Here is a 144,179-nt window from a genome sequence, read left to right on the forward strand (position 1 = left end):
ACCTGCCAATCCCGCAAGTTCACCTGCATCCGGACCTGTACCGCACCCGCCAAGACGAGCACCAGCAACAACCACCTGAAGTGCATCCTGCTCAACACCCGCTCCGTCCACAGACACGCCGTGGAACTCTGGAACCTGCTCGACACCACAGCTCCAGACGTCGCCTTCCTCACGGAAACATGGATGAACGCCTCCTCAGCGCCCGACATCGCCACCCCATCCCGGACGGATACAAGATCACCCGGAGGGACCGCGCCAACCAGATGGGAGGAGGTATTGCCATCGTCCACAAGAACACCATCCGCATCACGACCAACTCCGACGACACCCTCACAGCCGCCGAACACCTACACTTCCAAATCCACACCGACCCCAAGACTACACTCAGAGGCACCCTCATCTACAGACCCCCGGGATCACGCACACAATTCAGCGAAGACTTCGCCGACTTCATCAGCCCGCACGCCCTCCCCTCCGCTGACTACATCCTCCTCGGGGACCTCAACTTCCACCTGGAGAACAACAACGACAGCAACACCACCACCCTGCTCGACAACCTCTCCAACCTCGGACTAAGCAACTGGTGACCACCCCCTCCCACTACGCCGGCCACACGCTCGACCCAGTCTTCTCCTCCAGCAAGGACATCTCCTTCAGCCACGCCACCGGACTCCACTGGACGGACCACAGCTGCGTCCACTTCAGCTTCAAAAGGACCACGCTCCACCACCACCAGCAACAGGGCCCCCGCAGAAGCTGGAACAAGATCACAGCCGACCAGCTCGCCGCATCCCTGAGCCAGAACCCTCCCGCCAGCTCAGCGAACCCCAACCAAGCCGCCAACAACCTCACGAGGTGGATCAGCAACTGCGCAGACAACCTCGCCCCACTGAAGACCCCTCCCAGCAGACCCGGCAAAAAGAAAGCATCCTGGTTCACCGACGAACTCAAGTGCTCCAAGAAGACCTGCCGAGCCCTCGAGAAAGCCTGGCGCAGAGACCCAACACCAGACAACATGACCACCCTCAAGCTCGCCACTCGAAAACACCACCAACTGATCCACGCCACCAAGAAAACCGCATTCAAGGAACGACTGGACAACAACGCCCACAACAGCAAGGAACTCTTCAACGTCGTCAAAGAGGTCTCCAACCCCAGCTCCGGAAACAACGACATCACCCCATCACCAAGACCTCTGCAACTCGCTCGCCTCGTTCTTCCACAGCAAGATCGCAGACATCCATAACAGCTTCAGCACACAGCCAACGCACCCTACGACCGCACCAGCGCCCCCCACCAACACCGAAGACACAATCCGCACGATGAACTCCATCCACTCCGGATCACCAACCGACCCCTGCCCTCACCACGTCTTCAACAAGGCCGACTCCGCCATCGCTCCCCATCTACGGGACATCATCAACGCCTCCTTCCACACGCCACCTTCCCAGAGAGCTGGAAGCATGCCGAACTCAGCACCCTACTGAAGAAACCATCAGCGGACCCCACCGACCTCAAAAACTACCGCCCCATCTCGCTCCTCCCGTTCCCGGCCAAAGTCATCGAGAAGACCGTCAACAGACAGCTGGCCGCCTTCCTCGAGACGAATGGATCACTCGACCACTTGCAGTCCGGCTTCCGGGCCAACCACAGTACCAAGACCGCCCTCATCGCAGCCACCGACGATATCCGAACCCTGCTTGACAACGGGGAAACAGCGGCCCTCATCCTCTTGGACCACTCCGCGGCGTTCGACACGGTCTGCCACCGCACCCTAGAGCAGCGCCTCAACAACATCGGAATCCAAGAGAAGGCACTGGAATGGATCATCTCCTTCCTCGCCGGAAGGACACAGAGAGTCCGCCTCCCCCCGTTCAGATCAGAAGCCACCGAAGTCATCTGCGGCGTACCTCAAGGATCTTCACTCAGCCCCACGCTGTTCAACATCTACATGATCCCCCTCGCGGCCATCGCACGCCAACACAACCTTAAAATCATCTCCTACGCCGATGAAACCCAGCTGATCCTCTCCTTCACCAACGACCCCGCCAACGCCAGAACCAACCTACACGAAGGGATGAAAGACGTAGCCGAGTGGATGACGAACAGCTGCCTGAAACTGAACTCAGACAAGACGGAAGTCCTCATCCTGGGATCGTCGCCTGCCGCCTGGGACGACTCCTGGTGGCCCCCTGCCCTGTGCAGCGCACCCAAACCTACAGACCACGCACTCAACCTGGGCTTCATCCTGGACTCCTCCCTCTCCATGACCAGACAAGTCAACGCCGTCTCCTCGTCATGCTTCAACATCCTACGCATGCTACGTAAGATCTTCCGGTGGATCCCCACCGAAACCAGGAAGACGGTCACCCAGGCCCTCGTCACCAGCCGACTGGACTACGGCAACTCCCTCTACGCCGGAACCACCGCAAAACTCCAGAAAAGACTCCAGCGCATTCAGAACGCCTCAGCACGACTCATCCTGGACATCCCCCGACACAGCCACATCTCCGCACACCTGAGAAACCTGCACTGGCTCCCCGTCAGCAAGAGAATCACGTTCCGAATCCTCACCCACGCACACAAAGCTCTCCACAACCAAGGCCCAAGATACCTTAACGACCGCCTGAACTTCTACACTCCCACCCGCCGGCTTCGCTCGACCAGCCATGCCCTCGCCGCCGTCCCCCGCATCCGAAGAGCCACAACGGGAGGAAGATCCTTCTCCTACCTGGCCGCCAAGACGTGGAACTCCCTCCCCACCCACCTCCGCCTGACCCAAGACCACCTCGCCTTCAGGAAGCAACTCAAGACCTGGCTGTTCGAGCAGTAGCGGACCCCCCTACCCCAAGCGCCTTGAGACCCTCCGGGTGAGTAGCGCGCTATACAAATGCTTGATTGATTGATTGACTGAAATTCATTAAAATAGTTTTGTCATTCTTGTTAAAAGTAAAGGAAGTTGTGATTTATACCAACAATATGTTTTGGTTGGATTTTTGTGTGTCAATAGTTTTGTACTTTACTTTTTGTCATGATACCGCAAAAGTTGCGGTGAGTTATTTGCATCCATGTAATGGGCGTAGAGAGGCAAGTAAGCAAGTAACCAAGGGGGTATTAAATCCTGTTCCAGGTACCTGCACCAGTACTCTTTCAACAGGATATGGCAAGGGGATGAGAAAGAATCAATGCCAGGGTCCAATATCTCTGCAATGGGGAAAGTCATCGAAAGCCTTGTTGCCAGATACCTGCACCAGTAGTCTCACACGTGGGTAACGAGTGAAGGGCATTGATATCATATATTACAGGCACCTCTACCTGGCCAACGGGGGATGCAGTGTAGGTTGACAAAATCTTCTGTTTTTCTATGCCCCAATGCCAAGTACCAGAATAACTAAGTCAGGAGCAGATGCACGTAGAAGGAAGAAGGGTAATGGAGAGAGGAAATGTACTATTGAATTCATTCCCTTCTCACAAAATCACAAACAAAAGAAGGGGCTAGGAAGGAGGGAATAAAATATCCACAATAACAATAGGGTCCCACACCCAACCCTCGACTCACCTGTAGATAAGACATCATGCTTCCCCTTACACAGCACTCCAGCTTGAAATCTGGGGATGCAACAGTCTCTAAACTAATATGCAGATCCGACCATCCTGAGACTCATGAGGTCCTCATTCAGGGTGCAGTGATCTGATGGCGTCACTCTCCTTAGCGCTTTATTCCTTAAGCAATGTACTCTCTGCAGTGGGGCATCCATGCCATACATTACTGATAAATATGAGATGCTGCTTGCATGAAAAGTTAGAAAGCTAATGAAAGAAGCCATGCTGATCAGCAAAAGTGCAGGATCCACATTGCAGCAACAGACTATAGAGAGGATGAATTACACAATGCAAACAGGCAGTAAAAGTCCCCTTTAACGATGTATAACCATATCTGTCCCTGAAGTGAATGTGCCTTATCTCAACCCAGTATTCCTCCCCTGCCTGCTCACACAATAAATATAGTAAACATGCAATGTTGTCAATAAATGCATTGTGACATTGCTGCCTGTAGCAGCTTTATTTTCACATCAGTTACCATAGCTAGAAGGCACAAATCTCAGTGATCGTTATGGACAACAATCCAGAAGCCAAGGCAGAGAGTAAATAGGCCTCTCAAGTGCAAAGTCTGAATCATTTGACCAAATACAAGGCCAATGGTCTTGGTTTATTGCACTTGCCTACATTTGTCAGCTGAGGATGGGCAGGGGCCACATGATGCAGGTGGACACCTGGACACCTAGCCTGCTATGTGCCTGTGGCTACCAGTTCCTGCATGTTCCAGCCTGAACCAGTTACTGCTGTTTGACCTACTGACACCGCAGGCCCGGGTTTTCCCACCTGGGATTTTCCACCTGTGATTTCCCACCCGGGATTTCCCTCTCACCGTTCTTCCCACCAACAGTAGCCCCGCCCAACCCAGGACTTCCTTAATGCAGACCGTAGTGAAACTGTGCGCAGCGGGCTTGCCACAGATGTGTCAAAGGCTTGTCATCACCGAGTTATACACTCTCAACCACAGAAGCCGCAACAAACACTACTACGATGCCGACCCACACTCCATGGTAGTACTTTTCACCTTCAACCACTGCCACTTCATCTGCCACAACACACCCATAAGCCCACTGACCAGCCCCACCCCGAACACATCACAGACACCACCTGAACTAAAACACCAACTCGCATGTGCCCTTTTCAAGACACGCACAATATGGAAACATCCCACCAGATTTGGGACCTGATCTCCAAACTCACACCGACTTCCTCTTCCTCACTGAGACCTGGCTCAAACCCAATTTTTCACCAAACATCACCACTGCAATACTCAAAGGATACAAGATCACGCACCGTGACCGCATCAACAAGCTTGTCAGAGGTATCACCATCATACACAAGTAATATATCTGATGCATCACCACAAATGACGACATCAGCCCAGCCATGGAACACCTCAACTTCTGACTCCAAACAGACAGCAACTCCTCCATCAGGTGTACCTTCGCTTGCCATCATCCAGGACTATATCCAGCCTTCTGAATCTTCATAGATCCCCTCGCACTAGAAACCAACAACTAACTTTTCCTTTGTGACCTCAACTTCCATTTAGATGACCACAATTACTTTAACATTACCAAACTTATCAACAGCATAAACAAGATCGGACTCGCTCAACTCATCCATGTCCCCATGCACACCAGAGGCCACACTCTAGACTCCATCTTCACCTAAAACAACCGCATGGGGCGTGGCCAAGATGGCGGAGTGAACAGACGTGCTTTCACTGTGCTTCGCTCCCACCGGGCCAACAGCATCTACAATGGCACACCTGGTTCTCAGATCCCCAGTCGGAGTGCTGGGGGAAAGAAAAGCTCACTGGGGTGTATCTGAGCTGCGGCGCAACTGCATCGCTCCAGCTACCGGGCCCACAGAGGACATCTCGCCGCAAGCATCAGCAGAGTGCCCCGAGGCAGCTCCCGCATTTGGACCCTGCCTCCGGCACCACTCAGGGAGCAGTGCTGGGGCTCAACCACGGACCAGACGCGTGGCTGTGATGGCCAGAAACATACGCGAACCCGCAGGCCCGCTGGGTGTGCTAGATTTGTCCTGCAACGATGGAGGGAGCCCATCCAGACCACTGCAGAGCAAGGCAAGTGCCTCGCAGAGTGCCGACAATCACCACCCTGCCCGCGGCTCTACTGGGGCCCATGAATTGACAGCCATCTGGATACGGCCTACCTGAGGCCTATAGCGTGGAAAAGAGCCCCCGGTGATCGGCATGTGGCAGCACCCTTTGGGGATGACTTGGGGGGCCCCAGACAATGTGGATGTTGGGGCGGTAAGAGTAGCTATCTGGAGGCGCAGGAGCTGGAGGGTCTGTGTGGGACCTAGTGGCAGGTTAGGCCTACTGCACCAGGGAACTACCGGAGCCTCCAGTCCCCGACTGGTTCCTATTCTGCTCTCTATTTATTTATTTATTTTTATTTATAAAATTTTATATAGCGCGAACATGAGGGTATCAGAGCGCTTCACAATATACAATTATTAAACATTAGTTGGTTGATGCAGTATACAAGGGGAACAACCTTTACAACGCAACTTTTACAACGCACTACACTTACAACGCATTTTTTACAACGCAAAATCCATTACAACGCACTACACTTACAACGCATGACACTACAACGCATTTTTAAAAACTACCTTTACAACGCATTCCATTACAACGCCTACCATTACAACGCATAATATTACACTACACTATCCAACACTTACCCTACTGTTGCACCCCCTGGAGTTAGAATAGTAATTTTTACCCCTATACTATCCAACACTTACCCTACTGTTGCACCCCCTGGAGTTAGAATAGTAATTTTTACCCCTATACTATCCAACACTTACCCTACTGTTGCACCCCCTGGAGTTAGAATAGTAATTTTTACCCCTATACTATCCAACACTTACCCTACTGTTGCACCCCCTGGAGTTAGAATAGTAATTTTTACCCCTATACTATCCAACACTTACCCTACTGTTGCACCCCCTGGAGTTAGAATAGTAATTTTTACCCCTATACTATCCAACACTTACCCTACTGTTGCACCCCCTGGAGTTAGAATAGTAATTTTTACCCCTATACTATCCAACACTTACCCTACTGTTGCACCCCCTGGAGTTAGAATAGTAATTTTTACCCCTATACTATCCAACACTTACCCTACTGTTGCACCCCCTGGAGTTAGAATAGCAATTTTTACCCCTATACTATCCAACACTTACTCTACTGTTGCACCCCCTGGAGTTAGAATAGCAATTTTTACCCCTATACTATCCAACACTTACCCTACTGTTGCACCCCCTGGAGTTAGAATAGTAATTTTTACCCCTATACTATCCAACACTTACCCTACTGTTGCACCCCCTGGAGTTAGAATAGTAATTTTTACCCCTATACTATCCAACACTTACCCCACTGTTGCACCCCCTGGAGTTAGAAAAGTAATTTTTACCCCTATACTATCTAATACTTACCTTAAATGCAATTTAATATTATGCGTTGTAATGGTATGCGTTGTAAAGGTAGTTTTTAAAAATGCGTTGTAGTGTCATGCGTTGTAAGTGTAGTACGTTGTAATGGATTTTGCGTTGTAAAAAATGCGTTGTAAGTGCATGCGTTGTAAAAGTGTGCATTGTAACGACATACATCCAGTATACAAACATTTGGTATTCGCTATTCAGTACAAAAGAGGTATATAGTATTATATGGATAGCGTAGGTGACAAGTAGACAACAAAGAATGATCTCGATATCAGAGGTAACTATTAGTCAACATCGAATTAAAGCCTTAGGATGTAAATTTGTTCATTAGAAGCATCTTTACCTCTTTTTTGAAGGAGGTAAAGGATGAGATTCCACGTACTAGTGGAGGTATGGAGTTCCAAATCTTTGGTGCGATCCCTGAAAAAGCTCTGCAACCAGTTCTCTTTTTATGGAAGGATTGTGGTTTCAGTAGTAGTGACCTCACACTTTGCAAATGTCTGCATCCTCCCGATCACTCTAGCTTTAGTACTAAGTAAGTGGGGGTATTGTTATGCAGGGCTTTGTGGGTCATGCAGGCAACCTTTAGGTGTATTCTTGCCTAGTAGGGCAACCAGTTCAGAGCTTTCAAGGTTGGAGAGATGTGGTTATTTCTTTTAATCCCTGAGACCAGTCTGGCCGCAGCGTTGAGCGAAGTCCTCAGCGAAGGCAGCTTGTATTAGGGAAGACCGCATATAGTGGTGCATCCATAATCCAATCTTGGTAACACTAGGGCTTGTACCGCCATTTTTAAGTCAGTTTCTTGGAGGAAGGGTTTAAGTATCCTTGTATACTCAACTGGTGAATGGCTCCCTTGGTGGCATTAGTGATTTGCTCTTGCATGTTCAGGTGTTTGTCTATGGTGACTCACAGGATTTTGCAGAGTCAATGATGTGGGGAGCACAGTCAAAGGAAGTTAGATGTCTCAACCAAAGGTCTATCTTAGGGGTGTGTTTGGATGGGGAGATCATCAGGATGTCTGTTTTTTTGGTGTTAAGCATAAGGTGGTTGCCAGTAAGCCAACTTTGAGTGTTCTGTAGAATAGCATTGAGAGAGATGAAGCCTTCTGGTGAGGAGATTTTCATATACAGTTGGGTGACGTGAGCGTACAGGTGATATTGGATGTTCGTAGAATTCAATGCGTTTGCCAGGGGCTCCATGAATATATTCAAAAGAATGGGAGAGAGGGCCCTGTGGGACCCTATGGTGACCAAGGAGGGTTGAGAAAGTGAATGCTTCATCTTGATTCTTTGTGTTCTGTTATTAAGGAAGGAGGTGAACCATTGTAACACTGGGCCAGTAAGGCCCATCCTTCGTTCCAGTAAGGACAGTAGGTTGTCATGCTTAATCGTATGGAAAGCAGAGGATAAGTCAAGAAGTATCAATAGGCATGATTCGTTGTGGTCTTGTGGTAAATAAAATAAATATTACCGGACTGAATTTCATGCGGAATCTTAAATTAAAGTAAATAGCTCAAAATAACAAGAGGCAGAATCCGTGGTATAAGAGGTTTTCTAATGGGCTTTATTCCATTCAAAATGGCCGACTCGAGTCGCGGCCCTCAGGTTCCGTCACCACGAAGGTTCAGGAAGTGAAGTACAATAATTCATTAACAGACATGTATTTTTATAATAAGTACATTACAATGAAACGAATGTAGAAGGCGTAACATTTGATAAGAAAAGTGACGTGACAGTGACATAATCGAAACTAGGCGTAATAAGGAATAAAAGAAACATGATTGGTTAGAATTATCAGACATAGGTGGATCTATAAGATAATACTTGGCATAGATGCGCGCGCGGCAGCATGACGTGTAATTGACGTGCAACTAGGGGGTGAAGGGGACTTGACATTTAGCTCTACATGTGGAGACGAAAAGTCTGGGGTCAAGTCATCCTAATCCCAAATCATATCTAACATCCTATGTTTAAAGAACTATGTTATCCACAAGGAAGAGACTCTCGGACAGAATCTATTCTATACTGACTGTGTGCGTGTACAAGCGTCTAAGTGTCTATATGAGATGCGAGGGGCAGAAAACTTTCCATGGTAACAGGGCTATGAATCACTTGCAGGAGGACGGAAAGGCTGAGTCCTCTGCTTGTGAGCTAAAGGAAATGTTTACCTAAATCACTGGACAGGAATGCATCGGCTGGAGAGCAAAATAGATAATTCGAAGGTGAAATACAACTTCTTGGCAGACAGGCGAAAACTGGCCGAGGCAGGCACCGTTAGCTGCACAGGGAGTAGGACAAAGTTCATGGATACAGATGCGAGCTCAAGCTGAAGCTGTCAGAGACAGAGAGCAGGGAAAGGCTTGAGGACAGAATCGGGCCTACTCGCCTGAACTGTAAAAATGGAGTAACTTAGCCATATAAAGTCGGTGGCCTTTCATACTTAGGAATCGAATATCCAGCCCATTGATGGCGGATCTGACAGAGAACATGTTGACGGTCGACACACATATGTTTGCGTCTTAGAAACTGGAACTGGAGGGAACATACATGTACTTGTAACATGCATATAGAACCGTTGGGGTCCAAGATAGGGGACATAACTGATCAGGAAAATCCACATTTCCACATTCCCTCCTTGTCCCCTTCTTGCCCTTCACGAGACATCAATCTTCATCATTCCATTGATTTGCTCATAAAGCATCATTTCTTCTTCTTTCTTCTTCCGGGATCTTGAACGAGAACTGTGATGTGGAATGCATGATGTGGCACACAGACCACAAATCGCTGGTCCACATTGTAGGCATAAACAACAACTGAAGAGCATAAGAAGGCCAATACCTAGGAAGGATAGAACTCTCCATCCCCAGGCTGATATCACACTCCAAAACCACCCGGACCACGTCCAAGTGCCTGGATTCTCGTGTATCTGGCTTACAATCTTATGAAGGCGTGTTATAGCTTTATATACGGATGGCGAATTTTCTGGTATGAATATACAGCAGCTGGATCCGATGACCCTACAAGCTCCGCCCCTATCTGCCAGGATGACGTCAAGGACAAGACGATTCTGGAGAACAACAATTCTCATCACTGATTGTTCCTCTGTCAGATTGCCTAGGGCGGCTATAGTCTTGTTTACTACAGCTTCAAGAGTCTTGGTGAGTCTGCGTATCAGCTTACTATTTGATATTGTACCTATATAGGGAAAGATACCTTTATTGAAATCTACATACTTGTCCCATGCCGTCTCAGTATAATCGACAACTGGGAGATCTCTTTGCTCTCTATTGTGTACTAAATGAACATCTCGATAATAATCAGGGGGAGCTAGGAAAACAGGTGGCAAAAGGAATGCGATGTAACAGGTACCATCCCAATCTAGAGGCAGACGCATATATGCAGTCTGACCACATATGAAGTAGGAATGGCGAGAAGCTCTAAATGAAGATTTACCTTGATCACTATATTCTACGGTAGTAACGCATTGGCTATGGCCCATGTGTATGGAACCAACTTTTCTTACACATAATTCACCCTTAACTGGAAATACTGACATAGTGGGCAGAATTAGTTCAACTTCGGATTTGACATTCAAAATCATAAGATTAGGCGTAAAATTACCTAATTTATACACTTCATTTTCTAAATCAGTTCCTGTTCTACTGGGGTGACCCTCCTTATTAGGGTGACAGACTTTGAATAAAACTAGATTCAGATTTCCCCATATCCAATGTTGTTGATAAACTGCTGTGTCTGGGTCTATGGAATTTAATAAACTAAACCATGCTCCACAGGAGCCATTGTGTGTGAATGGATGTGGAAAGAAAGGCAGAACTCCTTTGTTATTCTGATAGGGAGGAAGTCGGCCACACACCCAACAATTGGTCGCATTACTAGTCTGATGGGAATGATGTAACATACTAATGAATGTGTTATTGCGCAGCGCAAGTCTATAAGATAATTCATGTGGCGGTAGGTCACTAAAAGAATGTTCATCAGTTATATTGAAAACACGTTTAGAGATAGGATGATATATGTGCAAAATCATACTCGTAATAATTACTAAAATACTCAATAAAAACAAAATTAATAATGTCACAATACAGTGGTTACGCAGTAATTTACAATAAGCATGTCGTTTCATTATGATTCTGGACTCTACATGATTCAGACCTAAGGGGTACATGTCGGGACAGATTCAACCGCTTCACCTTGGAGAGGACTTAAACAATCAAATCGTCCGACAGTTTAGATCTGGACCTGAGTTTCTGTTTATAGCACTGAGAGTCATTCTGTTCAACAAAAGGAAGTTTTGAATCAGTCTGTGAGGGAGTGCAGGGCACAGTGTCTATATCTGAAGGTAGTCCATGAAATTTTTTGACGTGACTGGAATGAATCCACCCTTTTCGTCCCTCGATCTTCACGGCTGTTCTTGTGGTCAACAGGACCAACTTGGGTGCTTTCCACCTGGGCTCCAATTGACTTTTCCTGTCGAAGTTTCTCACAAAGACAAGATTACCCGGAACAACGTCATGGGGTTTCGCCTCAGTGTTGTCGGGAAAGGCTGCAGCTACCTGTGAACGAGAAGATTGTAGTGCAGACATCAAGGAAGCCAGGTAATCTGTCAGCATATTACAGTCAACATCAGTTATTTTACGTGGTATAGGCGTCCCCCACATATTCGGTGGTCTACCAAAGATCACCTCATACGGGGATAGCCCTGTTCTAGAGTGTGCTACCATTCTCATGTAAAAGAGTGCAACTGGTAATGCTACTATCCAGTCGACACCTTTCTCTCTACATATTTTGGACAGTCTGATTTTCAGTGTCTGGTTATGTCTTTCTACGAGACCTGCTGCCTCGGGATGTCGGACGCAGTGGAATTTCCACTGATATCCCAACAAAAGTGAGACATGTTTCATTAATTCGGATGAGAAAGGCTGACCGTTATCTGAATATACAACACGTGGTAAACCGTACCGTGGGAAGAATTCTCGAACTAGCTGCTTGGCAGTAGTCGGGGCAGTGTAATCTGATACGGGATACGCCTCTGTCCAACGAGAGAGAGCGCAGACAACTACGAGGACATATTTGAATCCTCGACAACGTTCCATCTGAATATAATCCATCTGGAGGACTTCAAAAGGATGGTCAGGAGGCTGAAATCCACCCTGCTCTACGGGAACACTCTTTCCTGGATTAAACTGACAACATATCATACAGGTACGAACTTTTTGTTTAGCTGCTGCTCGTAAATGTTTGTTGAACCAAATGTGCTGAATGCTGTCTAGCATAGCCTTCTCTCCTAAATGTGCTGGACTGTGAACTGTAGCTATAATGGCTTGAACCATGGAATCAGGGAGAAACCATACAGATTTCTCCTTCGTCATCCATCCTTGATCTGTCTGGATCCCTCCTAGTTCAGTCCACTTCTTTATTTCTTCTGCTGTGGCATGTGTCTGTATGTCAATTACGTCAAGTGTGGGATCCTTAATTGTCATACACTGTGTTGGTGTCTGAACTATTGGCTTTGTCATGTCTAATGTGCGATTCTGAGCAGTCTGTTTAGCTGTTCTGTCAGCTAAATCATTGCCTTGAGAAATGGTATCAGTAACCTTCGTGTGTGCTTTACATTTCATAATCGATATAGCAGTGGGTAGATGTATTGCGTCTAACAAGGCATGAATGAGGGGTCCGTGCTGAATGTGGGCACCATGGGACGTTAAATAACCTCTCTCTCGCCACAGCACGCCGAAGTCGTGTACAACTCCGAATGCATAACGTGAGTCAGTGTATACATTAACTTTCTTATTTGTGGCTTGAATACAGGCTTGCGTTAGAGCAATAAGTTCTGCTGCTTGGGCTGACAGAGTATCTATACAATGTGTCTCAATAACTTCAGTGTCCGTTGTGACTGCATACGCGGCCACTAAATCTCCTGTACTTGCTCTCATGCATGATCCGTCTACATACAACGTCAGGTCTGGATCTAACAATGGAACGTCTGTCAAGTCTTGTCTAGGTTTCGTCTTTATTTCAATGATTTCAACACAATCATGAGCTAGTGGGTCTGTTCCAATTACAGGTAATAGTGTAGCAGGATTCAATGTATTACACCGTCGGATCTCTATGTGTGGTTGAAACAATGTCAGTTCATAACCGGTAAGTCTTGCTATGGTCAAGTGTTGCGTTTGTGTTCGGTTCACAAGAACCTCTACTGCATGTGGTACTTGAACTGTCAATGGGTGTCCTAATACTATGGCATCGCTTTGTCTGATTGCTAAAGCTGTCGCTGCCACTGATTTCAGGCATGCAGGCAAAGCCTGAGCTACGGGATCTAATGTACTGGAAAAATAAGCACATGGCTTTCGTGATCCTGCTTGATCCTGAGTGAGTACTGACAAGGCAGTACCTTCGCGTTCTGTAACAAAGAGTGTAAAAGGTTTGCTATAACATGGTGTTGCTAAAACAGGTGCTTGACATAAGGCTTCCTTTAGGCTTTCAAAAGCTTGTGTATGTTCCTGAGTCCACGGGAGAACAGTCGATGTGGCTGCCTCCTGTGTGGTTAACTGAATGAGTGGTTTTGCTAGAAATGCGTACTGAGGGATCCACTGCCTACAATATGAAGTGAGGCCTATGAAAGCCCGCACCTCCTTTTGTGTCTGGGGTATTGACATGTTAGCAATTAACTGGATGCGATCTGGTGTAAGCTGCCTTCCCTCCTTGGACAGCGAGTGACCAAGATAAATAACTCGCTGAACACAGAATTGCAGCTTAGAAGGGGATACCTTGTGCCCCTTGTCGGCTAGGAAATGTAAAACTGTCAGAGAAGCTTTTTCACATTCTGGCTCGCTTCTCGCGGTGATCAGCAGATCATCGACATATTGAAGCAGTGCAGTATTTACTGGCATGTGTATACTGTCAAGTTCTCGTTTCAGTGCTTGGCTGTAGATGCTGGGGCTTTCTGTAAATCCTTGGGGAGCGCGTGAGAATTTAAAGCTGCGCCCATTTAAACTGAATCCGAACAAGTATTGGCTTTCCGGATCTATTGGGACGCTGAAAAAGGCATTCTTGAGATCAATTACAGTAAAAAATGTTGCTTCGGAATCAATTGCTGTCAACAATGATGATATATCAGGGACCACAGGGAATTGTGGTACAATACACTTGTTTAGTTCTCGCAAATCAATAACCAATCGGTACACTGGTGGAGCAGTAGGATCAGTTCGTTTAAGAATCGGAATTATCGGTGAATTACATACATTGGAGTCTGTTTCTACAACTACTCCCTGGGCAATTAGCTCATCAATGATTTTCAACAAAGCCACTACAGCATCATGCGGTAACTTGTATTGTCGCATTCGTGGTAGTACCACTCCTGCTTTCAATGTAACTCGATAGGGTGTAATGTTCATGCAGCCAACATCCGTAGGGCCTTGTGCCCATAGATGTACTGGTAAAATCTGTAGTCGGGGATCCATGTCTCTAGACACATAGTGACCTTTAAAATCACGCAAAAACAACCTTACTCCTTCCGGAGAACAACATATTATGGCTCCTAGTGCTTTCAGAGTTTTAATTCCTAACAAATTTTCTGGGCATGATTTAGTAAGCAATAAATCTGTAGTTCGTGTCAAAGGTCCTATCGTAAGTGGTAGAGGCTGTGATACTTCATTAACAATAGGTTTTCCTGAAAAACCAAGGGAAACATTTTGAGAGCCTGAGAGGGGTGCCCCTGGAACTTCACTACGTTTTATGGTTGTTCGACTTGCCCCTGTATCGAGTAAGAATTTTCTATCTTGACCTAATAATTCACTATGTACATAAGGTCCTTCTTGATCTACCGGAATCTCGATAAGCGGTAAGTCAACTTCCCTCTCTAGGCTGGTTCATGCGTAACGCTGATACTCAGGGTATTCATACTGTGCAGTCTGATACATTTGTTGTGTTGTGGTTTGTGTGGCAGTAGCAGGCAACGGTGGTGCAGCTGGCACAAACTGTATGGGTTGCTGTGAGGCTGGCATAGGCTGTTGCTGAACTGGCATGGACTGTCCATGCTGCATAGCTCCTTGTTCATTCTGATCTTGTCTTACTAATCGTGGTCTCTCTTTTGCAATACCTGTAGCTATATTACGTTTCAGGACTTGACAATCATGTACATAATGGCCTAGTTGTTTACAGTAATTGCAGGTTCCTTTTACAGGAACTGCAGAATCACCAGAATGTGTCACACCCTTTTTGTGACCATCTGCTGGTACTGTCTGAGAAACTAGCATTTTCATTTTTGTATCCTTCATGCGTTTATGCTCGTGTTCTTGTTCATCCCTAATTCTATTGTGATGATACTGTAACATTTGTAGCATTTGCGACGGAGTGTTACTTTGCCAGGTACTCTCGAATTTCAATATTCTATTCTTCACTGGAGGCAATGCATTTTCCACTAATTTTGTCACAAATAGATGTGGATATGAGTCACTACTTGCTTTTATACCACTATTTATACCAAAACATTTTTCAAATCGAGCATAATAATCGCTTGTGTCTTCATCTTGCTTTTGTTTACAGGCTGTGATTGCACCCCAATCTTCCTTTTTTGTAGTTAATAAACGTGGCAGTACCTGTACTAGTAAACCTGGTAATAGTTTAACTTTATCCCCGAGCCCTGAACCTGCAGCTCGGCCTCTTTCTTCCTCTGCTAATGCTGTCCAGTCTATCTTTTGGTCTCCCACTTCCCACTCTTTTTCTTTCAGTTTTTCATATATGCCAGCAGGCAAAAGCACCTTTAATATCGTCATAATATCAGGAAAGGTGTACTCTCCCATCAGTAACATGTCTTTAATTTCTCGGTGGAAACCCGCTGGGTCTTTGTCATGACTAGGTACTACTTTTTTCATTTCTAATAATTCCATTTTTGATATGGGTGTGTAAACAAATACACGGTGAAACTCATTGTCTTCGCCTTTTATTGGGTGCACTTCCCGTAAAGGATTTTGTCTATCCATATAGTACGGTGCTCTTTCTCTGGGGGGCAACGAGAGAGAATCTGGATTTACAAAAAGGACGTACTGTTTACGTGACACTAATATCTCTTTAATTAGCTTGTTACTAGAACCTCTCCATCTGTTCGTGAGTAGTTCCGTTAATATATCAGGTAAAGGACCAGGGTCAGCATGTTGGCTCTTATATAATATGAGGAGTTGCTGAATCATATAGATTCCAGCTAAACGTTGTTCATCTGTACTGAGGTTGAGAAACGTGTGTGCTACGGTCTCATCACCGTATTTTTCAGGACTAACAATCCAGTGAACGGCTGATCTGGCTAATTCTTGCTCATCCATGGAATCGAGGAGGTGGTAACCTCTTCGTTCTCGTAGTATTTTGTCTGCGGCTTGAAACAAATGTTCAGGAGATTTCAGATTTATTACAGGCGTCGGATACGTTCTGCTATTATTTGGACATACAGAGTGTATGGGATCAGAAAAACATCTAGTATTTTCACAAGATCTTCCTCTGCCTACATAGGCTATGGTCTCTGACTGTCTTGCGGATTTCCCTGATTCGGACACTTCGTCTGGCTCAAACTCGTCTGTTCCCAATCTCTCTTCATGAATACGCTCTATTTCTTTACGTATTTTTCGGCACATGGCTATTATACAATTTTGCTTATCGTGTCTCCCTTCTGATATATTCTGACTCCATCTTGTAAGAATAAGCATTGCATTCCGGTCTACCCCCGGACGATCTTGATTTCTGATTACACAGTTTATGAGGAAACGTAGCAGTTCCCCCTGTATCTCTACTTTCTGGAATTCCATAGCTCTGTTAATACATCCTGGATCTCGTCCTGTTTGAACAAAATGATATATGTTATCTAGATGCGTAGTCATTCCTGGTAACCTTGCTAAATACTCTGCGGCTCGTCTGATACGTAATGATGCCAGGACCATTTCGTCCTCTTTACCAACCACTGGGTCATATCTACAATTTACAAGGAGTTCCTTAAGCGTACGTTCACTTACTAACTTAGGTGTACGTGAATGTGCTGACTCTTGAAAGACAAGTTTATTTATTCTAGGTGGTGTAAAAGTACTGCTAGCACCTCCCGTGGCCCCATCTGGGGCGTCGGGTGTGAAAGGGTTCGTTGAACGTGATACAGCAACTATGGGTGTCGATACCCCTGTAGAGTCGACTGCGGAGACAGATGCGGAAACAGATGTGCTTGCCGAAGCTTGTATCGGGACTTGCTGTTGCACGGGGACAGATACCTGATCCTGACGTTGAACCCCTCCGCCAGACGGTCTATGTGGTGTGGCGTTAGCATACTCGGGGGCTGCATCGTCTAGATATGAGGAAAGAAAAACATCTTCTGCGGTTCTGGGATGCCCCTTTGGATGTACCTTAATTGGAAATAATGGGGGTGGCAAGTCTTTTGGCACCTCCGTAACAGCCTTAGGTAGTCCTTCGGCTAGAAGGGGATACATACCATTCATAAGAGCATTTCTTTGTCTATTCACTTGTTCTGATTTCACTCGGATACCTTCCTCAATTAATAGATTTTCTTGAACTTTATTTGAACTTTCTTTACTCCTCTCTTCTTGTCTACGTGCTTTTTCTGTTCGTCTATGAGATTCTTTACGCCATAACTCAACAGCGTCTTTCTGTGACTGTCTGACCTTTCTTTTCCATAACTCTTCCTCCACTTTCATGATGCACTCTGCATCCCAGGTTCCCGCTATGGGCCACCTTTGACTTTCCGGTAATCCTTTGGTATAATCTACCCATAGATCAAGAAACAATATGGCATCTAAGCCATGCTTATGGTACATGAAATGTCCTGGAGTGTCCCTAGGAGGAATAGGAACTGCTTCTTCAAGCACCCCTTTTCTGGTAGTAATCTGTCTTAACTTCGAGAAGAGCGGCATATTGACAACTGATCTGATACTTACTCTTGAACTTGTTTAATACGAGAAACACAATAATGAACAGTGAACAATGAACAGTCATTCATACCACAATATGCAAGACATTTTCTGAATACTTTAAACATTAAACATTAAACATTATAACAATGATCGACAATGATGACAGTCTGCCTAACTAATCACCACGCTGAATTCTTGACAATAACTGAATACTTCGGAATACTTGATATACTGCTAAACAGTACATATACACTGCTAAACAGTGCAGACCGGATTTGTGTACCCAAATCCGTCTTGACCGGCACAACCTATGTGCGCGTCAACACGCCTCCCCGGCGATGGTACTCACCGAGTAGCTCCTTGAAACGGAAGGCCTCAGAGAATGGACAGGACTCGATAACTGCGGACAGCGGACCCTCTGCACGTCGGGATTTCGGAAAACCTGGTGGGCCTCTGTATACCTCGGATCTTGCTCTCTCAGCTAGGCTCTGGTCGGGATACTTCGCACTTCTCACCGCCTCGTCTGGGTTGATCGCAGCCTCAGTCGCCCCCGCTTGACCGGAGGGAGCTTACAGGAAATCCTGCTGGTACGCGTTTATGGTCCGTCCAGCTGTGGCAGGAGACCGGGCCTGCAACGCACCGCCGGCGCGTGAGATGAGAAAGTGTCCCTGTTCGGGCGCCATTATGTGGTAAATAAAATAAATATTACCGGACTGAATTTCATGCGGAATCTTAAATTAAAGTAAATAGCTCAAAATAACAAGAGGCAGAATCCGTGGTATAAGAGGTTTTCTAATGGGCTTTATTCCATTCAAAATGGCCGACTCGAGTCGCGGCCCTCAGGTTCCGTCACCACGAAGGTTCAGGAAGTGAAGTACAATAATTCATTAACAGACATGTATTTTTATAATAAGTACATTACAATGAAACGAATGTAGAAGGCGTAACATTTGATAAGAAAAGTGACGTGACAGTGACATAATCGAAACTAGGCGTAATAAGGAATAAAAGAAACATGATTGGTTAGAATTATCAGACATAGGTGGATCTATAAGATAATACTTGGCATAGATGCGCGCGCGGCAGCATGACGTGTAATTGACGTGCAACTAGGGGGTGAAGGGGACTTGACATTTAGCTCTACATGTGGAGACGAAAAGTCTGGGGTCAAGTCATCCTAATCCCAAATCATATCTAACATCCTATGTTTAAAGAACTATGTTATCCACAAGGAAGAGACTCTCGGACAGAATCTATTCTATACTGACTGTGTGCGTGTACAAGCGTCTAAGTGTCTATATGAGATGCGAGGGGCAGAAAACTTTCCATGGTAACAGGGCTATGAATCACTTGCAGGAGGACGGAAAGGCTGAGTCCTCTGCTTGTGAGCTAAAGGAAATGTTTACCTAAATCACTGGACAGGAATGCATCGGCTGGAGAGCAAAATAGATAATTCGAAGGTGAAATACAACTTCTTGGCAGACAGGCGAAAACTGGCCGAGGCAGGCACCGTTAGCTGCACAGGGAGTAGGACAAAGTTCATGGATACAGATGCGAGCTCAAGCTGAAGCTGTCAGAGACAGAGAGCAGGGAAAGGCTTGAGGACAGAATCGGGCCTACTCGCCTGAACTGTAAAAATGGAGTAACTTAGCCATATAAAGTCGGTGGCCTTTCATACTTAGGAATCGAATATCCAGCCCATTGATGGCGGATCTGACAGAGAACATGTTGACGGTCGACACACATATGTTTGCGTCTTAGAAACTGGAACTGGAGGGAACATACATGTACTTGTAACATGCATATAGAACCGTTGGGGTCCAAGATAGGGGACATAACTGATCAGGAAAATCCACATTTCCACAGTCTAACATTTTTAGTATGTCATCCAATATGTGGGTGAGAGCAGATTCCGTGCTATGACCTTGCTGGAAGCCGGATTGGTGTTTGTCAAGGAGGGTGAAATTCTCGATTGTGTTTACATAGTTGTAGTTGTACACATTTTTCCAGCAGTTTCGCTAGAGTAGGGATGTTGGTTATCGGGTGGTAGTAGTTTAGATCTGAGGGGAGGGAGTCAGATTTCTTTAGTATAGGTGTGACCTGCCCTACTTTAAGACAGTTCGGTATGGAGCCTTGTCTCAGAGAGGCGTTTACAATCTTCGACCATAGAGGTATAATAGAGGTTTTGAGCATTTTGAATAGGGAAGGAGGTAGGGGGTCAGAGAAGTGATTGGAGGGGTTAATCGCTAGAAGAGTGGAATAGAATTCTTGTTCAGGGATGAGCAAGAAGGTGCACCAAGAGGCATTGTTTTTGGGGGTTTCCGTCAGAGTACTAGAATGGACCTTGCTCTAAGTATAACATTTAGTATCCTGAGCAATAGGTTGTAGAAGAACCTTCTTGGATTCAATGTCAAGTTCAATGGATTTAGTTTTTTCAAGGAAGAAATTGGCAAGCTGATCGCAGTTAGAAATAGCCGGATTGTTTAGTTCCACAGATGTAGGCATATTGCGCGCTTGTTGTTTGACTATTTTGAATAGTTTCTTAGGGCGGTTAATGGCTTGGTTCAGCTGAGCATTGAAAAAGTCTGCCTTAGCCTTTAGGATCTTCCTGTTGTATGCATTCCTCAGCACTCTAAGGTGATATAGGTGATCAGTGGAGGGTGCTGATTTCCATAGTCTCTCGGGTGATCTTAGCTTATGCCAGTCAGAGTTCAGGTTCTCGTTGAAATATGGTTTGTAGATTTTGGAGGAAACATTTTTTTCTTGGAGGGGCACTGTAGAGTCAATAATTTCAATCATAGTGGTATTGTAAAAGACTGTGAGGTCATGGACGTCAACCATGTCTGTCATGGGGGTTAGGGAGGAGAAGCATTGGTTTACTAGGTCGGTGGGGTTAATATTTTGTATATTCCTTTTCCACTGATTTGTTTTTGGGGGTTGGCCCCTTTTTGTGTCTACCTCAATATTGATGGAGAAGAGAATGCTGTAATGGTCTGTTCAATCACATGGGGTGATGGATTTTAGTGTGACTGTGTTCGTTTTTGCTATGATGAGGTCTAACGTCTCTCTCTTGTTGTGGGTTGGACTGTCGCAGAATTGAGAAAGATCCTGATCTGACAGAAAAGATTTAAGACAACTTACAACATGGTAGTTTGAGTTATTCCAATGGAGATTGAAGTTGCCCAGGAAAATCTGTGGTACTTGTGAGTTGTCGTTGGACGTAATGACTTCAATTAGCTCATCGATGAACGTCAGATTGTCACCAGGGTGGTGGTAAATTATGTGAAGTTTGCTGGCGATGCGCTTGTCATCAGAGATGTTGCTACAGAGATATTCACAGGAGGATAGAAAGATGGAGTCTGGTTGATTGACTGTGATTGTGTTACGATAAATGCAGGCTAGCTTGCCGCCAGGGTTCACGTTTCTGTCTAAGCGGATTATATCTTGACTAGGAGGTACCAGTAGGTCTAGGATGGGAGAGGAGGAGCTATTTAGCCAAGTTTCTGTGAGGACGATAATGTCTAGATCATTCTCGAGGATGAGGTCGTAGATGTCAGGAGCATGTTTGCAAGTGGATCTGTAATTGATGAGTGCTAACGTCATCTTGCTAGATGAATGGGAGAGAGCAGTTTTCACTAAGTTGATATTAGTGAGGTTTTCTCTATTAATGGATCTGAAGTTGTGAGTGGATTCTCGGAAGTGGTTGGTTTGTATAGATTGGATAATGCTATATCGGGGCTTACTGTTGACATTCGGACTGTCTTTGCTTTACGTTGAATGTTTCTGGGTGCAGGGGCCGCCCTAGTGGATCGATTTATCCGCAGTGTGGACGGGCAGTGGTTTGCCAGACTGCGCTATAATACCGGTGCCCCTTGGACCTCCCTACCCACCATCTGCAGGCCGTCTCTGGGTACTGTGCGGAGTCTACTGGTTACCACCGTCACGTGAGGTCAGAACCGCAGAACGGAGCCTCTCTGAGGCATGGGTGCGGCATGGCCTGCGCAGCGCTAAGGCACGGAAGCTTTCCACCTGGGGACTGGTGCGTTCACCCATCTCAATAATAACCACCTAGCGCTAGTGTCTCACTTTTCTAGAGGCCCTGTGTGTCTCCTGCTTGGACTTGCTTTCTTTCTTTCCCCACAATGGCTGCAGTCAAAAGTAAAAAGGACAGATCCATACGCGACCTCCTGCTGAAGTTGACGGGGGACGCCTCAGGCTCTTGCGCGACACCCACAGGGAAAGGCCCGGACAACACAGTCACTAGGGAGTTTCTGGAGTCCCTGTTTGCCTCACAAAGGGAGGATATTTTGGCTATCAAGACCAACCTGCAGGCAGATCTACATGAGGTCAGGAGACATGTGGATGCGGTGAGGGAGCGCATTGCCGCCCCGGAGGATTAAGCGACTGCAAGAGATGAGGAGATCGCAGCATTCCAACAAGAAGTCCTGCGGCTGGGGGATCAACAGCTGGATCTCCAAGCACACTACAAGGACCTAGAGAATAGGGCGTGGAGGAGCAATGTTCGCATTTGGGCAGTCCCAACAGGGGCATAAGGGAAAGACCTTGTGGGCGAAGTGCAGGACCTCTTCTGCACGGTCTTGGGCACCCCAGCGGAGTCCTTAGTCAAGATAGACCGCTGCCACCGAGTTGGTCCCCCTCGTCAACCGAACCGCCCTCCTGCAGACATTCTGATATGCATCCACAATTACACTGTGAAGGAGGAGATTCTCAAGGCGGCCCACGCTAGACAACCTCTACACTTCAGGGACCATACCCCGCAGCTAGTACTCTCCAGAAGAGAAGAGACTTCCGTCCCATTACTGACCATCTTCGCTCGCAGAATGTCTCTTATGCCTGGGGTCACCCCTTTCACCTCATCTTCCATCTCGACGGGAAGCTGTACCAGATCCCTTCCCTGTCCGAAGCCTGCAAGGTGTTGAAGCTATCCGTCGATGACCTACCTTCTCATCCAGATGCCGTGGAGCAGGACACACAGAGACCTCAGGGGCGCGGGCCACGGGCCGGCTGAAATCTGGAACGCCTCCACCCTGACATGACCACCATTATCAAGGAACGGTCTGCTGTTCTCTGGACTCTGACAGGTGCGGAAGGAGGATCGTTGGATGTTAATGATTGAGGGTAATGTTCCTTTGGGGCTATACGGTCTTTTGTGGGTTTGGTGGGGGCGGATGGGATGTTTTGTTTCCTTCTGGAGATGTCCCTCATTCCTTTGGCAGTCTCCTTTGGGTACTGCCCAGCTTTCAAGTTGGACTTTGTGTTGTTTCATTGTTATGGGGTATGTGTTTTTGTTTTAGGGTGGGGTGGGTCCTCCCTCCGGTGAGCTTTTTATACAAGGTCCCTATGAAAGGGCTTGCCCGCCTGCACATACATTCTCAGTCCCAGATGGGCTCTGCCCCCCACTGCTGGTCACTGAACCTTAGCAATGGAGTCTGGTGGCTTTTCTCCCACTGATGGCAGTCCAGGTAGTTAGTTTTAATGTCAAAGGCCTTAACAGCCCCACTAAAAGAGATCGGGCGGCGCAGGAGCCATATCAGGGAATGAGAGTGTGTGGCTTGACGATTGCGGAGTTAGAGATGCATGGCGCTGCTTGCACCCTGACGAGAGGGATTACTCTGCTGCCCATAAGATGTACCCATAAGATGTACGCCAGCCTGGACCACTTCCTTGTCACTCAGGCAGCATGGGCCTGTACCATAGAGGCCTGCTCCCTATCGGACCATGCTCATATCACCCTAACACTGCACCTCCCGCCCGCGCAATTGTTCCCATTACATTGGCGCTTACGAGACTCACTCCTGCGGTCCCCGCAAGTAGTGGAGAATCTCCGACATACACTGATTGACTACCTAGCGCTCAGCGATGATGCACCATGCCTTTGGCTTCCATCTGGGCGGCGCTTCAGTTAGTTACGAGAGAGGCTCTCATCACTAAGGCGACCTATGATAATAAAATCAGGCGAGATAAGCGTTAAGAGTAAGACCTGGAAGGTCGGGTGAAGGAACTCGAGGCCGTCCATAAGCGCACATGTGCTCCTCTAATTTGTCACCAGTTGGAGAAGGAACGTCTCCAACTGAAACAACTGGACCTTGACAGAGCCGAATACGCTGTGCTACAGCTGAAACATAAGTATTACCTAGGCTCTAACAGGGGCTGTCGCTTGCTGGCGCATTGCCTCTCCAGTCAGAAGCAGGCCCAAGCAGCGAAGGCGGTTCGGGAGGCCCAGGGGACGGAGGTAACAGATGACTTTGGTATTGCTGCGGCCTTTTGGGCATTCTACATGGAACTCTATTCCATCGAGTCCCCAGGCCTTGTAGACCCTCTTGAGTACTTGCGTGGCGTGGCATTCACCCCTCTTCTAGCTCCCGAGGCAGATGGGCTGGAGGCCCCCATTCCAATTGAATAGGTGATCTCATCCATTGCCCGGATGAAGCTTATGAAAGCACCTGGTCCGGATGGGTTTAGTGCTCTCTTCTATAAGACTTACTGCGTGGAGTTGGCACCATTGCTCACCCGACTTTTCAACTCATTTATGGACATAGGCACCCACACGACTTCTACGCTCCAGGCGACGATCTCTGTCATCCCCAAACCAGGGAAAGATCCGGTATTCTGCAGCTCATACCGACCGATTTCCCTGCTAAATATAGACGTGAGGTTATTCTCGAGCATCCTGGCCCACAGACTAAACCCTCTCATGCCAGGATTGCTCAACCTGGATCAGTCGGGTTTTATCCCGAGTAGGCAGTGTGGGACAATACCAAAAGGATTTGCCACCTAATTGATAAGGTGCACAGGTCGAAGGAGGAGGCTCTTCTGCTGGCAGTTGATGCCGAGAAATTCTTTGACTGGGTGCATTGGCCATACTTGTTTGCCAAGTGAGAGCACTTCGGCATAGGACCTAAGTTTTGTAGATGGGTAGCAAGCATTTATAATGCTCCTACTGCGCATATCAGGTCAGGGTCAATGGTGTACTCTGGGGAGACTTTGCGTTGGAGGGAGGCACCAGACAAGGCAGTCCTCTCTCCCCACTGCTTTTTCCCTTATATATGGAGCCCTTTGCCCAGCGGCTTTGGGACAATCCGGAGGCGCAGGGTGTCCCATTCTGGGCTGATCGTCATCTAATAAGCCTTTACAGGTCTCTGGGTTTAAAATAAATTTGCAGAAATCACAGGTGCTGAATCTCACTGCGAAGCTCACCCCCATGGATGCCTTACAGGCCCAATTTGACTTTCACTGGGTGACAGGGGGCATTACATAGCTGGGGTTGGTCCTGCATAATAGCCTGGATAAGACTGCAGAAGCGAAATACTCTACTCTACTCTTATGCGTCCGGAAAGATCTTGCCCAATGGTGACGTCTGCCCCTGTCATGATTCAGCAGATTGGCTGCAATAAAAATGAATGTCGGGCCCAGTAGTTTTTCCAGACCCTTCCTCTACTTCCCCCGCTGAATGCGCTCTCACAGATCCAAATGGAGATTGAACTCATCATTTAGGGCCCGATCTAAGAGAGAAGGCGGTTTGGCCTTGCCCAATCTCACCCGCTATTACCAGGCCTCGCTGCTGCGTTACCTCGTGGAATGGAATCGTCACATGACGGAAAAGCACTGGGTATTTATGGATCACACAGTGGCTGGTCCGCATACCTGGAGGGAGGTCTGGCTGCCTAGATCGGCACGCTCCTGGGGACTCTACTCCTTGCCAGTCACCCGCCCCACCATGCCTAGCCTGGGACAAGGTGGTTAAACGTTCAAACCTCACCACTTTCCCCTCTCCGATGTCTCCAATTTTCTCAAACCCAGATTTCCCACCTGGGAGGGACAATGGCGCAAGCGCACGCTGGATGCAAGCTTCTGGGACAGCTGTTCAACGTGAGGGGCCATTTTCCCTTTAAGGAGCTCCGAGAGGATTACGACCTTGCGGGCTGTGACCTTTTTCTTCATACGCAAATGCTGCACTGGACATCCAGATCCCTTGTGCGTCCCCTGGTCGGCAGACCAATGTTAACATTTGAGATGTGGCTTTTTCTGAAGAAGGACGACCGCAAGCTCATCTCCGAGTTATATACCTTCCTCATATTAGGAGTGAAAGGGGCTCGTTCTGCGGGACATAAGTGGAGGGAGGCAGAAATAGGCCGCACTCTGTCAGACATAGAGTGGAAGGATATATTTTATAGATCACATCATTTTGCACACTCTATGGGGCACACAGAGACCAAATTTAAAATTGTATCCTACTTGCACTAGACCCCGGCTAAATTAACTAAGTGGAGCTCTCAGAGCGACGGACTCTGTTGGAATGATTGTGGGAGTCCGGGAACTCTCCTTCACTTGTTGTGGAATTGCCCAAAACTTACAAGATACTGGGACAAAATCCTTGATGAGATTGACAGGACCTTTGGTACTACTATCCCGAGATTCCCCGGCTACACTATCCTAGGACTCCCCTACGCTTTGACCTTCCCATTGCGCTCAATCAAATGCAAGCAGATCGCCTTGGCCTTAAATGCCACGCATCAGGTTATATTAGCGGGCTGGAAGACCGAAAGGATCCCAGACCATTCTCAATGTTTGCTCCAATTGTGGTCCCTCCTGGGTATGGAGCGATTGTCCATGGCTTCGCTTGAGGACCAATCTGAATACCCTAATGTCTGGGCTCCCTTCATCACAATCTTATCATTATTGTTCCGGGAACTAACATGCCCTGCCTATCTACGGCTTCTGAAGCTGATCCCTGCGAGCCAGGAAGGAGGCTAGGGTGTGCGACCCCTAATGTAATTGCTTTTTCTCCAGGGGACCGGCACCCTTCACATGTGTAGTCCTAAGTCTGCGGGTGGCTCACCGAGAGGAAGGAGGGGTGGGCCTTGGTTTTATATGTTTTGCAATCTGGTTTCTTCTTTTCCTTTTTCCTTGTTTTGATTTATTAAACACAGACTTACTCGTTTCAAACGAGCTACGGTGTGCCCTTGTAGCACTGTCATATGAACACAAGTGGTGTTCTAGAATTTGCTCTTTTTCTACTCATATATTAATATGTTTATTTCTTACTCCTAGATGATGATGAACGCGGCCGGCCCAAGATGGGCTGTACGGGACATGCTGTGTTATTTATCTATTTAGTTGATTCATGGATCATAAGCTCTGCATTCTATCCTTGGCTTGTGAAATCGCCGGCCCAGCAGATTGTAGGCAATGACGCACTGTATTTTCTTGTCATGTGTTCTTCCAATAAAAAATGATTTAATTCTAAAACAACTGCATCAGGTACAGCCACACCACTGTACTCACCTGGATCGACCATCACTCACTTCAACAACACCAGCTCATGGACCCCTACACCCAGTGTGCCCAATGCCCCCACCACAGTTACAGCAAAGAATCTAAGGACAAATGGCTCAATGCCCTCAACACGACCCACTCATCTCCTCCAACAACCTAGACCAGAACATCAGAAACTTCAACAATTGGATCACCAACTTTGCCAACAGCTTCACTCCCATCATCAACAACAGTCACCGAAGGTCCACCAAGCAGGCTAGCTAGTAAACTGATGACCTTAGAACCACTAAACGACAACTGAAAAGGAGATAGCGCACCAGCAAGGACATGGCTGACAAGACCGCCTTCATGACAGCCCTCTACCTCTACCACAGACAGTTGACCAAATAGAAGAAAAAGCCTTAGCCTCACACATCAAATCAAGCTCCAGTAACAGCAAAGAACTCTTCAACATCCTTAAAGAATTCTCCAACTCCTCAGCTTCAACAAACAACATGACGCCATCACAGGAACTTGGCAAAAACCTTGCACACGTCTTCCTCAACAAAATCACCAACTTCTACAGAAACTTCAAACCCCAAGCCAAGGTCACCAATTTTTTCAAGCAACACAATGACCCCACTACCACCACAGACATCTGAATAACTGAATGGAGCCAGCTCACCCCACAGGACACTCCCACCATCATGAACTCAGTCCACTCAGGGTCCCAAACTGACCCTTTGCCCTCACCACATCTTCAAACTAGGCGAAGCCAGAATCAGCCATGTACTCACCACGCTATTCAACGCCTCAATAGCCACAGCAATCTTCCCAGAGGACTGAACACATGCAGGCAACGCCCTACAAAAGAAACCATCACCAGACCACAACAAACTCCAAATACCAACCGATCTCTCTGTTCCAGTTCCTGGCCAAAAAATTAGGAAAAGGAATCGACCAACAACTCTCCTCACATCTGGAATGGAACCTACTACTTGACTCCTCTCAATTCGGATTCTGGAGCAACTGCAGCACTGAGGCAGCCCTCTTAGTGGCTACCGATGAAATTTGAGCCCTATTTGACTGAGGAGTGACTGCAGCTCTGATTCTCCTAGACCTCTTGGCAGCCTTCGATATTGTCTCCCACCATGAACTCATCACAAGGCTGCACAATGTCGGCATCCAAGCAGCTGCTCTTAGATGGATCACCTCATTACTCACTGGAAGAACGCAAAAAGTCTGACTTCCCCCTTCCATTCTGAACCCAGAGAAATCTGTGTAGTATCCCAAGGATCCTCACTTAGCCCCACCCTCTTCAACACTTATATGACACCTCTGGCCAGCATCGTCAAAACCCATGGACTCAACATCTTATCCTACAGCAACTACACAAAACTCATCCTCTCCCTCTCCAAAGGAAAACCACCGACACCAAGACCAACTTTCACAACTACATGACAGACTTCACCAACTGAATGAAGGACAACTGCCTGAAGCTCCACATGGAGAAAACAGAGGTTCTGATCTTCTCCTCAGGAGGCGCATCCTGGTGGCCCTCAGAACTCAGACCTACTCCTACCCCCACTGTCCACGCTAAGATTCTGAATCATTCTTGACAAGACCCTAACCATGACAACTCAGGTCAACTCCATCTCCTCCTCCTGGTTCTTCATCCTGCACATGCTGTATAAGATATTCAAACAGGTACTCTAAAGTTCCAGACGTACCATTACCCAGGCCGTCATCTCTTGCTGAATTGACTACGGCAACCTTCACTATGCAGGGATTGCAGCTCACCTTTTCACCTCCAACAGGGCAGCCTTCAAAACCTCCCTCAACCTCTTCCACCACCTGCTGAAGGCAGCCAAGAAGACAGCCCTTGCTGCATACATCAAAACCAGCACCAACAACACCAAGGAACTTTTCAACATCATTAAGGAATTCTTCAAACCCGCTGCTAGCGAAAACAACATCATACTCTCACAGGAGCTGTGCATCAAAGTCGCCCACTTCTTCCCCAACAAGAAGGCAACGATATACAGAAACGTCGAACCCTAAGCCACACCTACCAACTTCCTTGACAGATACACCACCACCGTAACCAATATGAACCATGCACTGTCTACCTGGAATATCCCCTCCACCCAGGACACAACTTCTACCATCAAATCCATCCACTCGGGAGCTCCCAGAGACCTATCCCCACACCACATCTTCAACCTCGTAAACCAAAGGATCGGCCAGGAACTCACAACTCATGCTCAACACCTCTATCACCACCTCAATATTCCCCATCGCCTGCAAACATGAAGAAGTCAGACTACTACTCAAAAAACCCTCCAGTCAAGATCAAGCCAGATAAAATAGTGCCCCATTTGAAAGCCATGTTCTATCATAGTAAAAAGCTAGGTAAGCTGCCCAGAGACCAGCGCATAGCAACATTGGTCACCATTCCCAAACCTGGGAAACCGAGAGACGAATGTACATCGTATAGGCCTATATCCCTGCTGAATGCCGAGCCCAAAATACTAGCTAAACTATTAGCAAACAGACTCCGCCGCGTCATAGCTCAGCTGGTGCACTCGGACCAATCGGGATTCATACCCCATCGAAACACAGCCCTCAATCTCCGGCGCCTTCATGGAGTGCTGGGGCACTGCCCCGGAATCCAGGAGGATGCAATAGTGGTCTCGTTGGACGCCACTATGGCGTTCGACACCCTCGAATGGGCGTACCTCTTTGCGGTGCTTCAAAAGATGGGCTTTGGGCCCAACTTTATAGGGTGGATCCGTCTTCTATATGCAGACCCGCTAGCACAAGTGACGGTCAACAATAAGAGGTCGGACGTGTTCGCCCTGGGCAGAGGCACCAGACAGGGGTGTCCCCTTTCGCCGCTACTGTTTGCTCTCTCTCTGGAACCGCTCGCAGCATGCATACGGAACGATCTTTCTATCCGTGGACTTCGTTGGGCCGAAGGTTGGGAGGACAGAATTTCGCTGTTCGCGGATGATATCCTTCTGTATCTCTCCTCCCCCGAACGTTCGTTGAGAGTAGTGTTAGATATCTTTGCTAGTTTTGGACGGAAATCGGGCTTCCGGATCAACTGGGGCAAATCTACGCCCTATGCGCTCCACGGGGCTGCTCCCTCCCTTCCTAGAGACTGCACGATACAGGTTGCGATGGATGGATTTAGATATCTGGGCATATATATAACCACCGATGCCAGGGTTAGATACGAGAGGAATTTGGTTCCTCCCCTGCAGAGACTCGGGAGAGCGGCACTGTTTAAAATGATGGCTTTGCCTAGATTCTTGTATGCCCTCCAGAACTACCCGGATATGGTACCTCATACCTTCTTTCGGGAGGTCGAATCCCTGCAGAGAGCTCTATTGTGGGATGGTAGGCCACGGATAGCACACAGTAAGCTTACGCTCGGATGGTACGACGGGGGTATCGCCCTGCCTGACATTAGGAAGCACTACTGGGCAGCGCATCTGGCGGCATTCAACCAATGTCACTACGGAAATGGAGATGACCCAGCATACGGCATGGATAGATGGTTGTTGCCCGGTGGTGGGTTCACGAGAGCACTTTATTCCAAACCAAATAGAGTCACACTCACAGGACCCACGAAGCACGCAGTACAGATATGGCATGTAGTCAATAGAGCGCTAGGATGGACCAACAGGCTCACCATGGCCACCCCCCTTTGGGATGCTGAGCAGCTGGGAACTTTGGGGCGAACAAAGGGGTTTGACAATTGGGACCTCATAGGTACCTCGCATATAAAGGACCTCTGGGGGAGGGATGGAGTGGTGCCGTTCCCTACACTAAAACAGACGTATGAACTGGCCGAATCGGAGCGCTTTCGATATATACAGATTAAGCACTCCCTGCAGGCCAACATCCCGGTTGGTACGGCACTGCCTGAGGCATCCCCACTCGAGGACCGACTGCTCGACGGGCACATACCGGAAAAATGCATATCCCTCACGTATAAAAAGCTTATACACCACACCCCTGATCCCCTCACTGCACTACGAGAGAAATGGGTGAGAGATGGTCTTGAGTTGGATGATGAGGAATGGCAGGAGGCACTCTCGTCGCCCAAAGAAGTGGCCATCTCTGCTAAACTCAAGCTGGTTCAGCTCAAGATCCTACACAGGGTTTACCTCACGGAGAAGCAATTGCTGCTTATGGGTAAAAGCGTGGATGGGCAGTGTAGGAGACGGTGTGGGATGGAAGGCGGATTCCTACATATTCTTTGGGAATGCCCGTTAATACAAGGTTATTGGCGACAAATTTTGAAATGTATGAGCACGATCTGGGGAGTTCCTCTTCTTCCCGAGGCCAAGAGATGCCTTTTAAACGTTTGGGAGCCCACAGACCTCAATGTGAAGGGGAGATTATGGGTCACATTGGGGCAGATGGTTGCTAAGCGTAATATAGCGCAGTCATGGGGAGCAGCCGTGCCACCGAAACTAAAGAAGTGGAAAGAGGACATGGACTGGTGTATGGTGAGGGAGAAAACAGTCTATGTGGCTCGGGACTGCCCCAAAAAATGGATTGCAATTTGGTCTAAATGGAATGTGTATCGGGGGGGACTGTGTGAGCTCCCATCTATCCCATCACCCGAAGAACATTGTATGGTGTGAAATTACACTGCTGGACTGGAACTTTGCGTGAAATGCCAGAAGTAATGTACTGATGCCTCTCAAGAATGATAGCCTGTGAAATGTACGATACATGATTCTGTAATGCATGACACTGTTAGTTTTCACTTCAATAAACAGATTTAAAAAAAATAAAAAAAATAAAAAAACGCTCCAGCCACCCCAGCAAACTCAAATACTGGCCAATCTCTCTGCTCGCATTCCCAGTGAAGGTACTGTAAAAGATCATCAACAATCAGCTCATGACAGACCTGGAGAAGAACCAGCTACTCAACCCCTCTCAATCCAGCTTCCACAGCAATCACAGCACCAAAACCACCCTGATGGCAGCTACTATCTACATCCGAACCCTCCTCAGCTGAGGGAAATAGCAGCCTTGATTTTCCCTCAGCAGACTTCAACACTGTGTCCCACCACACACTGATTGAAAGACTCCACCACATTGGAATCCAAGGGAACGTGCTCTGATGGATCATCTTCTTCCTCACTGAGATTATCCAACTTTCAATGCTGAACCCAAGTAGAACACCTGTGGTGCTCCCTGGGTTCACCCCTCAGCCCCACATTGTTCAACGCATATATGACCCAGATGACCAACATCAGATCCCACGATCTCAACATAATTTCCTATGCAGATGACACCGAACTCATTTTTTCCCTCACCGACAACCCCACCCCCACCAGAACCAACTTCCACAGATGAATGACAAACGTCGCTGACTGGATGAAGAACAACTGTCTGCAGATGAACACAAACAAGATAAAAGTACTGATCTTTTGGCAACAGCAGCAAAACATAGAATGACTGTTGGTAGCCATCAGACTTAGGACCTGCACCCACTCCCTCCAACCACACCAGAAATCTCTGAATCATCGTGGACAACAAGCTCACCATAAAATCACAGGTCAACGCCATCTCCTCTGCCTGTTTCCTCACTCTGTGTATGCAATGTAACATCTTCAAGTGACTACCCCTACACACGAGACACACTGTGACACACGTCCTGTCACAAAGGATGCATCTGGAAAACTTACAATGTATTTTTTTATTTTCAAAATGAAACTCCCAAAGTGGGAGTTTCTTTTCGATAATAAAAAAACAATGATCCCCCCTTGCCATGGGAGTTTCCTCCGATGGCGAGAGGAGCATCGATCTCTTTTCAATGGCCCTTACCTCCAAGCTCTTCTTGGCAGTGGCGGGCATTACAAATCAGCGGTATGTCCACCCAAATAATTTGGTGGGCAGACATACAGCCAAACCTCCGACAGCCCTTACTCTGTGGTGGTCACTGGAGAGGTTTGACCATGGTGGTGACGGAGTAGTCTCTGCTGTCGCCAAACATCTGGTCTGCCCAAGTCTAACTCAGGGGCGTGCACTATAATGTTCGCTGATACAATGGAGTTCCCCTCTGCCAACATTTAAATCAGGCCCATAGTCTTAAAAATAGTTTATATAGATTTTTACTCCATAACACTATTACCCACACAGATGAGTAGTTCCTAAATGTTATTGGGCTCTCATTATCATGGCTTCCAACATATTTTGAATGCCTTAAAACTTCCAATGCTTGACAATATTAGTATACTATTCATAATAATGTGAACTCCAGGCCTTCTAATAAATATAGCTGCCCATAACTCTTGCTAATTTTTAAATGAGGTAAAATACCTGGAACAGATCTTGAGAAAGGCCTGCTTAACATCCTGGTTTCTCAAGCTGTATATCATTGGGTTAAAAACTGGACATCCAGCAGCATACAGGGCTGACACTACTTTATCCTTGTTACCTCCAAAGCCCATAGCAGGAAGTAGGTAGGTGTAGCTAGTGGTGCCATAGAGCAAACAGACCACCAATAGGTGAGAAGCACAGGTGGAAAAGGCCTTCATCATTTTTTCGGCAGAGCGCATTTTTAAGATTGATGAGAGGATGTAGGTGTATGTTATGATTATCAAAACAAAGCATACCATGCAAAGGAAGATATCTGCAACCATTGTCACATGATCAATTACATAAGTATCAGAAATGGCAACCTTGGTCACAGCTGGTATTTCACAGAAAATGTGGTCAATGACATTTCTTTCAAGGAATGACAGCTTCAAGATCAAGCCAACATGAAGCATGGAGTTTAAAATGCCAAGAATCCATACTGCAGCTGCCAGTGAAATATATACTGTTTTACTCATGATGATTGGATAATGTAGAGGTTTGCAGATGGCTACGTACCTATCAAAAGACATGACTGTGACAAGCAAGAGTTCAGTGCCCAAAGCAGCGGAGAGCAGGAACATTTGTGCCATGCAGCTCCAATATGACATGGACTTTGTCTCAGAGAGCATGATTACCAGAATGTTGGGAATAACGATTGAGGTCAAACAGATGTCCAAGAGAGCCAGATTGACCAAAAAGAAGTACATGGGAGTGTGAAGATGAGTGTCGGAATGTATGACAATTGTAATAAGTAGGTTTCCTGAAATGGCGAGCAGGTAGATCAAAAGGAAAGCAGCAAAGAAAATGGTCTGTAGTTGTGGGTAGCTGGAGAACCCCATAATGAAGAACTCCACAGCCGAGGTTTGGTTTGGGTATTCCATCAGGTTGAAAAGTGTGATCTAAAACATAGAAAACAACAACTTGGAATTAATTATTAGCCACTGCAGTGTTAATGCAAGAAGAACAGAATATTTATTGCTACAACATCGACAATGACTCATCAGGCCGACTTCATGAGTCATGTGATCAACATTTGAACGTATATTCATGTGCCTGAGTTTTGTAAACAAATATGCTATTATCTTGATTATTTCCACTTGAATTTAGTACCAGATTTGATACCAACCCTGGATGTGACATTGAAATGCTCATATTAACTCCCATTTTCTCATTGAAGAGGTGACGTTCTGCAGTATGTGTCATGCCATATTATGCCACTTTGACTCAATATAATCCTACCTTTAGCACTGATTCTTTGTTGAAATTCCAGCTTTTGGTGTTGTTTTTGGTTACTGCAAATGGAAAAAAAACATGGTGACATGTAAAATGAGCTCATTTTCTCCAATTGTTCCCAAAATAAGCTCATGAATGCCAGCCCCTGAATCCTGTATAAAATTGCAATCTAGATGTAAATGTTCTAGGCATAATTTTACATTACTGTCAGACTCAACTTCCTAATACTATGTGGTAGCAAACAGTGGCAGCCAACAACTGGCATTTGTGTAATACAGTTACTGTTCTTACACAGTTTCATTTATCACTGACTCTAGTGTGTACTCTTGTTGATAATTCATGGCAATTACTAGTATAGAAAAATAGAGGCACTTATCTTAGTGGTATACGTATGCTCCATAAAAAAGCTCAGTCCATGGCTTCACCTCCGACAGTATCCCAATACCAACTGTCTCTGTAACATTCCACTAATCATGCATTAATAACTAGTTGAATCTACACATTTCACATTCCACTGTTCTACCTCAAGATACCACACATCTCCCTTTCTATAGGAAACATAAAATAAATTACAACCTAAAGATAACATAATACTATACACTAAACGATGAATTTCTACATTAAAAAAATCTTTGAATCTTTCAGGACTCCTCTGGTTTGTATTCCATCCTCTGTGTTGGTTCTGCTCTGTTACCTCCATGATTTCTTACCCCATTTTTTTGATCAAGACCTTGTGTAAACTTGGCAACTCTATTCAAGTTCCACATAACGACCATCTTCTGTTCTCACAGCATTTTGAAATACTTTGATGACTTTCAAGGGGCTTCTTGTACTTGGAATATAACCCAAGAGTAACAGGAGCTCTGACCGTCACAATATCATCATTTTAACTTACAGAACCTTGACTTATTTGCTTTTGCCTGTATTATTTTTCAATTTTTCCAATGTTCTCTTCACTCTACTCTTCCACTCGTTAACATGCACCTCCATCCCCTTACATTCCTTTAGCTAAGGTGGTGACAACATGGAATTAGCCCTCATCCCTCTGAACAATTCAAAAGGAGATCTACCAGTGGTTCTATGAGGAGACATTTTATACTCGTTCAACCAATTCATAAGCTCCTTTTTCCAATCTTCCCAGCAATTGCTAATTTCTCTTGACATAAAATCCACACCATTAACTGGTAATACAGATCCTGGCAAACCTTCTCCTGGAAAAACTTTATCATCACATTTGGCAACACCCTATCTTCACCAACTTCTTTCCTCCACTCTTCCCTTTCCACAGCCCCTTCACTCACAACACACACCTTTTTAACATCTACTGCCTCATCATCTTCCACATCAGTTAAATTGACCATTCTAGACAATCAATCCACATGTGAACAACCTGGACATCGAATTCTTATAGCGTCATTACCCAAATCACATTTCTGCTAGAAATATTATCTTAACGTCATTGGCCGGACTGATAGGCACGCCTACTGCCAGCAGCCGCGCCCCCCATCCTGCTTAAAAGCGCGCTTGGAACAGAGCGCAGCGTCTCTAGCTATTCACTCCTGAGGCACAGCCGGGAGCAGGGACTTTGTTGTGTGAATTGGTGATTTTAACGTTGTTACTGTCAGCGCTTGCTGCTTTTAAAAAAAGGAGATAGACACCATCCCCGCCCAGCGCATAGAACGCTGACACGGGCCGGTGTTTCCCTAGGACCGCACGTCATTGGCCGGACTGATAGGCACGCCTACTGCCAGCAGCCGCGCCCCCTACCCCTCCTCTCCACTTCCTTTAAGGATGTGTAGTTACCGGAAGCGCAGCGGACGAGCGCAGCGGGCGCGCCGCCTGCGCGCCGAAGGCGCGCTTAAGGCAAGCTCGTCTGCGCTCGTCTGCGCCGAGACCGGGCTCAGGGCTATCCCCCCTGTCCGAACGACTCTGAATCCCAGAGCTTATAGATATAGCAGGGAAGCACTGATGTTGCTGAACCCACTGTCTGGCAGAGCCCACTGCCCACGCCTAGTCCCTAACCTGGAGTCCGAAGATAAGAAACCCTGTCCCAACTGCTCTGGCCATCTGCCACAGATTAAACCCCTTCCATTGAAATCATTATCTATGATAGATCAGACCCCAAGTGTTAGACCTTCCTCCATGAAGCATATGGAAAACAAGCACTCCACTAAGGGAAAACTAAACAGTGGACTACTAAATGTTAGATCCCTTCCGAAACATGCAACGGAAATACAACTGCTAATTGAGTCCAACAACCTAGACATCCTATTTGTAACCGAAACATGGACTACGATGGGAGCAGACTCAGAATTAGGGCCGGCATGTCCGACAGGATACAAGATCGCTCATAAACCCAGGCCCTCGGGACGAGGGGGAGGAATAGGAATCATCTTCAGGGAAGATTTAAATATTGCAACTTTGTGTATTGACGCTGTTTCATGCGTTGAAATCCTCGGGATATCGATCAGATATGACTCAGGCTACTGTATTACTGGCCTAATCTGTTCTAGGGCGCCGGGCCACTTTAACACAATGCAACAACAGGAACTGATCACTATTATCAATAACATGGCAATATCACACAGCAGGTTATTGATATTGGGAGATTTTAATTTAGGGGATAATGACCTATCACACACGGCCTTACACAGTATTACACAATCTTGCAATAATCTGGGCCTGAAACAATGGATAACCACCCCCACACATAGGCAAGGGAACATACTGGACCTAATATTCGCTGATGAGGATCTCGTCACTGTGGGATCAACTCTAACAGTAGACTGGTCCGACCACCATCTTATAATTTTTAACATCTACATTCTGATTAACACAGAATCAACAAACACACAGACTAGGACCTACATTAGCCGCGACTGGAAGGGTCTGCTAAAAAGGAAAGAGGAAGGGAAGTCCGATTTTAGTCTAGTTGGGAATTCGATCGATCCTGAGAATGATATCTCTACCAACTACCATTTACTATGCCAAGAGGTAACTAGGCAACTTAACGATGTTGCACCATTGAAAGTTATTAGAAAAAGAGGGAAACCCTCTGCGCCCTGGTACACGGATAAACTGAAAGAATTGAAAATCATCTGCAAAAAGGCGGAGAGACGCTGGAGAATAAACTACCTAGAACAGGAGAAGTTGGCCTGGAGGCAGACAATTGGGCATTATAAGAAGGAAATTAATATCGCCAAAGCTCATCATTTCGCAGATTTATTACTTAACAGCTTCAATAAATCCCGTGACACCTTCAGACTAGTTAAAGAGCTGTCTCATCCTGAATGTGTCAACAGCCAAATTAGACCATCACAAGAGTTATGCGATGGTTTAGCTTCCTTCTTTCAGGAAAAAGTCGCTAAAATAATCGAGAATATGAAGGATACCTCCTTCCCTCGAGCACAGGGTAGCAGAGAGAAAAATAAAGGAAATACAAGATCCTTCACTCCAAGGGCCACCTTGGAGAATCTCGAAATCCCGACAGAATCAGAATTCGCGAAGACAGCCCTCAGTACAACTTCAGGATCCCCGCTGGACCCCCTCCCGCACAAAATAATCAAGGAATTTGGGAATGAGTTTTTCCCTGTACTTCGACATCTGTGTATACAGTCCTTCGAAACAGGCACTGTACCAAAGGACTGGAAATTAGCAGTCGTTACTCCTCTGCTGAAAAAATCTAACCTTGACCCAAGCTGCCATAAAAACTACCGACCCATATCACTCCTGCCGTATCCAATTAAGATTATGGAACGGCTGGTCAGTAAAGGCCTGGCCCTCTTCCTGGAAACTCATAACATCTTGGAGGAAGAGCAATTCGGCTTCAGACCAGCACATGGGACCGAGTCAGCTTTGCTGACGGTACTGGACGATCTACGAAGGAGGGCGGACAGGGGAGAATCAGCAATTCTTATCCTGCTCGACCTGTCCGCCGCTTTCGATACGGTGAACCATGATATCCTACTGACTAGACTGCAGAACATCGGAGTCGGGGGAGCTGCGCTTGGCTGGTTTCACTCCTATCTGTCAGAAAGACAGCAGGCAGTAGCAATTCCTCCGTACCAGTCTGAGTTTGCTCCTGTTCCGTTCGGAGTCCCACAGGGGTCCGCAATTAGCCCAATACTTTTTAATATTTACATGCAACCCCTGATGGGCATCATCAAGACTCACGGCATCAGCGTGATCAACTATGCGGATGACACGCAGCTGATGATCTCCCTCGACGGCACTCAGGCACACTCACTCGAAACTTTTCACACCTGTCTGCGGGAAATGGCATCATGGCTCAAACAGAACTCCTTGCAATTTAACAGTGATAAAACTGAAATAATGCATTGCAAAGTAGGCAGAATTACCAGAAGCCTACCTTCAGACTTCTGGCCTCTGGAGCCTAGGGAGTCGTTAACCCCGGTAAAGTCAGTAAGGAATCTCGGAGTGAGCTTTAATGAAAATCTGAGTCTCGAGACCAATGTCAACAAGCAGGTAGGCAGCTGCTTCGCTCTACTAAGAGGACTACGTAAGCTGCTGCCTCTTCTACCAACACAGGTTAGAGCCACTGTAGTGAGAAGCACTATACTTAGCCGCCTTGATTATTGTAACTCCCTACTATTGGAGTCCCCTGCCTACTTGATCTCTAGACTTCAGTCCATTCAGGCAGCTGCGGCAAAACTGACTCTCTCTCGAGGGCGAAGAGCCTCCACTACCCTTGCCTTGGCATATCTTCATTGGCTACCTGTACGTCAGAGGATCCTGTTCAAATCCCTATGCACTGTTTTTAAAGCAGTACATGGGATGGGCCCCCGTCCACTTCAAAATAAATTTAAGTGGTATGAACCCACTCGGTCTCTTCGATCCTCCTCTTCCAGACTCATCGACACCCCAAGGGTCAGGAAAGCCACCTGTGGTGGGAGAGCCTTTAGCATAGCGTTAGCACATCTGTGGAACAGTCTACCCATTGATATCTGGAAAACAGATGAACTGATGGCCTTCCGGAAAAAGGTGAAAACCTGGCTCTTTCCCAGAACCTAACTATCCAGACTCACAAGATATCCCACCTGCTTTCCCTGATGCACAGAGTTCTTAGCTATGTACACAGCGCCAGGATGCCCGTAGGGTTATAGAGCGCTTTATAAATGTCATAAATAAATCATAAATAAATAAATAAATAAATATTCCTTATCTGATACAATTTTACCTTAACAGTTTATGGTCCAATCTTACTGTAAATTCCTGGCCTAATATAACGTTTTTCCATTTCTTCACTGCCCAGAAGACTACAAGTGTGCTGCTGTCAATAACTGAGTAACTGACCTCAGCTGGTTTAAGGATATGTGAAATAAAATTTACAGATCTCTTAACGCAACCTCGTCTCTGAAACAAAGCCATGCTGCATCTGTACATATCACATTTTTAAATTCTGTAAAATAACTTTTTTAATTTTGTATATTCTGAAGTTCTCCTTTCAATCACAAAAATTCATCTCACCACTTCTTATCAAACTTGAATTAAACATTCTTTCTTAACAAACTCCTCATCACAAACGTCTTTTCTGAAAACCTTTCACTAATCCCAAGAAATATGCTAACTCTTCCTTGTTTTGTGAGACAGGTATCAATCTGATGCTTTGCACAAGTACTTGTTTGGGTCTCAACCCTTTCTTTGTCAACGTGTGACCACAAAAGTCAAGTTGATCTCTATAAAATTTAGATTTATAAACTTAGAGAATCAAGCCTTTACCCTGTAACCTTCCTAAAACCTTACAAAATCTTTCATCATGTTCTTCGAGAGTGCTTCAAAAAATTAAAATATCATCCTGGTATACTTTCACCCCTGACAAATCGCCCAACATTCCGTCCATTCCTCTTTGTAAAATGGAGGATGCTGAGATTAACCCAAACAGCATCCTTCTGGAACAATGAACCTCCCTTTAATCATAATAAATGCCATGAGATCCATGAAATCATCATGCAACCTAATCTGGTGATACTCAGATGCTAGGTCTAGCATGGAAAACCATTCCAAGGTATGGGAAATCTGTCCAATACTACCGTCTTGTTCAAACCCCTTAAGTCCACACACAATCTGATATCCCCGCTCTGCTTCCGTGTTATAACCACTGAAGAAAAACAATCTGTTCCCATCACCTTTTCAATCACTCCCGTAGCTTCAAGTTCCCCAGTTCTTTAAGATACACTTTCTTAACCTCAAAAGGAACCTTCCTCATCCTTCTAAACATGGGACTGTAACTTTCTCTGACTTTAATTTTATGTACATTTTCCTTCAAACAGCTTGATGACTCACTGAAAACTTCCAGAATTCCTTTGCAAAACTCATGTTATTTAACCACTTTCAAATCTACATCATCTCTCAATCAAATAGGTGGGTCAGAATTGAGATCCAGCATGGATCCTAAATTGTGTTACTTGAACCAGCTCATCACCGCCGCACCTTTACCTGCCACATTAATATTACCTTCAGCCAATCTTCCCAAACATTCCAAAACACCCTAAAAATATCCCACCAACTTTATGGGTGCACCCCCATAAGCAGTCGGTCTTATGTCTGATTTAAAAAGTACTTTGTTTTTAATGTTATTCATGTGAAATGATTGTATGGTTTGCTCCCGAATCAAAATACATCTTTACTTTCTGTCCCTCTACCATCACATAATCATGAGGTCCATCACCTTGTTTACGAGTCACTTGTAATATTATTTCTTCACATTCCTCCTCATCATCCATTAGTTCATTCACTTTCCAAATCACTGTTCTTACTCCTAAAACTCTTACTCATATGTCCCTTCTGTAAACATAGTGTACAACTTATCTTCCACCCAGGACATTTCTTGTGATTAGCCATGTGGCCTACTGCCCCACATCAACCCTGAGCTTGATTTATTTATTGAAGACACCGCACTACTAGTTCCAATATTGGTAGATTTTCTTTACATTACTTCCACACATGCTAGACTATGTTCTAATCTTTTAGCCAAATTAAAAAATGTTGTTAATGATTGATCATCTTGTGAACACAATTCTTCTCTGATTTTATCATTCACACATCCAAGCATTAATTGATCGCTTATCCACTAAACCAAAGTATTTCTAAATTTATATGAGCAAGCTAGCTTTTGTAATGCAGTAACTAATCTTCAACCATCTCCCCTTTCACTTGCATACGTTTCCCAAAATGAAATCTTTCTAACATTGATGAAACTTTGGGCCAAAAATGACGATCCAATTTTTTTAAACATACATAAAATTCATGCCTAGCATAAATTTCTTAACCTGACAATTGTGAAAGATGATCAAATATTTCTTGCCCTTCAGACCCAAATACTGAAAAAACAATGGTCCTTTCCTCTCCACACTAGGTCCACATGCTCTGACATATCTCAAAAATAAATGTTTCCATTTTTCCCACCTAATCAATGGTTCTCCAGGAGATTATAGGAAAAATGGTGGGGGGAAACAGGTTTTGCATGTTAATTGCTTGATTCTTATAACAGCTGTTACACATTTAGTCTCTCATGAAATATAACAGTTGCTCTCAATTTAGTAGACTAAACCACTGAATCATTAAAGTACATTACACAGTTCATGAAAATGACTGTTAACTCTCTAAACAACGACAATCCATCCAGTTGGTGCGCAAATCGCAGTCGACTCTCTACTACGGTGAAAGTGAGGTACATCCATATCCAATAGCAAAGTTGTGTAAATCACCACTGTTTGAAACAGACTCGCAATGACCTGTGCTGGTGTGTGAATTACAGTTAAGCAAGTTCATAATAAAATAGGTTTATAAGATGTTCTGATCATTGTGATTTTCACATACTGAATATAGAACTCCCCAATCAAAGATGGCTGCTCTGCATGGCCTGCATGATGATATGCAATGTGAAATGCATAATGCGATGTGTGCAGTGACGGGCTCTTAGATCCGATAGTGTGCAGAACCTCAGGGATGCAACTCCAGTCTCACCCTCTCGCTTGCTGTACGTATGCATCAACGCTGCTTGTAAGCAAAGGTGCTTGCCTGAGAGCTGCAGCTCACAAACCTGCTTGCCTTTGCAAAACAACTCTAAGTTTGGAAAGTCTGTGGGATTATGAAGAAATCCCAAAATCCGACATCACATACAAAATCTAAGTTCAGTAGTTGATTATTTACTCGAGCCTCAGCTCCAGTCTCAACAGCCATGGAGGGTTTCAGGCAGATACAAATTGCTGTGTTGGAGCCTAAAGAGTAAATCAAAGTAATGTCCTCGTCGCCAGAATATAAAAGCTCAATGCACAGCTTCACCTATAACAGTGTCCCAACAACATCTGTCTCTGTAACATTCCACTAAGCATACATCAACAACTAGTAGAATGTACATGGTGCAGCATTCCACTGTTTGCCCCAAGAAACCACACTAATATTGAGCATTAATGATTCAATTACTTACCTGTGATCTTTATTACAATGAATATCCTTTTCTTGTACCATTACCTACTTTATGAGTTGTCTTACGTCTACCCTGGTACCATGTGACCAAGATGGAGTCAATCGAATATCATAGTACAAAAATTATCTGTCCCTTCCCTAAACTCTTCCTACCAATATGGTAATAAATGGGGTTGAAACCCATGACACTGTTATGAGAAAAAGAAAGTAGTTAGGATTACAAATAAGTAATTGAATCATTAACTATTCAGCCTGTATTCTCATACTACCGCTTAATTTACAAAGATATATAAAAGCTATTTAACAAAACCTGATTCCCTGGGACATAATAAGAAACAAAAATAAATTGCTCAGGGTTCAGAAGTCACAAATACTCTGAAACCAGAATTTATGGATTCAGCATTTTCCATATCCAATCTATAATGAGAAACATACATAGATGGTGAAGACTAAGTGACAGCTTTACATATGTCCACAAGCAAGGCCGCAAAAACCTCAGCCAAAGAAGCAGCCATTTACTAATGGACCTGCCTTGTATAGTACCTGGTAAAGCTTTGTTCTGGTAAGTACGGGAAATGGAAATGGAAGTTCTAACCCAACTACTCAAAGTTTGATTGAAAGTTTGTATTAAGGTGTTCCCATGATGAAAAACAACAAGAGTAACACACACACTATCACATTGTCTCTAGTTTTGTGACCTGGATAGGTACATTTTCACAACTCTTAAAACATACAAAGTGTGTGCACTTAATCTTGCCACGACTTGAAGTTCTACAAGATTCTCTATAAATCAAGCTCTAACCCCATTCATAAGTACCAAAAAGAAGTGTTCAGATTCATATCTTAGAGAAGGCCATTTTCACCTAACTGGTGACAATTGGTCACAAATCTGCAAACATGTCAACAAGCTTAGGATTTCTCCAATTATACATCAATGCAAATACTGGTTATTACACAGAACCTTTTGGACCTCCGCTAGACTTTACAAATTAGGTCTTCTTGACTGAAACAAATGTTAGAACTGCTTCTCAGAAGCGGGCAACCTTGGCCACATGATCTTTTATTGCCCTTTACTCAAGTCATACTGGGAAGGATCAATTAAGCTAATAATTATATCGTCCATTGCAGAGTATTGTTAGACCCAGTTTTAACCACCTTAGGCCCCTGGGCCCTCCACTCAACACAACTGAACTACTCCTATTTGACTTGCTAGTTAAAATGATGCTCTGCAATTGGAAAGATTTCAAATCTATAACGCAGTCAGTCAGTCTGTCAGAAAAACTTTATTTCGGTCTGATACGACCATAAAAGTATACAGAATACACAACACATACTATTCATTGGGAAATAAAAATAAAAGAACAAAATGACATCCAGGCCTATGATTCAATATAACCACAAATCCTAATCAAGTAAAATCTAGAAAATGCATATGCAAAAGATATATTGAGCAGGGGACAATAAATGAGAAAACCGACACTATGTGGGAAGTTTCAATAACGGTAATACAAAGATAGTTAATTTTTAAACAGCATTAAAATACATATAAATACTCATACATTGGTGATTGGGGTAAAATTGCATTTTATGCATTTATTGAAAGACTAAAATGATTTCATATTGAGGTTAAAAACAGTAAAAAATTAAAAGGAATTAAAAGCCTGAGACAAATGGGGAGAATGTCCTGCTTACGACTGGGGTGATGATTTTCCAAAAACCAGGCGCCTATGCCACATTGAGGTCAAATATCGCTTCACAGCGAAAACAATGGGCTTGCGGTTTCAGACTTCGAACTCTTAATGCCTCTACACAATGTCCGAACCCTAAGTTCCTGGAGGGTTGAACAAGCCAGCGCTTCCTTGCTGGTTTGTAATCAGGACAAAAGAAAAGGACATGAAGCTCCGACTTTTCCTCCCAGTTACAAGCTGGGCACTCTCGCAGGATAGTATTTGGCCATTTGCAGGAAAAGACACGGGGCGGCAAGGTGCCCAGTCAAAACTGGACATAAAGTTTCCTTGCCAAAAATGGCTGGATGTCATCCAGAAAGGGTTCTTATCTACAGTAGTCATCTTTCAGGAGTAAAAATTGGACCATCAGCTGACCTGTGGATGAACACCCCTGTACAGAAGCCAGCTTAATCAATCGGTAAACTTTTACCACTTCAGCACGTGAAGTTGCAGAGCATGCTTCCTCTGGGTTGCTCCACAGTTTTGGTTTACCCAGCCTGTTGCATTCTTCCTTTATATGGGCAAAACAGGGAATTTTTGCTGCTCCTGGAAAACTCAGTATCTCTATTAATTCTTCCCTATAAATTGCCAGTTTGGGGGTCACCCACATTCTGCACCAGAGGGTTAGGGGTCTTAGGCCCAACTCCTCCCTGATAGGTCTAGTTCCTAGGTCCAGCCGCAGGGGTGTAAGGGGAGTACTAGAGGGGAGACCCAAGATCTGCCTCATAAAATTGTTTTCTACTTTGCTCACTACTCCAGAGCAGCAATGCCCCCAGAGTTCTGCCCCATACATTGCCGCAGCCCTGGCCTGCACCTTATAGATCTCCACTGTAGGACCAATAGGTTTAGAGGATGAGTTTTCAATAGTTTTACAATTCCTCCAGTGGTCTGGGCTAGCCTGAGCTTGGCTTTGGCAATTTGTGGGCCCCACTCCATGTTTTCTGTCAGGGTAACCCCTAGATATTCAAACACCGACACCCTGTCCAACAAGGTGCCCTCCAAACTGGGGTTAGGACGGGTTGTCTTGGGTACTAATCTCTAACCCCCTATGGTTGCAGAAAGTGGCAAAGCTGTCTAAGACCCTCTGAATGCCCATCGGCGATTTTGACAGTAGAAGGGTGTCATCCGCGAACATCATTGCTGGAAACCTGGGACCTGCTAGTTTAGGGGCATCATTATCCTTAACCACCGTAAATTGGGTAACCAGTGCGTTGACAAAGAGGCAAAACAGTGTAGGGGCAAGCACGCACCCCTGCCTTACCCCCCTGTCAACCGGAAAACCGGGGGTCAGGTCACCTCCTTTCACACACCTTACCTGGGCAAAATTACCTTCATGCAATCTCATTAGTATATTCAGAAGGTAGGGGGGAATCCCCATGTCTCTAAGCACCCCCTACAACTTCACTCTAGGCACCAACAAAGGCCGTCTTCAGATCCACGAAGATCAAATAGAGGCTGCCACCCTCCATTCTCACCGTTTTCCAAAACAGAAGTTGGAGTCTATAGATTTGGTCAACGGTGGAGGTGTTCTTCCTAAAACCGGCTTGGTAAGGCCTTAAAATATCATGGTGTTCAATCCACCCCTGCAGGCGGTCAAGGACTACCTGTGCAAAGAGTTTTTGCGTAACGTCGATCAAACTGATCGGTCTATAGTTTGCTGGCAGAATCGTATCCAATCTCGGTGCTTTGCAGGGGGAAAGCTTGGCAATTGCATTTACAACTTAAGGGAGGGTGATAGTACTAGTCTCTATCATGGGTACAGCCACACGGCAACTATCACTGAACCATGAATGAGTGGCCCTTTTTTTGGCCTTGGTATGCGACTGTGGATAAAATTTCTCAGCCAGCTTAGAGACCAGCCGGGCATGTAAGTCTGCAACTTTCTCAAGGGAAGCAATATTGGCAACCACCACAGCCACTTCTCCCAATTCTGCGAGGACCGGCACAGTTGCTGCATATAATGCAGGCAACTTTTCTGGTGACTGCTGGATTGCCCCCCATTTAATTCTTCTCCTGTTGTTGGAGAGGATTAGACTATTATCTGTCGGGGTACTAGTAACCAATAGAGTTCCTAAGTCTGGCAATTTCAGTGCTCGAGATAGAGCATTATGATCGTTGTCATGTCTGAAACGAAAGGAAAATTTCAAATCTTTATCTTATCACATTTGGTAGGCATGGGTTTGTTTTCTTAGGAGCGCAGACAACACAATCCTTGACCAAAATTTTGACCTTGATAAATCAAGTCTCCTATGGTCCCCGCTAGATGCTCAAACCCAAACAAATCCCCACTAACTGACTACCCTGACTGAATCTTGGGTCATCCCCTAGCCCCCACTCCTCTCCGGATTGAAGCACCCAAAAAAACTGCCAGTGATGACCTTCCACAAAAAGTTTGAGGAAACTTTGGTGAGAAAGAAATGTAGAAATTAGAAAATAAACATCTCTCAAATCCAGTGCTGACATCCATTCTCCTAGGGCCATAAGAGGAATTATCTTCTCAAGCGTTTCTGTTTTGAAGCGGTCTTTTTGAGAATGGTTTTTCCTCAAACTCGGTTATCAATCTGAACTTCCCTGAAGACTTTTTAACCAGAAAGAAAATGGAATAAAATTATTTTCCTTTCTGGCTTTCCAGGACCAGAAAACTGCATTCTTCTTAAGAAGTTCTGATATTTCGTGAGATAAAGCCAATGCTTTTGCTGGATCTTGTTTAGTAAGTTGAATTAATCAGCCTTAATCTGGAGGAACTTCTTTGAACTCCAGTAAATAGCCTCTTTCTAAAATCTCTAGGGCCCATGCTTCTGAAATATTTTCTTGCCTCTTCTGGAGAAAAAAGGACAGCTGACCTCTGACTGGAAGTTTAACTTAGTCAGGAGCGCTTCCCGGTCTTTGGTGAGGGAGAGTTTGACATCTGACACCTGCTAGAAAAGGGTTTGTTAGACTTAAACCTTCCAGCTTGAAAATTGTATTGGGAGCCCTTTTGACATCTCCTTCTAGTATTACTTCAAGGAGTCTGTTTTAATCTGAGCTTTGAACCATTGATCATGCATTTTGATTTTAAAAGCTCTCCGAAGCATATCTTCCAACTGGTCTGCAAATGGATTAGATCCAGAGAAAGGCTCATGGAGCAACCACTTTTTGAGCCCCTTCTGCTTTCAAGCCTCTCAAAAAGACTTGATGTCCTGCAGCCACAAGGTAACAGAAAAAGCAGAAGCCTATAAGAAGTTGAAGGAGACATCTGTAAGAGAGTTGGCCTGCATCTTCTTATTGGAGGGTTCAGGGGCAAATTATCAAGGAAATGTGATAAATGTCGCATTTGCTGCTTTGCGCGATTATGCTTAACGCCGCGTATCGCTGGATTCAATCGCCAAGATATCGCGTTTTTATCAACGCATATCTCCACGGCAATCAAATCCTGCAATAGCGGCATCAAAGAGAATCGCGCAAATCGGGAAATGCAATATTTATTGCGTTTCCTTGACAATATGCCCCGTTGCCTCATCCATACAATCCACCTGCCATGATAAGTATGGCTAAGTCAGTTTCAAAGCATGCGTTGCAAACCCGTGATAACCGCGGTTAGCGCGGTTTATTTTCTCGCTTCGCGGGTTTGCTCGAGGCTTGCTAATATTGCGCTGCCATGTCAGCGCAGATTTCCACGGAGAGATGTAAGGGAACGCCTACTTTGCATGTCATTAGCGATATTCATCACTGACATGCAAAGCGGCAAAAAAATGGGCGCTATTGTCATTAAACTGTCGCTAACAGCTGTTAGCGACAGCTTGCTAATAGGGAGATAAAAATATTGCCGCTTTAGCAGCAAAAAGTTCCGCTAAAGCGGCGATATTGCCCTTGATAATATGCCCCACAGTATACTCAACACCCTCCTAAATAGCTGAAGGTAAAGACTGGATATTTTTTTCAGTTCACTAAGAAACATATGCTGAACACATTTCTGCTCTTAAGGCAAGATTTAAATCTTTCTCTAAAGTAGCCTCTATTTCCAATCCACCACGTCTACAAACAGAACCTCCATAGCTATAGCAATCATAATAGCTGAAGCAACAGGCGACATGGAAAAGAAACTTTGGACAATCAGACTTCTCTTGATTTTTGAACTCTCAAAAGTGGATTCATAATTTCACTGTGTATGGCTAAATAAGCAGAAGGGTGAAAATGCAGTTGCTTCAATAGGCCAGTGCTGGTGCTTGGCATCTTATATTACATAAGATTGATAAAATGATATCCCAGATATTTAAATAAAGAAGAACGTTTGGTCTTCTGAATGAATGTACCATTATGTGAGGTTTCAGGACTTTGAACTTCTTCCTCCCCATATTCAGGAGAAGGACATGAAGAAACAGATGAAGGAAAAGAAGTATATAAAAATAGGAAACTGGAGAAGTGGGACAAGAAGGAGAATATAAGCTGCTGGATTTTTTTTCTGATTTATTAAGATAAAGAGGCAACCAAGAATTGCATCTGCTGTTCAGAGAGCTCAAGTCTTCTAGAAATAGAAACAGGAGTAGGCTTATCCTGTCTACGTCTTTTAACAACCCCGTCGTCATCTCTAGAAAAATAATGCCATTTATCAGAGTGCTTTCTGTGCTCCATCATGAAGACTGTCTTTATATAGTAGATTCCAACCAGTGGGGCTGCCTCGGAACAGGGGTGGAAGGGCAGGGGGGTTGACAAAAAAAATGATAGTAGAAAAAGTAACTTACTTTTTCCTTCGCCGCCGCACTGCCGGACGTCTCTCCCTGATCCCTCGTCCTCCGTCCTCTTCAACACGACCTCCTGGAAGCACCCAAGCTTCCAGGCTTTCCCAGCCAATCCGTACGCTGCGGGAGCCGCATTGTGATTGGTCTGAGCATCCTTTTTGGACGCTCAGGCTGTGCCTGGGGAGGCTGAGCATGTTCTCCACGGGGCTGTGCAACACAGAACAGAACACATGCCAAGTGTGCATGACAGTTTGGCCAGCCCGATTCTCCTTAAAGAAAAAGAAAATGCTAATAACGTTATGTTATTATCTTTTTCTTTTTCTTTTGTGCACTGCTGAATTAGCAGTGGGATGATGCTCCTCCGCCTTAGTGGAGGATCCATCACTGAGTCCGACCTAAAAACATGCCTGTAAAAAAATATGGAACCCATCCTTTTTTTTTACATAATGATTCTCATATATTATTTTTAAATATAAATTGTATCAAATGAATATAGTCATAATTATAAAAATACCGAAAGGTAATTTATATTCTTTCATTAAAAAAAACAACAAAAAACTATGGGGTAGTCTTGAACTCCAGTACATAGATGCAGAAAAGCACCATGAAACAAGTTAGAGCTACCTGAGCTCTAATATCTGCCACAAGAGGTAAGCAGATGAAGCAGAACCACAGAGAGAACTCATTAAACAAGTTTTCCCACACTCGCTTCAGCCAGGGGCCGCAAAAAGAAAAAACCTGCTCACCACTTGAAGGCAGTATCATACCTATGTCTCAAAACACCAACTCAGGGTAGTATTTACCAGATTAGTGACGCAGGGCAGCTCAGCAAGTTACATTGCTGCACTGCCCTGCGTTACAGGAAAAGTACAGGAATGTATTTATTCAATACGGTGCATTCCTGTCCTTTTTTCCTGCGCTGTTTAGGCAGCCTAGCGCCAACGCAAGAACCCTTGCACCATGGTGCAATGGTGGCGGTGGTGTAGGTAGGAAGTTTTTTTGCAGGAAGGGGCAACTTACTGCACAAAAACAATCCACAGAGGTCACTTCCTCTTTCTATGTGTGCTGCATCATGCAACACACGTAGAAAGAGAAAACAATTTGAAGAAATAAACATATTTATTCTTGTTGCACCTCACCTGGGGAGGCGTATCTTTGTGATGCATTCCCATGTTTACCAGGTTTGGTAAATATGGGAATGCGTCAAACACCATGGAATTTGCTTGGGAACACCCAATGCAATGCCCATGGAACGCCTTCCTTGTGCAGAGTAAGCGTGATTTGTGCTGTGTTGCCTTAATACAGCTTTATGAAGCCATTTAAAGCCACGGAACGCATTGTGGCTTTACGTGGTGTCCTACATCGGACTTAGAGTCTTGTGTTACGTATGTACCACTTTGCATGGTGCAAACCTGATACAAGGCTCTAGTAAATATGCCCCTACGTGTCATAGCGGGAGAACAATGTGCTCATATGAAGGAAGTTGAGCACTTTGATCCTCAATTACTGAGGCATGCAAACCTCTAACTGGCAGAATGCTAGGCATAACAGTACAAAATTGAAATACAAATATTTAATATAAGAATTGGCAGACAATTTGAATACTAAATTAAATCAGCCCTATCTCCATAATATCTGAAGGTATTTAAAGGTAGTAAGCAAGTAGATAATGCATCAATATCTCAATATTTACAAACTCAACCCTTTATACTCCTCACACCGTACACAAAAGACACACAATTGATGGACGGAATGCAGAACAAATCAAAACATTCACCGCCAGTCAAGAGATCTGGCTTAAATCCCTCATTCTTTTGCTCACCATGCCACCCCAGTTTAGACCTGGCCATATGCAAATCAGTCTTAACTCTGTGCCTCCTGGGAACAGTCCAGCCCCAACTGCCAAGCCAGGTCCTCCCTAGACCAGAAACAAGGATCCTATGACCATTTTTGGGGTTTCACCCCTCTTCAGCCAAGATAGCTTGATTCCACTGGCACAGTGAGCCCAGGACCCATGTCTGGGCATAGCGGGTACACCTAGGGTGAGAAAGCAAAAGACACAGAATTAATGGACAGAATGCAGAACAAATCAAAACATTCACATACCAAGAGATCTGGGTAAAATTCATCATTCTTTTGCTCACTATGCCACCCCAGTTGAGACCGGCCATATGCAAATCAGTCTTGACCCTGTGCCACATGAGAACAGTCCATCCTGAACAGCCAAGCCAGGTCCTCCCAGGACCGGAAACAAGCATCCTAGGACCGGTTTCGGGATTTCACCCCTCTTCAGCCAGGATAGCTTGATTCCAGCGGCACAGTGAGCCCAGGGCCCATGTCTGGGCATACCTGGCACACTTAGGGTGAGAAAGCAAAAGACACACAATTGATGGATGGAATGCAGAACAAATCAAAACATTAACCCCAGTCAAGAGATCTGGGTTAAATCCATCATTCTTTTGTTCACCATGCCACCCCAGTTTGGACCTGGCCATATGTAAATCAGCCTTGACCCTGTGCCTCATGGGAATAGTCCAGCCCGAACTGCCACGCCTGGTCCTCCCTGGTCCGGAAACAAGCATCCTAGGACAGGTTTCGGGATTTCACCCCTCTTCAACCAGGATAGCTTGATTCCAGTGGCACAGTGTGCCCAGGACGCACGTTTGGGCATATCTGGCGCATTTAGGGCTAGAGGGCAAAAGACAGACAATTATTGGACGGAATGCAGAACAAATCAAAACATTCGCCCCCAGTCAAGAGATTTGGGTTAAATCCATAATTCTTTTGCTCACCATTCCACCCCAGTATAGACCTGGCCATATGCAAATCAGTCTTGACCCTGTGCCTCATGGGAACAGTCCAGCCCAAACTGCCAAGCCAGGTCCTCCCTGGACCGGGAACAAACATCCTAGGAGCGGTTTCAGGGTTTCATCCTTCTTCAGCCAAGATAGCTTGATTCCAGGGGCACAGTGAGCCCAGAACCCACCTCTGGGCATACCTGGTACACTTAGGGTGAGAAAGCAAAAGACACACTTTGATGGACGGAATACAGAACAAATCAAAACATTCACCCCCAGTCAAGAGATCTGCGTTAAATCCATCATTCCTTTGCTCACCATGCCACACCAGTTTAGACCTGGCCATATGCAAATCAGCCTTGATCCTCTGCATCATGGAAACAGTCCAGCCTGAACTGCCAAGCCAGGTCCTCCCTGGACCGAAAACAAGCACCCTAGGACCGGTTTCGGGGGTTCACCCCTCTTCAGCCAGGATAGCTTGATTCCAGTGGCACAGTGAGCCCAGGTCCCATGTCTGGGCATACCTGGCACATTTAGGGCGAGAAAGGAAAAGACACTCAATTGATGGATGGAATGCAGAACAAATTAAAACATTAACCCCAGTCAATAGAAATGCGTTAAATCCATCATTCTTTTGCTCACCATGCCACACCAGTTTGCAACTGCCCATATGCAAATCAGTCTTAACCCTCTGCCTCATAGGAACAGTCCAGCCCAAACTGCCAAGCCAGGTCCTCCAAGGACAGGAAACAAGCACCCTAGGACCGGTTTCGGGGTTTCACCCCTCTTCAGCCAGGATAGCTTGATTCCAGTGGCACAGTGAGCCCAGGATCCACGTCTGGGCATACCTGACGCTCTTATGCCGAGAAAGCAAAAGACACACAATTGATTGACGGAATGCAGAACAAATCAAAACATTAACCCCCAATCAAGAGATCTGGGTTAAATCCATCATTCCTTTGCTCACCATGCCACCCTAGTTTATACCTGGCCATATGCAAATCAGTCTTGACCATGTGTCTCGTGGGAGCAGTCCAGCACGAACTGCCAAGCCAGGTCCTTCCTGGACCAGAAACAAGCATCCTAGGACCGGTTTCAGGGTTTCACCCCACTTCAGTCAGGATAGCATGATTCCAGTGGCACAGTGAGCCCAGGACTCACGTCTGGACATACCTGGCGCACTTAGGGCGAGAAAGCAAAAGACACACAATTGATGGACGGAATGCGGAACAAATCAAAACATTCACCCCCAGTCAAGAGATAGGGGTTAAATCCATCATTCTTTTGCTCACCATGCCACCCTAGTTTAGACGTGGTCATATGCAAATCAGTCTTGACCCTGTGCCTCATGGGAATAGTCCAGCCCGAACTGCCAAGCCAGGTCCTCCCAGGACCGGAAACAAGCATCCTAGGACCGGTTTCGGGGTTTCACCCCTCTTCAGCCAGGATAGCTTGATTCCATTGGCACTGTGAGCCCAGGACCCACGTCTGGGCATACCTGGCGCTCTTAGGGTGAGAATGCAAAAGACACACAATTGAGGGACGGAATGCAAACCAAATCATAACATTCACCCACAATCAATAGATCTGGGTTAAATTCATCATTCCTTTGCTCACCATGCCACCCTAGTTTAGACCTGGACATATGCAAATCAGTCTTGGCCCTGTGTCTCATGGGAGCAGTCCAGCCCGAACTGCCAAGCCACGTCCTTCCTGGACCAGAAACAAGCATCCTAGGACCGGTTTCAGGGTTTCACACCACTTCAGTCAGGATAGCATGATTCCAGTGGCACAGTGAGCTCAGGACCCACGTCTGGACATACCTGGCGCACTTAGGGAGAGAAGACAAAAGACACACAATTGATGTACGGAATGCAGAACAAATCAAAACATTCACCCCGAGTCAAGAGATCGGGGTTAAATCCATCATTCTTTTGCTCACCATGCCACCCCAGTTTAGACCTGTCCATATGCAAATCAGTCTTGACCATGTGCCTCATGAGAACAGTCCATCTCAAACTGCCAAGCCAGGTCCTCCCTGGACAGGAAACAAGCATACTATGACCGGTTTCGGGGTTTCACCCCTCTTCAGCCAGGATAGCTTCATTCCAGTGGCACAGTGAGCCCAGGACCCACGTTTGGGCATACCTGGCACACTGGGGGCGAGAAAGCAAAAGACACACAATTGGTGGACAGAATGCAGAACAAATCAAAACATTCACCCCCAGTCAAGAGATCGGGGTTAAATCCATCATTCTTTTGCTCACCATGCCGCCCTAGTTTAGACGTGGCCATATGCAAATCAGTCTTGACCCTGTGCCTCATGGGAACAGTCCAGCCCAAACTGCCAAGCCAGGTCCTCCCAGGACCGGAAACAAGCATCCTAGGACCGGTTTCGAGGTTTCACCCCTCTTCAGCCAGGATAGCTTGATTGCATTGGCACAGTGAGCCCAGGACCCACGTCTGGGCATACCTGGCGCTCTTAGGGTGAGAAAGCAAAAGACACACAATTGAGGGACGGAATGCAGAACAAATCATAACATTCACCCACAATCAATAGATCTGGGTTAAATCCATCGTTCTTTTACTAACCATGCCACCCTAGTTTAGACCTGTCCATATGCAAATCAGTCTTGACCCTGAACCTCATGGGAGCAGTCCAGCCCAATCTGCCAAGCCAGGTCCTTGCTCAAACGGAAACAAGAATCCTAGGACCGGTTTCAGGGTTTCACCCCTCTTCAGTCAGGATAGCATGATCCCAGTGGCACAGTGAGCCCAAGACCCACGTCTGGACATACCTGGTGCACTTAGTGAGAGAAGGCAAAAGACACACAATTGATGTACGGAATGCAGAACAAATCAAAACAGTCACCCCCAGTGAAGAGATCTGCGTTAAATCCATCATTCTTTTGCTCACCATCCCACCTCAGTTTAGACGTGGCCATATGCAAATCAGTCTTGACCATGTGCCTCATGGGAACAGTCCATCCCGATCTGCCAAGTCAGGTCCTCCCTGGACAGGAAACAAGCACCCTAGGACCATTTTGGGGGTTTCACCCCTCTTCAGCCAGGATAGCTTGATTCCAGGGGCAGAGAGAGAGCAGGACACACGTCTGGGCATACCTGGTGCACTTAGGGCAGAAAGCAAAAGACACACAATTGATGGGCGTAATGCAGAACAAATCAAAACATTCACCCCCAGTCAAGAGATCTGGGTTAAATCCATCATTCTTTTGCTCACCATGCCACCCCAGTTTAGACCTGTCCATATGCAAATCAGTTTTGACCCTGTGCCTCATGGGAACAGTCCAGAACGAACTGCTAAGCCAGGTCCTCTCTGTACCGGAAACAAGCATCCTAGGACCGGTTTTGGGGTTTCACCCCTCTTCAGCCAGGATAGCTTGATTCCAGTGGCACAGTGAGCCCAGGACCTAGGTCTGGGCATAACTGGCGCACTTAGGGCGCGAAAGCAAAAGACACACAATTGATGGACGGAATGCAGAACAAATCAAAACATTCACCCCCAGTTAAGAGATCGGGGTTAAATCCATCATTCTTTTGCTCACCATGCCATCTTAGTTTAGACGTGGCCATATGCAAATCAGTCTTGACCCTGTGCCTCATTGGAACAGTCTATCCCGAACTGCCAAGCCAGGTCCTCACAGGACTGGAAACAAGCATCCTCGGACCGGTTTCGGGGTTTCACCCCTCTTCTGCCAGGATAGCTTGATTCCATTGGCACAGTGAGCCCAGGACCCACGTCTGGGTATACTGGGCGCACTTAGGGTGAGAAAGTAAAAAACACCCAATTGATGGATGGAATGAAGAACACATCAAAACATTAACCCACAATCAATAGATCTGGGTTAAATCCATCATTCCTTTAGTCACCATGCCAACCCAGTTTAGACCTGGCCACATGCAAATCAGTCTTGTCCCTGTGCCGCATGGGAACAGTCCAGCCCAAACTGCCATGCCAGGTCCTCCCTGGACCGAAAACAAACATCCTCGGAGCTTTTTCAGGGTTTCACCCTTCTTCAGCCAGGATAGCTTGATTCCAGTGGCACAGTGAGCCCAGGACCCACGTCTGGGCATACCTGGAGTATTTAGGGCTAGAAAGCAAAAGACACACACTTGATGGACGGAATGCAGAACAAATCAAAACATTCATCCCCAGTCAAGAGATCTGGGTTAAATCCATCATTCTTTTGCTCACCATGCCACCCCAGTATAGACCTAGCCATATGCAAATCAGTCTTGACCCTGTGCCTCATGGGAACAGTCCAGCCCAAACTGCCGAGCCAGGTCCTCCCTGGACCAGAAACAAGCATCCTAGGACTGGTTTCGGGGTTATTACCCCTCTTCAGCCAGGATAGCTTGATTCCAGTGGCACAGTAAGCCCAGGACCCACGTCTGGGCATTCCTGGCGCACTTAGGGCGCGAAAGCAAAAGACACACATTGATGGACGGAATACAGAACAAATCAAAAAATTCACCCCCAGTCAAGAGATCTGGGTTAAATCCATCATTCTTTTGCACACCATGCCACACCAGTTTAGACCTGGCCATATGCAAATCAGCCTTGATCCTGTGTCTCATGGGAGCAGTCCAGCCCGAACTGCCAAGCCAGGTCCTTCCTGGACCAGAAACAAGCATCCTAGGACCGGTTTCGGGGTTTCACCCCTCTTCAGCCAGGATAGCTTGATTCCAGTGGCACAGTGAGCCCAGGAACTAGGTCTGGGCATACCTGGCGCACTTAGGGCGAGAAAGCAAAAGACACACAATTGATGGACGTAATTCAGAACAAATCAAAACATTCACCCCCAGTCAAGAGATCTGGGTTAAATCCATCATTCTTTTGCTCGCCATGCCACCCCAGTTTAGACCTGTCCATATGGTATGAGTAAATGGGTTGAGGAGATTGCTCTACCTGTTGCTTACATTGGAAATGTACATAACAGTTTTTACATTTTACAGTAAAAAAAATTAATTTAGGGCATGCCTGAAAGATGGCAGAAGGATCATAAATGATAAATGTGATGTCTACCGGACCCGGAAATTATCATGTGCAATAAAATCTGCATCACTCATTAAATTCTGGCTGGTCAAACCTGTCACAATTCAACAGGAGAACAAATATATTGTTGTGTGGTGAAGTCTTCATGTTATGCCCCATTTTTGCTGTTTAAACTCAGAATAGGCACCCAATAAAAGTTGAACACCTCTGTGTTGGATTTGTTAGATATGACCATTACTAAATTCAACACCAGGCAACCTATAATCAGGCCATTAGAATTCAGTATTAAGCCCTGATACTTTTATTCTTCCACTTTTCCTCGGCTGTCCTTGTGACATATGTATGAGCCATGACCTACTGCAATCATCATCTTTCCTTACTGGAGAATCTGGAACTCAAACCAAGTTGCATTTTAGTAGTTTTGAGCTGGCTGCTGGTTTGGTGAGATCAGTGCTCACACTTAATAAGACATTAGAATATGTAAAGAAACTCACCTTTGGCATCTGTATGTACAATTTCACAAGTGTGCATGCATGTTTGTGTATTTTGTTGTGTGTGTGTGGGTGTGTGTGCGTGTTTGTGCATATTCGATCATACTAAGGACCAGAACAGTTCTCATATTCATTGTATTGTTGCAGGGATTAGACATACACAGAACTATGCGTAGGATTATATGACCTCAGTGTTTAGGGGCTAAGCCTTCCTACCACCTTAGTGCACATGAGCCCAGGACCAACTAGCTATAGTGTCTCACTCGCTCTTCTACTCACAAACGGTGAAAATAATGATTAGACAGCCCAGAACACAACACTCCTGGATTTTTCAGCAATCGCAGTAATAAGACACAACTTTTCACTCACACTCTCGTACTTGTCCACAAAAAGATCTGACAGACACGAAGAAAGTTTAAAATATTTATTTTAACTAACTTGCTCTAAAATGCATATACGGGCCACAACCAGCAACAAAATGCATAGTAAGCATTGCAGCAAGGTCATATATCATCAAAGGAGATGTAATTTTATAAAGACAGTGAATAACGGACTATAAGGCCTAACCACCCTCCCTTTGGTAGGCAGAATTATTATTATATAATAGAAGCTCTCTGTGCTTTGTCAGTAGGCCCCACACCTCAAGCCATAGATCGTATTTCCACATCACATGTGCGGGTTGCTCTTCTCCCTGGAAAGGTCCCTCTCCAAGTATCTTTCACCTAAACATGCATCCCCATAGTATTAAAGTACGAGTATCCAGAAAAAACAGCTGCATTGGTATGTTTTGTCTAAGTGCTAGGGCCTGATCAGTACAGAATAACAAGAGGCAATTTTTATCGGCATTGCTCACAATGCTCAGACTGAACTCCAGGATTAGGCAGAGAACAAGCACAGCAAAGAGTTCTCATGTGAAAGGCATAAACAGAGTCTTGCAAAAATAAAGACTTGTAGTGTTGTGCGCAAAAGCAGCATCATGGCTACTGAGCTCATGCTTACTTAAAGATGTCGAAAATGTCCCTAGCAACCCAGATGGAATCAATTGAAAAAGGACAACAAAAAAAAATATATATATATATCGCAAAATTCTTTTCACTTCTCCCTCAGTTTCTCAGAGGTTTTCGGATAAGGATCACAGCACCACGAACGACACTTCAAATTGATGTTTATTCTTCTCCGGTTGATACAAGGCATCACACACGGTGAGGACGGTCTACGCGTTTCGGCGCTCGGGCTTCGACTGGACCATAGAGTCCCTTAGCCCAGAGTGTCTTTTTTAAAGTGCCAGTGCAAGTGCTTGTTAATAGAAAGTGAAGACATACTGGACATTACAATGCAACGACAATTGTTTTAAAGTAACGGTTGATTTTTCTCAAAATATACTAGAAATTCATCCATATTGTAGAAAGGAAATACAGAATTTCAAAGTACACGAATAGTGCAAAGGTCGAATGCAATTAAAGTCATGGTAAAGTACCGATATTATTGTTGGGAGGAATTTTAAGGCATGATGGTCTTAATATATCATCCGAGTAATCAATGTCACTTCCCCTATAATTGAGTCAGCGTAAGTAAAGGATGCACAGATAACCATACAGCAGCTTAATATTGATTCGATATATCCGTGCAACCATGTATACAGTTTCTCCTGTTGTTCGGCAATAAATGAATTAACATATATCGTTCTATTTACACATATTGATAGAGGAGCGGAGCTATTATTTTCTATATAAGCCAATTAATTTGTTGAACATTATTGTTGTTAACAATGATGAAAAGTGGTACATCTAAGAAAATGAGTTAAATTCAGTTCTGATTCCGGTCCTCAATATGTGTAAAATTCTTTAGTATTATGGTAAAGTACATGATTTCTATTGCTCATGAGGGGTAGAGATGACATATATGATTACTTTATCAGTAAGGTGATTTTCATTTCTAACAGCCTTCCTCTCTTATATGCACAAAGTTATATGTAAATGTAATTGACATGATAGATCATAGAGAGTAATTCTTAAAATAACAATGATTTGAAATTCAGAATTGGATTAATGAAAATGTTTTTTAGGATCAAAAAGTTCAAAAGTTGGTTCAAAGTAAGTTGTAATGTTCGAGCCTTGTGAGTATCGTCATTCTCTTTAGTTCTCTTTCTCTTTGTTTTAGGGGTTATAGATGAACATGTAATTGAGCGTCCAAGTTGTGACCCCATGGATTTTCTGTACCCATCAATAAAATCATTTTCGACTCCGCTCTTCTTAATTCAAGAACTCTATTCTCTCCTTTTGTTTGACGATCTTGATGCCAAAGTATTTCAGTTGTTTACAATCACAGGAGTGGAGTTCGAAGAAGTGTTTTGCCATGGGATACGTGAAATCTTTATTTTTGATAGCACGTAGATGTTGTAAGATACGAAGTTTGAGTTTGTTGATGGTTCTTCCAACGTACAGTTTTTTGCACGGACATTCCAAGATATAGATGACAAATTTTGATTCACAAGTTATGTGATCCTTAATTCTTTCATCATGGCCATTTTGCAGTAGATATGTGGTTGTGTTTTTACCGTGCTCACACGCTTTGCACTTCGAGCATTTCCAGAATCCCGGAGTATTCAACCAGGATGGGGTTATTTCTGGTTTAAGTTCAAAGTGACTGTGTGTCAATAAGTCGCCCAAAGATGCTGTTTTTCTATAGGTGATCCTAGGTGATGAGGATAGAACTTTGTGGACGGTTTCGTCTAACAACAGTATTCCCCAATGTTTCTGTATTATTCTCTGGAGGTCATTACTTTGATTATTGAAATCAACGATCAGTCTTGTTGTTGTCTCAGCTTCTTTATTGATTGATCTATGGCTCTCTAAGTTGGTTTGTAAGAGGTCAGGTCTTCTTTTGGAACTGAGTCTGTTTATGGCAGTGGTAATTAGGGGTGGGCGGAATTTGCATAATTGCGTTACGCAAATCTCCGCGAAACGGTAAAAAATCTCCGCGAACACGCAGAAATTCCGCGAACACGCGGAATTGCTTGTTCGCCATGGTTTTTTCCTGTTCACAATTGCTGTTTGCGTGCTTGGGGAGAAATATCTCGCGAACACCCATTTTGAGAACGCGAACAAGCAAAAATTTCGCGAAATCGCGGAAAGCAGACTTTTGAGCAATTTCGCGTTCTCCGCGGAACGCGAAATTACGCAAATTACGCAAATTCCGCGAGCGGAACGGAATTTACCGCCCAGGCCTAGTGGTAATTACCTCCAAGGGATATCCTCGTTGTAGGAAACGTTCACTCATTTCATGTAGTTGTAAGTTAAAATCTGAGAGTTCAGAGCAATTTCTTCTCGCCTGCAGCATTTCCCCGTAGGGGATGCTCCATTTTAGGTTTTGTGGATGCCCGCTTTTTGCCTGTAAAATACTGTTACTGGCTGTTGGCTTTCTGTGCATTCTGGTGCAGATTTTTCCATTTTTTATGAAGATTTCGACATCCAGAAAGATGATGTTTGTGGCACTTTTATTGGAGGTGAAGGTCAATTTGTACTTGTTGATGTTGAGTGAGTCTAAAAAGTTCATAAGTTACCTTCCCAAATGATGAAAAGGTCGTCGATATACCTAGACCAAGATCTTATGTTGCTTAATTTTTCTTCTTTCAAGACCTCTGTCTCCCATATAGCCATGAATAAGTTGGCATACGTTGGTGCAAAAGATGTCCCCATAGCGGTCCCTTACTTTTGTAAGAAGAGGTCACCTCTGAATAGGAAAACATTGTGTGTCAGACAGTAGGTTAACATTTGTATTAGCATATCTGTATGTTCCAGATAGCGAATTGGTCTAGTGTCCAAAAATTGTTTGACTGCTGATATACCATCAGAGTGATGAATGGAGGTGTACAAAGATGATACATCAATTGAGGCCATGATGTAATTTTCTTTTCAAGCGATTTTAATTTTTTTTTTCAAGAAATCCATTGTGTCCCTTAAGTATGATGGTAAAGCTGTGACGTAGTTCATCAAAAAAATGTCTATAAATAGAGATGTTGACTCCAACAGGGAACCGATGGAACTGACAATTGGTCTACCTGGTGGATTTGTAGTGGACTTGTGTATCTTTGGAAGAAAATAAATAGTTGCCGTGATAGAATGGTCTGTTTTTATGTACAGGTATTCTTCCTGGTCAAATAGGTTTCTTTCTTTCCATACCAGAAGTTTATGATGGTATTCCTCCGTCCAGTTTGTAATAGGATTTGTTTTAAGCTTCTCATAATGTTCCTCAATATTTAATTGTCTGTAGGCTTCTTTTATATAGTTATCACACGTTTGGACAACAATATTTCCACCTTTGTCTGAGGCCTTTATTATTATGTTTTGATCTTCTCTTAGTTCTTGCAGTGCCTTATGCTCTTCTGGTGTGAGATTCCATGTTTTTTTCTTTTTTATATTTTTCTTTGAGATTGACGTGGGGTGATTTATTGACATTTTGTTATTTTCCTCCACCATGATCTCGTGGAACAGATCGATTTTATTTCCCGGGGGAAGTTGTGGACAAAATGTTGATCTGGTTTTGAGACCACTATTCCCGCCTCTGTTGGTTTCATATCCCATTGTTTGGAAAAATTGTAGATCAGATTCTTGGGAGAGTTGGTTCAATTCTGTGTGTGTGTTCGGCCGAGTTTGTAATGAAGTTACTGTTCTAAGGGCTGGAATATCTTTTATACTCAAAGATGGAATTTCCTGACTTGTAGATGTTGGCAACTTTACGGACTTTTTTTCTTCAAAATATTTTTTAAGTTTTACTTTTCGACAGAATTTATAAAGGTCAATGCGTATGTTTGCTAGATTCATGTCTTTGATGGGGCAGAACGTTAATCCTTTGTTGAGCAGTGAGATTTGTGCTTCACTTAAGATTTTGTTGGAGATGTTGACGATCAAAACGATTGGTTTTTAATAAGTTTCTTTTCAGTTTTACTTTGTCCTTCCTCTTCCTAAAGATATATATAAAGATATATATATATATGTAGTCTAGTCAGAAAAATCCAAAATATTTTGCGCACAGTGGAATGCCAAGTGTTCCAAAAGGGCATCATTGTTGTTAAGAAAAAAGAGGGATGCCATCCAATTCAGCAGCGCGAATGAACATTCATGCTCCTTGTACTCCAGTGCATCCAGCAGCAGAATAGGGCAACTTGTGTGATATTCAATGAAACTCTCCTGCAAGAGGCGCTGTGCACCCTCACAGGTATTCCAACATGCCAACACTTCAAGTGCAGCTGCACGCATCATATGGGCATCACTAGAATATACATAGTCATGGGTTAGCAAGGGACCCACCAACAGATCATAATCCGGGTCAGAGCCTGATGTTGTGGAGAGGCAGATATCCAAGGCCCAATAGAAACGGCACCATCAGCAGTGGAAAACCGGTTGCAAGCTAGTGATGTAAGCAAAGCGAAAGGTGAACCCATAGTTCACATTCAGTGTTGCTAATGGCAAGCATCCAAAAGGTTGCTGCATTCGTTCATGGTATAGGCGCCATGGGCCTGGTCTGTGCAGAACCACAGGATGGGCATACATTGCGTAACAGGAGTAGAAGTACCAGCAGTGGAGAAAATAGAATTTATAAAGGCCGGTATTACTCAAAGAATCACCTGAAAAGATGAAACTAGGCCAGAACCTACAAGTTTAAATAAAAATGTGCACGGCCTTCAGTATCAGCCGCATTAAAGATTTGGTGAATTAGCTCGCCAAAATGTAGTGGGAGATTCGTATTTAGCAATGACTGAATCTCTAGCCACCTGCAATTCGAAGGTCTCTCGAGCCGAAGTGAGAGCGACTTCTTGTTGAAGCAATAGCGCTTTGAGTTTGCTTAGTTTATTGAAGCCTGTTTTCAAAGTGGGAATGGAAGGGCACAGAGAGCTATCTACAATCCCATGCGGGGGAGGAAAAAGAACATTGCTGGAACAGTAACTTTTTCGGAAACCGTTACTATATAAGGAATGCCTGCCCGTAACCCGCAGCAGTTGTGGTTATTAAGAATAAGATAACTATGGTTAGAAAGCAATCTGAGCATGGGAATGATCAATGGATCTGGTGGTTTTTTTAGAAAACTGGCCAAATTAGGCGCTGATACATTGCAAACGCAGTAAAGTTGAACTTATGTACAGACTAACGCGTGTTTTACTATAGAATCACAGTCCTCCTCTGTCAGGAAAACCTCCTTCTCCTCACGCAGACAGTGAAACGTAGACGGTAATGACCAGCAGTCCGTAGCCTTACCGAGCAACCGACACGTACCCGGAGCCGGTTCGTCCTGTATAGGAAGCACGATGCGCATAACTGCCAAAAACACGACCGACACGTAGGCTGTGAATCAAGCCCCATTCTCCGTCCGAGCCGTAACTCATAAAGATGACCCGTGTCGCCCGGAAGCAGTATCCATAGCAGTTTCCAGCATGAGAAGTACGATGCGTACTTCCTATGCGCCGGATGGGTCGTCACGTACGGCACGTCACAGCATTCGGAAAACAAGCATATCAGCTACGATTCACGCCACAACTCAATACACAGCTAAGAGACGGACCAGCTTGCAGCGGGTACGAGACAGCGCAACAAGTAGCATGTATGACACGAACACATCATGAATCCCATCGCACAGGTCATACCAGTACTCTACATCTATGACCGGATGAGGAACCGACGCCGACGGCTCAGGCAGTAAGTCAGACACCTACCAGATAAACAAACGACACGCACCCGCAAAATGGCACACACACACAGGGGATCCATATCCTGGCCACTAACAACAGCCCACCATAGGGGTTGCATATCCAACACCCCTTCCACCCCCACTCACAGGGGACCTGTTGCCCATCACCCTTGCCACCCCCACCCATATGGCTGATGTTGCCCAGCACCCCTGCCACCCCTACTCACAGGGGACCTGTTGCCCATCACCCCTGCCACCCCCACCCATATGGCTGATGTTGCCCATCACCCCTGCCACCCCCCCCTCACAGGGGACCTGTAGCCCATCACTACTGCCACCCCCACCCATAGGGACTATGTTGCCCATCACTCCTGTCACCCCCACTCACAGGGGACCTGTTGCTCATCACTACTGCCACTCCCACCCATAGGGACTATGTTGCCCATCACCCCTGCCACCCCACTCACAGGGGACATGTTGCTCATCACTACTGCCACCCCCACCCATAGGGACTATGTTGCCCATCACCCCTGCCACCCCCACTCACAGGGGACCTGTTGCCCATCACCCCTGCCACCCCCACTCCCAGGGGACCTGTTGCTCATCACCCCTGCCACCCCCACTCACAGGGCTTATGTTGCCCAGCACCCCTGCCACCCCCAGCCACAGGATGGGTGATGCGCAACACATCCAGCATACGCAAACATCAGGTATGTCTGCAAAATACATCCCCCATGACATCATGACAACAGTGTGTAGTCTGTGACAAATGCCCACAACAGTGATTATGGCTACGAGCATACAATGTAAGTAACAGCACATGTGTGACCAACAAATGAGTGTGCCCTACACAAGGCAAGCATCACCATAGCACTGTGGCAATGTAAAAAGAACACCCCCTCACTGAGTATAACAGAAGTTAAGTGTGGTCTTCCAAACAGCAGCAGATGTTGAGCATTGTGGTGATGGGGTCTAAACCTCCCCTCATCACAGTGACCAAAAGGTAAGTGTCATCATGGTCAAAGCTGCAAATAACAAACAGCATGTATGATCCCTGCTCCCAACACATCAAACACTTCTGGGGCAGACTAGTGCTTGTGTTCCATACACACAGAGATGTGGTGAGGCTAACAGTGCTGTGAAAACATAACACACTCTCGGCCATGTGCAGACAAGCACAACACATGGGGGCTGACAATGCACACAGCGTACAATGACACAACAGCAGAAGTGAGCATCACCAAGCATGCACACATCTCGAAAAGAGACAAACCAATCAAAACAACATGTGTAGACTGTAGGTGTCAGTTCACAAACTCACATTCCATGCCAGCAATGGCACCCAACAACCAGGATGAATGTGCACAATGATGTGAAATGACTCACAGGGACAGCAGGGAAAATCACAGAAACAGCATCCAGACCAAGGCCCACAACAGCAAAAACAATGCACTGGTGTAGATGCACAAACACAAACAGGCAAACTCACACTGAACATCGGACACAACATGTGTGTGTATGTGTCACAGTATCCACAGGCAACTACACAACACATGAGGGGGGCTGAACCACAGTGACACAGATGTGGAAACAGTGCCATACAATAGTAAACCATCATTGGGATACCCTCAGTGGGCAATCAGGCATTGGGAGATGAGAGGAAGCACAACAGACACATGTGACACAAGCTGGAATGAACACCAACTAACACAGCAAGAGTCTGACACACAACACCACTACCCCAGGGAACAGACAGTGGGGTGACACAATCATGCATGACACCTCCACTGTGATGACGCCTGCCAGCATCGCTGCCATAAACCCGACATGTAGGAGCAGTCACACACACAAATGTCTCAATCACTGAAAACTACCACCTAGGGACAACTACATGAAATTGCGAACAAACAAGTGCCTTGAGGAACCCTGACTGTGTTCCATCTGTGTCTGACAACATCATCACCACTCAGAACTGAAAAATCACAATGATGATACACCAATTAACAGTAGTGTGTCATGCACCCACACATCTGGTAGCCCATTGGAAAAGTAGTGGGATGAACCCAGTACCACTCAGCAAGCATCAACAACAGAAACATATCAAGGGAACCCTGTCTGTGTATGAACAGGAATGTGGACACACACACATGCACATACAACACACACCATGGGACCAGGCCAGGTCACTGGACAACACACTAACTTGAGGGGACACAACTACTGTGGGAGCCCAGCTGTGCCAAACATATTCACCGCAAGTCCCACTCATGTCTGCAGAACACTTGGTCAGTCAGCCATCAGTTACCACACAATGAAGGCTCTGGTCACTACAGCCTGGGTACGGGAGTCTCCCCTAAGTCAGCTGCACATACCCAAAACATATGTCTAGCAAGTTGCACAGAGGATCCAGTTGCTCCTATTACAATGATGCCCACACCTGTAGGGCCAGTAGTGATGAGCACGAAGTATGTTGAAGTGACAATTTGGACAATGGTAAGCACATCATATGTGCAGGGGTGCAAGCCACAGATGTGACCATGCCAATGAAATGCTCACAGAGAGATGTACACAAATAGTTGATCCAGACACACCCAGGTAGCTCAAAGGATGACATGGATACCGACCAGAATAGGATACATATATCATGGACCACAGGGAGTACCTCACATCAACACATCAGTATGCAACATTGTAAAGCAAGCATTACAGGTGCAAGGGCATGTAAACAACATCAACATGATGTACAGCTAAATCAAGTTCACAGGGACAAAGTAAAAAGCTTTATTCAGCATATGAAAAGTGAAACGTCTGTTCCAACAAAAGGCCAATGGCCAGTCCATGTCCAAATGGAAGGAGTGAACTAGAGTCACAAATTCAGTATATGAAATGCTAAACGTCTGTGCAACCAAAAGGCCAATGGCCAGTCCATGTCAAAATGCCAAGGAGTGAACTAGAGTGACAACTGTCACACCTTGCTTGCCTGCACTGCTAAGGACCGGGGTCATCCCCTCGGAGGGGCATACATGGGGGCAGACCAGGCACCGCAGGGACAGGATCAGGGTGCAGCAGAAGGAGGCAGTGAGGAGGTGGGGGATGCAGGCGAGACACTTGCAACTGCAGTGGAGCTGACTGAAGTGGTGGGTGCTGTCACAACTGTGGGGCACAAGTCAGACAGGGTGGTCGTGGACTCCAAAGCAGTGCCTACATCCATGGGAGCGGAATGGGGGACGGGTGAGGTCGGCAGGGCGGGGGGACATGGTCCCCACATCAGTGGCACCAACTGTCTGACCAGGTGTGGAGAAGCAAGTGCTAGAGGGGATGGCCTTAGCATTTTGGGGATGGTGTATCTGTGTGTGGGGGAACCTCTGGAGTGGTGGCCTGGGGGATGGAGGACGGAGACTTTGCCTTGGACCTGTGTGCTGGCGGGGGGGTCTTGCTCTTCTTGCACCGGGGGGACTTGCGGGTAGGCAACTCGGTCTGACTGCGCCTGGGGGAGGGTGTCTGGGTGTGAGGGGCACTCCCTTCTGTGTGTGGGGACTTCCTCTTCCCCTTGTAATCAGGTTCTGCTGGGTCGGTGGGGAAGAGGCCAAGGTCACAGAGGAAGAGCTTCTGGGGGATGGGGTTGCAGGTGAGGCAAGGGAAGGGGGCTGGGAGGGAGAGGTCCCGGAGGACAGTGAAGTGGTTGTGGATGACTGTGTGTGTGTCAGCAAACCAGCCCCTGTGAGTGTGGAATCAGTCCCCTGCGCTTGCTTGTGTGCACGTCTAGCCCTTGGTTTGGGGGTTTCTGTGCTTGGGACAGGTAGTGTTCTAGGAATCGTGGGTGGTGTAGGGGTAGGAGGGGTGTGGGACTTTTGGAGGAGGGACACTGCTGCCGTCAGGGAGGAGGCCACAGACTGGTTGGTCCTCTGTAGGGCAGACATGCCCGAGGAAATGCCCTTCATGAATGATACCAGTTGTGTCAACAGACCTGTGTGTGCATGGAGGACCTTCAGCATCAACGTCTGCCTTACATGGATCTGTCTAAGTAAGTCCACAGACTCCTCACTCAGGGCAGCAGGGGACACAGGGGCAGGGGGTGCGGTGCCTGGCACAAAGGAGACATGCTCACGAACACGGGAGCCCGCAGGGACCTCTGGGATGGGAGCCGATGGGAGGGGGGTGGTGGTGGTGGAGACAGCCTCACTAGCTGGGGCTTGGTGGCTGCTGACACCCGCCTCCAAAGGAGAGTCATCCTCAGAGCTGCTGTGGCCTTCAGCTGGGGGGGATGGTGCTGACGACTCATCTGTGTGGCTCAACCTACCCTCCGTGCCACTGGGTCCACCTGACTCCTCTCCTTCTGTCCCTGTAAGGCTCTGTGGCTCCTCCTGGTCCGTGGAGCTGTCCCCTCCTGTGGCCGTGGATGTATTTGGATAGGAATAGGAAATAACAGAACTACATCAGTCACATGCACCAACTGCACACACCACAGTGAGTACATCACATCACAGGGCAAGCCCTGGCATCATCAGCTGAACACAGCTCAAGGTGCCAACACTGTTTAGGATGAGACAAAAGTCATTCTCAACATCAGCCATGGCACACATATCCCTCCTTGACTTTCACACATATGTCTGTTGCATGTTGGATTCTAACACACCAATGTGCCAACATGCACCACCCACACATTAGTTGTACATGCAAGTGAACACGTATGTCACTAGACCCACAGCACATCTCTTGCGACTGACTCAGTACAGGTGTCCGGATGAAGGGATGGGCAGAGACTCATTTCACATGCTTGGGATGCATGCCAGCAACACACACTATGATGTACTCATGTCCTGATGGGCAAGGCCCCAATGGGGTGCATGGTGCTCACTTTAACACAATGCAGGCTCACTCATAGCAAGTTCAATGCTATGGCACTGGGATGCCCTGAAAGTCAGTCAACACTGTCTCCTGTCAGAGGGGCAGGGCATCCAGACAACAACAATATGCACTGACTCACAATCCTAGCTCAGGGGTAAATCTGACTCTGCAGATGACCAGCGCACTTTCCCATCCCATGCAAACAACATATCCAGGACCCAGAAGACCCCACATCATGAAAATCATTCATATGAGTCTCAGCAAACACAAATCCATGTACATTAATACTTCACAGTCTGCCATGCATGTAACCCAGCTGCATGAGGGGCACAGTTGCATACACCATTGTGCGCTGTCAGATGATCACACACCTATATGTCACACAGGTCTTGTCTCCCACAGTCACATTGCAGATGTCATGCTGACCCTCTGAATCATGGACACCCCAGTTGTACGTAGCAACAAGCCACACCCTAATGACACAGAGGCAGACACCTGAGGGCACATGTCACTAAGCACAACCTGCAATTTCATACACGGGAGTGGGATTACAGAGTGTTTCTGAATGCCCTTGAGGGGGCATGACTGGGCAGGACTAAGTGAAACAGTGTTTTGGCCCGGACAGTAGTCAGGTGGCTAAGCAATTGTGACATACTTGATATACATACTTCTGATGCCCAAAAATTGGAGGCCACTGCTGCATGGGTTTGTTTTCAATACCCCAGAAACATGTTGCGAGTCAGACCAGCAATTGGTACACATCTCAAGGACACACACAGTTCACATGTCAGATCTCAGGCATTGTGTAAACAATTGAACCACCCATGAAACACACAGCAGAGTCACGGGAACTGATGCTGACTGGTACCTGAAACATAGCTGACTGCAGGGACACAGTGCCCTAGTGACACAAGCAACAGACTGTAGGGGCCACACCTGTGGAACAGATGAGGAGGGAGCATCACACAGATGAGGGACCTGATTTTGGGACTACAAGACCTACGTAATGTGGAAGTGTGACCCGGACAAAAGACTGCTATTTGCATGTCAGACATAGTACACAGATCAGGCATGGACTTACCCCCTTCGGGCTGCTGTCTGGCCTTCAGCTGCCTATCCAGGTCCGGGAAGACCTCCGCCAGTATCCGGAGCATGTGGGGAGTCAGGGTCCAGTGTCCGCCCCTCCTGCGTGGAGGTAACAGCTTCAGCTGGACTCTAGCTATCCTCCGGGTCCAGCCCCGAAGGTCCTGCCACCTCTTCTGGCAGTTGCAGATGCGGCGCTTGTAGACCCCCACAGAACGAACAGCCCGTGCGTTGGTCAGCCAGATCTCCTGCTTCTGGTGGGCATCAACCTGTGAGGAGGACAAAGTGAAAAGTACATTAACACACATGCCCTAGATTTGTGCAGCAAACAATTGGTTATACATGTCATCAGCACAAAGGGAAATAAATTACACAGGTAGTGCAACCATGGGGAATGAAAACTCAAATGCACGTCTGACATGTTAACAATGCCTGGATAGTTTAAGCTTGCAATAATGCATTTTAGCAGCAGGAAAACTATTTATTACATGTCCCTACACACTTTGGTGGATGAAAGTAGTCAGTGAGAATGCTTGCCACTGGTGTACACACTGCTAGTACTGCTAGTCAGACAACATGCATAATTAGGAAGGCAGTGGACAGCACACTCACCTGTTCCCTTGGTGTCCCATAGAGCTTTCTGTACTCTGGAAGGAGCCCGTCCAGCAGGGCCTGGTTCTCCTCCTCAGTGAAGGCTGGGGCCCTCTCCAGTGTACGTGCCATAGCAGGAGCCAGAGGATGCATAGACAGCCGCAGTGGTAGCAGGGATGTGGTCCAGTAGCATGTAGTGCAGGCAAGTGAGCTCCCTGGGGGCCAGCCTGCCTTATATCTGTGCTGCAGAGGCAGACTCTGTGCCATTTGTCCCAAGTGATAGGTCCAACATGGTTGCATCCTATAAATCTGGCCAATCCATTCAAAAGTACGACTCGTACACGCCTTCCACATCGTTCAAATGTTCACCTTCATGGAACACTTGAAATTGCAACATTGTTGTACAAGTGTTGAATCTCCATCCGTCTCCATGACACTCCTGAGCCAATGGTTGCGCCCGGCTCGTTCAACTGACTGTACAACACGTATTTTGAATATACACATGCACCCGTCTCCATACGGTTCACTGGCCAAGGCGTACGCCTGTCTCGGACCATGCCTGTCCGACGCGTATGCATGATACTCACCCGCATCGGACCTCATTGCATTCAATGACAAGGCGTATGCATGGCTCGGTCTTGACCCGTGCAATGCGTATGCATTGTCTCCCACGCCGGACCTCATTGCATTCAATGACAAGGCATACGCACGGCTCGGTCATGACCCGTGCAATGCATACGCATTGTCACATGCGTCGGACCTCATTAGTGTCACTATTAGACGGATGCAACACACATATACTGGCCATGGACACCTGCACACACCTGCCACACTATAGCATTGGCCACACAGTGTCCCGCGGCATGTGAGGCTGCATTCCTTCGGTGTTTGAGGGGGGCCACATCTGATTTTTTGTCTGGCACTTTGTACAGCCCCTCCCAGGCTGTTATCTTGTACATGGGGGCAGAGTCCTTTGTGTGTTGTGCACATTAGCACTGTGATGTGCAATTGGACAGTAATGGGCATGAGTGAAGGCCACAGTGTGGATATGTTTAAGACATGTCACATACACCCTGAGTCCTGGGGGTGATGGCATGTACGTCACAGTGAGACCTGTAGCCCCAATACTGATGTGCACCCACAGTCTGTGTGGATGTTGTGTCTCAGATGTGTCTGATCACATGTTACCAATGGGTCACAATCTCCACATCCATGTGGTATATGCATCAACCTTGATGTGGTGTGTGTCTAAGAGATGTACATGTAGGGCCGACAGGAACAACAGTGGCCACTACCTGTGGGATTTACGCTTGCCTTGTGGTGTGTACGTGCTATACCATGTCCATTGCTGTGTTGATGTGGCAATACAGGGACCCTGGGTTTCTGCATGGCAAAGATCTGTGATGCCTGGAAGACATGAGTCCTCATTTGTCACTGGGGTGTGTTTTTTTAACGTTGCAGCAGCACATAGGTTGGGTGACACAGCCAGATGATTGGCCATTGCACTACATGGGACTCATGTGGAGATGTGGAATTGAGAGGTGAGGTGGTGGTCTTGTAGGTGACATATGTGTCCATGCCCAACATCACACACCTCAGTACATTGTGTAATGTCATGAACTGACATGTGATAGTGATCGTGGTCATGGCCACATGGGTGGATGTACTGACAATCTTCCTTTGTGCATCTCTGTACTGCAGGGCACCAGCTGTCCATCGGCCGTTCCGAGACCTTGCAACCATGCAGCAACACAACAGCATCAGATGGTACCGCTTCACCAGGCCACTGATTGAGGAGTTGGCGGAGCAGTTGGCGCCACTTCTGCTACCTGGCCGGACATACCCTACAGCACAGACCCCAGAGGTGAAGGTGATGGCAGCCCTGCACTTCTTTGCTACCGGTACCTTCTAGTACACTGTGGCTACTGCTGGTGGTATGTCGCAAACGATGTTTAGTCGGGTGCTACGCGATGTCTTGGAGGGGATGTTGCAATTCCTCGACCTGTATATCAAGTTCCCGAGCCAAGGTGAACTCCCTGAAATTAAGGATGCCTTTTATACACTGGGGAGGATGCCAAACGTCATTGAATCCATTGACGGGACACATGTTGCACTGATACCATCACAGACACATGAGCAGGCATACCGGAACAGGAAGCACTGCCATTCGAACAATGCTCTGGTGGTCTGTCTTGCTGACATGTTGATCACACATGTGTGTGCACGGTTCCCTGGTTCGGCGCACGATGCCTACATTATGAGGAGTAGTCACATTGCAACGCTAATGTCACAGAAGCCAGCTCAGCGTGCCTGGCTTGTCGGTGTGTACTGACTGTTCCTCATTGTGTGTGTTTGTCAGTGTTGCATTCCGCACTCCTACATAACTCAGCTACTTGTTCATTTTTGTGTGTGTAAGTGACTCTGGATACCCCACCATGCCGTGGTTGCTGACACCCCTCAGGAACCCTGTGACATCAGCCGAGCTGCGCTACAATGAGGCACATGGTCAGAGCAGGAGGGTGATTGAGCGGATATTCAGCCTCCTGAAAAGCCGCTTTCGCTGCCTGGACAGGACCGGAGGGGCCCTCCCATATGAGCCTGCAAAGGTGTGCAAAATAATACTGGTCTGCTGCATACTACACAACATGGCGGTGCGGAAGGAGGTGCCTCTCATCCAGGATGACGATGAAGACGACCAACGTCCGGCACCTGTGGAGGATCTCGGCCTGGGCCAAGATGCCAGTGATGATGAAGATGATGGTGAGGTCCGCTCCCAGCTCATCAACAACTTCTTCACCTGAATATGAGTTTCCAGTGTTGTTATGTGAATGTATGGAGGTAGCCTGGAATGTGTTGAGCCAGCTCTGTTTGCTTTCTGAGTGTGTCTGTGTGCCACTTGACTGGATGTGTGCTGTGATGTGTCCATTCAGGTGGTGTGTACTCCACAATAGGGTAATACTGCTAACTAGTGTTTGTGTAGGTGTTTTGCTACATGTTTTGTGCATGTCTATTGCATTTCTCTCCTGTTTGTCTGTGCTTTTGACTGTATCTCGTCTGTCCTTCCCAGGGTCCTTTGCCTGTTGTGTGGTCAACACTGACCCCCAACACCAGTGTGGAAGTTGAGAATTCACATCAACTGATGTACCACACATCCCTGGACTTCCATTCTCCAACAGATTGTGAGCGTGTGTCCACTGTTACGTAGAATTACCGTGCAACTAGTGTGGAATAAACGTGTTGCTGATGTGTAATGAACCTGTGTTACGCTTTGTTATGTGCGTTGTCTGTCTTCCCACATCTGAGTGACATCTGCTTACCTCACCTGTGGACTTGTTACCACTGACTGTGCTTGGTGTTGTGTCTGTGCATGCCAATGTGTTTCAGGTCAACATCATTGTGTGTGATGAGTAACATGGCCATGGTGAGTATGTGTTGTGTTGCCATAGTGGTGTGTCTCCCTCACATGTGTCACATCCCCATGACTCACCTTACGTTGGTCACATTGTTGCAGTATTTGGCATGCACTGTGCTGTGTAGCAGATCGACTTCGCCCTGAACATGACAAGTTGGAATCACAACAGAAGCAAGTATGGTGTACTGGTGAGTTTACTTACAAACATGTGTGAGTGAGGTGCACAGGATGGTGGGTGCTTTACAGTGGTTTGGGAATCCAAAGTTCACATTGGAGTTGGAAGTGCTGGTAGATGAAATGTCCAGAGTAAAGTCCACAGTTGTCTGCTACATTGGCCCAACATGAACCCTCCATGTCATGTGGGTGAGTTGTGTGCGATTGGACAAGGTGAACGGGTTGCGCACAAAGAACATTGTCCAGAACAGGTTTAGAGGCCCTGAGGGATGTGCCGGGACATCTGCCTCTCACATGTCCTTCGGAAGACCCCTCTTCTTCCGGGGGGGGGGGGTATCTTCATGTGCAGACCTCTGCGGTGCAGAGGACTCTCCGCCAGAGTCCTCCTCCCTCCCTGTGGCGCTGGCAGATGGTGTTGCAACAGATGTTTTGGGCACACAGGGGGGTGGGGACAGGTTGATGTTGATCTGGCGGAGGCATTGTAGTTTGTCCCGATGCACCGCAGTAAGGGCATCCCACTTTGCCTCCTTGCGGGCATGGTGGACGCCCTGCTCATGTTGCTTGTCCTTGAGGATCCCCACTACCTGGCCAAATCCTCCGGTGCTATCCTGGTACGCATCTAAGATGTGTGCCAGTTGGTGGTCATCATGCAGTCCAGACCCCACTGCAAGGCGCGTCCTGTGCCTCCCACCCCTCCCAGCACCCCTCTCCACACGGGCAGGACCAGCGGCGGTACGCACAGGTCACACTGGGACCCCTTGGGTGGTGTTGCTGGTGGTGTTGGCTGTAGCTTCCGGGGGGTCCTGTGTCCCAGTGCTGTGGGTGTTGATTTTCCTTGGTCTGTCTGTGTTGGCGGGGGTGCCCTATTGGTGTCCAGATGCTGGTGGCGTGGGTACAGGGGGGGCAGATGTTGCTGCTGCTGGTGCTGCATGATGGCTCACACCGGAGGGGCCAGGTTGGTCGTCGTCATTCGAAGAGGACAGTGAGAGAGTCAGACCAGAGAGCTCAGTGTCCACCAGAGTCTGGGACTGGGTATCCTCGTCATTTGGCGCTGGGTGCCCAGCACGACCTGTGTTTGGAAGAAACACACAATGTGATTTATGTTTCTACATGCAACGTTGGTTCACAAACATGACATTTTCTATTTTTCAGACAGATGCCTGCCTGTACACTGCTTTTTCCAAGCTTGTCACAGACAGAGTTTGATCTTGTTTTTGGCCATTTGCCAGCATGGCCTTGTGCTCCCCAGTGTCAGATAACTTGTCAGTCCCTTCCCACTCCCTGTGAGGCGAGTATGGTTCAGGTTGATCTTTCTGTGCCATGTGGGTGGGTGTAGGATGTCTGTGACTGCGAGTCCCATCATACTCTTGGCTACACCCCCCTTTCCAGCATACCCATGCTTCCTCCCTCTTGACTCGGCTTCCCTGTGAGGGGGTGTGATATCAATGGCAAGATGGCTGACTGTGAAATCCTGGTGTTTGTTTGGCTACCAGTCCCAGCATGGCCCTGTGCTCCCCACAACAGAGCCCAGTGTCAGACATCTTGTCAGTCCCTTCCCAATCCCTGTGAGGCGAGTATGGTTCAGGTTGATCTTTCTGTGCCATGTGGGTGGGTGTAGGTTGTCTGTGGCTGAGAGTCCCATCATACTCTTGGCTACACTCCTCTTCCCAGCATACCCATGCTTCCTCCCTCTTGACTCTGCTTCCCTGTGAGGGGGAGTGACATCAATGGCAAGATGGCTGACTGTGAAATCCTGGTGTTTGTTTGGCTACAAGTCCCAAGTGAGCCCCTGTGCTTCACCCAGCAGCACCCAGTACGGGGTATCTTTTGCTGAAATTTCAATGAGGTGTGTGTCAATGCATTGTACCCGGTGAGTTGTGTGGAGTTTGTGTTGGGGGTGTGTCTCCCCATGCTGATTAGTATGGTCAGGGCTGTCAGTCCTCCTTCCCATCATGAAACGTGCTTCCATTGTTGGGCGTGCAAGTTGTCTTTCAGGATGTCAGTCAGTGGTGTCCTGCTTCTGATTTGCACACAGGCCCTAGCAGGGCCTTGGGCTCCCGACAGCAGGAGCCAGTGTCAGCCATCTTGTCAGTCATTTTCCACTCCCTGTGATGTGGGCATGTTTCAGAGGGGTCTTGATGGGCCAATCAGGAGGGGGAGCATTATCTGTGACTACAGACCCCATCATGCTTTTGTCTACACTCACTTCACCTGCATCCCCACTATTCCTTCCTGACAGTCAGCTGCACTGTGAGGTCGTGTGTTTGTGGTGGCAAACTCTCAGGCTGGATGTATTTGGCTTAGTACCAGTGGCTTGCTCTATTTGTTTGTAGGTTGGTGCATGTCATGACACAGTCCCCAGTCACTATGAGATGGCAGGTATTGTGTTTGTGTGACTTGCATACACATCTTGGGTTGATTATCTATTGGTTAGTGTAGGTTTGCTTGGGGTGCATGGTTTCACTGTCCCCTTGCCACACAATCTTGGGTATGTTGTTTGTGTACTCACCAGTCTCTGGGATGTCTGTTAGGCCATGGATGCTCTCTGGTGGTAGGATGTCCCGCACCTTCTCCTCTCAGGTCCTGAAGTACACTGGTTTGGCAGGAGAGCCACCGCCGGTGCGCTGACTCCAGGCATGATCTTTCTCGATGAGTTTCTTGACCCTCCTGCGTACGTCATACCACCGGTTCTGGATATCGTCGTTTGTGCGCAACGTTGGTGCTTGTGCGTTCACCTTGTCCACAATCCTCGCCCACAACTTGGTTTTCTATGAGATGGGGGTCCTTTGGACCAATGTACCAAACAAATGTGGCTCTACACTGATGATCTTGTCTACCAGCACTTCTAACTCACTATCTGTGAACTTTGGATTCTTCTTTGGAGGCATGGTGATGGGTGGTGGTGGTGAGGGATGTGTGTGTGAGGGTGCAAGTGTGAGTGGGTTGGTGTTGGTTTTTCTGGGTGTATGTGTGTGTGGTTTTGTATGAGGTGCTGATGGTGTGTTAGTTGTGTGATGGGTGAGTTGTGAGTGTGTCTGTGGTTGCTGTGTACTGGTGTTTGCTGCTGGCTGTGTCTCCTGTTTGCAAGGGATGATGGTAGTGATTGTAGTCCTTGATATAGTTGGAGTTGTGGGTTTGTCTTTGTCCAATTTGGGGTATTTATTGCCTTAATCATTGCTTGTTTGGTCCTTTTTTTGTGTTTTCTCCTTTGTGTTTTGTGGGCATGAAGGAGACGTTCATGTGATGGAAACGGACGCTGCTGTTGTCTCGTGCGTGCTTCTCCGCCTCGTTCACGCTGCCTGTCTTCTGTGTTTGGTACGCATCGTTCGCGGCGGTCTCTATTGCTTGTGTGCCGGGTTGTCTGTGCATGTCGGTCATGCGGCTTGGTCTCCGTGCGAGTCGGTCTGGTTTTACACGCATTACATCGTACTGCGCTAATCGTACATCGTGAGCACGGGTTGGTCGGGTTGATTCCGGGTTCGTGTCGGTCGGTGAAAATCCCGTCGGTTTTCCAGCCGGATCACTATTTTCCCTCCGGCTCGGTCATACGGTTTGTATTCTGTAGGTGTTGGTTGTAATTCACTCGCGTTGCATCGTACTGCACGGGTCGTACGGCGCTGGTCCGTGTCAGTCGGTATTCGGTCTGGGTCCGTGTTGGTTGGCTCGTTTTGCGGCCGGAATCGGAATCGGCCCCTTCGTGCCGAAAAGTACTACCCAGGGGTTCAAATCTCTCTTTTGATTGTTTCAGACATGCAGTAAATTGAAAGAGGGAAATGGGCAAAGAAGTAACTCCATGAATTAACCATATGTCTCTGCTATTGAGAATGGTAGTTGTTCTAACTTCTCAATATGTAACAAGGTGCATGTTGAATCTTTAATTGACATAAGCTTCTGTTTGTCCTTCAAATTAAAAGGCACAAACAGGGCAGTTGTGTTCAAATATTCCCAAGGCACTTTCCCATTTTTCAATGTTTGCAAAGTCCAGCCAAATTGCGCTACAGATCGCAACTGATTTTGACCATGATACAAAACAGACACATCATTCTGCACAATGTCAATAAAAGATGAAACGATAATATCCTAAGTGCAAATACAAGAAGACAAAGTATTAATGCTATTGTCTACCACATCCAAAACTCTACACAAGTTGTCTTAATCTAGTTAGTGCAGCCTGAAAGCTGCTTCCATTTGGGACAGTTTCCAGATTTCATTATATGCTGCATAAGCACAACGTTTCCGACGAGGAGACCTGGGATCTAAAACGATATCTGCCAGATCAATGTCTCCCTCTAAACGTGAAAGATGTTTTTTCACAGACGATAACAATGACAGTCCCAACTACTGTTGACACAATTTATCCAAAGAATATGGGATATATGACGTTACAACGCATGCTGTTACAACGCATGCTGTTACAACGAAAGTTTTACAATGCGAGTGCATTGACAACGCAGGACATTACAACGCAAGTCTTTACATCGACTTGCACTAGATGGCGTGCTAACATTAAAAAAGTGTAATTTACTATTCCAACTTCAGTCCACGTAACCGTAGGGAAGGTGTTGGGATAGTAAACTACACTATTTTTAATGTTAGCATGCCATCTAGTGCAAGTCGATGTAAAGACTTGCGTTGTAATGTCCTGCGTTGTCAATGCACTCGCGTTGTAACAGTTTAGTTGTAATGGTAGTGCGTTGTAAAAGTTGTGTTGTAAAGGTTGTTCCCCAAGAATATGAAGTAACTATATGTGTTTGTGGAAAGCGAAGGTCAGGTCTAATTAGCATAAACCCCCTGTTGAAATTGAAAAACGCGACTGGCAAGCATTAGCACGGCCATATTAACCATGCCCACAGAGTAATAGCGGACACATTTAATGTACTGTTGTGGACCATACTTTAAATCCTCTAGAGGATAATTTGTATTTCGCTGCCAGTCATCATAAGCTGCCAATGACACGAACGATACACAAAACACGTAGGATCATATTATCGAGGAATGGTGATAACATTATCGCCGCTTTAGTGGCAGGAAACAGCCGCTAAAGCGGCGATAATAGGCTTGCTAATATGCCCTTGAGAATTACCATAGAAGCCCAGGTTCACACCAGAACCTTTTCAGACTTAGGATACAAATTTAATTTTGCTAAGTCTCATATCGCCTATTTAGCGGTTCTCTTTTGCGATTACAAACTCAATAATGAAGGGAGGAGATTAGCCCGCCAGTTTCTGGAGAAATGTGCTCTATTGCCGCCTCCATCTATTCTTAAGAAGTTACAATCTTGCCTGGGTTTTTGGGAATTTCGGTATGATCAGCGTATTAAACCGCGTTATGCATTGATACAACCCTCTTTTTTGTCTTCCAGCTGGCTTCAGGAACATACAGAAATTCTGCCCCTGGTAGGCCTCTGAGGTACCTATGCCCTGGGTACATAGGATATCATATACTAGGGACTAATAAGGGCACCTCAGAATCCAATCTGTTATGTACCTAGGGTACATGGAATCAATTTAGAGATGAAGCAGCTAGGCTGGGGTCCTGAATAGCAGTGCACCAGCCAGACTAAAGTCGAAAAACAGTGTTACAGCAGCCAAAAGTGGTGGTAACCATAAGAGGCAGATCCTACTCTCCTACACATGACACCAGACTTTTGGAAAACATGGAATGCAGTGTCACTTGGAATGCTGCTGCAAAAAGGTTCTTTCAAAGTTTAACAAAGATTGGAGTGATATTGTTTGTATTTGTAGTGATTCAGCTACGTATATGAAAAAGTTGTGTGATGACCTTATAAACGATATCTGAGCTGAAGTGCTTCCTTGTAAGAGATCTTTGCCACTTGTTAGATGGTATGCTGAAAGAATCTTTAAAATCTTCAGAGTTAAGGAAGAATGCTATTGACTTTTTAGCAAATGTTGCAGAACCTGTCCAGAGAATCACAATCTTCAAGTGCACCAGTATTGACACGGAAAGCTGTCAGTGGACAGAGTTAGCAAATTCTGTACTGGCTGTTTTGACGTTGCCTGTCTCAAGTGCCAAAGTTGAGAGGGCCTTTTCACAGATAAAAGTTTACAAGGGAAGGAAAGAGCGAGCGCACATGACCAAAGATTCACTGAAGAAGTATTGTATGGTGTACTACAGTAAGTTTGAATTGAAAACATTTATTTGGACCTCATATACACTGTACGTATACTGTCTATATACCATGCACTATCAGTGCAGAAATCAAGCAATAATAAAAGCAAAACTTTTCATAAACACCTGAAAAACACTGTTTCTGTTGTTTTTAATGGCACAAAAATGTGTAACTACTGATAACTACTGTTTTTTTAAGGTACTGAAATCACTTGAAAACACTTTATGCATTGATACAACCCTCTTTTTCGTCTTCCGGCTGGCTTCTGGAACATACAAAAATTCTACGGTCTTTGCAGTCTGATCTGCTTTCGACCAACTTCTTGTTACCTTGTGACAACACAACTAACTTAGTCATACTGATTGTACCTGGCACAGTGAGTTTCACTTACCTGACATTCAATGAGCGAGATACAGTCCTCATTGTCTACAAATCGCATTTGGACACATCAGCAGAGATGCAGTTTTCCCCCATTGAGAAAATTCTTACTGCAGTACAGATGGCGAACCTGTAGGAATGCTCTTTGGCTCAGGGGAAAAGCATTCTTAGGCAGTCACAAATGCGAGCGTACAGAATTCTAAGGCCTTACACCCACGTTGGATTCAGTGGGCGAGTTCTTTGACATCGGCTGATGTCACTTTAATCTTTGACCCATCCTTGCAGATGCAGGAGTTTTTACAGTCCGAACAAGTTCATCCTGCGTCACAGTTTTTGCTTCCTCTTGATCAATACAAATGTGTAGTTTATACTGACAGATCGGCGCAGCCGGCCGTTGGTTCCAAACATGCTTACTCGGCCGCCTGTGCTATTGTGGCGGGCTCTATGGTTGACAATGAGTTTAAGTCTTCCTTAGTCCACACAAAGTCTCTTGGTGACTGCAAGGCTTAGTTGGCTGAGCTGCAGGCTTTAGTATTGGCTCTCAAATTCACTGTTCCATATGTACTTATGCTTATATTGTGCGATTCTTTCTATTGTGTACAGTATTTTAATGAGAAAGATCATCAGGACTGTAAAGGTAGTGCAATCAAGCATAAGATGCTTGGATTCGAGTGGCAGCTCTTAAAGAAAGCTTGCTGCTCACACATGTTATACATACTCCTGCCTTCAGCGTGTGGGAGCATATGCTGTTGGTAATTCTTTGGCTAATGAGGTGGCCAAATTTGCGTGTTCAGTAGCAGCAGTTACAAGGTCCATGACTAAAATTGATAATGACATTTTGGCAACTATAGCTGCTATAAGGGAAGGGACGGCGTTCCCACAAGTTTTCCCTTCTAAGTATTCTTATAATTTATCAACGGAACAAGTTCCATTCGCATCCATTCCGTCCGTTGGGTCTCGGTTAATTCCCAACAAGGACCGCAGGCTTCCGTTAATCATTGCCGCGCACAAAGGCATGGCATCTGTACATGCTGGAGTTTCAGCGACGGTGTCTCTTTTGCAGCAGCGTTATTGGTGGCGTAGTCTGTATAGACAGACTCGTAATTATGTACTTTCTTGTGACATTTGTCAACAGATTAGATCGTCCATGGTTGCATGTCCACTTCATACACAGCTATACATCTCAAATCAAGCATTTGGATGTATTTATCTTGATCACTGTGGTTCTTTGACGTCCGACAATGCCTATAAACATATTCTTTGTGCACTAGATTCCTTTGGGTTTGGCCGTTACGTAGTGCTGGCACTCAAAATGTCCTTAGAGATTTTTGTTTAAATTTGTTTTTATTTATTGTCATATTTGTATTGCATATCAGGTCATGCAACTACATCATGATTCAATTTGTACACAGGGATGCTCCTGAGCAGATTTACAATATAGTTTGTCTCGATATTGAACACCAGAGTCACGCTCAGCGTATCAACAGTAGCTGCAATGCCCTAGTGGTTTACATTTATAGAGATTAGCGTGTCTTTATCAGAACATTTGCTTGTGGTACCTTCCATTCTGACCAAGGTCCTGCATTCGCCTCTAAGGCTTACAAGGATGTGATGAGGTCGGTGGGGGTACTATTGCAATTTTGGTCTCCATACAGGACTGAGGGCAATTTTATAGTGGAGCGACCCCCGTACAAAACGGTCTTTGGTATCAGAATGTTTGTGCCAGATCTTGATGGTCTAGACATTGTGGCGGCTGCCGCAACATTTGACGTAGATAACCATTGTGCTATGTTACAGAATCTTCAAAAGACTCAAGACACTCTTGCTAAAACTGAGTTGTACTCGTCCGAGGACACAGCGTGATGATCCCAGTCAAAGGGTGGCTTCCTAAAGTTGGAGATCCGGTCCGGGAGAAGATGGAAAACAAAAAAGAATTTGGTCCCTCCTACCTTGCACCAGTATCTGCTCTTGGATTAAAGGGCATTCGAACTGTGATTTTGCCTGCACTACCTGGACGCAAGAAAAATCGCTACATTTCCATTGAACATGTCAAGTTGCACTATTTGGCCGATACTGAATAATATGCCAAAACCATCCAAGAGATGTTGCACTTCTTGTGAGGTCCTCGATGGTGAATACCACACACCAAGTGGGTGAAGTGGAAACCTCAATTGATGTGCTGCCTGTTTTGTCATCGCCTTCAATGACTACACCTCATAATCATGTCTCGCCACCTATGGAGCTTACTGTAGACATTTCTTGACTTGCGCTCCAATCATCTTTTAATGCTGGCCAATCACCTTTGTAATGAGTAGGAACTGTGGGTTATTACATGGACAGAGATAACTTTTCTTTAACTTCGTCTTCTTCATCGAATTCTACTATGGAGGAGGCCCCCACTAGTTTTTTCATTTTCCTTTCCTGGTTTTGCAGAGTTTATTTGGTTCCTCCTTGGACCTACATTTGGATGGTACTTACAGTGGTATTGCTCTTCATGTGGATCGGGTTTGTGACTGTCTTTTTTCTTTTAACTAATGGCCATTATTTGCCTGAACTCTCTGATGTACACTTGGTTGATGGTGTTTTGGCCCCACACACCTCATCTCATATAATGAAAAGGGATTAATCCCATGTTAACATTTCAGCTGTGCAAGTAGTAGATGGCATTGTTTGGCATAAAGATCTATCTGAAATATACGGCATTCCTCTGGGACGTTAATGCCATACAATTGTTATTTTGGGATTTAAAATATTACACTGCTTTTGAAACTGAGGATTTGTATTTCAATTCTGCCAATTATGCAGATTTATTCTGTTTTAATCATTATGGTCATCATATTTTACATAAGTCAAACACAGTCCCTAATCAAGTTAATTATACACAATGGGACATTGTCCTGCCCCATTTCAAGGTAGTTTGCAAACACAGAAAAATAAGTTTGTCTAATTTTCTGGCTATAATCTATCTGACCAGAGATCCTATTTTTATAAATTAAGGGGCATATGTATCAAACAATTTTTTGATCGCAAACGCTGCGATTCGCAAAATAACAGCGTTTGCGATAAAAAAATAGTTAATCGGGATGTATGAGGCAAATCCCATCGCAAAATTAAGGAATTGCTAATTTAGCGATTTCTTAATTTTGCGTAAGCATTTAAGAAATCGCAAATTGCGATTTCTTAAATGATATGTAAAAAGCACCCAAGTTGTGCGAATTAACCTTAAGAAATCGCAAATTACCACCAACTTCCAGTTGGTGGTAATTTGCAATTTCCTTTCAAAAAGCACTTTTTTGAATTTTACAAAGTGCCACGTTGCGCTCATACATGCCCTTAGGGCATGTATGTGCACCATATGCAACACACATGCTAATTTCAGGGGTGCATCAGGGTGTCATCATGACACCCTTGCACCTTTGAAATTATTCTCAAATTGCGATTAGCAAATTGCGATTCGCTATTTGAGAATTACTTCCCATTCATTCCTATGGGTCTCCTGGCCCATAGGAATGAATGGACCAGTGCTCACTACGCCACTGGAGTCAAGCTATCCTGGCTGATGACGGCTGATAGCCAGAAACCGGTCCTAGGATGCTTGATTCCGGTCCAGGGAAGACATGGCTTGGCAGTTCGGGCTGGACTGTTCCCATGAGGCACAGGGTCAAGACTGATTTGCATATGGCCATGTCTAAACTGGGGTGGTGTAGTGGGCAAAAGATTGATGGATTTAACCCAGATCTCTTGACTGGGGGAGAATGTATGCATTGTCAGCATTCCGTCCATCATTTGTTTGTTGTGACTGTTTACCAGCCACGGAAGAAAGTGTAAGTGTTGGAGTCTGTGGCCCCAGCAGCCCTCCAGGACAAATGGAGTGGCCCCCATACAATTGTTGCACAGAAAGGGGAGGTCACCTACTTGGTAGACCTGGGAAACCCTAGGAGTCCACATAGGGTACTTCATGTCAACAAACTAAAACCACAAGTTGACAGGGCAGACATGGGCTTGTTCAGGGCTACAGATGAGGGACAGGAGGAAGAGAGTGACCCACTCCCTGACCTGCTCTCTCAGAACCCTGTTAATTGTCAGTAGATGGTGTAGCCTTGGCAGGCAGCCTCACTGTCCAGCAACAAACTGACTGCACAAAACTTCTCAGCCAGTTTAGACATATGTTTTCTCTGACTCCAAGTCAGACCACCTGGTGCACACATGAAGTGGACACTGGGGACAGTCTGTCTGTGAAGAATACGATCTACAGGCAACCTGATCATGTCAGGGACTGTATAAGGACAGAAGTCCAAAAGATGTTGGATTTGGGAGTCATTGAACCCTCAAATAGTCCTTGGGCTAGTCCAGTACTCCTTGTGCCTAAACCTCACATCAAAGATGGCAAGAGAGAGATGAGGTTTTGTGTGGACTACAGGGGTCTCAATGCAATCACTAGGACTGATGCCCATTCCATCCCAAGGGCAGATGAGCTAATAGATACTTTGTCCTCAGCCAAGTTTCTAAGCACATTTGACTTGAAAGCTGGCTACTGGCGGATCAGACTAGCTGATGATGCAAAGGAAAAGACAGCATTTTCTACCCCTAGTGGGCACTATCAATTTGTGGTAATGCCCTTTGGTTTGAAGAATGAACCTGCCACTTTCCAAAGATTGGTGAATCAAGTCCTCATAGGCCGGGAAGACTATAGTGCAGCAAATCTAGATGATATTGCTGTCTTTAGCTCCACCTGGGAAGATCAGCTAGTCCACCTGAGGAATGTTTTGGAGGCCCTGCAAAAAGCAGGCCTAACTAACAAGGCTACTAAATGCCAGATAGGGCAGAGTCAGGTTGTGTACCTGGGCCACCTTGTAGGTGGAGGCCAGGCACAACCACTACAGAGCAAAATCCAGACGATAATGGACTGGATTGCTCCCACTACCCAGACTCAGGTGAGAGCCTTTTTAGGCCTGACTGGGTATTACAGAAGATTTGTAAAAGATTATGGATCCATTGTGACTCCATTGAATGACCTTACTTCCAAGAAAATGCCCAAAAAGGTTCAGTGGACAGCTATCTATCAAAAGGAATTTGATGACTTGAAGCAGGCCATGTGCACTGCTCCCATTCTACAAAGTCCTGATTACTCCAAAAAGTTCATTGTGCAAACAAATGCATCTGAGTTGGGGGTAGAGGCTGTATTGTCACAGTTGAATGATGAAGGTCAGGATCAGCCCGTAGCTTTCATAAGCAGAAGGCTGACCCCCAGAGAGAAACGTTGGTCAGCCATTGAGAGGGAGGCCTTTGATGTGGTTTGGGCTCTGAAGAGATTGAGGCCATACTTGTTTGGTACTCACTTTATTGTTCAGACAGACCATAAGCCCCTCTTAAGGCTAAAACAGATGAAGGGTGAGAACCCCAAACTTTTTAGGTGGTCCATTTCCCTACAAGCTATACAGTGGAACATAGACCTTGGAGTAACCATGCCAATGCAGATGGACTCTCCAGATTTTTCCACTTAGAACATGAAGACTCAACCGGTCACAGTTAGTTTAATGTCCCTGTGTTTGGGGGGGTTGTGTACGAGAGTAGGATCTGCCTCTTATGCTTACCCCCACTTTTTGCTGCTGTAACACTGTTTTTCGACTTTAGTCTGGCTGGGGCCCTGCTATTCAGGACCCCAACCTAGCTGCTTCCTCTCTAAATTGATTCCATGTACCCTAGGTACATAACAGATTGGATTCTGAGGTGCCCTTATAAGTCCCTAGTATATGGTATACTATGTACCCAGGGCATAGGTACCCCAGAGGCCTACCAGGGGCTGAAGCATGTATTATGCCACCCCTGGAAAGCCCTCCAAAATGACACCACAGGTTTGCTACTGCAGCCTGGGTAAGGTGGTGCATGCAACTCTTACTGAGATATAGGTTCACTATATCTCACCTATTACTGCACATAGAAACCTTTCAGTCGGAGAGACGCACAAGCGCACGTTCCAAGATGGCTGCCGCATGAAAGTCTTCGTGCGTTTTCAGCCCGTTTTTAATCCCAAAACGCAGATTCCTGTCAGAAAAGTGCCCTGGAGGAGGTTGCAGCTTTTATGAAGGTCTTACCTGCATTGTGAAGCAATTTTAGACGTTTCTGCACGGCGGAAGTGGCTTTTTTCACTACCTGGTTCCTGCTCCCTGCACAGCATTCAGGTACAGCCAGGCTTTCTATCAAGGGGGCGGAGCAAGCTTTCAGGAAAGGGCCTGGCTTGGGCCTAGCCACTCCCCCAGCCCATTTTAGCTGCTGCACCAGTCATTTCTTGGTTTATTCCACAGCTGTCATTTCCTCCTTCGTTATTTTGTTTCTGCAATTATATTTCTGACACTTTTTCACTTTAAAATGGAAAATAAGAGTTCTGTTAATAAAAGGAGGCAGCAAGTTTCTCCTCCTGCTAAATCAAAAGTAGTGGAGTCTTCTGAACCCTCACTGTCTTTAATATTGGAGGAAATTCAGGCACTTCGTGTCAATACAGATACTATTGCATCTGAAGTAAAAAATGTGCGTAAAGATATGGCCAGCCTGTCAATGAAAATATCAGATAATTCCATCAAAATACAAGATAATAAGGTCAAACTTGACTCATTTACTCCACTTGTGGCAAAAATCTCTCCTATGTGCTCAACATTATTGGACTTGGAAAATCGTAACAGACAATACAATCAACGCATATTTAATTTACCTGAAAATTTTGAGGGGATAACTGTAGACTATATTTGGAGAACTTATTACCTGGTCTTCTACAAATTTAATTTTTAGAATCGTTTGAAATTGATAAAGCTCACAGGACTCCCTCACAAAGAAACCCTCAGCACACAAAACCGCAACAAATGATTTTTAAAGTTCTTCGACACCACCATTTGGTTCTAATCAGAAAAGCAGCTAGAGAAATACCTTCATTGATGGTTAATGGGAATAGAATATTTATTTATTAAGACTTCGCCAAAGAAACAGTTTTAATTCGCAAAGAATTCACTGCTCTTCGTCCTCAACTTCGCAGTCTAGGCTATAAATATGGTCTCTTTGATCCATCGACGATGCACATTTGGAAGGATAATTTTTCAAAATCTTTTCACCGTCCAGAAGATCTGAAGCATTTTTTGGATCATCAGTCTCAGCACTCTATGGATACCAATGACTCTGCTACTTGATTTTTTCCCGTTGTGTTTTTTCTGACACAGTACTGAAATTTCTCTTTAATGGGCTCCAGCAGTTTCGGATATGCTTGTACAGTGTGTGTGCATTTCACATTTCACATTTATGTCTTCTGTTTTTCATTTTTTCCATGTTTTTTAATGTTTCCTTTCCTTCTTCTTTATCTGGAGCTACCTGTTTCTCATTCTCTTGATCCTCTTGTATCTTCCTCTTCTTGAATTCTTTTCTCCTTTCTTCTATTTTGGCTAATATTCATAATATTAAAGTAATTTCATTAAATGTTAAAGTTAAAGGATTGCGCCATCCAGTTAAACGTATAAAAATTCTAGATTACCTAGGTAGTTGCAAAGCTGATGTTTGTTTTATACAAGAGACTCATATAGATGATAACATTTTAGATGATATGCAGAAGAAATGGGTAGATGCTATTGTCTCTTCTCCTGCCAATGGTAAAAAAAATGGTATGGCTATTCTCTTTGCAAAAAAACTACACTGTCAAATTTTGAGTAAAACTTCTGATAAGGATGGTAGATATATACTTCTTAAAATTAAAGTTCATGACTCATTTCAATTTTCATTAAATGTTTATGGTCCTACAGCAGATGATCCTATTTTTTGGACTAATCTTACAAGAGAGGTTCTAAAGGTCGGTAATGTCCCTTTAATTGTTGGAGGTGATTTTAATGTTATCTTTGACCTTTTATTAGATAGATTATCTCTTACCAAGTTTCACCCTTCTAAAGTCTATTTTGCTTTCAAATCATTTATTCAAGCCACTAAGTTAGTTGATATTTGGAGGTTACATTTTCCTACAGAAAAATGTTTTACATTCTTCTCAAATCCCCATAATTCCCATTCTAGAATTGGTTGTTTATTGGTTTCCAGGCAACTAATTAGTTCAATAACTGCTCCTAATATTGGTAACATTGATATCTCAGACCATGCTATGATTTCTTTGGTTTTGAACTTGGAATCAACTTATACTAAACAATCTAGATGGCGAATGAACACTGGTATAATTTTGAATGAGTATAACAAGCCCAAACTTTTAGCTGCTATTCAAGAATATTTTGTATTTAATCCTGAAGGGTCTACTTCTATGATCAATAGATGGAATGCTTTCAAAGCTTATATTAGGGGCGTAACAATATCTATTATGGCTCCCAAAAACAAAACCTTTCATGCTAATGTTAAAAATTAACAAAAACAGGTGCGAAATTTGAACAACTTTTTATTACATCCAACAGTCCTCAATATAAATTTAAACTACAAAAATTGTGTTATGAATTTAATTCAAACCTTAGTAAAAGAGCAGGTATTCAAATTTCTAATGCTAAAGCCAGATTTAGTTTTAATGCCAATAGATCCGGAAGACTATTAGCTAATTATTTGCGCATAAAAAAAGATAAAACTCAAATCAACTCAATTCATGGTCCACATGGTAATATTGCTCTCTCTCACAATGAAATTGTGAATGAATTTTTGAATTTCTATTCGGCATTATATAATAAACCTGATTTTCAGGAGGTCTCCTTAATTGATTCCTTTTTAAACTCATGTAAATTACCCAAGATTTCACAATCAGATAAAATTGGACTTGATGCACCTATTACCAAAGATGAAATCCTATCAGCTATAAAATCTCTTAAAAAGAACAAATCTCCGGGTCTTGATGGGATTCCAGCGGAATTCTACAAAGAATTTCAGTCACACCTTTTACCATTTTTGCACCAACTTTTTACGTTTCTTGGATCCACTGGATCTACCTCTGGTTCTTTTACAGAAACTTTAATTATAGTACTTCCAAAACCAGATAAAGATCCCACCCGAGTGTCTAATTATCGAGCTAAATCTTTAATTAGTCAAGACTGTAAATGATATGCTAAAATACTTGATACTAGATTGGGCCCCATATTAGATTCTATTATACACTCTGACCAATCTGGTTTTATGAAGAATAGATACTCTGCTAATAATACAAGAACATTACTACATATTATTGAACAAAGGTCTACTTTATCGGTGCCATCTGGAATTTTAGCCTTAGATGCTCAAAAGGCATTTGACAAACTCCATTGGCAATTTTTATTTCATACGTTATCCTCGTTTAATTTTGGAGATACCTTTATTCGCATGATTTCAGCTCTATATTTTGCCCCTACTGCTGGTTTATTTATTAATGGCCAAGTTTCAATGCAATTTTCACTTTTTAGAGGTACAAGACACTGATGTCCTCTTTCTCCTCTCTTATTTTTAATTGGCATTGAACCTTTTCTTAATTTAATTAGAAATTGTGTTCACATTAAAGGAATCAATATTAAGGATGTTACTGTTAAAACCCTTGCTTATGCGGATGATGTGCTTTTATTTCTTAGTGATCCTATATCTTCTTTTCCCTCATTAATGGATATTATAACAAAGTATTCTACAGTTTCTGGATACACTTTAAATACCAACAAAACTGTTTTTTCCCCTTAAATGTTTATTGCACTCCTGATATGCTTCCCATGCATGAAATTATTTGGCAAAAGAATAAATTAAAATATCTTGGAATTTTATTTTCCTCTTCCATACAATCGACAATAAATCTAAATTGTGATTTCATCCTCAACTATATTAAAGACAAAACGTCTAAATGGTCATCATTACATCTTTCATGGTGGGGTAGGTTGAATTCTCTTAAAATGACTATAGCTCCCCAAATCTTCCATACCCTTGCCATGGTTCCTACTCAATTTCCATTAAAGTTTTATAAAGATGTTGATAAACGTTTGTCAAAGTTTTTATGAAACAACAAACCTCCTCGTATTAATTATAAAAAACTAAAAGTTCCTAAACGTAATGCTGGATTTGGTATCCCAGACTTTTTTCTTTATCATCAAGATTTTATTTTAAAACAAAGTTCATTATGGTTAAATTGCTTCTTTTTAAATAATTCTCCTACATGGCTCTGTATTGAGAAATCAATTGCGAATCCATTCTATTACCTACTTTGGTGTCCATGCATAATAATGCTCCATTTTTTCAAAAATCAGTTATTATTAAATCCACTAACATGTTATTTAACGATCTTGACTTCATTTTTCTTTTTACCATGTACAACACTGTTGAGTTATCACTATGGTATAGTAATGTTATTAAATTAAACAGAAATGTTAGTTTATGGTTGTCATGGATTAAGGCTGGTATTTGTTATCTTAAAGATGTTTATTCCAATAACACTTTTTTTTCTTTTGAAACATTGCAAACGAGATTTGTTTTTTTTAAATCTGACTTTATTAAGTATCAATATTTGTGCAATTCAATCTTAGATTCCTTTCCTAATGACATTCCTTCTAATGTTACAGCTGACTTAGCAATTTATATTCAAACAGTTTCAAAATCATCTCATGGGGTTTCTATTTTATATAAAAAATTATCTGATACTCTGGGTAGCAATATCGAGATGATTTCCAATTTTTGGAATAATGAACTTTCACTTTCCTTGTCTACTGACACATGGAAAGATATTTGGCTTAATAGCATATCTGGGTGGTTGCCTGTTTCAATCTACCAAACTAACTCTTATATCCTCTACAATCGTTTATGGACTCCATCATGTTTGTTCCAAGCTAAACTTCTCCCCTCTCCTGATTGTTGGCATTGTAAATTACATCCTGGTACATTACAACATATGCTTTTTGATTGTCCTTTGGTTTTTAATTTTTGGTCTGAAGTTTGGGATATCATAAAGAAGATTTTTAAATTTCATACTGATCTTTCCTATCAATTAATAATTTGTAAATCTGCTATTCTTTCACAAAATGTACATGATTTAGAAAGTAAACTTTTCAATGTTCTTATCTCAGCAGCTTTAAAATCCATCACTTTTTGTTGGAAAGATGTCTCTGTATTATCTGTTAATGCTTGGTGGTTGTGGGTTATTTTTTCTAGAAGAGGTGCTCAATTATCTATGAATGGGATTACTCACAATTCTTTCTCTTATCAATCTTTTTGGTTACCTGTTGATGCATATTTATTCATTTAATGCTGTATTACTAATTTCATTTCAGATTTGTATTCAACGTGATTATTCTTATTATGACATATAGTAGCTCTGTTTGCATCTTATACGTTAGTTGTTATATGTATATGATCAAAAAATTCAATAAAATATTATGAACACAAGAAACCTTTCAGTCACCCCTATGGCAGGCCTTATCAATCCTGAAGGCAGGGTGCTTGGTTTTGTGTGAGAGGGTGCCCAGGCATGACCTGAGCCCCTCTGCAGCCTTTGGAATCTCTTCTCCGGGTTTGTCTTTGATGCAGGCTGACCATATACTCTTAACATTATAACCAAATGGTAAATGCTAACTTTGGACTGGCTGCATGGAAACATGTCGTGTTTGGTGTCAAACACCTTCGAATCATACCCCCACACCAGTAACTGATGTGGGAGTATGGTCCCACCCTTCTAGAGGGAGAGACATGACAGCACTGGTATACCCGGTACCAACTTAAAAGAGCCCTGGCATCACAAAATGGATGCTGCAGCCACAGACACAAATCTGGTCTCCTGCTGCTGACTCAAACTCCAGCAGGGGAGGCCTGTACAATAGGTTTCCTGTCACAGGGAGGTGTCACCACCTCCCAGACAGGCTTTAGTGTATTGGGGCTGGGTGGGTGCACTCGGAGAGTGCTTTGAAGTCCTGCATTGGGGGCATGTTTGGTGTCCCTGTACATAGTCCTGCTCAAACCCGTTCAGGGGCTACTAGCCCCTACTCTGGCACAACACTTGACAAAGGAAATGGGTGTAGCCACCCCTCTTTCCAAACCCTCCCATAGGTGGGTCCCCTGAGTTAGTCCAACCCCATCCTTAGGTATAAAGTAGGAACCCCTGGCAACAGGACTTTAGATATCCCTGGACGAAACTCTGCAACTGAATCCTGGAACTTCGACACTCTACTCAAGGCAAGAGGTTGGAAGAAATCTCCCTTGGGGTCAAGGAGTGACTCCCCTGCTTGGCAGGCACCAACAAAGCAATTGCCGGTCTGCATCTCCAAAGCTCCCGATGGACTCCGCAGTATCTGCAGCCCAGGAAGAGGATTTCTAGACTTCTCAGAGGCCGACCCGAGTCCCCAGCAAAGCTGAGACCCACAGCCCTCGTGAGTGATGTGGAACTGGAGCTCCTGGACACCGTGCACATTTGCAAGTGCATTAACTTATCGAAGTCTCTTGAAGTTGTGCATTGGGTTACTTGTAGCCCCAACCTCGAGCACCTTTTGAAGCGAAGATTGTGGGCTTACACTCCACGAGTGTTCAGTGAGCCCGCTTCTTGCATTTCCGCTCAAGGCTCCTTCGCGATCCCTGGTCCTTCAACTGGTGGGTCCCAGTGAAGGCAACTCTGATTTTCCTTGTACTTCCCTGGTTGCTCCAGATGTGCCCTGACTCTCCACCACGTGGTGAGTCCCTTAGACCATGCTTGTCTGCACCGAAGCATCTTTCTCCTTTCTGCATGGGTTGCTGTGGCCAAGGCTTGTTGTGTCCTATCTGGGCACCGACACTGCAGCACTCAACGTCCTTTGTAGGACAGCTCGAGTCCAGCTCCTGGTTGTCCTTGACGCCTCTTGGTCCTCGTGGCTGGAGAGTCAAGCTTCACCTTCTTCACCTGAAACACCCGACATCGGTGGGCATTTGTCTATCGTGCCCCTGGTCACTGGCAAGTGACCCAGACTCTGTCCCCTCTGCTTTCAGGTTCTTGACATCTTTGATCCAGGATTGGATCCCTTCGGACACTCCGCATCTTCCCGGCAGCAGCACTTCTTCACCAGCTTCCACGACGCGACCCAACACCAGGCTTCCCTGGGTGAGGTAACTCGAGTACTGCAGTGCTCCCGTGGGTGTTGACCCTAGAACTGCCTAAGTCCAAAAGTGTTTGGTCTTAGTCCACCTCTAAATGTCCTTAATCTTTAAAAATCTAACCGCGACTTTCCCTATAGACGCTAACGGGAGTTTGCGGCTGTGTTCTCACACTGCACACAGCCCCGTGGGTCCGCTGTGTCACTACCTTGGGTGGTTCCTTGGGGTCTCAGCAATTCTACAGGCTCTAGGCCTTGTGCCTAGTTAAGTCATGGTTCTTATATCACTATTTTGGTATATGGTTTGGCTCGCCCCTAGGGCCTTACGTGTATTTCATGCTACTTTACTGTTTATTTGAAGTACAACTTATGTGCTTTTGCCTCTAGCCTCATAAAGAGACTTCTCCTTAGCTAACAATATTTTAGTGACATCCCTAAACAACAAGACCCATGCAGAGTAATGTTAGCCTATTCTTTCTTGCTACTGGCTTGTATAACAAAGTTACACTCTAATGGCCCCATCAGGAAGAAAAAAATGACTCTTTCACTCTCTTTTTCCTTTCTTTCTTTGAATGACATTTACTTTGTGGTTGTGCACATGTTTTTTCAGTGTTTATATGTTTACACTGGTGAGGGCTATTGCCCTGTTTGTGGGGTTTTATCAGTTAATATAGGTTTAAGCCTAAAACCAGACAGCCTAGATATGAACCATTCGGTTTCGATATCGATATTTGCATTGAGAAAAGATGGGAAAACCCATCAGTTCCCCTGTCCCTGTTATCATCTTCCTGCTGTCTCTCTGACAGAGCAGGGATTTGTAGCAGTGACGAAGCCAGACCACACCTCCTCAATCGGGCCATAGCATTGTGAATTGTGATTGGTACTGCTAACCCTGCCTTTCAAGCTGGTAATGCCCACATTAAACAGAGTCTCCTCCCCTTTCCAAATCTATCAAATAGTGTCTTCTTTTCCTACGGTTAACATGGCATTTGCATTTCACATAGGTACCTATTTCTCCTGTCATGAAAGAGCCTGCATCTAGCCCGGTGAATTACTGGCAACTCTTGCTCTTTCACCAATCAACCACCCCCATCCAACACGATGTAGATTAAGATCTGGCTTGGATCGGCTCCCTTCCCTGCCCTTAGGCACCTCTACACTTACAGCAATCTTTGATTCACTGTAGCGGATATCCTGCTCACTTTTCCACTCACATAGTTGTCGTGTTGTCTGCTTGAATTTACAAATCACATATATCGCTCTTTGAATAGAACCCTCTATGGTAATTTTAGTCTGTACCCCCTTTACAACCATGTTTCCCAAAATATTTCACTTATGAATATCTGTTCACTTTCAGCTCTAGTTTTGCAATACTCCCTGACTACAAACGCCAGAACCAACAGTATTGGTGCCACAGTTGTATAACACAAAAGCCAATTATTCCATGCAAGGTACCTTCCTCTGCAGAAACACCATATTCTCATATTTCTCCCCTCTATGTCAACACAATGGCACCAGTGTCATCCATTTGAACAACAATAGTATGTGTTTGACATTTCGCCATATTCTTCACTTATAGGCTGTGCGTCCATTTAACATTGAATCCTGTTCTTGATAGCATACAGTAACTCAGGGTCTTAGATAAGAGTATTTATTATTGGAGCCTGGCCCTCAGCAATATTAATTTGAAGGTTGGCTTTTGAACTTTTGAACATAGCTTAAACTAATTTACCTAGCACTTTGTGGGGTATATGTAAAAACATTGGAGAAGTGTAATCAAAGTGTCTTCTCCCTTCTCTGCATTGCTACATTTCTTGTTGAACCCTTATTTGCTCAGTAAATATTTGCTCAACTCTGTAACTCCAGTGGTGTTAACTGACCAGTTTTCAGTAAAATAGTGCCAAAAACCCATTAGAAGCAAACCATGGTCCTTTGGTTGCCTTTGACTGGTACCTTGTCACAATTTAAGGCCGACTACAATGGAGGATTGGGTGGATACAGAAACCCGGTTTGACCCGTTCGGAAGGTTTAACTTTTTAGTCTTTTTAGAAGTCGAAATTCCTCAACAGAGCAGGGCTTATGTCTGAGAATGGCTCTACAAGGCCAGATAACCTCCAGAGGAGGTTCCAGTGAAGCCATTAACTTTTGACAGGAAAGCTTTGAGAGGGATAAATTCTTTATTCACACCTTAGGAAGGTCTGTCACCATCTGGATCCTTTTGTAGCCTTCATTAGATGAAGATTTATATAATGGTTATTTATTTTTTTTGGTTTGGATTCCTTCAGCAGAGCAAGCTGAAAGTAGTGGCCAAACAGGCTCCACAAGGATGGGTACCTTCTCTGTGATGTCCAGCTGAAAAAGCTCTGTGCAGGAACAGTTTGAATATTTGGTCCATCTGCTATGCAACATGGTCAGACTGATAAAGCAGGTTTGTCCCGGTCTTCCGGATGTCCTCAGAGGCAAAAGTCCTAGACTTCTCATAATGTTAGGAGGAGTACACTTTGACACAGTCAAGCATACCTTTATAGAGAAGTTATGGTTTTACGGTTTTGTGGTTGGTGTCAGGAAACAAAATTGGCAAAAGGTATACTATAAAGAACAAAGGAGTATCAATCAATCAATCAATCAATAAATCAGGGAATTGTGAAGCGTGCTACTCACCTGTGAGGGTCTCAAGGCGCTGGGGGTGGGGGTGGGGGTGCAGCTCCGAGTTAGCCAAAAATCCAGGTCTTGAAGCTTTTCCTGGAGATGTGCAGAGTAGGGGAGCATCTGATGTTGACCGGGAGCTCGTTCCAGGCCTTGGCTGCAACATAGGAGAAGGCTCTTCCACCCGCTCTGGTTCTGCAGATGCATGGGATTTCTGCAAGGGGACGTCGGCAGAGTGGAGGTTTCTTTTGGGTACATGGAAGGAGACTCTTTTATTGAGGTATTTGGGTCCGGTGTTCTGGAGAGATTTGTAGGCATGGGTGAGTGTAATGTACTCATGTCATGGGATGCCGAGGACGAGTCTGGCCGGGGTGTTCTGGATGGTCTAGAGTTTGAGCAGCAGAGATTTGTTGATTCTAGCATAGAGGGCATTCCCATAGTCCAGTCTGCTGGTTATGAGTGCATGGGTGGCGGTCTTTCTGGCTTTGGGGGGATCCACTTGAAAGGATGTGGAGGATGTGGCAGCAGGAAGAGGCGATGGCTTTGATCTGGTGGGTCATGGTGAGTGAGGAGTCAGGTTTGATGCCAAGGTTCCTTGCAATGTCCATGGGGGTTGCCAAAGGTGGTAGGCCACCAAGTGTTGTTCCAGGCAGTGGGGGTGGGTCAAAGGATGAGGACTTCTGTCTTCTCCGAGTTGTGCTTCAAACAGCTGCTGCTCATCCAAGGTGCAACGTCTTTCCTTCCTTCCTGGAAGCTGAGTCTGGTTTCTTCAGGGTTCTTCGTGAGGGAGTGGATAAGCTGGGTGTCATCAGTGTAGGGTAATATGCTGAGTCTATGCTGTCTGACGATGGCAGCGAGGGGAGCCATGTAAATGTTAAAGAGCGTGGGACTGAACAACGATCCTTTGGGAACTCCACAATTGGTCTCTGTGGGTTTGGAGAGAAAAGACGGGAGTCTGATCCTTTGGGTTCTTCTGGTGAGGAAGGAGGAGACCCAGATGAGGTCTGTTCCCTGTATGCCGGTGTCATGGATTCTGGCTGCGAGAGTGCGGTTGGAGACAGTGTTGATGGCTGCGGAGAGGTCTAGAAGGATGAGGGCCGCTGTGTGGCCTTGGTCGATTTGCAAAATCTGGATAGGATTTGGTTAGGATTATAATGTAATGATTATAATGTAACATAAAAGGGATTCTCGCCCCCAAAATGTGTGGGGCTATATTTGCCACATGTGGTTTTAAGCACATTTGGCCACTAGTATCAACTAAAACAGGGTAAACTGCAACAAAGGTTCTATAGAATGCTTCAACTTGATAGACACAATGCTTTGTAATGGGTACACATTAATTACATCTCCCTACATGGGAACCCAAGTAATATGCTAGTACACAATTGGTGCCTACCTCTACTTCTGCAAAGACTGATCACTGGCCAGTCATTGCCAGTCTTCCATCCGCTTTCAAAATCGATGTTGATACCAGAGATATTATCATGAAGAAAGATTACTGATATCGTTACAAAAGAACATCAAATTTGCTGCCACCCAGAACATAATAATCACACTTTTTTGTGTACATTCATGCTAGTGTATTTCAAAAAAATTAAAAGTAATTGAACATGAACTACATTGTTGTCCTAATCCAATCTTGTAACTTATTCTAACATGAATTTGCTTTGGTCATTAGCACTTAACTCGCTTGCGTTAATGAATACATATGCATGCAGGAAAAGGAACACTCACCCATCCCTCATTTACAGTGTTGTGCTTATCTCCTTTTGCAACAAGTGGAGATGGAAGTCTCATTCTGAGGCCAATGAATGCACCACATCGATGAGTCAGAACTGTTTGGACTATGAACTGTGTACTCAGATGTGATAGATTTAACAAATAACAAGGATAGCTTTCTCCTTCAGGACTAGAGCATTCTACACACTTTTCATTGTGTCAGATCCTCTGGATGGATCTACCCTGGAAAATGAGAATAAGTACTGCATTTGGTTCCTTTGTTCTCATCTGGACACCAAGGAGGCCTGCATGCAGAGAGAAGACTGTGGCCGAAGACAGAATCTCTGCGTGATTGCTTTTCTCTATTCAGACTTTTCTTAACTCCCGACACAAAGTTCACTCTGTAGGGTCCCCAGACCTAAGAAAAGTCTAGGAACCATACAGATTCAACTTTGTGGTGTGATATGGGGAAAAGAAAGAAGTCTTGCTTGCCTGCTGAGGACCTGAACTGCATCTGCTAAGGGAAATAGCCTAATCCCTGGAAACACCTGAAAAAAGCCCAGCCTGCTGGAGGACCTATGTGAGGAAATCTCACAAGAACATTTAGGTCATGGAGCTTTTACATTTGCTTGACTTTGATGTACGGGTAAGAGTGCATCTTCCCCAACCTATTTTGTGTTTAGAAAGGTGCCTGTATCGGTCACTGCTTCAGCCTATAAGGGTTCAGAAGGCAGTCAGGCTTCATATCCCCAGCACATGTTCTGGTTTCACAAGTTAGAGGAGGTAGTCGTACCCATTTTTCTAGGACTTACAGCTCTGGAAACATTGCTGGTTTAAGTCAAAGTCTAGTATAACCATAAACTGTCCAATTGCCAGATGTGACTGGTGCCACCAGAAACTATTGTGAGTGGTCCTGGTCACATGTTTGTCCCGCAACCACAGTGACGTGGCACATCCCAAAATAGAGATTTGTTAAAGAAAGTAATATTTTGGACTCAGTAGAGGGAGCTGATCCACCGTCTTTACCAGTTCACTTGAAAAACAGAGACCATTTGTACTAAGAATAGAAGAGGTAAAATCTCATGAAGAACTAGGTTGAGGAAAATAAAATCGAGTAATGAACATTACCGGTACGTATACTGAGCAGTACAAAATACTATGCTTTTATAAAGCTGCCTTTGTGTGCAGTGCAGTGAAAGCACACATTAAAAAAATGGAAAAATTTCAAGAAACTGAAACGTTTTACCAATGTAATGCTTGCCCTATGGAGGTATAATTTGTTTGTGGCAATTGTTTCTACCAATGTTCGTAGAGAGGGATTAATACCGAAAACCATGAGTTGTACACTCCATTAACACAATCTTGAGCACAGTAGCATAGAGCACGTATTTGCATTACTTTAGGGCTACTTTCCAACGCAAATCAGGGTTTGTGTTAGAAAGTAATGCTCAGAACAACACTGTGCCAGGTGGTGAATATTGTTAGTAAATCTGACACACTAACTAAGAGTTTAAAACATACCACAGTGGTTGGTGTTATCTACACTTGCAAGAGTGTTTTACTACTCAAACTAACTCTTTATAGCAACTTTTGAATAATGCAAAAATTTAGAAAAAAAAACACAATTTTAAACTTATGTCCCATGATCAAAGTGTCTGCCATGTCCACAAATCAGGGGTGACAGACAACCTGGGGTTATATTCCTGTAGAGTGTTGTAACACAATATGAGACAGTGAGACACATCTAGAATTTCCAAGTTGCATTAACTGTGAGATAGTCTGATATACTTTTAGGGGGTATTAGATATATTGTTCAGTGTGTTTTGCAAAGGTGTGCAACTGACATAGCGCATGAGAGCCACAGCAGAACATCAGCAACAAAACACTTTCTAAAAACGGGATGCGGTTCCCAGTGCTGGGTACTCAAGTTGAAGAAGTTGTACAAATGTGTCATCCATGTCAATGTACTACAAGGGAAAGAAATACTGAATAGTTGCAGGTCTAAACTGCCCTATGCCATGTGGTCAGTTTTAGCAGCAAATATTTGGGAATATTATATTCTGGACAGTATTTATTCGCTCTAATTGATCAACATTCACTTGTCCTAGGTGTGAAATTGGCGTAATCAACTTCAGCCTCAGTAGCGCTTCCTGTCTTGAATGATTTTTTTTTTCAACATGGTAGATTAAAACAGGCAATATCCCACTTTTTACTGGAAGTACATTTCATCTATCAACTAAGACTTGTAGAGTGCGGCGTATCACGTATGATATGAAATACGAAATATATGGGAGTAATGCACAGGAAAATAAAATCAAAGTGGCAGAGGTGAACTCAATAGTGGAAAGATTATTCCCCGCTGTTAGTAAAACCTTGGAGAGAGGAACATGGGGGAATATGTACAAGCCCCTATCGCCACCACAACGTCACTTTTACTGACGTTGTGGTGGAGATAGGGCCTTAGCCTTATTTACAAGGCAGCATTAAGCCACTTAACGTGGCTTTACGCTGCCCTGTAAATAAGGCCTCCGTCCATGCTATGGTTAGCATGAAAGGGGTGGGCTGTGGGTGTTGCGATGGGCGTTCCACCGCAACACCCGTTGATTTTGACGTTGCCCCCTATGTATAAGGGTGGCGTACAAAGGAGGCAGTGCCAAAATTAAGACCCGGGAAAACCTAGTTGGTGAAACAAGGAGAAATGCATTATTTCTCCTTGCTTTTGCTTTTTCCATGTGTGCTGCCTATTTCAGCACACATGTAAAATGCAAAGTTCCATGGATTGTTTATGTACAGGAAGACGTCTCTTCGTGTACATAAACAATCCTTTAAAACAAAATGCCATTTTGTGACTTTCATTTGTGCTGCACAAAGTAGCACACATGACAGTGATAAAATAGCATTTTAGGATTGTTTATGTGCAGGAAGGGACACCCTCATACACATAAACAATATTCCCCTGCAAGCAGACACCCTTGCAGTTAATGCAAGGGTGTGTTGGCGCTAAATTGCTAAACTTAGTGCCATCTCCGTGGAAACCGCAAGGCTGCACCACATTCTAGTAAATATGGTGCAGCCTTGCATTTCAGAAGTCGAAGAGGGAGGCGTTAAGCCAGGAAGGGTAATGCCTCTCTCCACCACTTCCTTGTACATATCCCCCATTGTATCAAATATCTATAAATCAGGCTCCATGTTCGATTCTACAGGATTATAGAAACGCAACTCAATTTGGGGCTGTTCCCTCAGAATTAACGTATGGACGATTCTGACAAACCCGTTGACAACATACTTCAGCAAGTACCCACAAGACTTTGATGAAGTAGTACAGAGAGAAAATAACAATGACATATATAGAAACAAAGATTTACCCCAAAAATTATCAATAATTGGTTTTTAGTGAAACAGCAACAAATGATGAACTCAGAATGCGGAGTTCACTCGTCCCCATTGAAAATAACGGGTGTACGAGGGTCAGCGACTACAGCACAAGATGGGAACAGAACACAGATTATCAATAAAACATATTTGAAGCCATTTAGAACCTCTGAGCTGAAACGCAGTGTAAGAAACGGCTTGGAAAGAGAGGCTCAGTAAATAGACAGGATATACATGATGATGTAACCTCTGCAATGCTTGCACATAATAACAGGAGAGCAAAAGAACTAATTCAGATAATCAGGAAGAGCCTTTATAACCACAACAAGTAATTGAGCATTGTTAACAACTTATTTTTTACATTTTATAACTGTTATCGTTACATTTTATATTTGTGGGTGTTTTGTTTTTCAAAAAGGAGAAGGAAGAAATGTTGCTATTTAGTAGTGACATAGTTACTACTAGAGTATACTGACATAGCAAAAATGTAGTGACAAAGCTACTGTGGGATAAGCAGCTGTAGAACAATTCTGTTTAGCTAGCGGTTAGGAAGAAGGCACAGGAATGAAGATGTTAGGCATACAATGCCTGCAGCTGTATCAAGAATAAATCATGTAGGTAGGTTGTTATCAGTCAAATGTGCTGCATGTATCCTTTAAAATGCACATGTCTCTGCAGCCACCAGGTACAGGTAATTGTACAAGGGATCGTGGCCTGACACTTCCAGATAGAGACAAGAGACAATGGAAAAAGGTTGGGTGAACACAGTGCCAGGGCAGCGCGTTGGCTAAGGGTGAAGAGTGCTTGAATGAGTGCAGGACTGAAGTCAATGAAGCCAGCAGAAGTGCCGACACTTTTACGCCGCCGTTGCGTCACTTTTGTGATGCAGTGGCGGCATAAACCATGCGCCACGTTGCAACTTATTTACAACGTGACGCATCTAGGTAGATGTGTCGCGTTGTAAAGAATTCCGTCACATGAAACCTGCGTCAGGTTTCATGTGGGCATTCCGTCGCAGTGTGGGCGTTCCGTCGCAGGAACGCCTCGGAAAAGTGACGCTGTGAAATCTACAAGATTTCACTAAGTATCTTTTCCGACGCTGCTGCGTCAAAATCTTGCGCCTGCTTGAAGCAGGCGTAAGGCGTGACCCAGCATGTTGGTGATAGGCTGGGTTGGAACAGTGCTGGAGTTGCATAGCGCCTGCGACACAACTCTAGCACTGCACCAACCTTACGCCTGTAGATACGTCATGCATCTGCCTATCTGTGAGCCACGGCATGCCGCATTGTAAATGTGGCGCATCCATGGTGGTGCACGGGTAGTTTTGCGTGACGCATCTTTCTTGGCGCATCCCTGCTGATTTGCAGGGATGCGCCAGAAGTTGTAAATCTGCCCCGTGATGTTTCTGTGCTGAGTAGTCTGTCCTTCCTAAAGAGTGGTAGAACCCTCTCAGATCTCTTCAATGAGCTCCACAATGGCCCTCAAGAGTGCTTGCTGACCATATAGTACATTCCTTGTGGAAGAGGAAAGATAAACTCTAGAGGGAGTGCTGGTGTGCCAGGTGCTAAGGAGACTTGAGTTTCACATGTTGGAGCCCTTCAATGGGGCGGGCAAAGGGTTCAGGTGGGACAGTAGAGGTGGTTGCAGGTTTAGGCAATACTATGGCCTCTCTGTTTGACACCACACTGTCCTCTGGATGTTTCAGTGACAATCAGTAGTAGGCATATGCCTATCTTCCGTGTCGGTCTCCGGGTCGGCATGAATAGGCTCCCAGCTTTGCCCCATTCCCCCGATGAATAGGAATGAACAGAACATTGTAATATCTCACGCCTGGACCATTGTTCTTCTGCTGTTGCCAGATTTTAATTTCTGGCTTTCTGGAAAAATCTGAGACAAAGTCTCAGTAGGCACGTCACATGTTTTAACTATTTAATGGGATAATCAGAATGGTTGATTGGGAACCACAAGCAAGCACGCTTCAGATCCAATGCCCGAACCTGAATGATAACCTATCATTAATGAATGCATGAATGAACTATTATTTCTAAAGCACAGCAACTATTTCACAGGTGTGGCCGCACTACATAGCTAACTTACCGGTGAACAGAGAATGGACTAAGGGAGTTTGGAAAGCCATGTACTCCTGATCAGTAACAGAAGACAATTCCACAGCTTACCTGTTCGCAAAGAGAAAGCGCCATCTCCTAGTTTGACGCATCAGATGTTGGGATTTAGACAGATCGAAGGGCATGTCTGGGAATAGGACAACATCGTTTTTTCAATGTAAAGTTGAATTGAATCTGGTTGCTGTTTTCAGAATCACTTGAAGACATTGCATGAGATACCTCAGAAATCCCTAAGTAGAGGGTGTTGGATCTGGCACTGTCTGAAGCGTCACCCCAAATGTTTTGCCTTGACTCTGCTGAACCCATTTTTGTTGTCTTTTAGGGCACTTTATAACCACTAACCGGTGCTTACGTTCTCCCTAAAACATGGAAAAATACCATTATCACAATCAATGTACTAATAAGCACCTAGTATATTAGAAAACATGAGCCCGTGGCCTGGTGTACTCAATGGGCCACCCAAGAACGTATCCCTGCCAAACATGTCTCTGGCCTGTCACTGCAGCCTGTAGTGCAGTTCTAATTTCCATTTCGATATGGGAATATAACCTTCTGGCAGTCCTAAACCTTTGTTATCCCCTGCCTTTCCCTGTATCGGGATGCTATTCGATGCTAAGAATAATTGGAAGCGCTTAATTGAGAGGAAGAGAGCGAAACTCATCAAAACTACTGGGGCTGGGGCTAGTTTTGCAAGACGATTGAGTTCATTACCTCAGTCTGTCCCACATAAGATTCATCAAGCCCCCTGCAGTGCTGAACAAAGATTTGGACCAGGGAGGACCTAAAGCTGAAAAGATTGATTCGCTCTGATTGTCGCTTATAACCACACACAGAATCCCCCGGTTGACCTACATGAAGTCAGTTTTCGCTTCCTTCATGAGAGTGGGCATATATTCCAAGCTGCACCTACTGTTATCTGGAGAGTTAAAAAGAGTGAAAGTGTTGTTCATTGAGTGGGCCCTGTTATTCAGAGAACAGGCTGAACTGATTAAACCCTCAGTGAGGGAACACGTGCCTCTAAAGACTGTTCAGGGCTTGGAGCATTACTGTGCAGCAGCAGGGATTGTCTTTTCAGTCCTGCTTGTTTTGCCCTTACTACTGAAAAGGGGCAACCCAAAATCCATTCTCTGGGCCTCACCTTCCTTCATAAGGTGTAGAGCTCCACTGAGGTCTACCAATAAACCATGCTGGGCTATTGATTCGAAGTGTCTTACCTTTCAGTGTTCCACGTCTCTGCAGTAGGCAATTGGAGGTGAAACTGTCCTCCTCACTTTGTGTATGTCCAGGGACATCTTAAGGATTTTTTGGGGCCCTGGGCCAAACGTATTTCAGGGGCCCCTGTTTGGAACATTTTTGCATTTATGATCCAGCAGTAGCTTTTTCATGCTGCAGAGGCACACTGGTCCAAATTCTAAATGTGCTTTCATCTAATATTCAGGGATAGTGATGTGTGTTTTCAAAATTGTGACATAGCAGCAGCTCACTAATATTATGGCAAACAATCTCTGCGACCCACTGCCAGTTCTCATTTGTGAGGTGCTGTTTAGATCTGAAAGGAACTTTATTTTCATAGCTGCAGCATGCTGTTGAAAAACATTTGTGTCCAAAATGTCTGTGATTAACTCTCACACATCACTCCTATTATAAATAAATTAAAGCAAAATGGTAATTAAAACAATCAATTTTTCATAGGCATTCAAGGTCATCATCGCAGGACTATGTGGAGAACAGAGCGCTGTTTCAAGGGGGCTCCAGATAAGCCACAAGCCGGGTCTGGTGCCTCAGTGGACTAATGTGTCTATTGCAGGGGCCTGTTTTCGACCTCATGGTCACAGGTTCAAATCCCAGGGGGTCCACTCAGCCTTCCATCCATCTGAGGTCGATAAAATGAGTACCAGTGAGTTGGGTAACATCAAAACATCTGTTATTCAGTGCCAAGATACCTGTAGTGGTGAACGCGCGCTTTACAAATACACATGTTATGTTATAAACTGGGGCCATGGGCCAGAGCCCCCTTTGGAAATGCCTTAAAACATCTCTGTATATTTCTAGTCAGACAGCAGCACAAGCACAAGATGCGGGAACGAGAAGGCAGGCGTTCTTCACTTTAGGAGCTCTGCATCTGTTCCTACCTGGTCTTCCCCGCGGGCCGTTCGTTGTTGTAGGTGTTGTACTGACCATGCCACGGGTAGGTACGCTGGAACCATTAAGACCGGACCTAGACATCAAGAAAATGCCTTTACTTCTCAAAGTTCATGCAGCTTTAGCAAACATTTCAGAGAGGTTGGAATGAGAACAAAGACAGAGTCTGGCCATGTTGGGAGATAGGAGACAGCAGCCACAAGTTACCACTAACACTATGAATCAAACTCCAACACACAGGATACACATGAGAAGGGCTCACAGAGATATCCCACCTCATCAGTAAACCTCTCACACACACTGCAGATGAAACCATGGGAAAAGAGGGTCACCTCTTCTCATCCTTGGACAATATGAGGCGCTAGTTATATATTGATCATGAGTGCTCCTTTACCAGCCCTGGCTGCTACCCTTGCCGCAGTCTTTGTCCCACACCTTCATGCCCTGATACTCTCCGTTGCCTTCGCCAGGGGCTAGTGAGTAGTGATGCACGTCTTCTCTTGAAGCGCAGCCATGGTAAAGCCTTGGGTAAGCATTGTGGTGCACCAGCAATAGACAACACTGTGACTGAGAGGCACTTCAGCCCCAAAAGAAAAAAGAGGATGCCTGTCCCAAGTGAACACACACACAGAGTCATCATAGGCACGCGCAGCACCCACAGCTGCCGGACCAAGGCCCACCTCCGCCCATTGCAATGGAGCTCCTCCGTAGGCAGCCCTTAAACCACATGTGACGTGCACAGCTTTTTCCAGCCGATGGCTACCAAACAGGTGTCGACAACAACCAAAACTAAAGGGGCGCTCTCTTGTTTATCATCAAACAAAGAGGACTCAAAGAATGCCAATACAAAGTCTGACACAATTTACTGGGCAATTTATCCCTAATTTACTGTCAATGAAGGTGGCAAGCTAAAGCCCTTTTGTGTGTCTTCTTTTCTTGATCACCGGAGAGCTGGCATTCAGCTAAAATTGTCTCTAGCCAGATCTGATGCCACCAAAGATCCCTTAGGATTAGAGTGGAGGCACTCAAACAAGGATATCAGTAAACACACACAGGAGATCCACTGGGTTAAAAAGTAAAATAGCACTGGTGGGACAGCCGCGTGGAGGGCCAGGGACACTCATCCTTACCTATGATATGTAACCTTCTTTCACCATTGAAAATGCTCTGTTACAAATGTTGTGACTTTTATACATTGTCAGAAACACAAGAATCATTCGGTAAATGTGAAAATTGGATTAATATTAGGGGTGAGGGATTGCCCACCTCAAGGAAAAATAACTCTTTTTGTCTTAGTGAGCCCTCACAGTCGCTCAGTTAACCTGAGCTCAGCCCCCTGGTAGCTATGAGACACAGCATCAAGAGAAGAAAAGAGTCCCCTCTGTACAGCAGTGGAAAGGAAAACCTCATCCAATCCGAACACTGATATTCCTAAATGCTCCCACTCAATAGAAGGTGAGCCATCGAATCAAGGGGCATATTTACAACGAGGCGATAAAAAATTATCACCGCTTTAGCGGCCGTTTTCGGCCGAAAAGCGGCGATAATTTTATCGCTATATTCGCAAGGCCACGCTAACGCGTGAATCCTTGCTTTAGCGTGGGGATGTCTAACGCCCACCTTTGCATCTCTAATGAGATGCAAAGTGGGCGTTCCTGACCTGACATGACAGGAGAAATGTCGCTAAGCGACATTTCTCCTATCATCAAGCCCCACGCTATGAAGCATAGCGTCAGGAAAAGGAAAAGTATCGATAACACCTGTTATCGTTACTTTCCTAACACCTGCTTCAGGACTGACTTAGCCATGATATCCTATGGAAGGTGGATATCATGGCTAAGTTTGTGAGTCCCTATCAACTAGCTAACGTGAGATTATCGCTGGGTTTCCAGCGATAATCTCACGTTAGCCAGTTAGCGCTAGGATTTTTATCGCTGATGAGATAAGCGTTGCTAATAGCACGCTATCTCAGCGATAAAAATCGGCGCTAGCCGGCGATAATTATCCGAGCGCTAAGTGCGCTCAGCGATAATTATCGCCGGTTGTTGTTGATATGCCCCCAAGAGCAGGAACCAGAGATCGGCAACACCAGTATCAAATCATGAGCAAGGGGCACAAGTCACACTACAAGTGCATGACGTGCATTGGAAACAACAGGTCCGCCTAAACACAGCTAAGGCTGTCTGCAGCCAGACCTTAAAAACGCAGTTGAACTCTTCCGGGGCAGGATTATGTCAATTGCACCAGTGGTGGGCAATTATACGCCGAGATGTGCACAGATGAACCGCATGTTGTTTTTTTTCTTTTTTACACTGGTCAGTTAATGGCGTTGTGTAGCGGTCGCTGCGCAAAAATGTCAGTGTAAAACTGCCTGCCTCCTGCCCAATTTAAATATTACCCTTCAAGTCATTTTGAATAATTTTGAGGCGTCATTTGTGATTAAAGGATGAGGTAACTTACTCCTGAGATGATCATAGCTTGACGAGACAAGCACATGCTGAAACCATGTTTAAAGACAAAAGCCAGCAAGGACTAACGAAAACTGACATTGTACGAGTCCAAAGTAACTTCATTATGTCTTGACACTTTATTGATAGGTAGTATACCTCGCCTGAACAGGGCTCATTTTATTGCAATCTGAAAACATGTGAGGCGACCCCGGCCCTGTCAGGACTTCACACTCAGCTCTGCAGGGGGGTCTTCCACCAGAATATCAAATTGTGAATATTGTAGCCAGAATTTTGACCAGCCACATTTCACGAACATAAAAAAATTAAAAAAAAGTATAGAGTTAATGCTTAACGCTATGCATATGTGCCTTGATAATACATACCAATGTACGTAGATCTGGAGTTAAAGAGTGTAAACCTATTATTATTTTCGGCGGTGATATTCTGGCTACGTATTTTTGTAGCACAAACATCATTCTACTCGTGATTTATTCTGCCATATAGACCTCTGCAGGGTCTCTCCGTCTGGACCTTCATCCCTCTGAGGTATCGAACACACACCCAGGTGACAACACTCATCACACGGATGCTGGTCTAAGCCCTGCCAGGGAAGCATCAAGGTGAAAAAAAAATGCTTTGGTTTGACTCTTATTTTTTAAATGCCAAATCCGAGAAATCCATGCCATTCCCTTTCTGGAACATATTGGGGTGCAATTCGTTATGTTTTTTAAATGTTACTGCTGCAGCTTTGAAACTGCACCAGTGTGCGCACCGCCCACAGCGCGCTGCCTGCCGGCATTAGAAGCATGAAAGTCAGATACAGGGCTCACGTTTATTCCGACATGAAAGATGCCGGTGGTCCTCGTCTTTGGAGTGGTAGCCTGTGTCCCATATCCATAAGAAATCCCCAATATCCTCGTATTTGGCTAATCCAACCAGAGCTGTATGTTTTAATCATTTGTATTCATGTTGTACTTTGGAACTACACATAAAAGAAAACGACAGTTAGTGCAGCCGGTACTTTGCTAATAAAACGAGAATGCAGTAAATAATATTTCATGATTAGGGTCGCAACGCTCTCTAAACCAAGTTAAAAGACGATGATAGTAATAAAACAAACAAAAAAGAGTTTAAACAAGATACAAGTTAGTTTAACTTATTTTAGCACCTTCGAGTCTGAACAGGAGCGTCCAGGATTTGAGGTAGGGGGCTGGGGGAGGGGGAGGGGGTCTTCAGATCTATTCCCTGCTCCATTCTCCCTGCTTTCAGCTGCAGGGTGGTCATTACTCGAGGTGGGCTCAGGTAAGAGACCCATGGCATGGTAGATACACTAGTTGTCTGGTACATTAGGATTCTCTGCCGCTCTGTGATGTTCTACTGTGTATGATAAAAAGAATGTCATCAAACCCCAAATGTTTTGGTCGAAATCAAGTAACTCTCAGAAGAACCCTCCCTCTGTGGATTGGCAAAGACCAACTTATTTGTGTTTACAAACAAAGTGGCTGCTTTGAGTGCCTTGCATTTGTCTGCTCTGAATTCCATTCACATAATATGAAAACCCATAATGTGCTTCGGCACTTTAATTTTTGTTTGATTTTTTTTAAAATGCAAGCTGCCGTTTCCGAAAGAATATTATTGATTTATTTTGGTATCTCAATGAGATTTTGCAAAAACCTTTATGTGCCTAAATGTCTCTTGATTCTAGGAAGCAGCAAGCAACAGCTGCGACTGCAGAAAAAACAGCCCAAAGGTTACACAACGAGGAGGAGCTGCCCATATGGATGGAAAAAAATGAGAAAAGGAACTGGTTTATAGACTGAATAAAAATGCCACAGAGTAGTGCCAGTCGGTGATCTGACACTGAGGTGCACAGCAGCTCGGCATCATTGGTGTGCGCATAAATAGAAACAATGGTATACGATGAGAGATGCAAGAGGCTGACATGAGAGGCCAGATAGGTAGGACAGGCACATGGATGCCCTGGAAACCCAGAGACGATGGAGTTGACATCCTGTTGACACTCTCCTAAGATGGCTGGAAAGAAAGTATGATATTCGAGCAAACACTTGCCTGCTCAAACTGACCTCTCCTGTAGTAGCCTCCAGGGGGTCGTAGTCAGCAGCGTCCAATGCCGCTGATATGTCACAGAAAATCAGGGTATTGACAATTCAGCAGTCTGTAGATAAACAAGGTGATCAGTGGCTGCTACCAGCGCCTGCTCAGTACCATGAAGTGGTCCAAAGCTGGCCTGAGCATCATCATGAGTATTGTTGGTTCCAGGCAAAAACAGGAGAATGTTTACCACATGGTGTTTCAGAATCTATCAGCAGAAATTATTGACCAACTGAGGTTTTCTTTTTGCCAAGAAAAATTGTGACATATTCTCATGGCGATGATAAGTATTGAAGCTATTTTCTAATGCAGCTGCTATTCAGTTTAATCTATGTTTGATATAGGATTTGAGGAGTATCTGACAAATTATTTATGAACACGCATGCACCATCATGTAACCGCAACATCTACAATGGGTGCAAGATGTAAGAGATAAACATTTAAGATTGGAAACGTGTTTTTCCATACATTGGCAATCAGTTCCCATCCTTTTTAAATTTAAACCAATATTTGTTATTCATGTCACTCTTTTTGTAGTAGATGTGCTATATAACTTTATATATATTATATTAATGAGAGCCCTGCATCACTTTTGCACCACGTAAAGTGGTTCATGCATGGAACACAGCTATCATAAAGAGCCTGGCTTTGAGTGGCCTCATAAATCATGAATAAATCAGAGCACGTAAAGTGGTACATGCATGGTACACGGCTCTCATAAACAGCGTGGCTTTGTGTGGCCTCATAAATCATGACTAAATCAGAGCAAAGTGCTACGTCACCTTATTCTGCATCCAAGAGGTGGGTTTTCCTACACAACACGCATGGAATTTGACACTGCCCCAGATTTGCAAAGTGATATAAACCTGGGCAAGCATCAAATCCATACATCTCCCGAGGTGAGGCGCAACATGGAGAGATATGTTAAATTCTCCTAATTTTTTCCTCTTTCCTTGTGTGCTGCATTCTGCAGCACACATAGAAAGCAGGAAAACACCTTGTATGATTCCTACACAAAACCAATCCAGCCTGCAATGGAGGCACCATTGTACCATGGTGCTAGGGTACCTACAATGGCCCTGTCTTGCTAAAACTAAGGCAGCGCACTGCCCTATCACTTTGGCGTATGGCAGTGCAGCACTGTACCTTGCTACTCTGCCCTACACCAAAATGCCATATATGAGTCCCTTAATCACACAAAATCAATCATTAGGGTCTGCAGCGAAAATCTAATCTGTATACCTCAATGAAAAGTATGGGCTGAGGACAATCTGGCTTATTGGATGGCTATAACTGGGCTTTTGCTACCTAGTTATTAGATCAAGCAAGTCTAGTTAAGTTGAAAAAAGTTTGGAAAACAGTCTTAGCAAGCATGATACTCAGTTTTCATCACCCATTTCAGTATGAATTTTATACTGTTTTCTTTACTCTGGAGCAACTTGATGGCATGTAGCACAACCAAAACAAGAATGCAAACCAAAACAAATCAGTCACTTGCACAAGTGTGGTAATACGTCTCCAGGCAGTAGAGTTACTCTTGGCTCAAAGGTGGTGAACCTGTTAATACAGGTATGTTACCACTGGTATATATTTCCACTGGTGCCTCAGTGGTTGAGACCCTCACGGATGAGTAGCCATGCTTTACAAATCTCTGATTGATTGATTGATTGAATGGTGATCTACTAAAATGTGTTCCATTAGCTCCAACTGATGATGGTGTTCGGGGGTAAGACATTTAGCTTTAAACAGGATATATATCACAGAATTACTGTAATGGCACCAAGCTCGGTAAGCAGCTGCAAGATAGAAGGTGACTATGTGAATCATTTACAGTTACCCAGGGTCCTGGTTTTCCATGGGAGATATTGCTTGGATTTGCTCCAGAACCTGGCATCGAGTCCATAATTTAGAAAACAAGAAAGTCATCATTCTCTCACCTCATTTTATTGACAAAGATGTAATTTCTTTTATACAAGTTTACCATGCAAAGATATTAAGCATATTAATAAGAGCTCTTTTCCTGCAGAAAGTATTTTTTACTTTTTAAATATTGAAAGGTTGAGGGTTGAAAGGAAATAACAAATACAAACTTGTAAGCAGTTGAAATCCACACGAGTGACTTACACATACATATCTCCACTACGCCGCTCCTTTCTGATCATGATAGTGAAGGCAGGAGCATAGCTAGGGTAGACTGATTTAAATTACTTTCAAGAGAACACAGGGGAAGAGAACTGAGGAGGGACAGAGATTTCTTAATTGCATCAATGTTGATTCTAGTGTTGCTATCAGTTCCCAAAAGTACAGGGAAGTGAAGCAAGGTGTTTGTTGGTCGATTACTCCTGGTTACGCATAGCTCGCTTGAGACTCATTGCTCAACATTTATCGAAAATTGCACTGGTCCCTTAGGAACTCAAAGCTTACAAGCAGTGAGAATGGAAATTACTGGAATATCTGAATTGACAGATAGATGTCAGTTCCTTGGTCAACCTCCTTGGTTTTCAAAGGTACTGGTCTGAAATAAACACTGCTGTGCCAGTAATTTCTCTTCTTTTCCCTCTCTTTTAGAACACCATAGACCCAGCTGTTTTTATTCTTAATTATCATTTCTTGGTTCTATTCCAAAAGCATGTGTACTCTGGTCATAATATGGCCATAATATGGCCTTAACAAGCTGCCAAAGGCACTGTTGTCAGAATGCACTAACTTTGTGTGCAGAATTCAGAAAGAGAAACACGTGATTCCAACTTTCACCATCCCTATGAGTTATTACATACACAGTAACAAGAGGGTCTGTGGTAGAAATGGAGAAAAGTTTAAGTGAAAAGCAGAGATGTCTCGTCACTTCTGATGAGCTACAATGCCTGTAGTGTGTAGTGGAAGTGTACACAATTACATTTTCAGTTACTTGTCATGATAGGTTCCTTGCTTAACTATAGCATTGAATGGGTTTACCTTATCAATATCTCTGTCTGTACTTTGATGACAAACTTGCAATGTATTAAAGGAAACACCCACAAATGACTATCTGGAGTAGACATTCAATAACACTTCTCCTTATGACTTGTATTACTTTCCCAAGCTTTGCTGTCATGCACCCTCTGTGGAAAATGAGTTATAGTTTCTATTTCACTCTTTTAGAACTGCAAGATAAACAACAATGTTGATATGCTATTGCTTCCTTGTCTGGAAAATTTGTTTGTTCATAGTAGAATCATAACGCCTATTCATACATTAGAAAAGCAACACATTTGAGTGTAAGAACCATACTCCTAAGAATGATAAACCTTAACAAAAGTAACTACCCTAGTCATAGAAGAAGGTATATAACTGTTCATAGAAAGTTCAAAGTTAGCCTCCATAACCAAAACAAATACTTCATTATATTCTTAGTGTCCTTGAATATAAATCCTTAGGTAAAGCAATGTGTCTTGGCAAGAAAGGCTGAGATCTGTGTGTTAAGGTTCTGGCAACAGCAGCATTGTATCACAATTTCCTAGCAAAAACCACATGGCTGATGAGCAAAGCTATGGCTAGATATCGAGAGGGCTTCTTTTTCTCCTGAATGCGCAAGAATCAATGGCCTGCTGGTGCTGGAAAGTGGCTTATTAGTGGTGGTAAATTTGCATCTACCACTGGCAATAAGGCCACCAACACAATCTAGGGTCCAGTATAGGTCTCAATAAATTATTCCCATGCTCGAACCTTGGTAGCTTGGCTGTGAGCAGCCAGGTTTAACTTGGGAGACCGGTATGCGATAGGAAACACTAATTCAGTAAATATTTAAGACAGAACACATAATAAAAATCCCACACCAGCTTATAAAAACAGGAAATATTTTTATCTATAAAATGACAACAAACATCCAATGTAGGGAACCTGAGATATGAATGTTCAAAGATTAAACAATTGCTAGCATTTAGAAACATATAGTGCCATTCTGGGACATCTGGTTAGGCTGGCCCGGGACAAAGTTAAAGTTTCAGGCTGACAATGATGGTGCCTGGTTTGGAAACATGAGGTGGGATGCCCTGCTCAAAAGTTTACCTTCGCACTTAGAAACATTTCTGGAACTTTTTCTTCCGATGGCCCTCGCTGCTGTTCACCAGTCCAGATTAGTTGAGGGTTCACCGGCTTGAATTTCAAGGAGCTCTAATTCAAACTCTGGAAGTCAGACCGCCAGAGCTCTTCAGCGGGACAAACCTGGAATCCAGTCGCGGTTGAAGGTGGCTGGCTTGCTCCTCGCGATTGAGTCGGTCGCCTTATGGAGATTTTATTCTGAAGTTGCTCCAAACTTCTGGAACTTCTTCCTGAAGTTCCTCTTGAGGGTCCAGAGGGTGAAAAACACAATCGAAGGGTTGGGAAGCTTCAAGATGGCCCTTGAAAGTATGGGATCACAATTCTCACATTGCCCCTGGACAAAACCCTTGATTTTCCACTCAACACACTCCAGGCAATTAACTCTTGTTGGTGATGATGCAGGTTATCTCTGTTAACCTGTAGCTTACATGTAGTACACTCTTTAATCCTTTAGAGGCAAGGTATATCCACACGGCTGTAGTTCCAGGTTGTGCAGCAGGCACCATTCCCTGCCAGTCCTATTTCACCTATGATTCCTCATGCTTCATCCCCCCTCCCCACGCTCTGGCATTCCAATGAAGCATAGTTCTCTCCAGCAGATTGCCTCTCCCCTGGTGAGCCACGTATTACTTTAGCAAAGCAGCCTGGCTAATCCTGTTAACTCTGACCATTCAGGGAAGACTGCAGGAAAGCTGAATCTTGGCTTAGAAACAAGAAAGCCTTATAACTTATTTTCTGTAAATTTGGGATAAATTCAACAATAGCATATTGTTGGATTTATCAATACCATTCTCCTAAGTCTTTGAATGATATTCTTTCAATTCCTAGCAATAGTTATTTTTTCATAAACAGTTGCAATGCTATTCTCTGGGGCTAGGCATCTACAAAGGGGAAGCTGAAATGTGCAATTTTTCCATCACAAGGGTATATAAATATCTTATATAAAGCCCTGCTTATGGTTGCATAATACCCCACCCCTGGGACTCCTACGGGAGACCGTGGAGGCCCTGAATATGCAAAAATTAGTGTAGATCCTCAATCCACAGTGTTGATAGCACCAACGTCGATTTTGGGAGGCACCTGCTGTAGGAAGCTGGCTCTATATATACTATACCAAAGTGAGGTATAGTGTGCGCAGAGTACAGTGGAACCCCAAAGGTAGGCAGAGGCAAAGTTAGACAGAACCTTACTCTCTATTTGTGGTAGTGTGGTCGAGCAGTACGGCAGTATCAGAGGACAGTGTTAAGCATTTGTTGTACCCACTCAATCAGCAAATGATATCACACACTCAAAGACTGAACTTCAGCCCAATTGGTTTTGTATAAAAATATTCTTTTACTTATTTTATTTTCTAGAACCAAGCAAGCCTGGCACAGGTAAGTTGATAAATTCTTGCAGTAAATATGCAGTTTGAAATGCAATTGTAAATGTACTTTGAAATAGTTACAGTTTGAATTACTGGTAATGCAATACTGTGAAATGCTGTACATGTACTTTGTATCGACTTTGTAATGAAAAATACAGGCAAGTTACTTTTACGTTATTTTTTAGATTTCTTTTTTGATTACTTTTTCTACTCAGTGTGATGTGCCTAGATATCACACTGGAACATTTCCTAGAGAAAAGATAAGTAAAATGCTGATCCCTATGCCCGCCCACCAGTGCCGCCGCGCTACTACAGAGCAACGTCACAAATAGGGGGGAAAGGGGAATGGGACGGAGAAGAGACACTCCTTCTTCAGCTACCACCCTCGTGCTGCTCCCAGGAATCTTCTATTGTAGCTGTTCCTGACTGCCGAGTGGATGCCTAATACACAGAGGGGAAGAGAACATAAATACAACGATCTGCTGCCAAATTACACAAACTCTATTGGTTCGTAGGTTACTATCTCCCTACCAGCTATAGCAGGAGCATAAGCCTCTCTTCTATATATACTGTGTTGTTGGTGTTATGATTCTCAACATGGTGCCCGGAACTGTGTTGGCATTCAGCACCCTGGCTGTCACTATGCTGCTGAGGGTGCATGTTTGGCTGCATGTTTGGTGCTGCCCTGTGGCCCCCAGAGATCGACCCCAACACCGCTTTTACTTACCTGTAAACAAGGATTCTTCCATCACCCCCAGTCTTCATTGGTTAACATTGGGCAGCTGAATTTGACCTATGCACCCAGCCACCCTTGTGCTGCGGTTAGTGCATTTTTAGTGGTTACTTGAACCATGCCTTGTGTTGACCAGAAACCCCAAAGACTGGATTTGTAAGTTGTGTACTTACCTCTAAAACTGCATTCTTGTTTTCCTCTCATAGGTTAACAGTGCTAAACTGAAAATTGCACTAAGGGCCTCATGAAGACTACAGGAGTCCAAAGGACATCTCAGACTGGCAGTCCACCTGCCCTATTGCGATTTGGGCAATTGGACCGCCACAGGACCACTGCAACCACTGAGGATCCATGATCCTGCTGCAGACTTGCAGTGGTCTGAGGCTGCCACTGCAGCACTGCCGAACATATTACTAGTTTCCTCACCGCCACACTTTTTATGGCGGTGAGCCCCCCATGAAAAGTGTGGCCGTGAAGAAACTAAGGGGGCCCTACAGGGCCCCCTGTTACCTCTGGGCCATAGGATGCATGCAGGGAGGCCACATGGTGTGCTCCTCAATCTAAATGCACCCTCGTTCCTACACTGCATAGACTGCACAGCCCATGCCATTGAGGAATGTGCTTTCGCACTCCCATTGTGGTGTCTTTCTAAGGCTCTGTATTGAGCCTTTGAAAGGCACCGCCTTTGGACCGCCAAACTCCGCCTGCCAGACAAAAAATTTACTTATAATCTTGTGGGTGGTGTGCGGTTCAGTTTGGCGGCGTGGTAGCAAGGCATTGGCATGGTGGCCCACTGCCACTCCGCCAAGCTCGTAATCAGGCCCTAAATATCCACTTTTGAAAATGAGAAGTGTTTCTTATGAAAAACGTACTCATCTTTGAACTTAGATCTTGATCTTAAAATACACCAAGAAAGAAGCTTATTTTTCCAAAATTGGTGTGGATCTCATTTTTGAGTCGTGTGTTGTTTATGAATCACTGTGGGGCACATGCATCAAGCTATTTTGCGATCGCAAACATTGCAAATCGGTAAAAAAGGCCGTTTGCGATCGCAAATTAGCTCACTCCAATGCATGAAGCTCATTCGCAGAACATGACATAAAATTTGCAAAATATAGTGATTACCTAAATACTGAATCTGTAATTGCGATTAGGTATTAAGCAATCGCTAATAAGCAATCGCAATTCCTATGCATTAAAAATTCGCAAATACCAAATCTGTTAAAAACCGCAATTAGCAATTCTTAAATGAGAACAAATCCTATCAGGTGGTAACCATTTCAAATTCAATAAATCAGGTGCAAATCATCATTAAACTACTTAAACAGTCCCAGAAGCCATTAGAATGCTCACAATGGCAGCGCTCTACGTCATGGCGCGGAGGATGATGCTAAGAGCAGCAGCACAGAGAAGAAGGAGGATTCAGGAGTGCATTTTCAGAGTGCGCGTTACTTTGCTGGGGCAGACGGAGGAAGAGATGTATGAAAAATATAGGCTGAATGCAGACACAATATTTGAGCTGATAGCTGAATTGGCTCCAGTACTGCAGCGTCCTATGCTCACTGCAGCTCCTAGCTTCAGGGAGATTCCGGGGAGTAACTGCTGCAGCTGGAAGTGTCTCTCAAAGTGCCCTATTGCCATTTGTTAACACATTCCTTGATGCCATGTTGCAGAGGATACACCACCACATCAGGTTCCCCACAACACCACAGGAATTGCAGCACACTAAATTAGATTTTTATAATGTTGCCCATTTCCCACGTCATTGGTTGCATTGATGGGACACATGTAGCCATTTGCCCCCCCTCAGTGAATGAGGATATTTACCACAACCAAAAATCTTACCATTCATAGAACATTCAAGTAATCTGCAATTCTAAAAACATTATCACAGACATAGTGGCTAGTTACCCTGACAGTGCACATGACTCCTACATCTTACGACGTAGTGGCATACACAGACGTCTACTTGAAGGGGAATTTGGCGAAGGATATTTGCTTGGTAAACATATGAAATACTCTCTTGCACACCTGTCCGCCATGGTGACACTTAGCAGTGACTAATGTATTTCTTATTACATCCTGTAGGTGATAGCGCATACACTGTACGTTCTATCACCATGACTCCATTTCTAAGTCCTACTACACAAAGTGAGCAGCGATATAATGAGGCACACATCTCCACACACAACATGATTGAGAGGACATTTGGTTTACTAAAATCTAGGTTCCGATGCCCCCACAAAACTGGGAGTGCATTACAGTATAGGCCGGAGACTTGCTGCAAAAAAGTCGCCACATGTGCTATCTGGAACAGCATAGCCACTGCTAGAGGCATTCCCCTGGAAGACTCTGACTGACTCTGACAGCGAGCCTGAGGTAGACATCCAGCCAATACAACCACCACAAGCGGCATGCGGTCCAAATGCAGCAGAGGGGAGACGGATACGTGCAGAAATCACTCAACATTACTTTTAAGGTGGGTAATCATGAAACAACACAGTATGTGCTCAAAGGTTTAATGTGACAAAATTGTGGCAGTGTTAATGCACACATTCTAGATGCAGAAAAGTGCAGCGTGAATGCAGACAAACACATGGCATTGCCTTGGCACTTAAACGTCAGTGGAAACAACGTACGGGCTGCTGGTTACCTCACCAGAATTGTACCTGTCCATAAATTTACTTACTCAGGCCTCTCACTCCCGTGGCCCTCTCAGTAGACTCTGCCACATCCCTCAATGAACCTTCTGTGCCGGTGTTGCTCCTGGTAGTGCGCCTTCTGGGATTTGTCACTGGTACCAGTAGGCTGCTGAGGCTGAAGGCCTCCTCACTATTTCCCCATGTTATTTCCCCCAGCTGCAGAGTATTATCGGCATACCTTGCTCCAGGCTTGAATATTTAAACAGTGGTTTTCCACCACAGGACCGGAAGGCATTTGATGAGTGTGTGAACTTGCGTTGTGCTTCTATTTATATTTCTCAGTGCCTTTAATACAGGGTGTCCATGCCCACAGGGCATCTCAGTTGTGAAAAAAGCTAGGTCATCGCAAAGAACCAACTCCTGTGCTGACTCGTCGGATCACCGCTCACACACTCACCTATTGTGCGGACTGCAGGAGCTGGCACATCTTTTGCTGCTCCCATTGAGAGAACATCAACATCTTCTTCTCCCACCTGTGGCAGCAGTAGCAATGTTGTGGTTCTTGGAAGTAAACATGGTTCTTGGCACGCCTGTCGCCCCAGACACGGTCACAGGCAGAGGCAGCTCCGCCAGAAATCAGTTCCCTGTCACAGGGCATGGGGTAACTGAGACAGGAAAAATATTCCACTGGCCCCTGGGGAGATGGGTGTCCCCTGGATACAGTAAAGATTTGGGGGAGAAGGGCCCCACACATGCCTCCTCCCACAAAACGTTTTTCAGTTAAGTAGTTTTTATTGAAGATAAAAGCACACAAGATAAGCAATACAAATTAAGCCAGTAGGAGTAAGTAAATTGTAAAACACGTCAGCAAATATAGAGGATGCCTATACAATAAGCTAATACTACGGAGGGAGGAAACAGAGTTTAAGCAATATAAACAGTGAAAAACTTAACAGTTGGCTAAGAACAGTCAATAATAGGTAAAGCATAATATATCACCAAGAGGTATAAATCTCCTAAAAATGTAATAGTGCAGATATACAATTTAAGTAGACGAGTGAACATTTTTATGAAAAAGGGGAGAAGGGAAGAGAAAAAGAAAAAGGATAGGAGGAGAGAGAGAAGAGAAGTACAGGAAAGAGAGAGGACAGAAAGAGAAGAGAGAAGAACAAGATGTTAAGCATAGATAGAGACTATGATGATGCTGATAAGAAGGATGTAAAAGGTAGCCATAGTAGGTCGGACTTAATTTGTACGTGAATGGAGGACTGAGGGATAGAGGCAATTCTATGTTCATCACAAATATAATTCCACCAATGAAGAGAGGATAATTTAGAATTATCTTTCCAGCAAGTGAGTATGACTTTAAAGGCCACAGCAAGGAATAAGTCTAACAACGGAGAGGAAGGAGTGACTAGATCAAAATCTGGTGAAACAGTGCCCAAAAATACATTTTGAATATTAAGTTGTACATTATTAGAAAAGATCCGAGTACATTTTGACCAAATCTCCTTCCAAAAGGCATAAACTTTAGGACAGTAAAACAATAAATTTACTAAGGAGCCTTCAGCATTAGAGCAAGACCAACAAGATGGTGTGACAGAGTGATTGAATTTATGTAGCAAAAGAGGAGTAAGGATGACTCTATTGAAAATAAAAAAGAGGGACTGTGTGAGATTTGCAGCTTTGGAGGTTTTAAATAGTTTCTGCCAAAACTTATCCCAATGTGATACTGATAGAGTCAAGGAAAGGTCATGTTCCCACTCAAGTTCCACCTTAGATTTAACCCGTGTGCAGATAGGAGTAGATAGAGATTTATAGATATAAGAGGCACTAGGAGTAGTATCGGAAGAAGTGTGAAATAAGGAAGAGTCAGAAGGTGAGGAAGAAGGAGTTGGAGGAGAAGAGAATTTCTGTAGCCACTCCTGCAGAATTGGGGCTAGCGTATCATATTGCAGAATACAGGAATCAGGAAGATTGAAGGTAACTTGTAACTGATAGAAAGAGAGAATTACATTGTTGATAATTAGTTGATGTACAAAAAGAAAGCCCTTTTCTTTCCATTGTTTGTAATAGAATGACTTGTGGCGAAATTTAATGTACTTATTAAACCAAAGAGATGACGCTAGAAAAGATTCATAGTTATTCATGTTCTTAAAGAAAAGTGTGTGCAACAACATATGGGAATGTTTCAAAATAGGGTATTTGGAAATAAAAGTACAGTTAGACATGTGTACAACATCTCGTATTGAAAATTCATTAAGCAAGGAGCATTCAACATTAACCCACGCGGGTTTAGGCAAGTCTTGATAATCCCTAGACAAGGCAAAAAATTGACGAATCAAGAATGCATTATGATACAAATTAAAATCAGGGAATCTTACACCTCCTTCATTTTTAGGACGAATCAATTTAGCCAGAGCAATACGTGCATGCTTGTTATTCCATAGAAACTTTGTGCATAGCGAATTAATCTGGGAAAAATAATATTTAGGAATTTTGAAGGGTAACATAGATAATATAAACAAAATCTGAGGAACAATCATCATTTTGATTGTGTCAAGTCTGCCCCACCAAGAAAGGAACAATGGAGACCATAAATTCAACAAATTAGTAATTTTAAGTTTTAAGGCAGAGAAATTCTGGACAAGTGTATCACGAATGGTGGGGGTAAACCATGTACCAAGGTATTTTATTTTCTGGGGACACCATGTGAAATTAGACGATTCTAACATATATCTGTAACATGAAGGATTTAAAGGTAAAATCTCAGTTTTAGAGAAGTTCAATTTGTAACCTGAAACCTTAGCGAACGATGCAATTTCCTTCAAAAAGGGGGGCAGGGAGGATATAGGGTTAGACATATAAATAAGCACATCATCAGCATTTGCGGACAGTTTAATTTGTTGAGATTTAAGATTGAAACCAGTAATGAGAGAATTACTTCTGATACGTTCCAGAAATGGTTCTAGACATAACAGGAAAAGTAATGGAGAAAGCGGGCAGCCCTGGCGTGTACCTCTTTGAAGGGAAAAATAAGGGGAGAAAAGACCATTAACAAAAATACAAGCTTTGGGGTTGGTGTATAGTAACTTAACATAAGAAATAAACTTTGGACCAAAGCCAAACCATCGTAAGGTGTGAAGTAGAAATTCCCAATTAACACGATCAAAGGCTTTTTCAGCGTCCAGGGATAAAGCCGCTAATGGGGAGGGATATTTTGTACTAAGAGCAAGGATATTGGAAAACATTCTGGCATTGTCAGAGGCCAAGCGACCTTTAACAAAACCAACTTGGTCAGGATTAATGAGATGGGGAATAATTTTCTCTAAACGAGAAGCCAATATTTTTGCAAAGATTTTACAATCATAATTAATTAATGAAATAGGACGGAAATTTTTACAATAGGAGGGGTCTTTATCTGGTTTGGGGATTACAATGATAAGAGCTTCCAAAAAAGAACCACAGGCTTGGGAATTGGAGAAAAAAGAATTAAAAAGTTCTAATAATTTGGGTGCAAAAATTGAGGAGAAAGCAGAAAGTAATTCAATTGAAAAACCATCCGGGCCAGGAGCTTTTGCTTTCTTCATAGATTTAAGTGCATCAGATACTTCTTGTAAGGACACTTCATCTTCAAGGGGTTGAAAATTATCTTGGGAAATTTGAGGCTTAGGGATATCCCTGAAAAAAGTAGCAAAATCATCTTCAGAGGGATTGGTGGTTTCTGTGTAAAGGAGTCTATAATACGATTGAAATGTGTCAATAATATCTGAATCAGATGAGAGGAGAGAGTCGTCAAATTCTGAATGGATTGGGCCAATGGCTTTTCGTTCTGATTTAATTCTTAGATAGTTTGCCAACATTTTCCCGGCTTTATTTTGGCCTCCGTGATATTTCGACTTAACCTTGAGGAGAATATTACAGGCTTCCGTTGTGGCAATCTTATTCAGGGTGGATTTGGCTTTGATTAACTCTTGTAGAGATGATGAGGATTTGGAAGAGTAATACTTATGCTCTAACGCTTTTATGTGGGTTAAAGTTTCTTTATATTTAGCATGCAGCAATTTTTTCTTCTTTGAGGAATAGGCAATAGTAAAGGCTCTGAAAGATGCTTTAAAAGCATCCCAATTGTTGTGTAGGGAGGTATCTAAGGATTTATTAAAAGAAAACAATTCCTTAATAAAAGTGGTCGCATCTGAAATAAAAGTGCGATCTGATAAAAGAAAGTTATTGAAACGCCATCTACCTTGTTTGCAAGTGGTGAGGGATAAGTCAATATGGGTGGAGACAGGAGCATGGTCAGAAATAAAAATAGATCCAATCTCAGATGACTGGAGACAAGGTAGCAGTGATTTGGAAACAAGAATATAATCAATACGAGATCTAGTATGATGTACAGGTGAAAAGAAAGTAAATTCTGAGGTATCAGTGTTACAAGTTTTCCAAGTATCGAATAGCGGGCGAGAGGAAATGGCTGTTTGAAAGGATTTGTGGGATTTGTCAGGTTTGAACTTGCATTTGGATTGCCTATCAGTGAACGGGTCTAACCAATTATTAAAATCACCACCAATCACAATATTAGAATTAGGAAGTGACAATAATTTCAATTTTACAATTCCAAAATTCAATGTCTGGTTTAACAGGTCCGTAAATATTGAAAAAAGTCAATTGTCGTTTATTAATAATAACCTCAGCCAATACCCAACGACCATTCGGATCACACTCAGATGATATGATTTGTGCATTAATGGATTTATGAAATAAGATAGCGACACCACCGTGTCGGTCACTAGCAGGAGAGAAAACAATCTGATTAACCCATTGACGTTTAAGTTTAAGTGATTCTTTATCATTGCAATGAGTTTACTGTAAAAAAGCAACCTGGGTGTTAAGTTTAGCTAGATGAGACAATACCTTTTGACGCTTGACGGGGTGACCCAGACCACGAACATTCCACGACACGACATTAACCATATTTCCGGGACCAGGGGAAGGTACGAACAAAGGACCATAAAACTGCAGGGTTGACAAGAGGAAAAAAGGGAAAACATGTTACAATCAGTAAAACATGAAGACAAATCTTATGAAATAAGCCAGACCTAGAAAACAAGAGTAAAAATGAGGGAGAACGAAGAAAAGAAAAATAGAAAGGAGGAAGAGGAAGAGGAAGGAGATGAGAAAGGGGGAAGAAGAGAAAAGTAAACAGACCAAGGACGAACATCCAGATCTGAAAAAAGAAAGAAGATCTAAGAGCAGGGAAACGTGGTGACACCGAAGGACGCGGACCACAATGAAAGCAAGGGCAGAGGACAAAATAAGAAATGGGCTATAAGCCTCACAAGAATAAAGAAGGACAGGAAATCAACATAAGAAAACAGGCAAGTCAAAGAAAACAATTAAAGCAGGAACAATCCGATAATGTATATGAAGTCAGGAGCCAGTATCCATGCCATGCGAAGAAAAGTTCTGCAGAAAAAGTCTGAGTTTATCCGGATCCTCAAAGGAGCGAGAGCGACCCTCATGAGTGATTTTGCAGAGGCAGGGATGAAGAATTCCATATTGAATGTTGAGTTGTCGCATTTGAGGCCGAAGAGTAAGGAATTCTTTGCATCTGGCGTTAGTAGCATTAGATATATCTTGAGAAATGAAAATGTTATGACCAGACCAAGTAAGGCGACGTTTAAATCTGACAGCCTTCAAAACTTGCATGAGTTCGGTGAATTCCAAGAACAACATTATAATACCACGAGGTTTATTAGCAGATGGCTGAAGCCGACCCAAGCGGTGCGCTCTTTGTATGTTGAGAGGATTAGACAATGACTGAAGGTCCAAAAGCTCTGGAAGAAATTTCTGTAGAAATGAAACCAAGTCAGACCCTTCAACATTTTATGGCAGGCCAAAAAGGCATAAGTTGTTTCTGCGATTGCGATTTTCAAGATCCTCAGTGTGGAGTTTTAGTTTCGCAATTTCTTGTTCAAGATGAGGAATCTTAGCAGAGATATCTTGAATGTCACTAACTCGTTGTTCAAGATCAAGAACTTTACTTTCCATAACAATCCATCTTTCCTCAATTTGCCTAAGCTTGTCATTGGTGGCAGTCATGAATGGCTGAAGGCCACGAACCTCATCCAAAATAGTATCCAGGATCAGATTTTGCGATGACAAAATTGGTGAAGGTGGATCATTTTTGTGCCTTTTCGGTTTTGTGCCAGAGACCGATGGTCTGGACAAGTGGGATTCGCTAGCCATCATCAAAAACAACAGCAAGTCAAACCAAAAAAGAAAAACGAGAAAGTGAAACCAAAGCAGCAAAATTTTGACGGAACTGCAATGTAGGGAGGTAAGTACGCCACTCACACAGGTGCACTGAGTCAACTCAGGGAATGACGACTGGAAATGGACTTGAGCTTAGGCTTGAACAGGACCGAGGTACCCCAAGGACAGTGCACTGATGTATGCAATAAAAAAACAATGTACCCAAGACTGAATGCAAAAAGTCCATCAATTATAGACAGAGAGCACCTGGTAAAGGCAGCAGCGGTTGAGACACTGCATATTGAAGTAGGAGGCGGGCCAGAGCATTGCAGTATCAGGCAGAGGTGAAGAGAAAGAAAAACGGCTAAAAATATCAATAATACATCCAGAGGTGGGCTTCAGGCATCACAAAGGAACAGGTTGGAGGCAACACAGCCTCAATTGAGCAGTCGACAAAGACTGAAGAGGAAAGAGCGAGCGCTGCAAAAAACGGGACAAAATGGCGGCCGCTCGCATCTCTGATGAGGAGAAACCGCCGATGCGAGTAAAAGTCTCAAAATGCGTTGAAAATTAGAGCGGAAGCGGTTGAAAGACTCACCGCGATGTCCTCATCTCTCCGCCGTCCCTCAAAGCAGCCCTACTGCCAGAAAGACGATAATAACTGGTTCCGAGTCCCGCGACGACGCGGAGCTCAAGCCGGGTCCGCCACCTTCCCTCGGCGTTCAAGCCACGCCCCCCCACAAAAAGTTTTAAAAAGATTACTGTGTTGACCCCTGGGTCTTGACCCTCTCTAGAGAAACTTCAAGATATCTCTTTGTGCTTTGCCTGGTCCTGGGCTTTAGAAGACTATATTTAGGGCTAGTGAGGGTTCATTCCCTTAATGAAGATGTTGTTTTGCTCCTGATGGTGATGTCTAGCTACCAGGAGAAACACCTTAAGGCCTCCTGGCCTCTAAATTTGGCTCTTTTAATTGGGTAGCTTGGATTTAGTACATCCTTGCCAGACATGTTCTCTGACTGGCTCTTGGTGCTCTTCTTCTGCTTATGTGAGCATCTTGTGCAACCCCTCTGCTGCCATCCAGCTGAACATCCTCCTGGATGCACTCCCCGGGTCCCAGAACCTGAGTTCCTGTATAGAACCTGTGTGTCAGCAGAGTGAAAGACCAGTCCACAGAAGCCCATGGGGAACCATCCACGACTCCCCAGCAGGTCCATTCCTCAGAGGCATAAAGGGGCCAGTGACACTGTCTCTGGAATGACCGATCCTAGCCCTGTGGGTCACCTGGAGTAAAGGTCCATCCTTGCAGGGCATCAGGTGGCTTCTTCATCCAGCTGGGCATTCTCTTCAGGGTCTTCTAGTCTCTATCCTGTGTGCAGGGGTTTTCAAGTGGGGATGGAATATTATAGAAGCCAGGCAGCCCAGGCCAGTTCTAGGATTCCACATCATCCCTCTACCCTAGTCTCAACCCTCCTGCAAAACATTCTGGGGCACTCCAATATGGCTACTTTACGTTGTTTGTGGAAAGAGCTTCCCAGAGATCCTCGGCTCTCCCCCTAGCTGACACTGTTGCCTGATCCCTTCCCACTAGAAATTTCAAAGTGAGCTCCTCCTGTGCTTGCTTCAGAGATCTGGCCCTCCTCCTTTGTTTTTGTGGGCCTAGGCTGTCCCAGCAAATGTGCAGTGTGGTAAGCTAATTAACCAATGCAGATTTTCTCTCCACCCCTTCCTTTTCCAGAAACTGTTAATCACTCTATTGTGGGGGGAGAAATATGACCCCTCTGCTAGTTAGCATATTAATTAGATTGGCCCAATAGGCGGGGGACAATGGCCTAGAATCTGATTATGAGTTGAACCAGAGAAATAACACGGCAACATTTAAAGCAGCATAAGGTATGTGTGTGGAATGTTAGAGCCTGCAAACTTAAGCTTAGTTTCATGTTCACCCCTACATTGATACCTCATTGGACCATGTAGACTAAGAGGTGCAAAGTTGTACTTTAGGGCAGATTTTGCCTATACTATGTAATAGCAAGTGAGCACCATGGATCTTCAGTAAGCACTGCAGACCTACTCTTTGAATGCCCAGTTCAGTGCCAATCCCTTAGGAGTCACTTCGGTGACAGGCTACCTTTGTGCATATATCGTGGTGTGCAAGATGGTAGTCTTTTTTTTTTTTTTTTTTTTTTTTTAAAAACCTTTATTTGTGCATAGTAAAAGAACAAATACGGGCCTACAACCATCAGGCCGGCCACAATACGGTTGAGCACAGAGGCAAACAATACATTCCCTGTGCGGCAAGGTCAAGATTAGCAACGATTCAGGATTCATACACTGGAGGGATCCTTGATACCGGGGGAAGGAGAAGTGAAGGTTAATTTTAAGGTTTTCAAAAAAAATTTTTATCGAGAATAGAGTCAGTAAAGGATAGAAACAAGGAGATTCGAGTCCGCAAGTCGGCTTCATACACTGGAGAGCAGCAGCATCATTAAAACAGCCATAGAGGATCTCATACAGTAAGGCGATGCAATTAGATAACAGGATCATCACAGTAGTAAATACGCACCCCCTAAAAGCCGCCCCCACTCAATCCACCCCACACCCGGACCCCGAATCGAAACAAGTATAGCGCAGAGACATGAAAGAAAGAGGCCCATAGAACTAAAAAGAAACAGTAAATTACCCCCCCACCCTACACCAATGCGGAGGCTATGGCCTACCCCCCCCCCAGCATAGTGCCTGTCGCCCAATGAACCCGAAATATAGACGAGAGAGAAAGTAGGAATAGAGTAAAGAAACTAAGAGAAGAAAGAAGAAAGGAGGCGGGGAGGAGCCCACGTATCCTCAGGAGCGCCCGACACCACCGGCCAACCAAGCCTCCACACACTGAAACCCCACTACACCCGAAGGCGGTCGTGGGAAGATAGCATGTAACACCACGGAAATGAAGGCAGACAGATCGCGACGAGTGCGCACAACATAAGTAGACAATTCCAGTCCCAGTCCAGCCCAGCCGTGAAGCCATGATGATAGAAAGTAATCTAGCCCTGGCCCGATCGCGGGCGTACGATTAGACCCGCCCCCTCGTGAATGCCCCCCATCCCGAACGGACAAAGACAATATGGCCACTTGGGAGAAGATGGAGAAGTAGAGTCACAAAATGGCCGCCGATCATCTATGGAGGTCCCCTTGCACACCATATAAAATCCAGACCTGGCTTGTAAAGTACATGAGTTCCACATAAAAGGAGTCATAGGCCACCGTGAACGGTTCCTCGAGGTCGCCAGGTGTAGTTCAGCTGGAAACTCCTGCGGGCACGGTGAGGCAGGCAACAACAAAGCAGGCAGCAATGACCGGGGAAACAAAGTATCTGCCATTGAGCAGGAGAGCGATTGATCCCGAGCGCCGGGAAAGCCAAATGCAGACACCAGTGTAGCACCGTTATACCCAGTCGTTGCTTCCCCGCAGGAGGACCACAGCACTGGCAGACTCACGTCTTGTTGATCACAAACGGGGCGCTCACGGCCCGCAGCAGACAGTGTAGAGTCGAACCGCCCACTCAGCGTTTGCAAGCCGACACACAATTGCAGACGAAAGTCCCGCAGGGCAGCCAGAACGGAGCCGTATGTCAGCGGAGGCTGCGTCCCCCCAACGGCAGCAATCCGGGACGGCACTGGGGAGCTGGAGTCTGGTAGAGGGAGGGCGAAGCGGGCAGCGGGCGAGACCGGAGCATCACCCCCCAGCAGCGAGCAGGCAATCAGCGCCATGTTTTACCGTTGAACGGTACCGTGGCCAGGGGGGGGGATCGTGACAAGGAGGCAATTCCCAACAGGTCTGCGCCGCAACAGGTGAAAGCCAGCAGTCTCTTCCCCTCCCTCGGGCTCTCTTTGCAGCCGACTAGACCATAGAAGAAGGGGGTCTGCAGCCTTCCACGGCGTGGTCCACAGAGCGGGGTAGGAGACCCGCCACACCGGGGCTTACCCTCTGGCTCCAGCCCGTCAGATGCAGGGTACAGGAGGTGTCCGGGCGTCTCTCTCCCGGCTCTTCTGGCGACCGTACGTGGCGTGAGGCGGGATCGGGACCTCGGGCTCAGATTCGCACCAGCGGGTCCGGTGACTGCGACGCTTCCAGGGGGCCGGCCGAGGCCACAGTAGAGCAAGGGTCCAGGGCGGGGAACAAAGGCACCAAAAACTCCGGCATCCGGGCGGGCTAAGACTTCGGGAAAGCGGCGGCGCAGTCAGCGCGTCGTCGCACGCGTTGCACCTCGAAAATCGGCAAGGATAGGAATCAGGATGATAGTCCGAGGCCAAGGGCCGACGGAGCCGGGCGCTCAAGCGACTGCTCCGGTCGCCATCTTGGCTCCTCCCTCAAGATGGTAGTCTTACACGCAAAGCCTGCATACACATGCTGGAACGTGTACTCATGCATTCATGAAGCCTGAGTGAAATTTAAATTGCAATGGCATAATTTATGTAAATTTGGGAATTTGGCATAACGCTTGTTCGGTCTAATTCCTCAAGTTACACCATCAAGCCACTTGTGTAAACTTGCGACCTGTGCTGTAAGAATGTACTGTGATTGCGCAATTCACGGTAAATATTTACCACAAACATACAGGAACAACAGAATGGGAGTGCTGTTCACAGTGCTTTCGTTTAAATGTATGCTTGCTCACAAAATTGACACAATGGCGCATTTTGCCCTAAAATATAGTGTGATATGGCAGATTTGCATGGCAAATAAATCTGAATAATATTTGGTAACTTAGCCATCATTTAGCTTAATTTGCATAACTGCGCAAAATAAATGTTTTCAAATTTCACACATCCCCAGTGTTTATGTGGACCCAGCACCAAGCCTCCTATCCTAAATGCACAGTCCAATTACTGTGAAATTACCATGAGTGCAGCTCGCTCACAGCAAACACTGGGTAGTCAATTGCGAGGACTAAATTGGCTATAACCTGCTTGTTATACAATATATCATCTATAACTAACCAGTGCAATGCATATGTGTGTTGCTTAGTCTGGGTAAGTGAAATGGTTATTGGTGTGTGCAGATCTGTGCAATATTTGAATTGTCAATTCTGCAGGACAAGGATCATGAAGTGAGGAAATGATCTATTCAAGCATAGGCTTTTTTGTGTGCTATGAAGTAGAGGATATCCTCTCTTTCTTGTAGTTGTTGCTCTTTCCAAATATCTTCAATATTTAAATCTCTAAGGGCCCCATGGATCAAACTAAAAACCGGTCGCAAATGGGCAGATTCTCAGAATCTCCCCCTTTGCGACCGGTAATTTTGCATTTGGGATGCATCATCCCAAATGCAAAAATCGCAAATTGCAATTGCATTTAAGGAATCGCAAATTGCGACTCCTTAAATGCATGGCTAGAAGCAATTTAAAATAGCGATTTCGCTATTATGGGTCGCATATTATCGGTAATTTGCAAAAACTATTAAAAATTCACTAACGTGCATTTTTCAAAGTTACATGTCACACACACACATGCCCTAGGGGCATGAGTGTGTGCAACATGGGTGCACATTACAATTTCAGGGGTGTAACAGGGTGTCCTTTTGACACCCTTGCACCCTTCGAAATTGCATGCGCAATTTGCAAGTACCTAATGGGTACTCGCAAATTACGCATGCAATTCTCATTCATTCCTGTCGGCCTGTAGGCCCATAGGAATGAATGGAATGCCATTCCATAATTGCGACTTTCAATTTGCGATTCGCAATTAAGGAATTTGTAGGTATCGCTATTTTTTTTGCGATTCCTACATGCAAAGGCTTTTGCAATTCCTTATTAGCGAATCCTTATTTTTCGCTAATAAGGAACCGCAAATGGCATTTTTGATGCATGTGCCAGATTATTAATAAAATGCGTTTAAAAAAAACCTCTTTAATGCCAAAGTCGGATATTAAGTTACAATTTGGAAAATGCCACTGTTAGAAAGATGCCATTTTTCTGTCCTAACTATTTGGTGCCTGCATCCTGTTCCTGGGTCATATGACTGGGTGTTGTTGGCAGCTGGACTTTTTTGTATTTCTCTCAGACAACCACACATTAGAGAGATTAGGTGTACACAGATGGGCTATCAACTGGCAAGATGGGAGACAGAGCTGGGTACAGCCCCATTTAGAACTGAATAGACTGCTCTGTCTTTACACAAATAACTTGTCACCCCTGCTTTGTTCATGCAGTCAGCTTGGAGCCAACGCAGGGGAAGCAGGAAACTTCTAGCACTTCAAAGGGCATTCTCTAGAAAAATCTACTTCTATTCTTCAGTTCCCTTTCTGGACCTTCGGGAGGACCCTTAGAGGACTACCTGCCGCTGTGGCCTGCTTTGTACTCCACAAGACTGCTTTGCTGCACCTGGAAGGACTGCTTTCTTGTACCTGTTCTGCCATAAACCCTCAGAGGCTTGTCCTCTTGCTTGAGCCCTGTTCAACTGCTCAAACCAGAGTGACTCAATGGCTGGTCGGCTGGCCTCTTGATCAGAGCCTCAGCGACGGAAAAGGCCTCAACCATCGTGTACCCACACCTGGACACCTGAGTGACTCCTAACCCCCCCCCCCCCGCCCCCCCCCCCCAGTGGTGTCGCTCCAGTCCTAGGTCCTTGGTGATGGCGCTAAAGGTGCCCAGATAGCTAAAACCCAAAACTTGGGATGTGGACCATTTGTGGGTAAAAACTGCTCTGAGAACCGAGAGGAGACCTAGGACAATGTGCGTGTCTATCAGCCCAATGTACATCGCAAGTCGGCCTGACTTTGCATCAAGTTCTACTACTTTGCTATCTGCAGCAGCAAATTCTGTTCAGTGGTCCTTCCCCAAAGGGTATCTGGCCTCCTGGAATTCTCATTAGCTACAACCTTGTTCACTGGAGATTTTCGATTTCCAAAAAGTCTGAATGAAGAAATCTTCGCCTCAACAATGTTCAGCAGCTCCTCGAGGAGGACGCTCCCTCCTTGGACCCCCTGTTGCTGTGGCCCACTGAACTGTACCTTCTCAGAACATTTCTCTTCTAACTTCATCTATGTCCAAAGGTAGGCACTTACCTGGCCAAATCTCCTGCTTGTATCCAATTTGCACTCCATAGGTTGCTTTATTTTTTTATTTTGACGTGCTCTCCTGCAACTAGATGTCTGCAGTTGGTGCTTTGATATTTTAAGCACTAGTTATGACCTTAAACACTTTAGTTTTAGCCTGGACTACGTTAGACCTTAAAAATTCATAACTCTGGTTCTACTGATTTGACTTCTATTTTGGTGTCACAAAATGTATCAAAATGTACTCTCTTTTTCTAAACTGGTGTGGATGTATTCTTGTGTTGTGTTTTCAATGTGTGTGTTCCCTAAAAAATTTACATATTGCCTCATATTGTGCCAGCCTACCAGAGGGTTAAGAACAGATTAATTTAATAACTTTTTGTGGTTCAGTCTGACAGGTATATTGACTGTTGCTTCATGTCCACCCACTCAACCTACATATCAAACCAATGGAATTATACCCCACCATACTTAGCCTCTCAAAGGCCTTGAAGGTAAGGAAAACAAGCATTAGCATAGCCAATAGGTCTCACCTTTGGGGCCTTATAAGTGGTTAGAGAGAGCTATTGGCTTTGTTAACGTTTTTAATATGTGTTGCAGAGCATTGTTAATGTTGTGCGGCATGTTCAAAAGTTATAAGTTATAATTAAAAAAGTGTTTTAACCATTTGTCACTTTATATATAACTTCTAGTTTTGCTGTTTATGCAAGGAAGGGGGCAGTGGGTGGAAGGGGAAGTGGAGGTGTAGGGAGGGAGGAGTGGAGTGGAAGTTCAGGGAGGGGATGGGAGGTATGGGGACTGGAGGTGCAGGGAGGGAGGGGATGGGGAGGGGGGAGTGGAGGTGAAGGGAGGGGGTGAGTGAGGGAGGTGCAGGGAGTGAGGGGGAGTGAAGGTGGGAGAGTGGAGTTGGAGGTAGAGGGAGGAGGGAGGAGGGAGTGGAGGTTGAGGGAGGTGGGAGTGGAGTTGAATATGGGTATGATTGACGAGCTAGTGTGATATGTGCTGGGCAGAAGTGATGAACTTTAGGGTAGGTTTGCTTGCCGGGTATACCAATAAGGAGCAGTATTGCTGAACTTTAGTGAAAGTGGACGTGCACCGTTCTGGATAAAGGGTCCTGTACTGGAGTAAGGGCAGAATTGACGAGCTGCTTTAGTGGGGGTGCGTGTGCCCTGAGCAGAATTAACAACCTTTAGTCGGGCTGGGATGTCCAGGGTTGGAAGAAAGGGTGTTGCAGGGCAGAATTGAGGAGCTTTGTGGGAGGTGGAAGTGTCCAGGAGTGGAGTAAGAGGATGCAGCAGGGACGCTTGCGGGGCGCTGTAAGAGATGTGCGTCAATGGATGGGAGGATTGACTCATGTTTGAAGGGCAGCCGCCTATGTCTCTTGGGGTAGGAATGGGGGCACTGCAGGCCCATCTTTATTAAAAGAAAGATGTCCGGGTGCTGAGACAATATTTTAGAGATTAAACAGAGGGAAACTCAATAAAACCGGGTTGAAATCGTACAGCAAAATACCGAACTAAAAAGGAAGGCACAGTGTCGTGTTAATAGCACCCTCAAGTGGCAAGAAAAAAAAAGGCAAAATGGAAACGTCTACAATTTTCCTGTTACTATACCCATTCCGAAGATATTAAAAGAAAGTGTCAGTCATAATAACAATGATAAAGCTCATGGTCATCATTGTACTGCAACGTTTTAGATTATGCTCCAACATTTGCTATACCATAAAGTAGCTATCATTTGAGCTAATTAATGAATAATGTATTAACGAGTTCATTGCAACAGGAGCTGCAAAGACTTGCTGCGATAAAACAGACTTGTGAAATGTGAGGAAATGTGAAGAAATGTGACATGTGAAGTGCATTGCCATGCCAGCAGCAGGGTGACGCTGACGAGCACGTGCACCTCTTCTGTCTGTCTGTACGCGTGCACATCTAGCTGCGGAATCTGTATTGATTCCAAAACGCCCTTGCATGGCGAGAGCAACGTTTGCGCGCTGCTGACACCAGGCGAGACCTAAAAAGGGAATAGAAACCAGAAAACACACACAATCTTAGCCCTCCATGCAGAGCACAGAAAGAGAGTCTGGCAGATTCAATTCAAAAAGATCGAGGCAGAATGGCTGAAAGTCTTCACTCTCCTCTAAGAAAGGGGACACATTCAACTTTGTAAATTTATCAATCAAAACAGCAACATCGGTCAGACAAAAGAGAAAAGAGTGGCAGCTGACGAGTGGGTTAAGTACGCAAAGCGGCTATATTTTAACCATCGGAACGTATCATATACCAATCCACAGCAATTTTCTTCAGTAACATGCCTGGCCCCCAAAATACCCAATATTGCCGAGGCTGAGGTAATAGATCTAATTGAAGAAATAAGGACAGACAGAGCTCCAGGACCCAATGGGGCCCCGGCATCAGTGTTCAAAGCCTCACATGAATACTGCTCAGGTCCGCTTACACCACTATCCATGCACGCCTATGCCCCCTCAATAATTCCATTGTCATGGAAAGGTTCCATCCTGTTTCCAATACACAAAAAGGGGACAGTACGAAACCTTGAAATTACCGCCTCAGTGCTTTATAAGACATAGAAGCAAAAATGAACGCAAGTATGTTACTGAAAGAACTAGAAGCCTGGGCAATTGATAACTGCATCCTTCCCCTCTTTCAGTCAGGTTTTGGGCCAGAAAGTTCCACCACGGATAACATCCTAGCACTGGGTCACCTGGCACATCAAGCAACACGGCAAACACAACTACATCTCTTTTACTGTTTCGTGAATTACAACGCATCATTTGATCGGGTGGATCAAATGAAACTGATGGAAAATCTAGACTCCTGGGAAATCCCCTGACAGATACTAAAGGCAATAATAGCATTACATCAGGGAACCTGGGTCCGTATAAAGACCAGCCAATATACAGTAGCATCAAAAATGTCAGCTAACAACAGCCTGAAACAAGGCTGCATCCTTGCACCTCTGCTTTTTAACCTTTATACAGCAGACCTGGGTAAAACCCTAGAAGGTGCATGTCTACTAACCCCAAGGTTGGGGAAAGTGTGCCTCCAAACCTCCAGTATGCCGATGACATCGCAATAATGGACCATATACGGACCAGCCTAAGGAAAGCCCTAAACGCACTCCACAGGTACAATCAAAAGAACAATCTCATGGTGACCCAGGAGAAGACCAAAATAGTCATTTTTGGGAAGTACCCTCGAAAGAAAACTGCACAATGGCGCCTAGATGAGCAGCAAATTAAAACATGTATGTGTTACAACTATCTTGGCATCAGGATAGCAGAAAGGGGCAAAATTAGCTGCCCGCCTAAAACATCTAAGAAACAAGGGGGCCAGCATCATTTATAGTTTAAAACATCTAAACCAGCTGTAACATAGTCCTTCACAGAGCACATTCTGAAAGTCCTGAGAGACAAACTCGTCCCCTCTCTTAATTATGGTCATCTAGCGTTTCTTGGCGCATTCAACAGGTTCCTCGCACACTTCCATACATCTGCCTACAAGAAGGTTCTAACACTCCCCCAACAGGCTAGGAGAGCCAGAGTGAGACTGGAGTTGGATCTCGCTTGTCCAGATCTCATATGTTCAGGGGACATAATAAAATATTACATCAGCACTTTGCACGCCCCAGCACCCACATTGAAAGCTCAAATCAAAACAATTTCTTAAGTGGTTGGCTCCCATGGCAGGCCCAGTTGGCAGCGGCCACAAGCTTACTTGAAATAGAAGTTAAAAACCTGCAAAACCAGGACATCCCAGTCACAGCCTAGAAAAAGTCAGTGAATGCACAGGTTAAGGCAATCTCATTTGAAAGGGACCTGGAAAGCTTACGCCGCCAAACCAACTCCTCTAAACTGGATGCCTCCTATATCCTGGGAAACCCCCAGCACTACTTTTGGCAATCCCTGATAGCACAAGCCCGGAGGAGAATCTCATATATGACTCTTCTTGCACTTCCCATCGTGGACTTCAATCCATTCTGGGCTCGGCGGGACAACCCAATCGCCTGTCATCTATGCAGCTACCAACGCAAATCCTGGCTTCACCTAATGTGCTGCTGTCCAAAGATGGCTACCTAGCGACATAGTTTGTTAATCCCAATTTGCAGGACTCATTGCCTTAGACACTTCAGAGAGGTCCCAGACCAGTGTTTCTTCCGCAAAACAGCACACAGTGTGGCCAGACTAGGGAAATTCACTGACAATGTTCTGATCGCTCTCACAAATTCCACTAAAGCCACCAGCAGCAATTAGTTGGCCACAAAGCCAGAGCTAAAATGATCAGATGGCTTGCACAGCAAAGAAACAGTCCGGCACTCTCAACAAATTTAGAGTTCTGCAACGTACTTTACCAAGCACAACTTCCTGTCATACAAGGGAACTCAATTGAACAAGACCAGAAGATCAAGCGAACATGTCAACCCACCCATCTCGTACCGAATCGAGGAAAATACCAGCCAATGCTGTTCTAATTGCTTTTAATCACAATTAATGCTGGTATAATTAACTTAAAGGAATTACCCTAGCACTGCAAATGGACAGTAATCCACTGGGTCAAATTGCCCACTCAATGAACGAGTAAATTGGGTCCACAGTTGCAGATGTTATCCTTATGCACTAGCACTTTCGTTTTACCCTAGACTACTGCTTTTATGAGTTTTATAGATTTTACCGCACCCACATATCCCAGCCAGAATCTTGCACGTGGGCTATGAACTTAAAATCCAATGTATACCCTCTTTTTCTTTTTTTTCCCTTCTTTTCTTCTTTTTCTAGCTCTATACAGTAACATTAAGTATATTTTAATGATTTTAATTAATTGAACAATAAAGAATATTACTGTTACTGTTACTGACTGTTGCTTGAGCAGGGTTATCACCCCACTCATCGACCTGATTTCACAGACTGATCAAAATATTCTTGCTATTTATCTGACTGTCACAACACCAAGTACTGGTTTGTAAGTCTCAAAATTGTAGTGTATTTGTGGTAAACAATTAGTGTAGTTTCTCCTTACCAGCCTAATTTAATTCTGAAATAAATTATTTCTATCTCATATTACCTTCAGGAGTTATTAATTTCTGTGGTCAACTACATGGATTGCCTGCCACTTATTTTGTGTTTATTAGCCGGGTGTATACACGGGTACCAAAAGACTGGTTAGGGAATCATGTTTTCCTGTATATACTGTATATACGCCACAAGCAGTACAATACACTTTTTATAAGTTCTTCTCTAAAGAGATGACCAGAGCAATAGCTAGGCCTTCTAGATTTTCATCATTCTATTTCACAGGTAGAAGATGGAAATAACAACATATGAAATGCAGGTGTTGGTAGTAGAAGGTTCTCCTTGGACCTCATACCAAATGTATGTATCTATGTACATATATGGTACTTCTTTAGTATGAACGTAGCCAAAAGGCAGTGGAGCGATGTAAAGTTCAAAAGTGATAGAAGAGATAGCTTGGTAATAAAAAGGTAAAGCATTGTGATGTAGTGTTCTTTAGAGACATGAGTCTTCAACTCTTTCCTATTTTGGTGCAGCACTGAGTTGATCCTGAAAGATAGAGGGATATTATTCCAGATGGGTGGCATTGATGGAAAAGGCCTTGTGAGAAAGTGATCATTTTTGGCCATGAACATCCCCATGTGTTGACTTGTACAGGTGGTATGTGGTCCTGACGGTCTATTAAAAGGTATATTCTAATTAGGTGTAATAGCAATCGGTACTGAAAACTTACCTATTTCATATTTTGGCTGCAGAGAATAGGCCAGGAAGGGGGCTGGGTAAACAAAATGGTCTTCAAAGAGAGAAGTTAAGTAATGATAAAAGCCAGGCCCAAACCCTTTTCCTCTACCCCCAGTCAGATGAAAGTGCCAGGAATAGAATATCAGGAGGTTGGAAGGAGAGTGTTAAGGGAAATGTGCCATACCAGTAGATTGGCTTAGCCAGGTCTTACCCCCCAAGGAAAAAGTTTCTCCATCTTGAATATTAAAGTACAGTGCTTTGTGCGACAAGAATACGTCACTTTAGAAGAAACTGTCATACGTTTGGGTCGCACCCTGTACCCCGTTGGTCAGGGGTGCCCCACCCCTGTTTATCACCCTAGAACCCTGGATAAATATAGGAGACCTGCATATCAATTTGGATCCCCTGCCTGAAACTACAAGTAGAAGAAGGACTGCCTTGCTGGAACCCTGGCCTGCACCAAGAGGATTATAGTCTGAATGATTGCACCTGCTGCACACTAAGGAACTACAGCCCTAAGGACTTTTCCTTGCTTCAAAAAGAGAAGGAGTGGACTCCCTGAAAGCAATAGGTTAAACGATCTCCACTTGCATCATCTCCAACAAGAGGAAACTATCTGACCACCTTCAGCTGGACATTAAAGGATTTGGCCAAGAGCATTGTGGGAACAGTAGTCCCAAACTCTGAGGAGCAACTCAAAGACTCTGGAACCTTGGACTTGTGTTTTGGGCACTGTGAACCCTCAAGAGGAACTTCAGGAAGACGTTCCAGAACGTTTGGAAAAAGCTCCATAAGGTAACTGACTGGACGTCAAGAGTCAAGCTGACTACTTCAAACTGCGACCCAGGCTGGATTTCAAGTTTGTCACGCTGAAAGCTCCAGAGCACAAGACTTCCAGGAGTTGATCTGGGGCTCCCACTGAACGAAGCCGCTGAAGCCATTGCATATCCAGCCTGTTGGAGACACCTGCTTAACATCGATAATCTTTAAAAATGTGTATCACTGGTTCCCTACATTGAATTTTTGTTATTTTGCTGTTATTTTAACAATAAAAAAGTCCTTATATTTATAAATTGGTGTTGGATTTTTTTTGTTTTGTGTCTTACTTATTTAAAACATTGGTGTTTTTTAAATGCTTGACACACCTGTCTCCTAAGTTAGGCCTGCCTGCAAGCAATTAAGGGGTGAGCAAGGTAATAATCTACTGAGACCTGGAGTGGGCCTTATATTGTGTTGGTGGCCTTAGTGCTAGTGGTAGGTGCATACTTACCCCTACTAATAATCCACCTTCTATCAGGCCTAGTATCTTGCTTTTTTTTACACTTCTTAGTCTGTAGTCTGATGGCGTCCTGTATGTGTGTCTGGTTAGAACCACCAGAATGGGTGAGCTTGTACACAAGGTAAGTGGGGGTGCTTGTTGTGATGGCTTTATAAATGATGCAGCTTGTTTTGAGGATGATACGGGGCAGCAAAGGGAGCTGATGGAGTTCCAACAGGATTGGGGTGATGTGATTATATTTCTTCAGGCCCTTGATGAGATGTGCGGGGGTGTGTGGGATTCCTGTAAGGAGTGCCAGTGTGGATGCTGGAGAACCATGCAGATGTGAGAATACTGTCACAAATTCAAACCAATACCAGAGCTCCACCGCAAGGGGATCATGTATGGCAGTGGAATGATTCACTCCTCATCCCTCTGTAACTCCTAGCCAATGGTAGACTTGAGTAAAGTATGCCCCCGGGGTAAAGGGAAATGGAAAGAGATACATCAGCTAGTTGTTCAGTGTAGACAAAAGTTGGTTGCCTAAGGAAACAGATATCCACGGATTCCTCCTAATATCATAGAGAGTGTGAATTGTACACGCACAAACAACTCTTGCCATCACCCTTAATACATCCAAGGTTGTAGTTACTATCAAAAAAATTAATGACATGCATTTGAATAACCTGCAAAGTAAAGGATATGCCCATGAAAGATTTCCAGCCCAAAAAGAAAACAAAGCTTTGAAAGTTATTTTTCCATTTCACATTTCAAGCTCCTTAATAACTCTGTTCAAAGTATTTAGCACTACCTTAGTGATCTCTTCAAGTCAAGCAGCAGAAAACTCATACATTCAAAGGTGACTTTCACCAATGACTTTTTCTTAAGCAAAATGAAAGCTTGCTGTAATATGCTGCTCAGCCAGGATGTGTGTGTATGTTGGAATGTTGGAGTTAGAATGTTGGAATGGTTTGAGTCAGTTGGTCTATGGGCTGAGCAGCGTACAGGCTGCTCCTGGTGGGGCTCGTTATTTATATACTTAAATACCTGTAACTTCAATCATCAATAAATATACTTGAAGTTACCAACAACGAACAGACATTTCATCATTCATATTTCTACTTATTACAATTGGTACCAGGAGTGGGGTTATTTCTATTCCCCACAATTGACGACGATTGGAAAGACCTTGCTCTTCAACCCTCAAGAAACTTCAAGATATATTCAAGATAAAGAAATTCAAGATAAAGGAAATCCTCGAAAAGCAACTTAAACTTACTTGCACCGAGAGCCCCACCAGTGACCTCCCATCGGTCGCCCACAACACCAGAGTGCAAGTCCCTGCTTGGGTTTACTTTCTACTGCCTGCAACTACGAGATCTGAGGGGCCTGCTTCCTGCAGTTCCTACGACATCCTTCGCCATTATTTTGGGTTTCCTGCTCAGATTACAGAGCAACTTTCACAGAGCCCAGATCGAGGGAAAGATAATCTGAACCGGTGTTTTCAGTGCCAGCTGGGGAGATCTGATGCCAGTGAGAACGACGTTTTGCATGACTGGGGGCCATTTGACAAACTCGAGAGCCAGCTGTGTTGTCGATTTTGTACTTTGACATTGATTTTTAAAAAACGGAACTGTGTAATTATCTGCTGCCATCTACTGGAGGTTACCGGGAATCTTATTTGCCTGCAATTTCGTTGTTGAAAGGAAATGTTCCGTTCTCTTTCACTTCGGTAATTAGTGTAATGAGACAATTGAACACGGCGCAGGTACTGTATTGGTGTACTTGTGTGAGACTGCCTAAGTTCTTTTTAGCCACATTGTAATTTTCGGGCTGATTTAATACTTTAAGCTATCTTGCCATTTTACTTCGTTTTACTATTGGCAGTTTAAACGCTCATTCGTTTTGAAAACATTTAAAAAAAAAAAATCTGCCACGAGCACATACAGAGCGTCCAGCCTACCTCTCCTCAGCCTTACATCTGCTGCCTCGTGAATCCATTCGTCACTCCACTGTGACGTCTTCAGTTTGTTCTGACATATTTAGCTGATTTGGTGCACGGAGATGCCGGGAGCCATCCGGCGTGGCGTCGCCGTGCGTGCCGCCATTTTAAATTTGCCACAACATCCTTCTATACAGTCTGCTTTTGCCAAGCATGTTTGCTTTCGCCAACCACGTCTGTTCGCTATGCAGGACGATAAAGTTATTACAAGTTCGTTTTCATGCTGCCTCAAGTCCTTTCTTCAACCCATTATTTCAGGGTCTCCAGAATGCCAGTTGTCAATTTTAATGTTTATTTCAACAACATGGATTTTGAGACAAGCCCTCTCCTTTGGGAAATTTCAAGTGTAATCGAAGTACTGTTCTTTCATTTTTTAAACAGTGCCACCTAGCTGTTATCCTTTTATCACTGCACCTCATCAAGGAGAATATAAATCCATGCGATTTAGACACTGAAAATGCAGGTCTTCGAGAGTTCCTTCCGATCCATTAATTCAACTTCTCTTCGTGGAACTCACTCCGTCTGAAGTTTCTAGAAAGTGTTACTTTCCTTGCCTGCATCGGCATCAGTTCTCTCCTTCGTAGATGTTACTATCAAAGTACTGTGCAGTGTACTTTTCAGTCATGATACCGTTATGTTAATTTTAGTATAAGTACTTCACAATGCCTTTGCTCTCATTTTCTGAAATAAGTACTTCATGATTTCTATACGCTAATTTTTTTTTAACATAAGTACTTTACGATATATTTACAGTTATGTTTAAAATAAGTACTGACAGTCTTATTTAAAGTAAGGATTTCGATATTGTTTTATGTGGTACTACCACATCTTGTGCACATTTGGTTTCATATTGCATTTACTTTGTTGTATGTGGTTCTACCACATCTCGTGCACATTTGTTTTCATATTGTATTTACTTTGTTGTATGTGGTACTACCACATCTTGTGCACATTCTTATAAATTGCTTTTGCCTTATTTCGAGTGGTACTACCACATCTAGTGCACATTTTTACAAATTGTATTTACCCTGTTTATGTGGTACTACCACATCTAGTTCACGTTTTTACAAATTGCCTTGTTGCATCCCGTGCACATATTTAAAAATGTTTTGTCTTGTTTCATGTGGTACTACCACATTTCGTGCACATTTTTAGAGATTGCATTTACCTTATTTAATGTGGTACATCCACATCTTATTCATTTGTTTGACTGTTTATGTGGTGTGTCCCCACATCTATTTCATGTGGTGTGTCCCCATATCTATTTGTGGTATATCCACATCTTATGCACACGTTCTGTTGTGTTATGTGGTGTCCCCACATCTTTTTATTGTGGTCATTCCACATCTGTACTCGCAAATTGTTTTATTGCGTCACGTTGTGCGTTTTGCTCTACTTGTTTTCTTCTTCACGCTCTTGATTGTACTCTTGTACTTCCTTCGTGTCGGCCCGGCCAGCTTTCATGATCTATGTACCTGAGTCACTTATTGTTTTGTTGTGGGTGTGTATCGTTTGTTTCCATGGGAGAAAGGGAGATGGGTGGTTGAGTCGTCTTTTGTGCCTCTTGTGATCCTCATTGTTCCCTCCCACTCACTATTTTCTCATTGTTTTGGTTGTGGGTGTGTATCGGTTGTTTTCATGGTAGAAAGGGAGATGGGTGGTTGAGTCGTCTTTCGTGCCTCCTGTTATCCTTATTGTTTCTTCCAACTTACTATTTTCTCTTGGCGTTTTCTTTCAATTTTCATATCTTGCCATGTTTTCGCTTAAGTCTTTTACTGTGACTTTTTGTTATACCTTCTTAGAGTTTTTCCTTTTTCATTGTTAAGAAGGGAGATGTTGTAATATGCTGCTCAGCCAGGATGTGTGTGTATGTTGGAATGTTGGAGTTAGAATGTTGGAATGGTTTGAGTCAGTTGGTCTATGGGCTGAGCAGCGTACAGGCTGCTCCTGGTGGGGCTCGTTATTTATATACTTAAATACCTGTAACTTCAATCATCAATAAATATACTTGAAGTTACCAACAACGAACAGACATTTCATCATTCAT

At 44.7% G+C, this 144,179-nt stretch overlaps 1 protein-coding gene across 1 annotated transcript; it reads right to left on the reverse strand.

The window, feature by feature from the left end:
• Positions 1 to 33,594: 33,594 nt before the first annotated feature.
• Positions 33,595 to 106,483, reverse strand: LOC146854083 (olfactory receptor 13C9-like). Its single transcript, XM_085650997.1, has 3 exons — positions 106,405 to 106,483; positions 34,898 to 34,950; positions 33,595 to 34,557 (listed from the first exon to the last, which is right to left on the reverse strand). The coding sequence occupies exons 1-3, from the start codon at positions 106,451 to 106,453 to the stop codon at positions 33,595 to 33,597; spliced, it is 1,065 nt and encodes a 354-aa protein (XP_085507123.1). The 5' UTR covers positions 106,454 to 106,483.
• Positions 106,484 to 144,179: the final 37,696 nt, after the last annotated feature.

The sequence above is a fragment of the Triturus cristatus genome, chromosome 4_1, assembly GCF_964204655.1.
Source record: "Triturus cristatus chromosome 4_1, aTriCri1.1, whole genome shotgun sequence".
Taxonomy (NCBI): Eukaryota; Metazoa; Chordata; class Amphibia; order Caudata; family Salamandridae; genus Triturus; species Triturus cristatus.

Excerpts from the sequence above, each read along its gene's own strand:
- LOC146854083 (XM_085650997.1), bottom strand. The coding sequence starts at position 106,453 with ATGGTCAGTACAACACCTACAACAACGAACGGCCCGCGGGGAAGACCA. Across the intron at positions 34,951-106,404 it reads CGGCCCGCGGGGAAGACCAG|TAACCAAAAACAACACCAAA; the intron begins GTAGGAACAGAT and ends TTCCATTTGCAG. Across the intron at positions 34,558-34,897 it reads ACAAAGAATCAGTGCTAAAG|ATCACACTTTTCAACCTGAT; the intron begins GTAGGATTATAT and ends TCTATGTTTTAG.